Source organism: Salmo salar, chromosome 11 (genome assembly GCF_965601325.2).
Source record: "Salmo salar chromosome 11, fSalSal1, whole genome shotgun sequence".
In the NCBI taxonomy this organism is placed as follows: domain Eukaryota; kingdom Metazoa; phylum Chordata; class Actinopteri; order Salmoniformes; family Salmonidae; genus Salmo; species Salmo salar.
This window is the reverse complement of record NC_138301.1, coordinates 98,361,196-98,486,290: the sequence shown is the minus strand read 5'-3', so window position 1 is coordinate 98,486,290 and position 125,095 is coordinate 98,361,196. Positions and strand designations below refer to the sequence as shown.

General features: G+C 42.8%; 2 protein-coding genes across 4 annotated transcripts; both read left to right on the top strand.

The window, feature by feature from the left end:
- Nucleotides 1-39,754: 39,754 nt before the first annotated feature.
- On the top strand, nt 39,755-101,676 carry gpsm1b (G protein signaling modulator 1b). Of its 2 annotated transcripts, none has more exons than XM_014128695.3 (14): nt 39,755-39,973; nt 56,859-57,080; nt 57,812-57,947; nt 58,178-58,320; nt 62,095-62,218; nt 64,041-64,156; nt 64,488-64,643; nt 64,992-65,100; nt 66,756-66,870; nt 77,704-77,774; nt 77,895-78,059; nt 96,885-97,047; nt 97,256-97,461; nt 97,723-101,676. In XM_014128695.3, exons 1-14 carry the CDS (start codon nt 39,915-39,917, stop codon nt 97,909-97,911), a joined length of 1,974 nt encoding a protein of 657 aa, XP_013984170.2. In that variant the 5' UTR covers nt 39,755-39,914; the 3' UTR covers nt 97,912-101,676. The 2 variants fall into 2 exon arrangements, with proteins under 2 accessions (XP_013984170.2, XP_013984169.2); XM_014128694.3 differs by lacking the exon at nt 39,755-39,973 and adding an exon at nt 53,244-54,241.
- A 1,105-nt stretch (nt 101,677-102,781) lies between these two features.
- ak1 (adenylate kinase 1) lies at nt 102,782-116,909 on the top strand. Of its 2 annotated transcripts, none has more exons than NM_001140995.2 (7): nt 102,782-102,865; nt 111,016-111,050; nt 113,927-113,962; nt 114,226-114,389; nt 115,773-115,889; nt 116,180-116,371; nt 116,823-116,908. In NM_001140995.2, exons 2-7 carry the CDS (start codon nt 111,044-111,046, stop codon nt 116,889-116,891), a joined length of 585 nt encoding a protein of 194 aa, NP_001134467.1. In that variant the 5' UTR covers nt 102,782-102,865; nt 111,016-111,043; the 3' UTR covers nt 116,892-116,908. The 2 variants fall into 2 exon arrangements, with proteins under 2 accessions (NP_001134467.1, XP_013983943.1); XM_014128468.3 differs by lacking the exon at nt 102,782-102,865 and adding an exon at nt 110,243-110,295 and having other exon boundaries at nt 116,823-116,909.
- The last annotated feature ends 8,186 nt before the right edge of the window (nt 116,910-125,095 follow it).

Sequence of the window (125,095 nt, the reverse complement as noted above, 5' to 3'; positions counted from 1 at the left end):
AGTGGTCCCAGGACACTCAGCCTGTTGAGCCTGGTGTATGAGGCGTCAGGCCTTCACAGAAAGAGAGGGAATAGAAAGATGACTGGTGCTCATAGGCGTATACTGGGCTTTGGTCTCATAGACTGCTGAAAGGAAGGAAGAGAAACAACACTGACGTGATATATGATGGACTATAGTTTTTGTTGTAGTGTTGGAGGGAATATGTAAAAGAGTTGTTGGGATGACATGGGGAGGCTCACGAACAGCATCCAGATCTAGACTGGTCTGAAACTGCTGCTGTTGTCTGATAAGAGAGGTGACCCAGGGTAAGGACAGAGGATTTTAGGCTTAAGGACACTACCTTCCTAAATATCTGGACTTGCTAAACCAGTGTCAAGCCAAAAACGATCACTGCTCAAATCTTAATAGTGAAAATGTTACATCATGGTGTAACAGTCAGTCAGCATAACACTTAATAACTAGACAGAAAATGATCATAACAGATTCTATCACAATCTACAATAAGTTAGCATAGTAGTAAATGGGTGCTAGAAACCCCTAGCTTTAACCAAAGCAAACAGCTCTCATTGTTTTGAAATGCCTCCATCTGTCAGGTTTCACTGGCCGGCAACAGTCATGGCTCCCCCAGCAGCTGGCGAAACTGCCCAACCGCTTTTCCACTTGGCCCTCAGAGTAACCGCCTTGCTCACTCCGGCCGGCCCACACCGCTACGCTAACTGTCCCCCAGCTACTGTCAGTCAGGGGGTCAGCCGGCCAGAGAGGGGGAGAGTGGAGGAGAGGGATTGGAGGGGACGGGTGACACCATTGAGCCCTTTGTTACTCATCCCTGGGTAGGGACAGGATGAAGGGGGGAGTGGAGGGACTAACTGCCTGGTTAATATTTTGGGATAAAGAGAACAATTGTTGATATATTTTCATATAAGTGAAAAGTTGTAGAACCATCAATACTACAGTAGAACCGTCAATACTATAGTACCTTAAGAATGCCAACTACAGCTTCAACAACAATGAAAATATTGTACTATCACTGCTAATCATATCATAAATTGTTCTAGAAAAAAATGTATGTTTCCAGAATGAATAATGAACCTTTTCATAAACAAAAATGAATTGAAGTAAACATGAAAATGGATATAAAATAAAATTATAAACACATATTGAACAAAGCTGAGCAAGTGATTGACTTCATCCTCTCTTTATGAGTCTGCCATTGCCTTTCTACCGTTGTGTCTTATCAATGATCTCCACAAGCGTTTAACTCAACAGCAGGTCCTCAGGGCCTGTGTGAGAGAGAGAGTGCTCAGCTCGGGTCTAAAGAGGCTGCCACCTCTACCCGACATCAACCTCTGAAATGAATATTGATATGCTAATGACGTACAACACAGGGGACAAAGGCCCAACGCTACCACTGGACACCAATACAATGGCCCTTAACTCAAGTCCCTGACACTTTTACAACCCAACATGTGTCACTTGTTTCATACTCAGACAATGAAGGGACCAACAACTGTCCTTCCTTTTCGGAATCTCGCATGCTCACTTTTCCTTTTTGTCTTCTTTCTGTCGACTCTGCATGGCTGGCCAAGACTGACCTTCTGGGGACTCTTGGGTTTTGTGGGGCTTTGTTTCAGTGTGGAATATCTGTCTCTTTAGTGCCACGACAGGCAACCCTGCAGGGCAGACACAATGTCATGAGGTCAGGGTTCAAACCTCTAAGGCAGAGTTAAGGCTCTTCCCAGCTTGGGTTAGGGGATGCTGACCTGTCGAGGACATGCCTGTCTGGTTTGTAGGTGGTCGTTGTTGGGTCTTCTGAGGGGCAACTACTGACACAGACGGATGGACAGGCAGAAAGATGGACGGACGGATGGGCAGACAGCCAGATGGACGGAAAGACAAACAGACCGTCAGAAACAGGGACTGTTTAGGGACTGTAAGCTTTAAGCCAATTTACGTTTAGATCAATTCATAATGGACTAGGATCAGATTTGAAAAAATATTACCCTTACCATAACCCCCATATTTCCGTGGCTAACTGTACATAAGACTTCAGTTACAAAGGATTAATTGCTAACCTTCATTCTAACCTGAGCAAAGATAATTGCAGATCAGAGGTAGCCACTAATCTACAGCCAATTATATTCCACTTTGTCCTATATTACTCATGGCATTACTCAATGGTGACAGAATAAAGTAATAGGAGAGGGTGATAGAAGATGGGGATGTTGGTCCTTGGTACCAAAAAGATTGAAAAACACTCCAACCGTAACCATTTTACCCAAAACAACCCTGAATCATTCCATATTAAGAAGTAGATGTCATCTGAGGGTCAAGGCGTGTGCAATATTTAATTGTTGTATAAAGAATTGTTGGTCAAAGTCATCACTTGTCTTTTCCAGGTGATTATAACCCCCCATAACCTATAACTCCTAAACAAACACCTGGATAATTGAGAGTTATGACTTCCTATTGTAATTGAGGAGAGACAGGAGAGGAGAGACACTCAAGGTTGTGCCTCTGCTCAGGGACACTTCAGCAGGCCATCGGTGCCACTGGTGGCTCTTAATTGGATTCTAATTGAAATCTCTGTTCCGTCCTGTTCATCCCCCCCACAGCTAGAGAGGTGAGATGAGACTCCCCACTCCCTTCTGCTTGCCCAAAGATGAGATGAGGGCGATGAGTTATAGCTCTCGGTCTCCAGAATTACAGGGCTCCCATCCCCAAACACAAAGCCTCTTCATGTCCTCATACATCTTGCTTGTTTTTTAGCCTCTCTCATCGATAAACACTCTTTCTCCTTGTTTCGTATCTTTCTTTTGGTCTTTTCCCTAACCTGCTTGACTTCTGTCACTTTTTTATTTTCCCTTTCTCTCTTTCTCTTTTCTTTTTGTCGCTTCCATCTCTCTATCTTTCACCCTCGCTCTCTGACCATCAGCAGTGACATCGCAGAGCAGGGCGAGGCTCCTCTCCCCTAATGATGGATGTAATCATTTCACTCCAAAATGAATGTATTTATTATTAGTAATTTATTTGCTGATTAATCATACTCGGTGTCAGAGCACGCTGGACAAATGGCCTGCCGCAAGAATCAGAGGGGTCAGGTGTTTAAAAACCCACATTTATCATGGTGTCACTGTTAGATGTCATTATTGCTGAGCTGGTCTTGATTCGGTAAATTAGAAAACAATTCATCGGAACACTCTGCAAATCACACATCAGAGCCTGGGCTAAAAAAGCTAGTTGTCTTAGTGTGGTTGACATTTATATTTTTTCCTCTTTCCTTGAACCTCCTTTAAATTTTATTTTATTGTTAATTGGACTATGTTTATCCACCTTCCTTGCTATAGTAAGCATCAAGAGGTCTGGAGAAGGCAGTCACCCTAACGGCACAAACAGACTAACCCAAACAGACTAACCAAAACATGCTAAGCAAAATCAGGATGGTTGTGGAGGGAGGGGGGCAGTTGTGGTAGTCTGCGGCATGCAAGAGTGTGTGTGTGACAGAGAGGATGGGGATTTAAAAAACACGGATAAGAGACACCCGACGGACACACTACTCCCGGACAGTAATCCCATAGTCTCAGACTCGTGACCCACTTTCTTGGAGGAGCGGGACAGAGCAGCCACAGCCCCTTGCCCAGCCCAGCCCAGGAGCCTCCAGAAGGCAGGGTGGAGGGGTTGGAGGGGTTGGGGTGGTGGAGGGACCCCTAGACAAAGGAATGGGCAGACTCCTGGTCCTTGGGGGCCCATTGCTGCCACGGCTCTGTCCCAGTTCTTTGCCCAACCTCAAAGTTTGATTTATGTACTATATGCTAACATCCATCGATAGACAGGTTTTTATGAAGGTGTCCATCACTACATGGGCTTTTGTCAACATGCTAAGGAAGAAAGAATGCACATAATGCTGGATCGCATCGCTGAGCCCTGCTGATACTGCTCTCTAGTTAGCACTTACATAGCTAAGTGTCACCTTTCACCCATCAAGGAAACTGATATTTGCAGGTGTTTCAGATTTATGATGCATAATGGAAAAAGTTTAGTGTTCTATCATTCGTAAAGCAGACTGATAGGGCTAGCTACTCCAGAATAACCCTTAGAGGCTTGGGGCATCTGGTATGACCATCACCATCCTATCGGAGGCGTGACCCTCGTAGGACTATCCTATCAGACAGCTGAAGATGTCTCTTTGGATGCCCCTTGCACAGTTAGCACTGTACCCCCTACTGCGAGTACCATATAGGAGATACTCCCAGACCAAGGGGAAAGAAAATGGCGGCAGAAGGGGAATCCAAGCCATTTCCTAGTTAAACCAGTGAATAAATCACAGATTATCCACCCATACAAGACAAAAGAAAAGAACAGCTTATCCTTTATTTTATCTTACCTATTGTAAACACAGTGACTTAAGACGGGACGCGTGCCTGATGTAAAATAGGTCAACAATGCAGAGTTGAAATATTAGGTCATGTTACCCTCTATATCTTTCTTTTTTTACTCCCTCTTTCTTTTAGAAAACATCTCCCCACTGGCACCACAACACACGCAGGTCTTACTTCTCTCTATCTTAATCTCTGGCAGACTTTAAGTGTCTGGCATCAGGGCAAAATCCCAAACTGGAGAGGAGCGCGTTTGGACTTAATCCCCTTACCCCTAGACTTGAGCCGCCCTCAATTCACCTCTCCCAAAGTAGGCCAAGAACCAAGAGCCTCCACAGGGGAGGCAAGCAGCATCCCCACCAACAAGCTCTTAGGCTCAGCATCAACATGATGCCAGCATGGACACATGCATGCACACTCACGCCTCCAGAGTGTACAGTATGACACACACACACACACACACACACACACACACACACACACCCCTGTGGCCCCCTCCACCCACCCCTCTGTGGCAGGCCTTGGCCTGACTGACTGGCTCAGTAGGAGGGCATCCGGCAAAGCGCCGCTCCCGCGCCTTTTGCAGGCTCAAGGCCTGCTCCCTTCAGATTAGACAGGGCACTTTCTTCGAGTGTGGCGGGGCCCAACAGAGGGTTAAGACCCAGGGAGGTGGTGGTGAAGGAGTGAAAGGGAGTTATCGGAATAACAGTAGATTTAGCACCATTCATTTATACTGGCATTTGGCGCTTTAGTTATTGTAAAAAGAGTTTCAAAGAACCCATACTAGTACTAGATTCATTTTACAGCACAAACCAGCGTAAACTCTTGAGGATAAATTCATTGATTATTTATTTTCAAGAGGTGCCAACTTCACAGGGCTGTGAGTGGGGAACTATGGGCTTGTCTCCAGGGAAACCCGTGTTTGTGAATGGCCGCCTTGACGACAGGTGAAACTAAAACCATGACAGGCCTGTGACAGTGTTCCCTCAGCATGTGGTCAATGGGCAGGTCTCCCCACTAAAAGGAAATGTAATGTAAAGTGTGGGGCTGGCTGAATGATGTACATCACATGAAATAACCTACCTGATATATCCTCAATCAATTGGCAATTTGACATTTTTGTCATTTAGCAGATGCTCTTATCCAGAGTGCATTGTTTTTGTACTTTTTCATACTGGTCCCCTGTGGGAATCGAACCCACAATCCTGGTTTTGCAAGCGCCATGCTCTACCAACTGAATGACTATGAAGGACAATGTGCACACACTCTCACACAAACACTCATCATTATGCTTTCTCAGCTATCAAGAGTCTCACAATAATTACATTAAAACTAGAAAGACATGGACAACAAATTAATAAATATAAACACTGCTGGACAAATATCTAGGAAAATATCAATGTAAAGTTCTATCATCAATGATAAACTCTTAAATTCATTATCTCAGCCAAACATTTACATTATGAATACATATGGCTCTATTCAATCTGTAAAGCTGAAGCGTTACAGATTCCACGATATGTAATGGTCATTTCCGATTAAATTGACAGCATTTACCATGAATGCAGTCTCTGCTAAATGAGGAACATTGCCTCCAAATTTCAAGCTGGATTTCTGCAATGAGGATTGAATAGAGCCCATAGTGTACTTGCAATCCTTAGAAAATATATTCGATTCCAGCATCCAATGATTTAGGTTGTAACTATCAGTTTTTGGAAGCGATTCATGGGATAATGTCGCAGTAAAGGATGACTGAACAACACTGCCACCCCCTGGCAGCTAGGTCAAACTACACTAAGGTTCTGAGAAAATAATGGAATATATGCTACAAAACAGTTGTGACGATGGTTGGTTGATAGGGATTGGTTGATGCTCAATGTTTAATTTAAAGCTTTCTACCATCACATCTAAGCCAGTATGACACAAATGTCGAAGACATTTAGCAAATCAACTTGATCGGAGGTTCACAACACACTCCCCGTCTTTCATTATGATCTGCACAGACTTTACCGAGAACCACATACTTTACAGGGTCATTAGTATTTGAGTTTCAGATAATTCTCTGCCAACACCTAGCTCAAATTCTAGACATCGGATTAAAAGAGAGTATAGCTTCCATAAAGTGACAATAAGACTTTACATTTTTCGGATTGACTAGATTTGCAGGTGTAACAGTTTGTATTAAAATGATAATTTGTCATGTGCCCATTAAGAACCAACAGCCGAAGAACCATTCCAGCCGAATTATCAAGAGTTCTAAAACCGGTTCCGAAGCACTTGGGTTGTCACGCAAAAGCGCCAGTAGCAGGCTAGCAGCTGGCTGTAGCTAGATTACACAAGCCAGATGAGAGGCAAGCTAAAAGCAAAGGAAGCTATATTTTCTATGGAAGGTTTTTCATATGGCTGAAGTCATCTGTGTAAACTGCTGACCTTGACACTTGTGTGTAATCGAGCACAAACACACAAGCACAAATAAACTAACGAACGTTCTTGCCTGCTATTAAAGCCAGTTAGCTAGCCAACTAGTCAGCAGCAACAAGTCAACAAGACTAGCTGTGTAGACAGATCGTGCAACACAACTCAATGTTGTCAATATATCCTACATTCTTCCACAAAGCATAGTTAGCTAGTTAGTCAACACCAAACTTTGGGAAACTGCCATGCTACTAATTTATAATACATGCAATGGGCATTGCTTATTTAGCTATTCCATACAGATAAACTGGCCTGATAACATCATGTGCAGCCAGATTTCAGTTTCAGCAAGACATGCTAACTTCTTACCATTACCAATAACAGGGGAGGTTAGCATTTTTTGGGGGGTATAATATTTATGCACCTGTAACTTTCTCATTCATAATTATTCATGATTTATTCATGGTAGCATCCACATTAACTTTCTCATTCATAATTATTCATGATTTATTCATGGTAGCATCCACATTAATGTAGACGTGTTCAGAAACATATTCTATTCTTATTAACAATAAAAGTGACTCCAAAATGACACTACATTATTTACCATTCATTTCTACTGGGCACAACATAATCTGAAACACAACCAAAATAAACTGTAATGCATCTAATATGTTTGTAGAGTCACAAGCTTAAATTAATGTAGTCATTGCATGCTTGGAATATGGGACAAAATACTTAACTTTTGGCTACTTTAATACACATCTAAGTGAATTTGTCCAAATATGTATGAAACTTTCAAATGGGGTGACTAGATACATGAAGTGCTGTCATTTCTAAACGGTAAAGCAGATATGTATGAAAATACCCTCAATTAAAAGGTGACATTGTGTACTGTCACCTCATATGAAACATTTGAGCTCAAATCCAAAATGCTGGAATATAGAGCCAAATTAAAAGTTTTAGCTTCACTGTCCAAATAAATACGTAGGTGAGTGTGTCATTGAGAAAGATATACTGCTCCAAAAAATAAAGGGAACACTTAAACAACACATCCTAGATCTGAATGAAATAAATAAATCTTATTAAATACTTTTTTTCTTTACATAGTTGAATGTGCTGACAACAAAATCACACAAAAATAATCAATGGAAATCCAATTTATCAACCCATGGAGGTCTGGATTTGGAGTCACACTCAAAATTAAAGTGGAAAACCACACGACAGGCTGATACAACTTTGATGTCATGTCCTTAAAACAAGTCAAAATGAGGCTCAGTAGTGTGTGTGGCCTCCACGTGCCTGTATGACCTCCCTACAACGCCTGGGCATGCTCCGGATGAGGTGGCGGATGGTCTCCTGAGGGATCTCGTCCTAGACCTGGACTAAAGCATCCGCCAACTCCTGGACAGTCTGTGGTGCAACGTGGCGTTGGTGGATGGAGCGAGACATGATGTCCCAGATGTGCTCGATTGGATTCAGGTCTGGGGAATGGGCAGGCCAGTCCATAGCATCAATGCCTTCCTCTTGCAGGAACTGCTGACACACTCCAGCCACATGAGGTCTAGCATTGTCTTGCATTAGGAGGAACCCAGGGCCAACCGCACCAGCATATGGTCTCACAAGGGGTCTGAGGATCTCATCTCGGTACCTAATGGCAGTCAGGCTACCTCTGGCGAGCACATGGAGGGCTGTGCGGCCCCCCAAAGAAATGCCACCCCACACCATGACTGACCCACCGCCAAACTGGTCATGCTGGAGGATGTTGCAGTCAGCAGAGCGTTCTCCACGGCATCTCCAGACTCTGTCACGTCTGTCACGTGCTCAGTGAGAACCTGCTTTCATCTGTGAAGAGCACAGGGCGCCAGTAGCGAATTTGCCAATCTTGGTGTTCTCTGGCAAATGCCAAACGTCCTGCACGGTGTTGGGCTGTAAGCACAACCCCCACCTGTGGACGTCGGGCCCTCATACCACCCTCATGGAGTCTGTTTCTGACCGTTTGAGCAGACACATGCACATTTGTAGCCTGCTGGAGGTCATTTTGCAGGGCTCTGGCAGTGCTTCTCCTGCTCCTCCTTGCACAAAGGCGGAGGTAGCGGTCCTGGTGCTGGGTTGTTGCCGTCCTACGGCCTCCTCCACGTCTCCTGATGTACTGGCCTGTCTCCTGGTAGCGCCTCCATGCTCTGGACACTACGCTGACAGACACAGCAAACCTTCTTGCCACAACTCGCATTGATGTGCCATCCTGGATGAGCTGCACTACCTGAGCCACTTGTGTGGGTTGTAGACTCCGTCTCATGCTACCACTAGAGTGAAAGCACCGCCAGCATTCAAAAGTGACCAAAACATCAGCCAGGAAGCATAGGAACTGAGAAGTGGTCTGTGGTCCCCACCTGCAGAACCACTCCTTTATTGGGGGTGTCTTGCTAATTGCCTATAATGTCCACCTGTTGTCTATTCCATTTGCACAACAGCATGTGCAATTTATTGTCAATCAGTGTTGCTTCCTAAGTGGACAGTTTGATTTCACAGAAGTGCGATTGACTTGGAGTTACATTGTGTTGTTTAAGTGTTCCCTTTATTTTTTTGAGCAGTGTATATTCTTCGTAACAACATGTTTTTTTTGGTCAGTAAGTGTGCAACATGACAAGGTAGTGGTGTGTTGGACATCGTCACTCATATTGATAGAGAGGTCCATAGAAACTGTCTGCATTCCTGACTTTTGTAACCATTAGCTAATCTGTGTAATATTGACATTAGCTCAGAACCACTTGTTTTGCAAACATGGTCCCGTTTTATCAATTGCTCGGCTGATCAATAGGCAGTTCATTAACTTTGTCAAAATAATATGTAGCTTCAAGTTACAGGTAACTGCCAAAATAAAGGAAACACCAATGTAAGGTGTCTTAATAATAGACATTGGGCCACCACGAGCCGACCAGAACAGCTCGAATGTGCCTTGGCAAGTGCTTGGAACTCTATTGGAGGGATGCGACACTATTCTTTCACGATAAATTCCGAAATTTGGTATTTTGTTGAGGGTGATGGAAAACGCTGTCTCAGGTGCCACTCCAGAATCTCCCATAAGTGTTCAATGTGGTTGAGATCTAGTGATTGAGACACACAAGTTTCGAGTTTCAAGTTTTATTAGTTGTACAGTACAGAATACACCATCCAACGCAACGCTTAGGTGCAAGTGTTTAAATTGTGCAGCATTTAGCAATAATAAGAGTCTGGGAGCAGCAGTTGGGATGTGTGTGTTGCATGAATGTATGTGTGTGTGGATGTGTGCATGAGTGAGTGCAGGTGTGCTAAGGTGTGGAGTGTCAGTGCAGGCTGTCAGTCCAGTTCAAGTGTTCAGCAGTCTGATGGCTTGTAGATAGGGCTCCTGAGTGGCGCAGCTGTCTAAGGCACTGCATCTCAGTGCAAGAGGCGTCCCTAACATTCCTGATTCAATTCCAGGGTGTATTACATCCAGCCGTGATTGGGAGTCCCATAGTGCAGCGCACAATTGACTCAGCATCGTCCGGGTTTGGCCGGAGTAGGCCGTCATTGTAAATATGAATTTGTTCTTAACTGACTTGCCTAGATAAATAAAGGTTATATAAAAAAAACAGTCTCTGAGCCTGTTGGTATAATGCCCCGATACTGTCTGCCCAAGTGAACATCTCGTGTCTGGGTGTGGGGTCCCTGATGATGCTGTGGGTCTTCCTCAGGCATCGTTTCGTGTAGATGTCTTGGATGTCCAACTAGGCCGTCTTCACCACCCGGTGGAGGGCCTTGTGGTCATGGACAGAGCAATACCTGTACCAGGCTGTGATGCAACCGGCCAGGACACTCTCGATGATGCAGTGGTAGTATTTGGAGAGGACCCGGGATGGAATGGCACATTTCTACAGCCATTTCAAGCCAGCCATTGGTCCATTTCAAGTTCTCGGTGATGTGGACGCTGAGGAACTTAAAATTGCTGACTCTCTCTACTGCAGTCCCATTGATGTTAATAGGGGCATGTTCCCTCTGCTTCTTGAAGTCAACAATCAACTCCTTTGTTTTGCTGACGTTGAGGGAGAGGTTGTTGTTGTCATGGCACCACAACTCCAATTCACTTACCTCCCTCCCTATAGGCTGACTTGTCGTTGTTGGTTATCAGGCCTACAACCGTGGTGTCGTCAGCAATCTCGGCTTTGTGAGTATTCACTCTTTTGAGAGTTTTCCTCATGTCAGCTTCGGAGAACAAAAGCACCTGGTCGTCGGGAGCAACAAGACTCTTCCTAGATGGCTCGGTATTGTCTGCCTCAAAGTGAGCATAGAATGTGTTAAGGTCGTCTGGAAGGGAGGCTTCGGTGAGCACCACACAGCTGGGTTTGCCTTTGTAGTCCATGGTAGTCTGTAGTCCTTGCCACATGAGTCACGAGTCTGAGTTGTAGAACATCAATTCAAGTTTGAGTCTGTATTGTCTTTTTGCATCCCTAATGGATTCGCGGAGCTCGTACGCATCTTGCGCCACTGACTCAGGAGGCGTGCACACCATCCACCGCTTCCGAGTATATTATTTACCAATGTCTCTGGATAATAAAGTAGATGAGCTCAGGGCAAGGATCTCTTTCCAGAGAGACATCAGGGATTGTAACATATTCTGTTTCACGGAAACATGGCTCTCTCTGGATATACTGTCCCTATCCATACAGCCATCTGGGTTCTCAGTACATTGCGCAGACAGGAATAAAGAACTCTCCGGGAAGAAGAAAGGCAAGGGTGTATGTTTCATGATTAACTACCGATGGTGTGATTGTGATAACATACAGAAACTCAAGTCCTTTTGTTCACCCGACCTAGAATACCTCACAATCAAATGCCGACCGTATTACCTCCCAATAGAATGGCGGATCTCAAAGAACTACACTGGACTGTATGCAAACTGGAAACCACATATTCTGAGGCTGCATTTATTGTAGCTCTGCACACTGCCCTATCCCATCTGGACAAGAGGAATATGTAAGAATGCTGTTTATTGACTATAGCTCAGCATTCAACACCATAGTACCCTCCAAGCTCATCATTAAGCTCGGGGCCCTGGGTCTGAACCCCGCTCTGTGCAACTGGGTCCTGGACTTCCTGACGGGCCACCCCTAGGTGGTGAAGGTAGGAAACAACACCTCCACTTCACTGATCCTCAACACAGGGGCCCCACAAGGGTGCGTGCTCAGCCCCATCCTGTACTCTCTGTTCACCCATGACTGCATGGCCACACACGCCTCCAACTCAATCATCAAATTTGCAGATGACACAACAGTAGTAGGCCTGATTATCAACAATGAAGAGACAGCCTATAGGGAGGAGGTGAGGGCTCTGGGTGAGTGGTGCAAGGAAAATAACCGCTCATTCAACGTCAACAAAACAAAGGAACTGATCGTGGACTTCAGGAAACAGCAGAGGGAGCACGCCCTGACCGCAGTGGAGAAGGTGGAAAGCTTCAAGTTCCTCAGCGAACACATCACTGACGATCTGAAATGGTCCACCCACGCAGACAGTGTGGTGAAGAAGGTGCAACAGTGCCTTTGTCTTGGCCCCTAAAACACTCACAAACTTTTACAGATGCACAATTGAGAGCATCCTGTCTGGCTGTATCATCGGAAGTTTACATACACCTTAGCCAAATACATTTAAACTCAGTTTTTCACAATTCCTAACATTTAACCCTAGTAAAAATTCCCTGTCTTAGGTCAGTTAGGATCACCACTTTATTTTAATGTGAAATGTCAGAATAATAGTAGAGAGAATTGACTTCTTTCATCACATTCCCAGTGGGTCAGAAATGTACATTCACTCAATTAGTATTTGGTAGCATTGCCTTTAAAATGTTTAACTTGGGCCAAACGTTTCAGGTAGCCTTCCACAACCTTCCCACAATAAGTTGGGTGAATTTTGGCCCATTCCTTCTGACAGAGCTGGTGTAACTGAGTCAGGTTTGTAGGCCTCCTTGCTCGCACATACTTTTTCAGTTCTGCCCACAAATTTTCTACAGGATTGAGGTCAGGGCTTTGTGTTGGCCACTCCAATACCTTGACTTTGTTGTCCCTAAGCCATTTTGCCACAACGTTGGAAGTATGCTTGGGGTCATTGTCCATTTGGAAGACCCATTTGCGACCAAGCTTTAACTTCCTGACTGATGTCTTGAGATGTTGCTTCCATATATCCACATAATTGTCCTCCCTCATGATGCCATCTATTTTGTGAAGTGCACAGACCCTCCTGCAGCAAAGCACCCCCACAACATGAGGCTGCCACCCCCGTGTTTCACGGTTGGGACGGTGTTCTTCGGCTTGCAAGCCACCCACTTTTTCCTCTAAACATAATGATGGTCATTATGGCCAAACAGTTCTATTTTTGTTTCATCAGACCAGAGGACATTTCTCCAAAAAGTACGATCTTTGTCCCCATGTGCAGTTCCAAACCGCAGTCTGGCTTTTTTATGGCGGTTTTGGAGCAGTCGCTTCTTCCTTGCTGAGCGGCCTTTCCGGTTATGTCGATATAGGACTCGTTTTACTGTGGATATAGATACTTTTGTACCTGTTTCCTCCAGCATCTTCACAAGGTCCTTTGCTGTTGTTCTGGGATTGATTTGCACTTTTCACACCAAAGTACATTCATCTCTAGGAGACAGAACGCGTATCCTTCCTGAGCGGTATGACGACTGCGCAGTCCCATGGTGTTTATACTTGCATACTATTGTTTGTACAGATGAACGTGGTATCTTCAGGCATTTGGAAATTGCTCCCAAGGATGAAACAGACTTGTGGAGGTCTACAATTCTATTTCTGAGGTCTTGGTTGATTTCTTTTGATTTTCCCATGATGTCAAGCAAAGAGGCACTGAGTTTGAAGGTAGGCCTTGAAATACATCCACAGGGACACCTCCAATTTACTCAAATTATGTCAATTACCCTATCAGAAGCTTCTAAAGTCATGACATAATTTTCTGGAATTTTCCAAGCTGTTTAAAGGCACAGTCAACTTAGTGTATTTAAAATTCTGACCCACTGGAATTGTGATACAATGAGTTATAAGTTAAATAATCTGTCTGTAAACAATTGTTGGAAAAATTACTTGTGTCATGCACAAAGTAGGTGTCCTAACCGACTTGCGAAAACTATAGTTTGTTAACAAGAAATTTGTGGAGTGGTTGAAAAACGAGTTTTAATGACTCCAGCCTAAGTTTATGTAAGCTTCCAACATCTGCTAAATATGTGTATGTGACCAGTACAATTTGATTTGATTTTGATTTGAGTCATCTGGGTTTCTTCTGCTGCCATTGAATGCTGCAGTTCGGGCCCTTAGCATGGTAAGGATATCTCCATTCATCCAGGCTTTTTGGTTTGGGTTTTGTGTGTACAACATGTGACTGACGATGAACACTACCGTTGAAAAGTTTGGGGTCACTTAGAAATATCCTTGTTTTTGAAAGAAAAGCACATTTTTTGTCCATTAAAATGACATAAAATTGATCAGAAATACAGTTTAGACATTGTTAATGTTGTAAATGACTATTGTAGCAGGAAATGGCTGATTATTAATGGAATATCTACATAGGCGTACAGAGGCCCATTATCAGCAACCATCACTCCTGTGTCCCAGTGGCACATTGTGCTAGCTAATCCACGTTTATCATTTTAAAGGCGAATTGATCATTAGAAAACCCTTTTGCTCGAGATGTTTTCACCTTCAGTACACCAGGAATTGTTGATGAGCAAGCATACACCTCCCCCCTACTCTTACTAGAAGTCGCCGTTCGATACATACAGAAAATGGACAAGCCGTCTGATTGAACAACAGAGTTGAGTGTATTGTCCGTAAGTCATGTCTCTGTAAAAACAAAGACATAGTTGTCCCTCTGCGATTTAAACCTTGCTCTGAGTTCAGAATGTTTATTTTCCATCGATTGGACATTAGCAATCAGGGTACTAGGAAGAGGAGACCGTGTAGCCAGTCTTTTCAGCCTAGCTTAGAGTCCTCCTTTCCTTCCTCTTCTTCGTCGCTGGCACTGCCTTCTGTCATCTTGGTCAAAAGCAACAGGGAAGCCCGCTGTGCTTGGAACAAAGGAGCGAAAGTAGTATTTCAGACCTGAGAGGCTGAGAGATAAGTATGTAGCTTCCGATTCATGATCCAGAAGTGTTTGTCGGTTGTAGGAAATGATTTCACAAACATTATGAGCAAACAAAGTAATAATTAATGCCAAAACAGCCATTAAAAAGTTAAGTTGAGCAGGAACCGTCAAGATGCTTGCCCTCCTCAGTGCCACCATCTTAAATATCTTATATCACACACGCACAAACACACACACACCTCATTCCACCTCAAATGGCACAAGAAAGAAGATTGACACCCACCATCTGAGATTGATATAAACAGATAAGATTAGTATTCCTGCAACATTATTTGTGGAAATATGATTTAATTTCTTTAATTATCCCTTTAATCTTGTTAAAGGGATAATTGACCCAAATTATACATTGGTTTTCTTACACCTTAGTGTATGGACCAAAGGGGTATCCTAAGAAGCAGGTTTGAGGAGTTAGCAAATGGAATGGTATCAAACACATGGAAACCATGTGTTTAACGTATTTGATACCATTCCACAATTCATTACCATGAACCCGCCCTCCCCAATTAAGGTGCCACCAACCTCCTGTGTTATAGATGATTTGGATATGAAGAGCGAAAATCCTAATATAGGTACCATTGACTTGCATTGGATTTGTGCCACAAACGCTAAAAAGTTAGCGTTTGAAAAAAGTGGCCCGGTAAACAAAACTAAAGCATGGGTGGCTGTCATACTTGGTCCATAGACTGCTTACTTGATATGAAAACCAATATGTAATTGTGTAATTTGGAATTAAATATCCCTTTAACAATGGGGGGGGGGGGATATTTAAAAAGCAGGAACAGTACCATATTGGGGTCAGAACCTGGTAATATCAGGATGTAGGATGGGATATAAACCCAACAACTTCAATGACAAATTTCTCTGAACAGGGGAAAAAAAACGTTACCAAATTCACTGAGAATACATTACATGTGATGAAGAAAGAATGCTCCTAGCCGCAGGGCCATACTACTGGTAAAACATACGGAACTGATATCATATACTGGTTTGGGTGGGATTGGCGTGGGGTGTGTGTGTGGGGGGGGGGGGGGGGGGGGGGTCTGTGGATGGCTTTTGACCACTTCTTTGGATTCCTCATGTCTTACAAATTTTTTATTAAAAAGGCCGATTTGGGTTCAATCAATTAGCTTAATTTCTCAAACCAAATTATATTTCAACAAAATAATGCTTTGGGAATGCTGATCTTATCTTTCTAACTACAGAAACGATTTCAGAACAAACATGACCCTGAGAAGAGTAGAAATATATTCTCAACTCAACAACTTTAATAAAGAAACAATAATTACATGATTTTGGTAATTGACCATAGGCTTTATGGTTTGAAATCAATCAGGTAGCAATGATGAACACATTGATAATGATGGATTTAGATACTACTATCTCCTAATCAGGGTTGGGGAGAAACTGATTACATGCAATCAGTTACATGTAATCTGATTTTAAAAAGTAACTGTAACCACTATGATGACAGACCAAATGCGTTTCATGAATCCTTTTTGTCTTTTTGTAATGCCTCTTAAGGGGAAAGTAATCCAAAGGGGAAAGTAATCCAAAAGTAACAAAAAGTAATCAGATTACGTTACTGAGTTTGCTTAATGCAAAAGTTACATTACTGATTACAATTTTGGACAGGTACTACTCACTGTACCGGATTACATTTAGAAAGTAACCTACCCAACCCTGCTCCTAAATAGGTTACATCTCAAAAGTAGTATTACCTGTAGATACAAGTCCTCGTGTGTCTTACAGTGTACCAATATTTGATAGCACTAAACAGATACTACACTCTACACACACACAGTATACTGTGTGCATAAGGATAAAAAATACATTCATGTTTTCTTCATTTTTCTCTCAAAACATGACAATTGTCCAAATAACAACTTAAAAATCTGCTTTTCACTCCACAAACATTTTTCTGAGAACATCAATTAAATTAATTTGAATTTTAAGTCACTAGGACAAAAGGATCATACTCTTATTAAGACCGCACTTCTTCAGATACAGAAAGCCCACTTATATGCCATTAGCCTGAAAAAAAAGAACATAAAAAGAAAAACAAACAATGACAATAACAAACAATGAACTAAAAACAATATGGATTTGAGGGGAATCATACTAAAAGAACATCCAGCCTAGCTATTTGAAATTTATCCCACTAGGTTTGAGCTCCTATATTGCACGTGCCCTCCCTGTCCCACACACAAGAGGCCCGGCAGGCTATGTCGTTAAATCAAAACTCTAAGCTGCCAGTGCTCTAACCAGCTTACCGAAGTGGGGGAAAAAGGCATTATGGGAAAGCCAAAGTGGACACAAGTCAAAGGCAAAATGGCCATTAGAGTGAGGAGATTGGCCCGGGCTGGGGCATTGTCTTGGGGATTGTGGTGGCCGATTGGGAGTTTTAAGAGCTTTTACAGGAGGGCTAAAAACTTCAGCTCTGGTTGGATCCCTGATATACAGTGCAGAGCAATGACAGAAATGCGGTGGATTTAAAGGGCTCATCCTCTTCTCTCTCTTTCCCTCCCATTTTCCCTTTCTCTTCTTCCGCTTTGGGAAGATTTGTTCATAATTTTTCATTACACAAATTGGTTTTCCCCTCAAAACCCCTGGCATCATTTAGGTTCGCCAAAGAGATAGTTTTCATGTTAGGGCGATGGAGTACAGAACATGTAGCCAGACACTAAGCTAGTGTATTACACCCGCTCACACACTGCCCTGCTTTCAGCTCCTACCCATGAGCTGATGCAGAAGGCCAGGCATGTGGTGAGCTGTCCATCTGGGCTGATTCTGTAAATTATGTGCAGGCGATTGTCCATGTAATTGGACCATAACAATGACCACCAGGTATAGCAGGGGTTATGTCTTTGTTAAACCTTGTAGGAAGGTCATTGGGCAGGTATAAGGAACATATAGGGGAACATTAGTTCTAATGACCCACAGATTATTTAAACCCACACCGCACAGCATCTATGTGTCAATACCTGACCAGTATAAGGGGTTATTTGTTATTGTAGTTTGGTCAGGGCGTGGCAGGGGTGTGTTTGTTTTGTGTAATCGGGGTTTTTGGGTATGGTTCTATGTTTTTGTATTTCTATGTTTTGGCTTGGTATGGCTCTCAATCAGGAACAGCTGTACATCGTTGTTGCTGATTGTGAGCCATACTTAGGTAGCCCTTTTTCCACCTGTCTTTTGTGGGAAGTTGTTTTTGCACTGCTGTGTATAGCCTGCAAAACTGTTTAGCTGTCGTTTGTTTTTTGTTTTCTTGTTTTTGTGTAGTGTTCTAAATAAAGTAAATATGAGCATTAACGTACCCGCTGCATTTTGGTCTACTCACTACGATGGCCGTGACAGAACTTCCCACCACAAACGGACCAAGCAGCGGGGTAAGGAGCTGGAGAGGAGGTATCTGGAGTTGTGGACTTGGGAGGAGATCCTAGCCGGAGAGGGACCATGGAGGAAGGCTGGAGAGGACCGGGAGTGTTATGCTGGAACACGGCTGGCATGGAAGCCTGAGAGGCAGCCCCAAAACATTTTTTTTAGGGGGGCACATGGGTAGTTTGGCTGGGCCTAAGCCAACTCCCCGTGCTTACGGGAGGCAGCGTGGTACTGGTCAGGCCCCGTGCTATGGGGTGATGCGCACGGCATCGAGGCCGAGCATCCACAGGCCGGTGTGCTCGATGCCAGTGTCCCGCATTTGCCGGGGGGAAGCGGGCACCCAGCCAGCACGGGTGGTGCCAGTCCTGTGCTCGAGACCGCCAGTGCGCCTCCACGGCCCAGTGTATCCTGTTCCCACTCCCCGCACTAGCCTTGAGGTGCGTGTCTCCAGTCTGGCGCCTCCAAAGCCAGCACCACGCACCAGGCCTCCAGTGCGTCAGCCCAGTCCAGTACGTCCTGTTCCCACTCCTCGCACTAGCCTTGGGGTGCGTGTCTCCAGTCTGGTACCTCCAGTACCAGCCCCACGCACCAGGCCTCCAGTGCGTCAGCCCAGTCCAGTTCGTCCTGCTCCTGCTCCTCGCACAAGCCCTGTGGTGCGTGAAAATAGTTTGGTGCCTCCTAAGCCAGCCCCACGCATCAGGCCTTCAGTGCGCAGCTCCAGTCCAGAGCTTCCGACGACAGTACCCCGTCCAGAGCTTCCGGCGACAGTACCCCATCCAGAGCTTCCGGCGACAGTGCCCCGACTAGAGCTTCCGGCGACAGTGCCCCGTCTAGAGCTTCCGGCGACAGTGCCCCGTCTAGAGCTTCCGGCGACGTCCTACAGTCCGGAGCAGACAGACGGCCCACAATCCGGAGCCGACAGACAGCCCACAATCCGGAGCCGACAGACGGCCCACAGTCCGGAGCCGACAGAGACGGCCCACAGTCCGGAGCCGACAGAGACGGCCCACAGTCCGGAGCCGACAGAGACTGCCCACAGTCCGGAACTGGCGCAGCCAGAGTCGCCCTCCAGTCCGGAACCGGCGCAGCCAGAGTCGCCCTCCAGTCCGGAACCGGCGCAGCCAGAGTCGCCCTCCAGTCCGGAACCGGCGCAGCCAGAGTCGCCCTCCAGTCCGGAACCGGCGCAGCCAGAGTCGCCCTCCAGTCCGGGACCGACGCAGCCAGAGTCGCCCTCCAGTCCGGAACCGACGCAGCCAGAGTCGCCCTCCAGTCCGGAGCTTCCAGAGTCGCCCTCCAGCTCGAGGTCTCCAGCGACGTGCATCAAACCCGAGGTCTCCAGCGACGCGCCTTAGCCCTGAGCCTTCAGCGGGGGTGGACAGGTTAGGTTGGGGACTAAGGCCGGAGCCTGAGCCACCTCCGTGGTAGGAGGATTGGGGAGGGGGGGTGTTGCACTAGAACCGCCACCCTCCCTTCCCTCCCCGGTAGTTTTGGGATTTTTTGTTGTGGGTTATTGTTTTGTTAGTTTTTTGTTTCAGGTGCATCCGGGGGCAGCACCTTTGGGGGGGGGGGGGGGTACTGTCACGTCCTGACCAGTATAAGGGGTTATTTGTTATTGTAGTTTGGTCAGGGCGTGGCAGGGGTGTGTTAGTTTTGTGTTATCGGGGTTTTTGGGTATGGTTCTATGTTTTTGTATTTCTATGTTTTTCTATGTTGTGTATTTCTTTGTGTTGGCCTGGTTTGGCTCTCAATCAGGAACAGCTGTACATCGTTGTTGCTGATTGGGAGCCATACTTATAGTAGCCCTTTTTCCACCTGTCTTTTGTGGGAAGTTGTTTTTGCACTGCTGTGTATAGCCTGCAAAACTGTTTAGCTGTCGTTCGTTTTTTTGTTTTTGTGTAGTGTTCTAAATAAAGTAAATATGAGCATTCACGTACCCGCTGAATTTTGGTCTACTCACTACGACGGCCGTGACACTATGTGAGTTTTTTTAGGTGATATTGTACTTGAAAAAGATGTACTTGGTAAACATCATACTACAATTCAAGAATAGAGGTGTGAATAACCTACTGATGAGTATTGGTGAACCTTACAGGATGCACCCCAGTGCACACATTGTTCTGGACACATTGTTCTGTAATACAATTAATATTCTCTCTGCTGTTGGTGTCAAGTGGGGTCAATTAATATCTGCATGTAAGAGCAGATGTAAAGAATTACACCAAGCCTGTGACATTTCTCTCATTATGAAGGTTCCAAAAACACAATAGTTTGACAAAATGAATCTACATCTACTTTTTTTTTGTGCACACAATGTACTCGGGTGACAACAACAATAACAATGCATTAATGACAAGGTAATGGAGACAGATGGTTTTGTTTTTGTCAAATAGACAGTTACCAAAAAAATAAAATACATTTGAGTTGCTCACTTTAAACCTAAAATCAGCTTACTCCCAATCTCATTTTGTCTTAGTTTTTTCTTGCAGCCCCATAATAAACTGTTCCCTTTAGGAGTGACGAAATGAAATCCCCTGGCGTACAGCTCAGGGATTAAAGTAGAAAACAAAAAAGCCAAGGGCCCTCCTGGGAAAAACAGCTTGTTTTTGGTATCTGAGAAAACAATTTTAGGACAAATGAAGTAGGTGTCTTGAGGAGCTTACTGTACTCTGCTGTTTCACACAATGATAAATTAATAATATACCCCATTAAGATAAATGGTTTCTATGTAAAAAATATTACAAAAAAACAACATATCTTGGCAAACATGTAACACAATACAAAACAAATATGTTTACTGACAAATATTATAAAATATCTAGATGTTAATGTATTCTGGCTTGAAGGTCCAAATACAGAAAGTGCTATGGAATTATAAAGGACTGTAGGCTACGTGCGTATGCCTGGTTTTCATTTGAATACATTTAATAATAATTCTCCTAAGCTTGCAAAATGTGGAAGCCTACATTTCATATTGTAAATATTGGGAAAACAGTACAGTATGTTACAACATAGATAACTATTTAATTACTTATTCCTTACACCAGGACGACCTCTATGATTGTTTGTGACTCTTTCCATTCAAATACTCATAGAAACACCCTGGAGCAATAACAATAACAGCATGCTAAGTCTCATGAGTCCATTTCTGATTCATTTTCGTATAGTATCCTAAATCAAAGAGTCCATACGACTACTTAATCCAAATACAAACATACTGTTCCTCTTCTACATGCTCTATATTAAATTGCAGAATTCAAGAAAGACCTGCTATTGACAGGCTCAATAAGGGATGATCCTTAAGCCTATGCTCCAGACATATTTAATATTTGACCGGTTTATTTTGGGGGGAGGGGGGGGGGTTAATTTTCTTAAATGGGGGCATTATCAGAACAGGCCCCATTGGGATGCCTCCGTGCTATGGTATAAACAACTATTCGTTTATTACATTGACGGTATTCCTGAAGATTTGTGCATCATTAAATAGAGTTGCTGAAGCCTACAACCTCATCCCTTGACTACTTTGACAGATAGACTGCTGGGAAGGGGGGGATTATGGAATAACACTATGTAATTATCTCCTTATATGATAAGAGCGTAGGGGTTAGAAAGAGGGAGGCTGGGGAAGAGGGGTGATCCGGGGTGTTACAGTTTCAAGACCTAAGACGCTGCGAACAAAACAATAGGATGGATGTCAACACGCTACGACAGCTTGAAGCCCAATTGTGGTCCGTGTTGATTTCTCAACGTGACATCAAATACCCTTATTAAAAGTAGGCTCTGAATGAATGAATAAATTAGAGAAAATATAATCACTTTACCTGGACAAACAGTATGTGTAATACAGTAAATATGTGATATGTGAACTGGAATCATTGAGTTAAGATCTTCACAGGCAGCACAATATTTTTGATTATAGAGAGATTACGTATTTCTGTGGAGTGTCATGTATGGCCGTGGTAGGATTGGATGGGAGACACGCGCCACGCAACGCTCCTTACGCTCCCCGTCTCGCTGGGACCAGTCATGCAACAGCAAATTGAGTATGATCATTATCCAGGGAGAGGGTGTGTGTGCTTGCATGCAAGTGTGTGGTGTGTGTATTCCTGTGTTGGGGGGGGGGGGGGGGGGGGGTACATTGCTTGTTCAAACATTGAGATGAGGCACAATGGAGAGTTAGTACAAGAATACATGCGTTGTCTTGGAAATGAACCCACTCTATGCAGCAAATTCATAACTTCATGAGATCTGTATTTAGTCTGCTCATCATCACGTGATCCACTGCTATGTAGGATGGCCTGTAAAATGCTTCTTAAAACAATAAGTAGTAGATTAGGCAGAGAAGAACAGGGCTTTTGATTCTAATGATGTTCATTTATAATCATATACATGTAGGAGCTACTCAGGGTTAACTCAGCAACATAAAAAAAAAAATTGATTTAGTCACACTGTTTGATAGCTTTTGTGAGGATTTGACTCAGTTTTGACTTAGCTACATAGCTACTACATGGGACTGTGTGGAAGGTTAAAAAACAGTGGGATACATTTCTAGAGCTTTATCATCATTCTACGATTGATATAACACTGCTCTCCAATGGGAAGCCAGACTACTGCAGAAGCCCTGGATCTTGGTTTTCACTAGATAACACAGCCACAGTCAGATTCCACAGCCACAAAGTCAAAATTGGCACAAAGAACAATAATTTGGGGTCTTAATTTAAGGTAAGGGTTAGGCATAAAGTTAGCAGTGTGGTTAAGTTTACGGTTAAGGTTAGGGTAAGGTTTAAAATACAATTTTAAGAAGAAAGTTATGGGCGGGGTTTAGCCATAACTATGACTTTGAGGCTGTGTTAACTAGTGACGACTCTGAAGTGAATGAAGTGCATCCAACTAACTACATTCTCCAGCAAAATGACCCATCAAATTGTCCAGATTTCATGAACAAGCCCTTTTAACCTGGAAACTATGTTATGTCCACAACATCTCCCCACACAAGGCACTTCTGTGGAACAACAAAGATAGTGTTGTTAAAAACCAGTCTTTGTTCTTCCCTAAGTGGTTTGAAAGAAATATTATATTTGTGCTTGATTTATTTGATAAAGAAGGAAATATACCCTCTTATAGAAAGTTCTTAAAAACATATAACCTCCCAATATATTATAAAGAATTGAATTATATATGCAAAGCAATACTATTCAGGATTCACTCAATTAATGAAATCTAATTTGTTTTGGCGAACATGTCAAGATAGGGGCGGCAGGTAGCCTAGTGGTTAGAGCGTTGGGACAGTAACCGAAAGGCTGCTGGATTAAATCCCCGAGCTGACAAGGTAAAAATCTGTCGTTCTGCTCCTGAATAAGGCAATTAACCCACTCTTCCCTGGTAGGCTGTCATTGTAAATAAGAATTTGTTTTTAACTGACTTGCCTAGTTAAGTAAAGGTTACATAAATAAATAAATATAATAAAGATGCATGCTAGAATGTTGCCCCCTGCTGGATAATACATGTAATAATACATACATACCTTTTTAACTCAAAGAGCAAGATCTCTCCGAGAGGGAAATTCTTCTTAAATGTATTTATTACTGAAATTGAATGGAAGAAAGCTTACTTGCGCCCTCACAAATTTTGTTGATCAGAAATTCACTTTGTAATAACTTGTTGAGGAGATATGCCTTTTCTGTGATAAAGAAGGGGAAACTGTTATACACATTTTTTTATGAGTGTGATTCTGAAGTTATTTTGGAGCGAGTTAAGTATTTACATTTTTTATTTCATCAATAAGACCCATGTATTTACAATGAAAGATGTAATATTGTATTATTCAAATGAAAACAAAACTACTGAATTAGTCATTCATTTTTTCATTCTCACTGGTAAATTGTATATACACAAAAACACAAAATATCTGAAATCTGTCCCCAAATCGAATATATTTTTGCTTGAAATCCAATATTTTAACATCTCTAGAATTAGTCAATAACAAAAAATGGTATTCTTACAACTCTATGACAGGTTTTCTCTACACCCGCAATAACATCTGCTAATCACGTGTACGTATTTGATTCGATTTTTACAACTGTAACCCCTGGCCTTTATTTTATTTTAGATACTTCAACTTTTGAAAGAAAATTCTTGTGATTTTTTTCTTTTAATGTTATTTTATGTTTCTTTTGAGAAAATATACGTGCAGTGAGGTCCTATGTTTTTTTGTTATTGTATTGTAATTTGAACTATATATATATAAAAAGGAGGGGATGGGACAAGACTACAGAACGTTCAAATGCCCCCCTCATTTTAATAGGAAGATTTCCAAGTTTTTAGTTTAACACACAAGTGCTATGCATTCATCTTTCCATATGATGTCATTAGTCATAATTGGGTCAGCATAATAAAATAATTACTTAAAAAAATATCTAATAATACTAACTACATTCGGATGAGGCAGTTTAGTTATTTAACATTAACTTAAAGATCATTCTGACAATACATACCTCTGTAAATATCTTTGTAGAAGAGTTGTGAATGAGTAGTAAACACTTGATCACAGACGTTAAAATAGCCATTGATTCGTTCCTGACTTCCTGGTTCTACTTGTTTCTCTCCAATCAGGATATAGATCTTTGGTGCCTCCCTGTGGCGTTACATAGTAACACAGGTTTTATAAATCCAGAAATGGAAGTGGAATATCATTTCTGCCTGTTCTATTTGTGGGCAAGAGTCTCAAGTATTTGTTCAGATTAGAATGGCAGAACATATGGATAGGCCATGTGAGTCATATTAGAGAGTAGCTTATATTGTTTGTTTATGTTGTTTCAGCTCACCAAAAAGAGGAATGGCCATAATCACTAAAATAAAAATGTATAATATATTACACCTCTTATTGCTTGATTGTTACACTGAATTATTACATGTTTACATATTGTAGTTTAATGTCTGTTTTAGTACAAATTACTTTAGGTTCTCACACTATATGCTGGTATCCCATGAAATAATAATAACATCATGACTCATGATGCCATGTATTTGTAATTTCCTCATTGTATCCAGAGATCCATGGAAATAACTCAATGAAAAGTAGGATGAGGAGAAGAGAAGAGGAGGAGGAATGGGGAGACTGTTAGCATGAGTCACACTCGTCATGCCACGCAACGTCTCGCCAAGAAAGCAAAATCCCTTGAATCTAATGCTGCTTGTGAGAAATGGGAAACTGGGAAGTGGGAAGACATAAATCCGACATGATTGTGTTCAAGTGCTTTTGAAGTGGGAACAATTCTTCAACGATAAGAAGTTAGATAGTTTGCTTAACATTGACAATATGATCAAACTAGCTACATTATCCATATTGATAAGGTATGTGGTAGTTGTCAAAAACTGATTTGTTGTCATCTTTTGTTTGAAAAGGTGAAAGGTCAGTGGGGAAAAGTCACAAATTGGCAACAACATTTTCTCAGAGTTCCCCACTTGTAACTCCATCTTGGAAGGTCGTTCAAGTGAAACTACTCAGTCAACGTGGCATAATCCATTCTCTGTAATGGTGACTTATTGACCCCTGAGCCCTGATCCTGGGACTGCCAAGAGACCAGAGGTGGCAGAATAGAGTGCTCGGTTGGGATGTATGGTTTGAGCATAGCCTGAAGGCAGGGAGGGGCAGTTCCCCTTGCTGCTATGTAGGCAAGCACCAAGGCAAGCACCAAGCACCAGGGTTATCTGCCAATAAGGCGCCCCCACCATTGTCCCAATTCATGCCCCTCCCCTCAATCCAATGAGGGGATTTGATTAATGCCCCGGGCCTACTACCCCTGGTGAACCGGGTTAGCATTGATTGCATTCGTTTTGGAATTGAGCTGCCTCCCCGGCATGAGACAGGTGCAGTGTTTTGGCCGAAGGCGACGTAGCTTAAGCTTGTGCAGTAATTAATAAGATTGTGTTTTCACATGCAAACGTGAACGCTTTATCCGCCTACACAAATGAAAACTACCTAGAAAATTAAAACATATTTTTGTGTAAAAGAGATGTATGTTTCTGAATCTATTTGAGAAGGGTGCTCCTCCCGTACTGCTTTTGCCTGTTCACGCCACGGAATGTAGCCCGCCGCACTGTGGTTCAGCTTAATCGAACTCCCTTAGTGAATGCGTGATGAGCGAAATGAGAGTAAAAGTGGTATTGATGCTTAGGAAATATTTTGCTATATGGTGGTATCATTTAATTTAATTAATTTGATTCAGAATTTGTTATATAATTTCATAAAAGGAGGGGGGCAGCTTTTCCTACCACACAGGCCTAAGTCATCATACCATAATGAATGTTATTGTGTGGACCCCAGGAAGAGTAGCTGCTGCTTTCGCAACAGCTAATGGGGATCCTAATAAAATACCAAATACCAACATTATTTATGCATACACTAAATTCCTGCCCACTAAGTCTCAAGGGCTTGTTTTGTGCCACCACAGTATTTCAAACAATGGCCTCTATATCCTTCCCCCGTCATTCCAAAGCAATGTTACTAAACGGGGTTTATAAGCGCAATCCCGATGAGAAACCATGCTGAGGCTGGAGACACAATTAGTGGCATAAAAAACAGCCCTGGAGCTCGTTGGCACTCTGCTAACCATGGAATAACCTGTCGCCAAATCTATTTAACTGGTTTACTATGGACCAAACACCTGTTTCCCTGGGGGGAGCACATACTGTATCTCAGATGCGTCAACAAGACAACAACTATGAGAGAGCTAACCACAACTATAAGAGTGCTAACCACAGACATTCAATGTCAGATTATTTGTGCAGTGTAGCTACTAGCTAGCCTATGAGCCCTCTAAAATACTACCCACCTGAAGCCTCCTGCTCAAGTGTTTACCTCCGTCATTGAGAATGGAAATGAGGCAGACTAGGCTCTAGGTTGAATGAACCAGAGGATTTTAAAGCTCACCTCAACCATGTTACTTTTGTGTAGCAGGCCTGTAATGAGCTTTGGATGACTTTTCCAGCAGACCTAATACTCATTCAGTGACAAAATCACTGGTGATGATTCAATATTTGGGTGTGAACCTGTGGGTCATTCTTAATGAACAGCTTATTGCAATCCACTATTTTGTGAATTGCAACACATTCAAATATAAAAGTCTGTTCTCAAGCACATTTAACTATATAAGCAAACACATCTCACATGCTCCTCTTGAGTCCAGTCCTATTGTTAGTTTATGTTCTTTCAGTTTATTCAGTTTTCCATATTCATATTCAGTCACAAGAAAAGAGAAGCAATACTTGTGAAAAAGGTGCCGGTGGATAAACAAACACACATACAGTGTGTCAACATGCATGGCTGAGAAAAGAACACACATACCCATTATGTTTCATATATAGTCTGTCAACATAGCAAAGGGGACAAATGCACACAATACTATTATTAGTGAGATCTACAGTGTGTCAAGACCCTAGGAAACTCTTTTCCACCTTCTCCTCCCTCCTTAATCCCCCCCTCCCCCTTCTTCCTCCCTCCCCACTGGTCCCACTCGCACAGAACTACCCTACGCCTTGACCTCTTTCTCCCCTCTCTCTAGAGGTCCGGCCGCCCGAAAACCTACCCGTTCGACCCCATCCCCTCCTCGCTTCTCCATAACATCTCTGGAAACCTTCTCCCATTCCTCACTTCCCTCATCAATTCAGCCCTGACCAATGGCTGCATCCCCTCTGACTTCAAAAGGGCCAGAGTCGCTCCCCTCCTCAAGAAACCAACACTCAACCCCCCAACACCAAACGTTTAAAAAGTGTTGATAGGAGACAGAATGAGGTGAGACCATCACATAATTGGCATATATATTACAGAATTTCCACATGGGCGAGGATATTGGAAATGTAATCAAAGCTTATTGGATAATAACTTGTTTTTAACTAAGACAGAATAATTTAGAATGTACTTTTTCGGACATAACATAGGTAAAGCAGATCCCCTTATTCTATGGGACAAGTCATCCGCATACATAGACACTCTGGCTTTACTCAAAGTCAGTGGCATGTCGTTAGTAAAAATTGAAAAGAGCAAGGGGCCAAAACAGCTACTCGGGGGAATTCCTGATTCTAACTGGATTATATTTGAGAGGCTTCCATTAAAGAACACCCTCTGTGTTCTGTTAGACAAGTAACTCTTTAACCACATTATAGCAGGGGGTGTAAAGCCATAACACATCAATTTTTTCCAGCAGCAGACTGTGATCGATAATGTCAAAAGTTGCAATGAAGTATAACAAGACAGCCCCCACAATCATTTTATCATCAATTTCTCTCAGCCAATCGTCAGTCAGTTGTGTAAGTGCTGTGCATGTTGAGTGTCCTTCACCTTTAAGCATGCTGAAATTCTGTTGTCAATTTGTTTACTGTGAAATAGCATTGTATCTGGTCAAACACCATTTTTTCCCAGAAGTTTTCTAAGGGTTTGTAACAGGCAGATTGGTCTTCTACTTGAGCCAGTAAAGGGGGCTTTACTATTCTTGGGTAGCGGAATGACTTTAGCTTCCCCCCAGGCCTGAGGGCACACGCTCTCTAGTAGGCTTAGATTGAAGATCTGGCAAATAGGAGTGGCAATATCATCTGCTATTTTCCTCAGTAATTTTCCATCCAGATTGTCAGACCCCGGTGGCTTGTCATTGTTGATAAACAACAATACTTTTTTCACCTCTTCCACACTGACTTTACGGAATTCAAAAGTACAATTCTTGTCTTTCATAATTTGGTCCAATATACTTGGATGTGTAGTGTCAGCGTTTGTTGCTGGCATGTCATCCCTAAGTTTGCTTATCTTGCCAATGAAAAAGTCATTAATGTAGTTGGCAATATCAGTGGGCTTTGTGATGAATGAGCCATCTGATTCAATAAATGAAGGAGCCGAGTTGGCTTTTGCCCCCAAAATGTCATTTAAGATGGCCCAAAGCTTTTTACTATCATTCTTTATATAATTTATATTTGTTTCATAGTATAGTTTATTTTTATTTAGTTTAGTCACATGATTTCTTAATTTGCAGTACGTTTGCCAATCAGTTGGGCTGCCAGAGTTAATTACCATACCTTTTGAGGAAAAACCAAAAGAAATGGAGGAACTTATTTAAGAAAGATCCAGTGTAATATGTTACAAAAATAAAGCGAATACAGTATGGGGAAAAATGCACCAAATTCTTTTTTAATCTTCATCATAGAAATGCTACCAAAAATAATTCACTGAAACTTGTTACAAATTATGGATTTACCCATGATTCACCAAACAATAGTTTGAAAGAGGAAGTAAAGTACGTTAAGCATATGTTTTTGTTTCAGTCTCCTCCATTTCTAGTAACCGAAGCTAATTGTATGGATTCTTTCACTATTAATAAAGAAAAATTATCATCTGTACAGAAAGACTCATGTGAAGGCCAAATTACAAAGGGGGAACGTCTTGATGCAATTAAAGCCTTTAAGCCCGAGAAAACTCCAGGGCTGGATGGCATACCAGTGGAGGTATACCAAACCTTTTTGATATACTCAGAGGACCGTTATTAGCATGTTTTAACCACTTCTATATAAATGGTAGATTATCGGACACTCAACAAGAAGGTCTGATTTCATTATTACTGAAACAGGATCCAAGTGGTAAATATAACGATCCAGTCCATAAAAAAATGTTGAGGCCTCTTACACTTCAGCAAAATGCTTACCGCATAGAATTGAAAACATGTTGTCTGATATTATTCATCCTAATCAGACAGGTTTCCTACATGGACAATACATTGGAGATAATATAAGACAAGTACTGGAAACAAAATATTACTGTGAAATATCTGGAAAACCAGGCCTAGTATTCATAGCTGACTTTGAAAAGGCCTTTGATAAAGTCAGACTGGAGTTTATATATAAATGCCTGGAATATTTCAATTTTGGAGAATCTCTTATAAAGTTGGTTAAAGTTATGTATAGTAACCGTAGGTGTAAAATAATAAATAATGGCTACTTCTCAGAAAGTTTTAAACTGTCAAGAGGAGTAAAACAAGGTTGCCCACTATCGGCATATCTATTCATTATTGCTATCGAAACATTAGCTGTTAAAATCAGATCCAACAATAATATTAAGGGACTATTAACTGACTTGCCTAGTTAAATAAAGGTAAAAAAATAAATAAAATAAACATCCCCGTCAGACAATTTCATTGGTAAACTATATGGTAACGTAGAAGTTGTATTTTTTTGTGATCCAATACGTAATATAGTGCACTTATCATAAGAGGTGAAAAAACTAAAAGGGCCTATCTATATAATGAATATGAATTTGGAGGGCAGAAATGATTAAATATTAAAGCATTAGGCCTCTCACTAAAGGAATCAGTCATACAACAGTTATACTTAAATCTGAACTGGTTCTCTAGCAAATAGGTAAGAATGTCTCACCCCATGTTCAAGAATGGCCTTTTTCCCTTTATTCAGATTACAACAGCTGACTTTCGGTTATTTGAAAACAAAATAATCTCCAAAATATCGTTATTTTTTAAACAAGCCATAGAAAGTTGGTTGCAATTTTAGTTTAATCCACCAGAAAAGACAGTACAAATAATGCAACAAATATTGTGGTTAAACTCAAATATACTAATTGATCATTTAAAAAAAATCTGATAAATTGTTTAAAAAAGGTATAATCTTTGTAAATGACATCATAAATAGGACTGGTGGAGTTATGTCAGACATGCAGCTAAAACAAATATATGGAAATGTTTGCACTACCCAAAATTACAACTAATTGCAGCATTACCAAAAAAATGGAAGAGCCAAGTGGAAGGCTTTGAAATACATCCACAGGTACACCAACAATTGACTCACATGATGTTAATTAGTCTATCAAAAGCTTCTAAAACCATGACATCATTTTCTGGAAATTTCCAAGCTGTTTAAAGGCACAGTCAACTTAGTGCATGTAAACTTCTGACCCACTGGAATCGTGATACAGTGAATTATAAGTGAAATAATCTGTCTGTAAACAATTGCTGGAAAAATTACTTGTGTCATGCACAAAGTAGATGTCCTAACTGACTTGCCAAGAAATGTGTGGAGGAGGTTGAAAAATGAGTTTTAATGACTCCAACTTAAGTGTATGTATACTTCCGACTTCAACTGCAACTGCCTGTAGCTAAGGACCTGATGCAAGGATATGCAAATTATTGATACCATTTGAAAGGAAACACTTTGAAGTTTGTGGAAATGTGAAATTAATGTAGGAGAATGTAACACATTAGATCTGGTAAAAGATAATACAAACAAAATACATGCGTTTTCCATTTTTTGTTACATCTTTGAAATGCAAGAGAAATGTCATATTTTCTGATACGAGTCTAGCTGTAATTTAGATTTTGGCCACCAGATGGCATCAGTGTGTGTGCAAAGTTTCAGACTGATCCAGGAAAGAGTTACATTACTGCACAATATTTTGTATAAAGTCTGCCTGGAGTTTGTCCAGATGTGCTGAATTGGTCAATTGATGCTAAGATGCTAAGATGGCGCATAAGAGGATGGCTGACGTTTTACATGCTCATAACCAATTGTGCTATTTTGTTAGTTTTTTTGCATTGTTTGTAACTTTTTTTACAATTATTTTGTACATAATGTTGCTGCTACTGTCTCTTATGTCAGAAAAATAACTTCTGGACATCAGAACAGAGATTACTCACCACGAACTGGAAGAAGCTTTTTCCTTTAACGAGTCCGACGAGAAGGATATACTGCTCTCCCGGGAACAGTCCCAAATCCCAGTCATTTGCGTGAAGTAAAGACGGAGGAAAAGAGGATGCAGATTGGGCTGCCCTCTGAGAATCCATAGGCGAGCGAGTAAACTCCCACGGCCATCCATTCTACTTGCTAACATGCAATCATTGGAAAATAAAATGAATGACCTACAATTACAATTATCCTACCAACGGGACATATATTACAGTTCTTAGTTTCACCGAATCGTGGCTGAACGACGACACGGGTAATATAGAGCTGGAGGGATTTTCCATGCACCGGCAGAACAGAGAAGCTACATCTGGTAAGACGAGGGGTGGGGTGTGTGTATTTTTGTCAATAACAGCTGGTACACAATGTCTAATATTAAAGAAGTCTCGAGGTATTGCTCGCCTGAGTACCTTATGATAAGCTGTAGACCACACTGTCTACCAAGAGAGTTCTCTTCTATATTTTTCGTAGCCATCTATTTACCACCACAGACCGATGCTGGCACTAAGATCACACTCAACCAACTCTATAAGGCCATAAGCAAACAAGAAAATGCTCACCCAGAAGCGGTGCCTTTAGTGGCCTGGGACTTTCATCTAGGCAAACGTAAATCAGTTTCACCAAATTTTTTCCAGTATGTCACGTGCAAACAGAGGAAAAAAACTCTAGAACACCTTTACTCCACACACAGAGATGCATACAATGCTCTCCCCTGCCCTCCATTTGGCAAATCTGACCATAATTCTATCCTCCTGATTCCTGCTTACAAGCAAAAACGAAAGCAGGAAGTACCAGTGACTCGCTCAATATGGAAGTGGTCAGAGAGTTTCACGTTCTTTGGTGTCCACCAATGAACTATCATGGTCCAAACAGACCAAGACAGTCGTGAAGAGGGCATTACAACACCTTTTCTCCCTCGGGAGACTGAAACATTTTGGCATGGGTTCCCAGATCCTCAAAATGTTCTACAGCAGCACCATCGAGAGCATCCTGACTGGTTGTATCACCGCCTGGTATGGTAACTGATTGGCATATGACCGTGAGGAGCTACAGAGGGTAGTGCGTACGGCCCAGTACATCACTGGGGCCAAGCTTCCTGCAATCCAGGACCTATATAATTGGTGGTGTCAGAGGAAAGACCATAACATTGTCGAAGTTTCCAGTCACCCAAGTCATAGACAGTTTTCTCTGCTACCTCACAGCAAGCGGTACCGGAGCGCCAAGTCTAGGACCAAAAGGCTCCTTTACAGCTTCCACCCCCAAGCCATAGGATTGCTGAACAATTAATCAAATGGCTACCGGAATATTACATTGTTTTGTACACTGCTGCTATTCACTGTTTATTGTCTATGCATAGTCACTTTACCCTTACAAATTGCCTCAACTAACCTGTACCCCCGCACTCTGACTCTGTACCGGTACCCCCTGTATATAGCCTCGTTATTGTTATGTTATTGTGTTACTATTTACTATTTTTTACTTTAGTTTATTTGGTCAATATTTTCTTAACTCTTCTTGAACTGCACTGTTGGTTAAGGGCTTGTAAGTAAGCATTTCATGGAAAGGTCAACAGTTGTTGTATTCAGCGCATGTGACAATAAAAGTTTGATTTGGTACATTTTCAAGTACATAACTATAGAGAACATACAAAAACACTATGGTAATAAAACATTTAAGATTACACACTCCCAGGATTGTCATACATGATAGATGATACACTAACTTTCTCACATCTAGAGGCGGAGTGGGTGTGGAGCCAGAGACAGCAGTGGGTTCAACCTGTAGACCCCAGTTCCTACATTTGAACATAAAAATAGATTTTATCAAACAAAACTATACTACATTTTATTTCTGGGACCTTCAGGATGACAAATCAGAGCAAGATTACTGAATGTAAGTACACTATTTACCTTCAGAGGTGAATGTATCAAACCAGTTGCCGTGATAAAAGTTCTTTGTTATTGTGCACTCTCCTCAAACAATAGCATGGTCTTTTTTTACTGTAATAGCTGCTGTTCATTGGACACTGCAGTTAGATTAACAGTAATTGAAGCTTTCTGCCCATATAAGACATGTCTCTGTCCCGGAAAGTTAGCTGCTGTATACAATGTCATTCGAGTCACATTAGCGCATGTTAGCAACAACCATCCCGGTTTAGGGACACTGACACCGTAGAGGTTAGAGAAAATTGTGATAAACAAAAATATATACCCGTTTCATTTAAGGACCAAAAACTTGACATCTGTGCCATATAGATTACAAAATATTTGGGAAGAGATTTTCGATGTACCGATTCCATGGCACATGGTTTATAATTTGATAATTTGACATGCAACGCCGGATTCCAAACTCAATTTAAATGATTATACAAAATTCTTGCAACCAATAGAATGTTAAATATATGGGGGATACAACCTTCCCAGTTCTGCAGATTTTGCTGCGAAGAGGCAGAGTCATTGGATCATTTATTTTGGTACTGTCCATATGTAGCTCGTTTTTGGTCACAGGTCCAGGTGAAGAATTGCAACCTTTCACCTGCAGCTAACACTGCAGATAACAATACTGGGTTATTTGAAAAGTCATAGTCAATCAATCAATAATATAATAATACTTTTAGCAAAAATGTTTATCTTTAATTTACAATCTGTAGAAACTATGAGAATAGAAAGGTTCAGAACGTTTATGAAGCATCACAGCACAGTTGAAAAATATATGGCAAATAGAAATCCAATATGGATGGTGTTAAGAGATAGATGGGAGGGGTTTAATGGAGCTGAAGGGTGGGACTAATAACAACAAGATAACAAATGTAAAATATCCTGTGTCTGTAAAATGTATGTAGGTTCAGAACTTTTCTGAAATAGCACAGTTAAAAATATATGGCAAATAGAAATCAAACTGGATGGACATCAGAAATAAAGGGGAGATGTGGAGGTTAGAAGAAGGCCAGGAATAAAAACAAACAAAATATATAACTATTGTAAAATAGATTGTGTCCGTAAAATGAATATAGTATGTATGAGCTGGAAGTAGAAACCAAAGTGTTGTTGTTTATTAGTTTGCTCCAATTAGGGGAGGGGTGGTAGGGTTTGCGGGAAATAAGAAAGAAAAATATATTTTAAAAAGATATGTAAACTCAGTAAAAAAAGAAACATCCTCTCACTGTCACCTGTGTTTATTTTTAGCAAACTTAACATGTGTAAACATTTGTATGAATATAACAAGATTCAAAAACTGAGACATAAACTGAACAAGTTCCACAGACATGTGACTAACAGAAATGGAATAATGTGTCCCTGAACAAAGGGGGGTGGGGGGGGCAGTAAAACGAGTCCTTTATTGTCTTAACCTGAAAGGCCGCTCAGCAAGGGAAAAGCCACTGCTCCAAAACCGCCATAAAAAAGCCAGACTACAGTTTGCAACTGCACATGGGGACAAAGATCGTACTTTTTGGAGAAAGGCCCTCTGGTCTGATGAAACAAAAATAGAACTGTTTGTCCATAATGACCATCGTTATGTATGGAGGAAAAAGGGGGAGGCTTGCAAGCCAAAGAACACTATCCCAACCGTGAAGCACGGGGTGGCAGCATCATGTTGTGGGGGTGCTTTGCTGCAGGAGGGACTGGTGCACTTCACAAAATAGATGGCATCATGAGGATGGAAAATTATGTGGATATATTGAAGCAACATCTCAAGCCATCAGTCAGGAAGTTAAAGCTTGGTAGCAAATGGGTCTTCCAAATGGACAATGACCCCAAGCATACTTCCAAAGTTGTGGCAAAATGGCTTAAGGACAACAAAGTCAAGGTATTGGAGTGGCCATCACAAAGCCCTGACCTCAACCATATAGAAAATCTGTGGACAGAACTGAAAAAGCGTGTGCAAGCAAGGAGGCCTACAAACCTGACTCAGTTACACCACCTCTGTCAGGGGGATTGGGTCAAAATTCACCCAACTTATTGTGGGAAGGTTGTAGAAGGCTACCCAAAACATTTGACCCAAGTTAAACAATTTAAAGGCAATGCTACCAAATACTAATTGAGTGTATGTAAACCTCTGACCCACTGGGAATGTGATGAAAGAAATAAAAGCTGAAATAAATCATTCTCTCTACTATTATTCTGACATTTCACATTCTTAAAATAATGTGGTGATCTTATTTGACCTAAGACAGGGAATTTTTACTTGGATTAAATGCCAGGAATTGTGAAATACTGAGTTGAAATGTATTTGGCTAAGGTGTATGTAAACTTTCGACTTCAACTGTGTATGTATATTTACCCCAAAAATATATGGCGGATTGGAAATGATGCAGACATTTACATTGATGAAAGCTACAATCTATGTGCAAAATTAAAGCTGATCTACCCCAACATTAAAGAAAAGAAAATAGAAATAAACACTCGACCCCTCTGAAATAAAAAACTTTAGACCAATATACCTTTCTTTTATTTTGAAAATACTTGTGTGCTGTCTCTGACCAACTCCCTTGGTATCTCTCTCAGAACGATCTTGACCCTAACCAGTCAGGTTTCAAGATGGGTCACTCAACTGAGTCTGGTCTTCTCTGTTTCATGGAGGCTATCCGCACTGCCAAAGCTGACTCTCTCTCCCCTGTTATCATCCTCCTAGATCTATCCACTGACTGCAATGCCGTGAACCATCAGAACCTCTTCTCCACCCAACCAAGCCTGGGTGTCTCAGGCTCTGCTCACTCTTAGAATGCATCTTACCTGGCAGGCTGCTCCTACCAGGTGACGTGGAGAGGATCTGTGTCTGTACCACATACTCTCACTACTGGTGTCCCCCAGGGCTTTGTTCTTGGTCCTCTCCTCTTCTCTCTATACACCAGGTCACTCGGCTCCGTCATATCCTCACATGTTCTCTCCTATAATTACTATGTGGATAACACTTAACTACTTTTCTCCTCCCCCCTTCTGACACCCAGGTGGCAACACGCATCTCTGCATGCCTGGAAGATAGCTTAGCTTGGATGTCGGTCCACCACCTTAAGCTCAACCTTGACAAGACGTAGCTGCTCTTCCTCCCAGTGATGGCCAGCTCGCTCCAAGACCTCTCGATCATGGTTGACAACACTACGGCATCCCCCTCCCAGAGTGCAAAGAACCTTGGCTTGACCCTGGACAACACCCTGTTGTTCTCTGCAAACCTCAAAGCAGCAAATTGCTCCTCAGTCAAATATATTTATAAAGCTCTTTTTACACCAGCAGATGTCACAAAGTGCTTATACAGAAAACCAGCCTCAACCCCCAAAGAGCAAGCAATGCAAATATAGAAGCACAATGGCTAGGGAAAAGTTCCAAGAAAGGCAGGAACCTAGGAAGAAACCTAGAGAGGAACCAGGCTCTGAGGTTTGGCCAGTCCTTTTCTGGCAGTGCTGGGTGGAGATTATAAGAGTACATGGCCATTAAGGCCAGATCTTTCTTCAAGATGTTCAAACGTTCATAGATGACCAGCAGTGTCAAATAACAATCACAGTGGTTGTAGAGGGTGCAACAGGTCAGCACCTCAGGAGTAAATGTCAGTTGGCTTTTCATAGCCACGAATTCAGCAGGTGTGGTAGAGAAGGAGATAGGGAGAGAGAGGGAGAGAGAGGGTCGATAACAGCATGTAGCACGCCCAGTGAACAGGTCAGTTACGTAGCCGCATCAGAACAGTTGAAACTGGAGCAGCAGCACAACAAGGTAGCACGTCTGGTGAACAAGTCAGGGTTCCATCGCCACAGGCAAAACAGCAGAAACTGGATCAGCAGCACGACCAGGTGGACTGGGGACGGGGACAGCCAGGTAGTCCTTAGGCATGGTCCTAGGGCTCAGGTCCTGCATGAGCAGAGAAAGAGAGATGGGATAATTAGAGGGAGCATACTTAAGTTCACACAGGACAAAAGATAAGACAGGAGAAATACACCAGATAGGACAGACTGACCCTATCCCCCTGGCACATAGAGTATTGCAGTATAGACTGAGACGGGGGTCGGGGGCACTGTGGCCCCGTCCGATGATACCCCTAGACAGGACCAAACAGGCAGGATATAATCCCACCCACTTTTCCAAAGCACAACCCCCACACCACTTGAGGAATACCAACAGACCACCAACTTACTACCCTGAGACAAGGCTGAGTATAGCCCACAAAGATTTCCCTCACTGCACGAGCCCGAGGGGGCGCAAAACCGGACAGGAAGATCATGTCAGTGACTCAACCCACTCAAGTCGAGTATTGTGAAAAAAGCCTGGTACGATGTGACACACGCCTCTTAGGGATGTCATGGGAGAGCACTAGTAAGCCAGTGACTCAGCCCCCGTAATAGGGCCAGCAGCAGAGAATCTCAGGGGAGAGAGGGCAGCTAGCCATGCAGAGACAGCAATGGTGGTTCTTCACTCCAGTGCCTTGCCGTTCACCTTCACACCCCTGGGCCAGACTACACTCAATCATAGGATCTACCGAGGCTGCATCTCTCACATGGATCGGCAGACCATTCCATAAAACTTGAGCTCTATAGCAGAAAGCCCTGCCTCCAGCTGTTTGCTAAGAAATTCTAGGGACAATAAGGAGGCCTGCGTCTTGTGACTGCAGTGTAGCGTGCGTGTAGCTATGTACGGCAGGACCAAATCAGAGAGATAGGTAGGAGCAAGTCCATGTAATGCTTTGTAGGTTAGCAATAAAACCTTGGAATCAGCCTTAGCCTTGTCAGCAAGCCAGTGTAGAGAGGCTAGCACTGGAGTAGTATGATCAAATATTTTAGCTCTTGTCAAGATTCTGGCAGCCGTATTTAGCGCTAACTGAAGTTTATTTGGTGCTTTATCCAGGTAGCCGGAGAGTAGAGCATTGCAGTAGTCTAATCTAGAAGTGACAAAAGCATGGATTAGCTTTTCTGCATCTTTTCTGCATCTCTTTTTCAATTTTTGCTACCATAATGCGGCAGGTAGCCTAGTGGTTAGAGCATTGGGCCAGTAACTGCAAAGTTGCGTAGATCGAATCCCTGAGCTGACAAGGTAAGAATCTGGCAGTTAACCCACTGTTCCCGGGTAGGCCGTCATTGTAAATAAGAATTTGTTCTTAACTCACTTGCCTAGTTAAATACAATAAATGCATACATACTTGTCACTACCCTGCCATAAACACAGACTGACAACTCAGTAAGCAGTGATTACTTGAGCGTAACTTGTCTATTGACATGTTTCTCAAGAAATAATGACAGTTAAAAGGAAAAGAACCTGAAATTATTTTATATGATGTGGGGAAACGATTAAATTTAACATGTGAAAAGATGGTGAGAAAAGGAAGCTGGAAAAGCATAGATGCAAGCCAAATTGGGGAAGAGACTGTGTGGGAAAAACCCAGGTAGAGCGATGTGCTTTGAAAAGAGACCAGAAAAACGCTATCGCTCAGCATACAGTAAGACAGAAAGAGAACAAAGAGAAGAGTGAGAAAAAGAGCCTCTGTGTGTGTGTGTGTGTGTGCGTGCGTGCATGCATTCATGTGAGTGTGTGTGCCCATAAGTGTGAATGTGTGTAACCTATGTATCAGACAGAGACATTGGGATTTCCCCTTTTGCAGTCAGCAGCCCTGCTTGTTCCCTCCCTCCCTCATACTCAAACCAAACATGCGTCACACTCTGCTCTGTGACGTCAGCAACAGGGGAGGGGCTTGCCTTATATGGATTTATTTGCACAATACCTCACTTCCTCAGCAGCTGCCATTGCTGTGCTGAGAGAGAGGGAAGGAGAGAGAGAGAGGTAGAGAGAGCTGCTGGGAAGGACGCAGTTGCAGCACTGGGAAGTCTTGAGCAGCTGGAGGAAATATTTGTGAAGGGTTAGCTACTGGAGGAGGCTGCCCATGGCTCAGTCTGCTAACACTGTTGACCAGGATCTGGCCAGCAAGAGGCTGCACTCGAGGTAGGACCCGACCCAGGGGGGAAGGGAGAGGGTTAGTGTGGTGTGGATTCCTGAACGGTCAGCATAGCCTGTTCTTAGTGGGGGGAGGAGAGAGGAAAGACCGGGAAAGAGGAGTGACTGGGCTGAGAGACACAAGGGCTACCGGCTCTCTGCCTGGCTGCCTAAGGAGGCGTTAGACAGGGGGAGCTAACCTAGACACAGCTCCCTGTGAGTAGGCTACAACTCTAGCCAAAGCTTCAGTCCCAAGCCTCATTCCTGGCCTCAGTCCTGGATATCTTAGCCTCTCCTTTCCCAGACTAACATTGCTGCTGCTGTGGGCTCTAAGTGAATGTGCAGACTGCAAGGAGCCACATAGGACCAGGACAAGAGTGGAGCTGGCTGGCTGAGATTGGGCTCACTCACTCACACACACACACACACACACACACACACACACACACACACACACACACACACACACACACACACACACACACACACACACACGGTCAACAGAGCACACAGCTGCTCAGTAAAGTCTGTATTTGTGGTAGGTGGATTTGTATATGTAACAGTATGGCTGTCTAGGGAGGCATTCATTTTCCTTTGTCTTTGCATGCATTTCGAGACAGCTAAGCCTTTCTCTGTTCCTTCCCTGTGCTCTCTCTACTGCTGACTGTACTATAGCAATTGTTTCCACACAGCTTTGAGGGTAAACATTATGTGCAGTTGAATTATAGACAGCACTGAGAGTATGACATTGGAAAGAATGATGTGTAGGTTTTATTGTAGACTTGAATGTCCTGAGTTAATAATGGTTACACAAAGTGTGTGGAGCTCAAAATCCCCTCTAGCAGTAACACCATGTTGGGTTGATTAGCTTAAAAAAAATGACACTGAGGAAAAATCTGGATATACAGTATAAAGGATGTCACGGTGGGCCGTGTCAAATCAAAGTGTATTTGTCACGTGCCCCGAATACAACCCGTGTAGACCTTATAGTGAAATGCTTACTTACAAGCCTTTAACCAACAATGCAGTTTTAAGAAAAAAAATAAACTGCTGCTCTTTAATTATTTGTTTTATTTTAATTTAACCTTTATTTAACCAGGTAGGTCTGTTGAGAACAAGTTCTCATTTACAACTGCGACCTGGCCAAGATAAAGCAAAGAAGTGCGACAAAAAAAACAACAGAGTTACACATAAACAAACGTACAGTCAATAACACAAAAGAAAATCAAAATTGAAAAATCTATGTACAGTGTGTGCAAATGTAGAAGAGTAGGGAGGTAGGCAATAAATAGGCCATAGAGGTGAAAATAATTACAATTCAGCATTAGTACTGGAGTGATAGATGTGCAGATGATGATGTGCAAGTAGAGATACCGGGGTGCAAGAGGGTAAGTAATACTATGGGGATGAGGTAGTTGGGTGTGCTATTTACAGATGGGCTATGTACAGGTACAGTGATAGGTAAGCTGCTCTGATAGCTGATGCTTAAAGTTAGAGAGGGAGATATAAGACTCCAGCTTCAGAGATTTTTGCAATTCATTCCAGTCATTGGCAGCAGAGAACTGGAAGGAAAGGTGGCCAAAGGAAGTGTTGGCTTTGGGGATGACCAGTGCAATATACGTATAGCACGTGCTACGGGTGGGTGTTGCTATGGTGACCAGTGACCTGAGATAAGGCGGAGCTTTACCTAGCAAAGACTTATAGATAACCTGGAGCCAGTGGGTTTGGCGACGGATATGTAGTGAGGGCCAGCCAACGAGAGCATACAGGTCCCAGTGGTGGGTAGTATATGGGGCTTTCGTGATAAAACGGATGGCACTGTGATAGACTACATACAGTTTGCTGAGTAGAGTGTTGGAGGCTATTTTGTAAATGACATCGCCAAAGTCGAGGATCGGTAGGATAGTCAGTTTTACGAGGTTATATTTGGCGGCATGAGTGAAGGATGCTTTGTTGCGAAATAGGAAGCCGATTCTAGATTTAATTTTGGATTGGAGAGGAAAGAAGGAGAGTTTACAGTCTAACCAGACACCCTAGTTATTTGTAGTTGTCAACATATTCTAGGTCAGAACTGTCCCGGTGATGTCCCGGTGATGTACTGGGCCATACACACTACCCTCTAGTGCCTTGCGGTGGGAGGCCAAGCAGTTGCCATACCAGGCAGTGATGCAACGCATCAGGATGCTCTCGATGGTGCAGCTGTAAAACCTTTTGAGGATCTGAGGACCCATGCCAAATATTTTCAGTCTCCTGAGGGGGAATAGGTTTTGTCGTGCCCTCTTCACGACTGTCTTGGTGTGCTTGGACCATGTTAGTTTGTTGGTGATGTGGACAACAAGGAACTTGAAGCTCTCAACCTACTCCATTACAGCCCCGTCGATGAGAATGAGGGCGTCCTCGGTCCTCCTTTTCCTGTAGTCCACAATCATCTCCTTTGTCTTGATCACATTTAGGGAGAGGTTGTCTTTGCACCACACGGTCAGGTCTCTGACCTCCTCCCTATCGTTGTCGGTGATCAGGCCTACCACTGTTGTCATCAGCAAACTTAATGAAGGTGTTGGAGTTATGCCTGGCCGTGCAGTCAATTTTTGCTTGTAAGCAGGAATCAGGAGCATAGAGTTATGGTCAGATTTGCCAAATGGAGGGAGAACTTTGTACGTGTCTCTGTGTGTGGAATTGAAGTGGTCAATTTTTTTTCTCTCTGGTTGCACATTTAGCTGATAGAAATTAGGTAAAACCGAATTAAGTTTCCCTGTATTAAAGTCCCCGGCCACTAGGCGTGCCACCTCTGGATGAGCATTTTCCTGTTTGCTTATGGCGGTATACAGCTCATTGAGTGTGGTTTTAGTGCCAGCCTCCGTCTGTGGTGGTATGTAGACAGCTACGAAAAATACTCTCTATGTAGATAGTGTGGTCTACAGCTTATCATTAGATACTCTACCTCAGGCGATCAAAACCCTGACACTTCCTTAGAAATCGTGCACCAGCTATTGCTTACAAATATGCATAGGCCCCCGCCCCGTGTCTTACCAAAGGCTGCCGTTCTGTCCTGTCGATAGAGTGTATAACCCGTCAAATGTATCTTCTTAATGTTATTGTTCAGCCACGACTCGGTGAAACATAAGATATTACAGTTTTTAATGTCCCATTGGTAGGATATACAGTTGAAGTCAGAAGTTTACATACACTTAGGTTGTAGTCATTAAAACTTATTTTTCAACCACTCCACAAATGTCTATTTAACAAACTATAGTTTGGCATCTACTTTGTGCATGACACAAGTAATTTTTCCAACAATTGTTTACAGACAGATTATTTCACTTATAATTCACTGTATCACAATTCCAGTGGGTCAGAAGTTTACATACACTAAGTTGACTGTGGTTTTAAACAGCTTGGAAAATTCCAGAAAATTATGTCATGGCTTTAGAAGCTTCTGATAGGCTAATTGACATCATTTGAGTCAATTGGAGGTGTACCTGTGGATATATTTCAAGGCCTACCTTCAAACTCAGTGCCTCTTTGCTTGACATCATGGGAAAATCAAAAGATATCAGCCAAGACCTCAGGAAGAAAAAAAAAAAAATTGTAGACCTCCACAGTCTACAATAGTACTTAAGTATAAACACCATGGGACCACGCAGCCGTCATACCGCTCAGGAAGGAGACGCGTTCTGTCTCCTAGAGATGAACGTACTTTGGTGCGAAAAGTGCAAATCAATCCCAGAACAACAGCAAAGGACCTTGTGAAGATGCTGGAGGAAACGGGTACAAAAGTATCTATATACACCGTAAAACGAGTCCTATATCGACATAACCTGAAAGGCCGCTCAGCAAGGAAGAAGCCACTGCTCCAAAACCGCCATAAAAAAGCCAGACTACAGTTTGCAACTGCACATGGGGACAAAGATCGTACTTTTTGGAGAAATGTCCTCTGGTCTGATGAAACAAAAATAGAACTGTATGGCCGTAATGACTATTATGTTTGGAGGAACCGTGAAACACAGGGGTGGTAGCATCATGTTGTGGGGGTGCTTTGCTGCAGGAGGGACTGGTGCACTTCACAAAATATATGGCATCATGAGGAAGGAAAATTGTGTGGATATATTTAAGCAACATCTCAAGACATCAGTCAGGAAGTTATAGCTTGGTAGCAAATGGGTCTTCCAAATGGACAATGACCCCAAGCATACTTCCAAAGTTGGCTTAAGGACAACAAAGTCAAGCTATTGGAGTGGCCATCACAAAGCCCTGACCTCAATCCTATAGAGAATTTGTGGGCAGAACTGAAAAAGCGTGTGCAAGCAAGGAGGCCTACAAACCTGACTCAGTTACACCAGCTCTGTCAGGAGGAATGGGCCAAAATTCCCCAACTTATTGTGTGAAGCTTGTGGAAGGCTACCCGAAACATTTGACCCAATTACATTTTTTGGGGGCAATGCTACCAAATACTAATACTAAACAACTTTACTAAATAAAATGCATTATTATTCCCATACCATTATTACAGAGAATTTGACAAATTATGCCACCCTTTGCCTATTGGCTACTTAGCTTATTCAAGCCTGTCTCAAAATACAACACAGCCTCTTTAAGACAAAAAAATCTCTTTAACTGACTCGCTTTTCAAAGAATTGTACACAATTTGTGCTCTTGTAGGAAGCAATCACTCCCCTATTACTGATGACAAAAGGATCTATAACTGGGCTAATAACTCACTAACTAGTTTAGGATATGAACAAAATGTGCACACGTGGCTACATGCAGCTCTTGCTTTGATATCAGAACAAGCGCATCTACTCAGGACCACAGCTGTAAGCGCAGTTCAAGGTAAATGGCATAGATCCATATATGGCAATGGTCTATTTGCATATAAGCCTACTGCAGCTCTGACTGGTTATTCCGCACCGGTCTGTGTAGAGTACGGGCTGAGTTGTGTGCAATAGAATCCAACTCCGAAGCATTCTGCCTATAGCAAAATCTCTTGCATGTTTTGTTTCGGTATGTTGCATTGAAATTGGCTAATATTGTGTTGATCCGATCACAATTGCACAGTAAAGGGAAACATTTGTAGTGTTAACTAACAGGGAAAACTCTAAAAAGTTGAGTAAAATGAAATCTCGTGCTTCTCTCAGTGGGCTGATATTTCTTCCATGTACTGCACGGCAGTCTTGGAGCTATTGCTCGTCTGCGCGCAGCTTAGATGGAACAATGATTCCAATGAGCAAAGTGATCATGCTGTTTGTATGTGGCTGCTGTGAAAGATAATTGTGTTTGTGTGTGGTCAGGAGTGTGTTCATTCCGCCGATTCTGTTGAAGAACGTTTCTTAAATGGAATCAAATGGATCCAATAGATACTCATGTTTGGAACAGTTGGACTAATGATTACACCCTAGATCAGCTAGATGCAGGCAAGAGTGTGCAAAGCGTTATTGAATGTGTCATTGTCTGCCACCTTGATTACTATATCTTTTCTCTCGACCTGTGCACCTACGTTGTAAACTTTCATTCATAGGCAAGGTTGTAGCATCGTCATGATGGGTAGATGGAAAATTACAGTATCATGTAGTAGACTAAACCTAACGATCTTACATTGAGCTGGGTGAATGGGAAAACTAATGACAAGTCAATCAATATGCTGTAATAGAAATAAGACCATGCTCATAAAAAAAAGAATCATCCTCATCTTAGACAGCACGACTGCCACTGGTGGGTGGGTGTATGTGTGTGTTTGTGAGTAACGGGACAAACACAGATGAGTCAATAGCAGGTTATTGTCTAGGGTGACTTTTTCATCACAAGCCAAACAAACCCTACCTCTCTTTCATCTGTCCATGTTGTCTGTGCGGGTCTGATTGACATGAATGGAGCCCTATGCATTGAAGGCTTTGTGGGCAGTGCAGACACAACGATGCTGGAGTATGGAGAGGTACAACTCTAAAGAGGTGCTTCAGACCCTCTCGGTTTCCTAATGATACAGTAGATGACTATTCATTAGTCCCAGAGCTAATGTTTGTGTTCCTACACAGAGCTGAAACACTGTCTGGCACTCCATCTGTCCGTGATCACGAGGTTTACAATTCTTTTTCCATTATCTATTGCATTCAATTGATGTAGATAGACTGCAAGAGGATTCAGTCGACCTCTATATGGCCCTGTAATATCCTCAATGAAAGTGCGCCATAGCTTTAAAATCAGTCTGTTTTGAGAGGCATTGAAAATATGGCAAATTAGTATTGCTTTAATGTAATGTGATATTGTTTTTTTTGTTGGTTACATTCCTTTAATCTTTATCAATTTTTTTTACATTTTAGTCATTTAGCAGACACTCTTATCCAGAGCGACTTACAGTAGTGAATGCATACATTTCATTTCATATATATATATATATATTATTTTTTGTACTGGCCCCCCCGTGGGAATCGAACCCACAACCCTGGTGTTGCACACACCATGCTCTACCAACTGAGCCACAGGGAAGACAACTTTCATGCACAGTAATATCTGTTGACACCATGTAATAATATGTAGCGAGAGAAAGAGTGAGAAGGAGAAAACAGGGATCAGCCAAAACTGAGACTTAATGAGGAGAAAAAAACATTGAAGAGTTTCACTTTGGTCACCCTGACAACCAGCCTTGCCTCTGTAATTATGGGTGGATTAATACTCGGAGCACAGAGCTCCTGAGCCAAGCAAGAATCCAGTAAAGAGAACAGTACATTATCATAACACCCAGAATCATCTTAAAACCCATACATGCTAATAATGTAAGATATATTTCAGTGCATTTCTATTGTTTCTTTACCACCTTTGTTTCTATTTGTCTTGTCTGTCATTCTGTCTATGTTGCTCTCCCTCTCTCTCTCTCTCTGTTGGAAGGTCAATGTTAGTCACACACATTTTTTTTGTTAGGATTTGGCATGGCTTTCTCTCTCTCACTAGTTCAACTCAACTGTCACCAATGACTCTCTAGCCTCCTTTCCAGGGGAAAGGTCATGTAAAAATAACTCTGATTACGCAAACAAAACAAAGACTTATTTAATTTTTATTGGCACTATAATGCTCGACTACTGCTGGGGTGTGGATATGGAGCACATAGATGAAGCATCTACCTGTTTAATTGGAAACGGTGTATATATATTATATATTAAAAAGTATGTGGACACCCCTTCAAATTAGTGAATTTGGCTATTTCAGCCACACCCGTTGCTGATAGGTGTATACAATTGAGAACACAGCCATGCAATCTCCATAGACAAACATTGGCAGTAGAATGACCTTACTGAAGAGCCCAGTGACTTTCAACGTGGCATCGTCATAGGATGCCACATTTCCAACAAGTCAGTGTGTCAACTTTCTGCCCTGCTAGAGCTGCCCTGGTCAAATCAAATGTATTTATATAGCCCTTCTTACATCAGCTGATATCTCAAAGTGCTGTACAGAAACTTAGCCTAAAACCCCAAACAGCAACAATGCAGGTGTAGAAGCACGGTGGCTAGGAAAAACTCCCTAGAAAGGCCAAAACCTAGGAAGAAACCTAGAGAGGAACCAGGCTATGAGGGGTGGCCAGTCCTCTTCTGGCTGTGCCGGGTGGAGATTATAACAGAACATGGCCAAGATGTTCAAATGTTCATAAATGACCAGCATGGTCAAATAATAATAATAATCACAGTAGTTGTCGAGGGTGCAACAAGTCAGCACCTCAAGAGTAAATGTCAGTTGGCTTTTCATAGCCGATCATTGAGAGTACCTCTACCGCTCCTGCTGTCTGTAGAGAGTTGAAAACAGCAGGTCTGGGACAGGTAGCACGTCCGGTGAACAGGTCAGGGTTCCATAGCCGCAGGCAGAACAGTTGAAACTGGAGCAGCAGCATGGCCAGGTGGACTGGGGACTCCCAATCACAGCCAGTTGTGATACAGCCTGGAATCGAACCAGGGTCTCTAGTGACGCCTCTAGGACTGAGATGCAGTGCCTTAGACCGCTGCGCCACTCAGGAGCACTGTGGCAAGCCTTCCCAGAAGAGTGGAGGCTGTTATAGCAGCAAAGGAGGGACCAACTCCATATTAATGACCATGATTTTGGAATGAGATGTTCGATGAGCAGTTATCCACATACTTTTGGTCATATAACTTGTGTTCAGGGAAGGACAAGCATACTGTAGATAGGTCACAGCCAACATCTGGGAACTTTATGCAAGGCAAGAGACATCCAAGTAACCATATTGTTTCTGGGAAAGAGGAGATCATTTGACCTCTGAATTTATAAATGTATTTTTAAAACTCTCGTTTTAATATAGGGAAAGTATTCCTTTTTAAAATGTCTTTCGAAAGGAACATTGAACATCTAATAGTCAAATAATAGTGTGAAAGCAGGTGAGCTGGTTCTACTCTTTTTGGCCGTTTTCTGGTGTTTTGTGGTGGGGAAACTGAGCGGGTCGAGCATAACATGTCAACCCTGTTACCCATAGATAGACAGGCTAGAAACGTTTTAACAATTGCATTTTTTTTTGTGAAGCTTCCATTCAATTGCCCCTTCCTGTTGTACACAAGAAGCTTCCATTCCCCCTGTCACAAGTGGGTTCATGGCTGATTCAAGATGAAATCGTCAACCCTGTTACGGTCAACCCTGTTACTTTATTTGGTAATTAATAGGCCCTTTTTTTAAATTCAATTTTACCTCTTGAGATGGGAACTTGTTTTTTATAAAGTTGAATTTGTGCTCTTTATGACAATGTAAAACTTTTGTAAAATCGACTTATCAAAAGGCACCGACTTGATGGAACAACCCTACTGCTTTGTGGCTCAGAGGCATGATGGTGTTTTATGACACATGCTGTGTGATTATTGTTTGTCTGGAAGGTTTCTAAATTCAGTGGTTTAAGCTAACATCTCTCTCTGTGTGTGTGTTGTAATTTCCTTACCCTCAACTATAATATAAAGTAATTCATGAAGACAGCCAATGTAAAAAAATGTAATGACAAGAAACATGCTAAAATAACAAATTCCCTCCCTTTCCAGACTAAACCATAATTCCACTACCCATTTTAGCACACCGAATCACAATATCTGCAATAAGACCACATGACAGATTTTTCTACTGGGATATTATGGCGACTCAGTATTGACTTAGTGTTACTATGCAGAGACAAACCGTCACTGAGGGAAAATATTATTCTTCTTTTTAAAATACTATCTTTGGCCCTGAGTAACCATGGCTCCCCTTTTGATCCCACCAGAAACGAAATGTCCTTCTCTCTGGTGTACGTCTGGCATTTCTTTGGACCTCACTCCTGGAGAGGACTTTATACTATTGGACTGTTTCAGAGTTCATCTTTGGAGGTTTATCCTGGCTCAGATTGGGTCTGTGTTCAGTAACCAAACAGTGTGGAACGTTGCAGATAGAAATACTATGAATAGAGCTGATGTGATTCCTTGTTCTAACAGAGGCGTGTTTATTCTACATAACATACTGTATCTCTGTCTGAACATAACAAGATGTTGCATCCTGCTGAATGCACCCTTGGCTGCTTCAGTAATCTTACAGTGCAAATGACAATTCGGATATCAAATGCCTGGGTAAATATTAAACTAAACCTTGCCTATGTTAAGTTATAAACTTTTTGTTAGCTCCCTCGGAACCCTCATAGTCCTAACTCATTTTATGATCTGTTCTTCTCTGGAAAACATCATTCACGTTTTTCCCCCTGTGCTGAATAAATGTTCAGGCCACACAGCAAAGCGCAAAGACCAATATACAGTAACTACTGATATATGTGTTATGGGAATTAAGTTATCAATGTTCTTAAACCGAACTTCAATGAAACTACTCAGTCTGCCCCCCCAGAGTGTGTAAGATTCTGGTTGAATGACGCAGATGGAGAACCAGCCTACAAGGTTCAAAACCTTTTATTTATGAGAGCTCTGAAATTCATACAATGCACACAGCCTTTTATATTACCACACACACCCACACACACACAAATGAACTTACATCAGTAGAGAACTCCACCCCGCTTTAGGCGGCTGGATTTTTCCACAGTACCCAGACCACCTGTCTCCTTATCTTTTGCCAGCCTAGCCGTTTTCGGGCAGTTGTTCCCCTCCCTAGGGAGGCCCTGTTCCTGTTCCTCTCACAAGGTCGTCTTATCAACTATGCCCTGTTCATTTTGAAATAGTAACAGTGTCTTACTCACACACAGTATTGGAATATAGTTTTCAACCCATTATTATAGCCTTATAATTTTGAATACATTTCAACAGGTTATATGGTTTCTGAGTGAAATCATTTAGTCAAACTTTTAATCATATTTCCATTGCAATATGGTTTAATGAGTGTCCTCCTAAGTCTGTTTATAACGTAATTTGGCCTGAATGGTGACTGTCTGACTGATCTACAAATAATAATAAGTAGATCTTTTAGGATGCAAGGTGATTTGTAGATCAGTCAGTCTTCAGTCACTACCTGGTAAGTCTAGGTCTTCCCTGTGGCTCAGTTGGTAGAGCATGGTGTTTGCAACGCCAGCATGGTGTGTGCAACGCCAGGGTTGTGGGTTCGATTCCCACGGGGGGCCAGTACAATTATTATTATTTTTTTTTAAATAATGCATTGAATGAAATGAAATGTATGCATTCACTAGTGTAAATCACTCTGGATAAGAGCGTCTGCTAAATGACTAAAATGTAAATGTACTTCCTGGTTGGCCTACTTGGTCGTAAATCTCCAGGCTGTGTTTTCAGGGCTCTGACCTGTCTCTGACCATACGGTCAGACAGTGGCACAATCGTCTCAGCACTCTCAGCTAATTCCCCTTCTCTCTTTAATCCCACTGGACTCCAATGCTAATGTGGCATCATTTGAGATTAGGCTAACTACAAGCATGAAAGGCTGTGGTAATGCAGTGTAGGTTGCAGTTTATGATTTTAAAGAACGCAAACCAGACAAAACCAAACTCTTGCCTTTTCACTGGCAACATTTTTAAACCGTGTTCCAGTAAGGTGGTGGTTAAGGGATGTTCAGAATTCTACCATTTTACTAACCAAGACAAAATAAGAAATTTAGGGCTACAACAGTAGCTAGCCTATGAAAAAGCTGAAGGATTAAAAACATTGAGAGGAACCTGAGTGGTGTACTACGAATCTAGCTAGATGTACTCTGGCTTTTCTGAAGTTACCTATCTATAGCTTCACATTCCAGCTCAGGCTTTATCCATATTACGAAGGTGGATATTGCTCGTCCGCCTGTCGCTAACTCTAGCAGGCGTGTGCATGTTAAACATGGCTAGTTGAACGCCAAACTCTTGAACCATCAATCTACGGGCGAGTCAGTGCCACATTGTTATTTTAACTGAAATCAACATGAAAGAAAAGTTATTTAGCAAATTCAGGAAGCTATGGTGTGAAATAGTCTATTAGAAGTGCCGTCTCTTTTCTTTTATTAACTTATGTATCGTTAAAGCCGTCTTTGGTGTGCATATCAATGCAGGAGCAACTTCCCATTCCTATAGAGGAAATACTTGTATAAAGTCATACAAAAGTTTTACTGTGCGTGAAGTTCTGTCATTACTAAATATGTACTGTGATAGGTATTTTAATGTTACAATTTTTTTTACACAAAAAACATTTGAATTAAATATTTAAAGCTGCATTATGTAACTTTTTGGGGTACCCTACCAAATTCACATAGGAAATGTTAGTTATAGATCTGTCATTATCATTGAAAGCAAGTCTAAGAAGCGGTATGCTTCCCAGTCTTAAGTTTTGTTTCAGCTTCAAACAGCTGAAAATACAATATTTTGGTTTAATGAATAGATACTGTATAAATTCACAGCAGTTTAGATGGTACAATGATTCTCTATACTAAACATTGCTTGTTTTGTCACAAACTGAAAATAGGCAAAACGTTTGAATTTTAGCAACCATGAAAGGGGCGAGCGATTTCTGCATATTGCACCTTTTAATCAGTTGTCTTCCTCAAATGAAGGGGATGATGACGCAATATTTGCGATAGGGAGGGAATCTTATTTCATTGGTCATCAACTTGCGGCTCAGACACTTCATTCTGGCTAAGTGGAGTTAGCCTGCCCTGAAGGAGGTTCGTTCTGAAAGATTCATTGCCATAGCTTTTAGCCAGGTACTATTGTGTCACTGGTTATCCTGAGTTGAACTCAGTTGACCAAAGTTAGCTTGCTAACTCCTTAAACCAGATTCGTAGTACACCACTCAGACCTTTTGAGAGGGAGCCCATCCTCCTATGGCTGGCTAGGCATAGCCATCAAGGTCAAACAATTGTCAGGTCAGTTTTAAGTGCACAGTGTTTCCCTCTCATCTTGACCACCAGCCATGAGAGCCCAAAGATCAAAGACAAGGCTCTGGGGTGTGGACATGGAGCTAATAGAGAGACACTGGCCTGGTAGAAATCATAACCTAGCCTACCCAGAAGCCAGTGCTGTGATCAGACACTCAGGTCACTGCCCCTTTGTGATCACAAGACAGCAGGAGTGCTCAACCCCAAAGGCCCAGCTGTCTGTGATGATTTGGTAATTCATTGATTTCCATCATTTGTTGGCGTAGGGCCTGAGACTATGTGGACCCCTATGTCACAGTATACCAGAGGTTTTAAACCCGTTTCGGCGTTTTCACTTATGTTTCTTCTTCTAAAAGGAACAGAAGGATATATGAGGGTTGAATGTAGATTTCTCTCTAATCCTCCTCTTCAGACTATAGAGGCTAAAGGATCCATCTAAGCTAAAACTTCTTAGCCCTCTTATCTTACCCAATTCTAACCCAGTAACCCTGGGAGACCAACAGCCATTGTGTCCTGTTTTCCTTTCGAAGCCTGTACTTCTCTCTCTGTTTCTCTTTGCCAATCAAATGAGAACTGATAATATAACTCAGGCTCTTTTACTCATCAAAATCACCCTAATGCAAGAAATAGAGCTGCCAAAAATATAATGTCAAATATTCCAGATTTAATGGGATCAAAACCAATTGTGTACTGACTGCAATTTGTTTCGGATATGTAAACCTGTGTTTATCTTTAGTAAAGATATCAAGGTTATGGGTGTGTGTTGGGGGAATGCAATCAAACTTTCTTCAAATATATTCTTCCCCATGTCACCTCCCTGCTTTTCACCTTCTACCTCTGGGACTGGTCAGTGCCAGACCATGTGCTGTGGGCCTGTTAGAATATATGTCAGGGTCAGCAGATAGCTGGATTAGACCATACTGCCTGGATTGCTGTGTCTCCTCCACAGAGGAGCTGCAGGTCATTGGATTAAGGTTCGGATTAGATTCACTCACTCACTCACTCACTCACTCGGGAATTGGTTCTGCTGAGACGCCGGTGTCACACTGTCGTCACACACTGTCACCCAGGATCCTCGCTCCAAGACACTTCCTCTTCTCTCAGTGTGGCTCAGCAGAAATAGATTACAGCACTCAGTCACTCAGTGCTGGTTGAGAGATGGACCATAAAATACTACCTAGGCAGGACAACACTATACAGTCATTTACTGACTCACCTATTAACCTGCCTCTTACAGTGCTTCTGTAAGATTTGTGGAATTTTACTTTTGTGGATTTCCATAGACATCTGCGGTGTTGAAAGGAGTAACTTTGTGCTTTGTTAGGAGTTTGTGGCTTCCAATTTCAAGGTATTTTTGGGATCCTTGTCATTGTTCAGATCGCTTCAGAGGTTCATCATTAGTTATTGGGCAGCATTTGAGGACACCTGAGGAACAGATGTTATCCTTGGATTTAAAGCGTGCATAGTATCTCCAATGGGTTTCTGTCCAAGTGGTCTGGCTGCACTGTTGCTGACATTGGCGTATTCGACTACTGGAATAATCAATTGAATCTGATGTGGCTGTTGGACATCTGCTTGCATATTGACTTATCGGGAGCACAGAAAGCCATCTCAAACCTGGTTTTGTGTGTGTGTGTGTGTGTCCTGGTTGGAGCAGAGTATTGCTATGTTTTTCTCCTGGATTCTCTAGCAGAACTCTAGGGTAGAACATTAGCATATGTGACATTTTGCATTCATGTTCACCTCCACCCTAAAGTTTCACCTCACGACACATATCCCTGAGGCTAAGGAGTGCCTTTCAGTGCCTTAAGTTGACCTGGTACCCCATGTCGTCTGACTCTTGCCATCTCACCGGGGCCCAGAGAGCTGTGTGCAGGCTGGTCCACCGGGGCCCCAGACCGCGGGCCCTGCTGAGGCCCATAAGGCTGGAGCTGGGGGTGTATGTGGAGAAGACCCGTACTAAACAGAAACACAGGTATTGGTGTCCTGCCGACAGCAGGCTCAGACGTAGCACTTTATTTCACTGTACTATTATGCTAATTCCTCAAGATAAAGCATAGATGCTGACTGCTACTGTATAGGTTGGCTACTTATTTCAAGTAATTCCATTTCCACCCTATTTGGGACAAATCAGTGTCAGGTGGTGCATAAGTCATACATCTTACAGAACTTAATTAACAAGTTGTTTATGCCAATGAATCCCTTGGAAATTGATGCAAAGGAGTAATGTTTTGGTAATAATGCCATGTTATTTGTAATTAAATAGCAGCGAAGTGGTGTACTGTCAAATAAATAGCTACTAATCATATTTACATCTAGATTAAACTGTGGGGCTAATATACACTCAACTCTACAGTGAGCTGGCTGAAGAACCAGTGTCATGTCTTTTGCGTTTTTAACGATAACATAACAGAATCCACATTGGCTGGTATTTTAATTTCAGTTGCTTTCATCGTACTGTAACAATGATTTTCAGATGACTGTGGGGGAAGGTCTTGGAATGGACTCAGGAATGAGGCTTGCTGAGCGATTATGCCAGATTTCTGTGGAATGGACTTCAGACCACGGGTGCTAAAAGAATGAAGTAGAACTCGTTTTCCTTGAAAACAAATGTCTGTCACTGCGCTGTATAATCATATTAGGCTTTGAGGCATTGTTGAAAAAGCAGTGGAAGTACGATATATTTAACTTTACAAATATTGTGGACAGTTTTGTATGGCAAAAACTGTTATATGAAATCCAGGAAGAGGCTAGGCATATTATGTAACAATTGTAACTAAACTAAAGCATTCTGGAGGCAGTGGAGTGACTGTGTACATCAGAGCCTTGTGACCTTGCTCTACAGCAGTTGTTTCTGGTGTATACTGTAATTGTATTATATTGACTAAACCCAGAATCTTCATAATTGTACTCTTGGGCTTCATATTGCTGAATGTTATTTAGCTTGGACAAAAATACAGTGTTTGATTGGGCAAGGAAATCCTCTGTAAATTTCTCCAAGGAGCATGTTCATTGGGCATGAGGTTTTGTGTGTAGTGACATGAATTCACTCTCCTTCCTTATTGTCAGCGTGGAGATTAGGTGTTTCCTATTGTTTCACTCTAATCACTCCCACTAATGCATTTAAGACCTGCATCACTATGTGTAACCTTTATTTAACTAGGCAAGTCAGTTATGAACAAATTCTTATTTACAATGATGGCCTACCAGGGAGCAGTGGGTTAACTGCCTTGTTCAGGGGCAGAACGACAGATTTTTACCTTGTCAGCTCGGGGATTCGATCCAGCACCTGGCCGAACGCTCTAACCACTAGGCTACCTGCCGCCCACAGCCTGGTTAAACCCAACTGAAATAGTGTGTGTGGGCCGAACAGCTCTGGGAGGATGAGACACTCCTTCTCAATGCAGGGAAGGAAAGATGTCAGTTATCTTTACCATATAAACTGGACTTTAAACAGTCGTGTTATGGAAAAATAGACATGCGATAAAGGTGCTGAAAGGACAATGTCTCCAAGGTGCTCATGTCAGAGTGACAGTGATTCTTCTAACACTCTTGCTGTGGTAACTGCACAGTGACATGCATTCAGACACTGTTGCCATGGAGACATTTTGGAATAAACTTTTCATTGTCATAAACCAAGTTTCCATCCACAGTGTTTATGCGAGTAAAGTCATACTGTAAAAAAAAATAATCATGACATCTGTGATGGAAACAGGTCGTATTGTAAGTCGCTTTGGATAAGAGTGTCTGCTAAATGACGTAAATGTAAATGTAATGCTACAATTTTATAAATGCAGACAGATCAGTTGTTTGTTCGACATGGTGGTATCTTTTTGTTTTGGTAAAATATATTATGTGGGAAATGGTGGTGGAAACACCTATGTGCAAATATTGATATAATAACCATCATATCGAAGTAAATTTGGAGCCACTTGATGGTGTAATGTGTGTTCCTTCCACTATGACTCGGGAAACCATGCAGTTTATTAGGCTACAAATGAAACAAGTTATGATGAACTTCACGGGTTGGTGAAAGTGCACGGTGATATTGATGTTCCTTTCCAATAAATATTGAGGGTCTTATTCTGGTGACATGATGATTGATGCTTGACTGCCTTATCCTACCCGCACTGTATCTTTTAGCTGTTGGCTAGAGCACCAGCGCAAAGACCAGAGTAGGCACATTTGATATTTAACACAAGTTTGGGACAAAATTATTAGTGGAGTTGAAAATGCAATAGAAACACATTGATCTTTAGGTTTTTATTTGCTACATGAAAACGTAAGCGAAAAAGTACATTTTGTGTGCACTACATCATCACGCACTGACTTTTATCCGTTTGGTGGAAACAACATGAGCCGTTTTCTTTCTATGGATTTTAGAAGATTCATGAGCCGTTTTCTTTATATGAATTTTAGAGTATTGACATGAAAATTTGTCGCTAATTGGATGGAGACTTAGCTACTGTGACAGAGTTTTCGGACACCATTGCCATGGTAACGCCAGAGGCACAGTGTTTCGGACTTGCTATAATACGGATGTTATTTCTCACTTTCTCTCTGTGTGTGTGTGTGTGTGTGTTTGTATTCAGGATGGAGGCTTCGTGTCTGGAGTTGGCGCTGGAGGGAGAGAGGCTGTGTAAGGCGGGGGACTTTAAAGGTGGGACAGCGTTTTTCGAGGCGTCTGTGCAGGTGGGAACAGAAGACCTGAAGACCCTCAGTGCCATCTACAGCCAGCTGGGCAATGCCTACTTCTACCTGAAGGAATACGGCAAGGCTCTGGAGTACCATAGACACGACCTCACTCTGGCCAGGTGAGGCCACGGAATACCAGGAAACATCATGTCTGATCATGGATTCAAATTGTAGTTGAAGGATTTCAACCAATGGTATTAACATGTTTAAAAGATAAATTGTATAGATTGCAATGAATGTATATTTATACTGAAGTCATTCATAAAGCATAAGAGAGTAAACAGTTATCATTCATTGCACACTGTGCAGAGTGTACTCCTGTTGCCCTGCTAGAAAAATATAAGGGTTTGATACTGTTAATGTTGATGAGAGACCCCCTTGGTATTTAACTCAGATGGCTAAGCCTCTCCTGTGGAGAGGGGTGCAGTTGGTAGCCTAGCAGGGGGGTGATTACAAAGCCAGGGGGCTGCTGCCTTGATAAATTACAATAACAGCAGGACAACTGGAACCCTGTCCTAGGAAGGAAGCTACCTCTCAAACAGTTAGATAATCAATAAAGCTAATATTATAACATTATTGTAATAATTATATATGCCATTTAGCAGATGCCTTTGTCCAAAGCAACTTACAGTCATGCGTGCATAAATGTTTCATATGGGTGGTCCCAGCGGGAATCAAATCCACAATCTTAGCGTTGCAAGCGCCATGCACCTCTAGCTGTGTTATTGTACTGACAATGACCCAATGGATTTGGCAAGACAGCATAAACGGATCTGGATCTCGGGCTATGTACGCATTGATTGTAACTTCAAAACCATGACTGATAATGAGATACGGTCTCTATTCTCAGGACAATAGGGGACAGGATAGGGGAAGGGAAAGCCAGCGGTAACCTTGGAAACACGCTGAAGGTTTTGGGGCGCTTCGACGAGGCGGCAGTGTGCTGTCAGAGACACCTGGACATCTCTCAAGAGCAAGGGGACAAGGTTGCGTACACACACACACATACGCACACACCGGCATCCCATGGATTGGAGGATTGCATCTGTTTAGTACCTTTCATCAGATTTTGAGGAACAGCCTGTTGTATTGAAAATAACTATTGAGTGTGGTCCATGCTATTTTAGTTGAAAAATTCCCTAATGCCTTCCAATGTCTCTATTTGTATTCTAAAGTCGCTCATTTCTTTCTCCCTTTTCCCTTTGTTTCTGACCAGGTGGGAGAGGCCAGGGCTCTGTATAATATAGGGAACGTGTTCCATGCCAAGGGAAAGCAGCAGTTATGGGGCTGCACCCAGGACCCTGGGGACCTCCCACCAGACGTCAGAGATACACTGCAAAGGGCTACTGGCTTCTACGAGTGAGTATTATGCTGTATACAAGTACAAATGTGACAGAACGCCTCGAATTGGTCTTTTGTAGCAAAATTTGAAATTGTGTTTTTTTTACACTGGATAAAAGTAGAAACACAGAGATAACAAATGGAAAAGTAATTCTGCTTTGAAATTTGATAAACTTGTAACCCCACTTTTCAGAAAATGTCCCTTTAATGTTGTGGGACACCTAATGGAGAACTCTTCTTTGCCTACACCCATTCAACATAGTTCACACTCTCTTAAGCCTTAGCCCCACCCATCTCTACAAGCATTCACATGTTAGGCCATGTGCTAAACAATGAGTACAGTAGTGTACATTCAAGGATTCACATGTGAGGCCCTGTGCTGAACAGTGAGTATGGTAGTGTACAACCAAAGATTTCAAGACTAAAGGCTGGTTTATACTACTTTATTGACATGTCTGTGTACAGTTGTTGCAGTGACATCATGAACATTCTATAGTCATTCGACATCAAACTTGTCTTTGTCGTTATGAAATAATCATTTTTAAATAAACACAAAAAAGACAGGCTGAATGACATCAGCAGCCTCGGAGTCCAAAATAGCATAACTGGTGCATGATAACACCAATAAACCAAACCTTTTAAAAATGAATTGAGTATTTGTCAATCTAGCAAACCAGTCAACTAAAAGCAACTTTCTAAACAATGTTTTTTTTTCTTTCTAGTAAATGGTACAATGAAATGGTTACTTGCATAGTAGAGTCTTTGGTTTAGACATGTAGCTAGCTAAACAATGAATCACAATCCCAACTCATAATGTTAACACCCTGCATGAATCTACAGGTAGATAAAGCTAACCAACTAGCTAGGTTCAATGTTAGCTAGCTAGCTTCTCTAGGGCCAGTGGGACGAAATCGTCCCACCTACGTAACAGCCAGTGGAATCCTGTGGCGCGTTATTCAAATACCTTAGAAATGCTATTACTTCAATTTCTCAAACATATGACTATTTTACACCATTTTAAAGACAAGACTCTCGTTAATCTAACCACACTGTCCGATTTCAAAAAGGCTTTACAACGAAAGCAAAACATTAGATTATGTCAGCAGAGTACCCAGCCAGAAATAATCAGACACCCATTTTTCAAGCTAGCATATAATGTCACATAAACCCAAACCACAGCTAAATGACGCATTAACCTTTGATGATCTTCATCAGATGACAACCCTAGGACATTATGTTATACAATACATGCATGTTTTGTTCAATCAAGTTCATATTTATATCAAAAACCAGCTTTTTACATTAGCATGTGACGTTCAGAACTAGCATACCCCCCGCAAACTTCCGGTGAATTTACTAAATTACTCACGATAAACGTTCACAAAAAACATAACAATTATTTTAAGAATTATAGATACAGAACTCCTCTATGCACTCGCTATGTCCGATTTTAAAATAGCTCTTCGGTGAAAGCACACTTTGCAATATTCTAAGTAGAGCCTTCCCTGTAGCTCAGTTGGTAGAGCATGGTGTTTGCAACGCCAGGGTTGTGGGTTCGATTCCCACGGGGGGCCAGCACAGAAAAAATAAAAATGTATGAAATTGTATGAAATGTATGCATTCACTACTGTAAGTCGCTCTGGATAAGAGCGTCTGCTAAATGACTAAAATGTAAATGTAGATAGCCCGGCATCACAGGGCTAGCTATTTAGACACCCACCAAGTTTAGCCCTCACCAAAGTCAGATTTACTATAAGAAAAATGTTATTACCTTTGCTGTTCTTCGTCAGAATGCACTCCCAGGACTTCTACTTCAATAACAAATGTTGGTTTGGTCCCAAATAATCCATAGTTATATCCAAATAGCGGCGTTTTGTTCGTGCGTTCAAGACACTATCCGAAAGGGTAAATAAGGGTTACGCGCCCGACGCGTTTCGTGACAAACAATTTCTAAATATTCCATTACCGTACTTCGAAGCATGTCAACCGCTGTTTAAAATCAATTTTTATGCCATTTTTCTCGTAAAAAAGCGATAATATTCCGACCGGGAAAGCGTGTTTACGTTCAAAGAGAGAGAAAATAAAAACATGGGATCCCCTCGTACACGAGCCTCAGTCTGATGGTCCTCTGATAGACCACTTCAGCCAGCGGCTGGAATTACATCATTCAGCTTTTTCCCGGGTTCTGAGAGCCTATGGGAGCCGTAGGACGTGTCACGTTACAGCAAAGATCCTACATTTTCAATAAACAGAGCCAAGAAGCCCAAGGAATGGTCAGAGAGGGTACTTCCTGTACAGAATCTTCTCAGGTTTTTGCCTGCCATATGAGTTCTGTTATACTCACAGACACCATTCAAAGAGTTTTAGAAACTTTAGGGTGTTTTCTATCCAAAGCCAATAATTATATGCATATTCTAGTTTCTGGGCAGTAGTAATAACCAGATTAAATCGGGTACGTTTTTTATCCGGCCGTGTAAATACTGCCCCCTAGCCCTAACAGGCTAGCTAACATTAGGCTATAACTAGAAATGCAAATGGCTGTGAGAAATGAATAACATTACTACACAGATCATAAAACATGTTAGCTAGTGAGCCAGACAGCCAGCTAGCCAGCCAGCTAACGTTAGCTAGCTAGCTAGCTAACAGTACGCTGTAACTTGGAATAAAAATAACTTTCTGACAAAATTAGAAACTTATAATACCTGAAAATGTAGCTAGCTAGACTCTCTTACCTGTATCAGTGGATGAACGCTACTCCCTCTCTCTCACATATCTAACACATTTTCAGGTATTATAAGTTTCTAATTTTGTCAGAAAGTTATTTCTGTTAGCTAGCTAATTATAGACTGATCATTTCTTTGTTAGTGGGCAAACGTACAAAATCAGCAGGGGATCAAATACTTTTTCCCCCCACTGTGTATGTATATATATATATATATATGTGTGTGTGTGTGTGTGTGTGTGTGTGTGTGTGTATACGCACAATACATATATCCCACTGGGCTATTAGCACCTTCAAAATACTTCTCTGCGGGCAATTAACACTACTTTAATCCGTCTGTGAAGGAGAGGGATAAAAGCGAATTGCCTTTACAGTTTAAAAGCTATTACTGTAGTACACAATCCCTTGTGGAGACACACTGAGATGCTTCCTCGGGCCTTTTGTTTGGTATGGCAACATGGTGACAGGCCAGTTGTCTATGTCAAAGCTTTCATAACTACTGTAGTACTGTAGGCTGCTGTAAACGTTGTGTAACCAGGAGGTACAAAATATACAGTGCCTTCAGAAAGTATTCATACCCCTTGATTTATTCCACGTTTTGTTGTGTTACAGCCTGAATTCAAAATGGATTAAATATTATTATTTTGTCTCCCATCTACACTCAATATTTTTGAAAATAAAATGCAAAAATATATCATTTACATCAGTATTCACAACCCTGACTCAATACTTTGTAGAAACCGTTTGGGCAGCAACTACAGCTGAGTCTTTCTGGGTAAGTCTCTAAGAGTTTTCCACACATGGATTGTGCAACATTTGCCTATTATTGTTTTCAAAATACTTCAAGCTTTGTCATATTGGTTGTTGATCATTGCTAGAGAACCATTTTCAGATCTTGCCTTTAAATTTTCATTGTAAATTCAGGCTGTGCTACAACAAAGTGTGGATAAAGTTGAGGGGTGTGAATACTTTCTGAAGGCACTGTAGAATGTTCACTCCAAGACAACAAAAATGTGACTTTGTGTAAAACACAATTTTGTAACAAACTCAAGTCCTCCTCTCTACTAAAGGATGAACCTGTGTCTGGTCAAAGAGCTGGGCGACAGAGCCGCTCAGGGGAGGGCCTTTGGTAACCTAGGCAACACCCACTACCTGTTGGGAAATTTTGTGGAGGCCATCAAATTCCACAGACAGGTGAGATGCATATCCCTGGGATAGTAGTCAACATCATATGATGTACCAGTAAAGATATATATCTATATATACAATAGTATGACATAACAATTAATGGAAGGTGTTTTCACACTAGATCATTTCACCCCTGGGTGAAAACACATAAGAGACACTGGCCTTTATCTTTGTGAATGAGCTCAATGTAAGTGTATGATGTACTTACAAGACGAACAAGTATCAGTTTCGCAACACAATATTTTTCCATCTATAGGGTAAAGACTAGTCAAGGCCAACAATATAGACACATACAGTTGTGGCCAAAAGTCTGCTGCCTCAGTTTGTATGATGGCAATTTGCATATACTCCAGAAAGTTATGAAGAGTGATCAGATGAATTGCAATGAATTGCAAAGTCCCTCTTTGCCATGCAAATGAACTGAATCCCCAAAAAACATTTCCACTGCATTTCAGCCCTGCCACAAAAGGACCAGCTGACATCATGTCAGTGATTCTCTCGTTAACACAGGTGTGAGTGTTGACAAGGCTGGAGATCACTCTGTCATGCTGATTGAGTTTAAATAACAGACTGGAAGCTTCAAAAGGAGGGTGGTGCTTGGAATCATTGTTCTTCCTCTGTCAATCATGATTACCTGCAAGGAAACACGTGCCATCATCATTGCTTTGCACAAAAAGGGCTTCACAGGCAAGGATATTGCTGCCAGTAAGATTGCACCTAAATCAACCATTTATAGGATCATCAAGAACTTCAAGGAGAGCGGTTCAATTGTTGTGAAGAAGGCTTCAGGGCGCCAAAGAAAGTCCAGCAAGCTCCAGGGACGTCTCCTAAAGTTGATTCAGCTGCGGGATCGGGGCACCACCACTACAGAGCTTTCTCAGGAATGGCAGCAGGCAGGTGTGAGTGCATCTGCACGCACAGTGAGGCGAAGACTTTTGGAGGATGGCCTGGTGTCAAGAAAGGCAGCAAAGGATCCACTTCTCTCCAGGAAAAACATCAGGGACAGACTGATATTCTGCAAAAGGTACAGGGATTGGACTGCTGAGGACTGGGGTAAAGTCATTTTCTCTGATGAATCCCTTTTCCGATTGTTTGGGGCATCCGGAGAAAAGCTTGTCCAGAGAAGACACCATCAGTCCTGTGTCATGCCAACAGTAAAGCATCCGGAGACCTTTCTTGTGTGAGGTTGGGCTCACTCACAATTTTGCCTAAGAACACAGCCATGAATAAAGAATGGTACCAACACATCCTCCGAGAGCAACTTTTCCCAACCATCCAAGTGGTTGTTTGGTGACAAACAATGCCTTTTCCAGCATGATGGAGCACCTTGCCATAAGGCAAAAGTGATAACTAAGTGGCTCGGGGAACAAAACATCTATTTTGGGTCCATGGCCAGGAAACTCCCCAGACCTTAATCCCATTGAGAACTTGTGGTCAATCCTCAAGAGGCGGGTGGACAAAGAAAACCCCACAAATTCGGACAAACTTCAAGCATTGATTATGCAAGAAATGGGCTGCCATCAGTCAGGATATGGCCCAGAAGTTAATTGACAGCATGCCAGGGTGGATTGCAGAGGTCTTGAAAAAGAAGGGTCAACACTGCAAATATTGACTCTTTGCATCAACTTCATGTAATTGTCAATAATTGACACTCATGAAATGCTTGAAATTATACTTCAGTATTCCATAGTAACATCTGACAAAAATATCTAAAGACACTGAAGCAGCAAACTTTGTGGAAATTAATATTTTTGTCATTCTCAAAACTTTTGGCCACGACTCTACAGTACATATCCAAGAAAATATATAAACTTTATTTTGTTCACAGAGACTTTCCATTGCCAAGGAGTTCGGTGACAAAGCAGCAGAACGTAGAGCCTATAGTAACCTTGGCAATGCTCTGATTTTCCTGGGCCAGTTCAACACTGCCACGGAGTACTACAGGTTAGAAGAGACTACAACACTGACACCTAGTGGACATAATGTGTATCAACCAATGAGGCTCAGAGCGCTATGTGATATCATAGACTTCATAACCTGCATGCATTCAAATTTAATCATGTTTTAGATCAATATAATGTATGAAATTAATTTATAATTAAAATGTTTAATTTAAAATAAATTGTTGGAATTGTGTGTGGGACAGTAAAAAACACATTAAATATCACTGTTCTCCTCTTTTTTCATTCATCACCCTCTCCCCCTCTGCATACATCTAATTTCCTCTCCCTCTCCCTCTCGCTCTCCTTCTCCCCCCTCTCCCTGTTCCATCCAGGAAAACTCTGCAGCTGTCTCGTCAGTTAAAGGACCAGGTGATGGAGGCCCAGGCGTGTTACAGCCTGGGGAACACCTACACTTTGCTGCAGCAGTACGAGAGAGCCATAGACTACCATCTCAAACACCTCCTCATAGCCCAGGAGTTCACTGACAGGTACACACACACCTATATGCACACTCGCATGCAGTCACACACACACACACACACACACCCACACACACACACACCCCCCCCCCCTTCCACGCAAGCACACAAGCACCACAGGAGGTTGGTGGCACCTTAATTGGGGAGGACAGGCTCGTGGTAATGAATGGTGCAGAATTAATAGAATGGTATCGGATACATCAAGCACATTGTTTGATGCCATTCCATTTGCTCAGTTCCAGCCATTATTATGAGCTGTACTCCCCTCAGCAGGCTCCACTGACATGCACACAAACCTTAACATGCTTATCATTATGCTGTTTGATTTGTTCCTTCTCTAACTGTATGTTTTGATAGGGTTGGAGAGGGCCGTGCCTGCTGGAGTCTGGGAAATGCCTATGTATCTTTAGGGAATCATCGCCAGGCCCTGCACTATGCCCGCAAACACCTGGATATCTCCAGAGAGGTAACCACTGCATTTTTAAGAAGTTATATTACTGTGAAGTTCATTTTCAGACCAATATAAACTCATAAAAAAAAAGAAACATCCTCTGTCAACTGCGTTTATTTTTAGCAAACTTAACATGTGTAAATATTTGTATGAACATGACAAGATTGAACAACTGAGACATAAACTGAACAAGTTCCACTGACATGTGACTAACAGAAATGGAATAATGTGTCCCTGAGCAAAGGGGGGGTCTAAATCAAAAGTAACAGTCAGTATCTGGTGTGGCCACCAGCTGCATTAAGTACTGCAGTGCATCTCCTCCTCATGGACTGCACCAGATTTGCCTGTTCTTGCTGTGAGATGTTACCCCACTCTTCCACCAAGGCACCTGCAAGTTCCCAGACATTTCTGGGGGGGAAAGGCCCTAGCCCTCACCCTCCGATCCAACAGGTCCCTGACGTGCTCAATGGGATTGAGATCCGGGCCTTTCGCTGGCCATGGCAGAACACGGACATTCCTGTCTTGCAGGAAATCATGCACAGAACGAGCAGTATGGCTGGTGACATTGTCATGCTGGAGGGTCATGTCAGGATGATTCTGCAGGATGGGTACCACATGAGGATGTCTTCCCTGTAACGCACAGCGTTGAGATTGCCTGCAATGACAACAAGCTCCGTCCAATGATGCTGTGACACACCGCCCCAGACCATGACGGACCCTCCACCTCCAAATCGATCCCGCTCCAGAGTACAGGCCTCGGTGTAATGCCCATTCCTTCGACGATATACGCAAATCCGACCATCACCCCTGGTTAGACAAAACCGTGACTCGTCAGTGAAGAGCACTTTTTGCCAGTCCTGTCTGGTCCAGCGACGGTGGGTTTGTGCCCATAGGTGACGTTGTTGCCGGTGATGTCTGGTGAGGACCTGCCTTTACAACAGGCATACAAACACTCAGTCCAGCCTCTCTCAGCCTATTGCGGACAGTCTGATCACTGATGGAGGGATTGTGCATTCCTCGTGTAACTCGGGCAGTTGTTGTTGCCATCCTGTACCTGTCCCGCAGGTGTAATGTTCGGATGTACCGATCCTGTGCAGGTGTTGTTACACGTGGTCTGCCACTGCGAGGACGATCAGTTGTCCGTCCTGTCTCCATGTAGCACTGTTTTAGGCGTCTCATAGTACGGACATGGCAATTTATTGCCCTGGCCACATCTGCAGTCCTCATGCCTCCTTGCAGCATGCCTAAGGCACGTTCACGCAGATGAGCAGGGACCCTGGGCATCTTTCTTTTGGTGTTTTTCCAGAGTCAGTAGAAAGGCCTCTTTAGTGTCCTACGTTTTCATATCTGTGACCTTAATTGCCTATCGTCTGTAAGCTGTTAGTGACTTAATGACCGTTCCACAGGTGCATGTTCATTAATTGTTTATGGTTCATTGAACAGGCATGGGAAACAGTGTTTAAACCCTTTACAATGAAGATCTGTGAAGTTATTTGGATTTTTACGAATTATCTTTGAAAGACAGGGTCCTGAAAAAGGTCTGTTTCTTTTTTTGCTGAGTTTATTTGCTGTTGCCATAATCAGACTAACAATAATCAGACAGACAGTGAAATCCCATACACCTGCAGTCAACAAGGTATTTTTCTCTCTCTCCCTTCTCCCTCTCTCAGATTGGGGACAGGAATGGCGAGTTGACTGCCAGGATGAATGTGGAGCAGCTGATGGAGGCTCTGGGGGTCAACGAGAGTGACCTTTCACCCTGCGGGTCAGAGTTTGAGGTGCAAGGTATGAGGGAGATTTCCTTCTATGGTTCTACCTTGAACTTGTATTTTCAGTGTGAGAGGGAGACTTAAGGCGTCCGCATACATAGGTTTGGTTTGCTCCTAGTGGTACTTGGCTAGGCGAAGTAATCATTTGTGCTCGCATACTCCCTTAAAATAACTTTGCTTTAGAAACGAGAAGAAAGCGGCAATATTACTGTTTATCCCTCTTGAGATGCCGTATAAACAACACAGTACACTTCCTCAAAATAGTCAGAATTAATCTAAGATAACTCAAGAAATCTGTTATGAATTTGGATGTTTTTGCCGAGGAGGTCTTAGTCGCGCAATTTTACGTCGAACCAAGATGTTTGGTGCAGTGTTTCTCAAGTGAAATTTTTTACATGAAAACTAGTCTGTCGTTGAATGACAACAAACACTTCATTGTGGAATCCCTACTGTTGACCAATCCCAGACAAAGAGTCTGAGACTTTCGCCCACCCGAACTTCGGCTTGCCATGTGTGTTTGAACAGCAAACTGCAAACTGTTTCAACTTGGAAGCCTATGTTAAGCTTAACAGTATAGAAATTATGACCACGTACCAGAGTCTGGTGTAGTGGTGAAAGCTCCCAACTTTGGACCACATATGCCCCCTGGAACATAAAAAAAGGAGAACAAATAAATACATAAATGATGACCGCTGGAGTTTTTTTGGAAAAGGATAAGGTTAACCCATAGATATTGGTTTGAGTCTCGATGTGTGTTTGTCCCTTGATGGTTCAGTGTAGGATTTGAGGGTAAGATGATTAACCCTTATAGGGTTCTATATATATATATATATATATATATATATATATATATATATATATATATATACATTTATTTCTAATTCTACCTGGAGCTCTAAAATCATAACATGCTGAACTAACAGTCCAAATGAATCTACTTTTGTTGTTTATTTGAGTAGATTTTAAATTTTACCCGTCTAAACTTTTTTAAACATGAGTTAATCTCTATGTGGATAAGAAATACATATACAAACTAAAGAGGATGGTTATTTCTTTTGATAACTGACCCAGACATACTTTTTCCGGGCGATACTAATGACCATAGTAATAATACAGTGAGGGGAAAAAAGTATTTGATCCTCTGCTGATTTTGTACGTTTGCCCACTGACAAAGAAATTATCAGTCTATAATTTTAATGGTAGGTTTATTTGAACAGTGAGAGACAGAATAACAACAAAAAAATCCAGAAAAACGCATGTCAAAAATGTTATAAAATGATTCGCATTTTAATGAGGGAAATAAGTATTTGACACCTCTGCAAAACATGACTTAGTACTTGGTGGCAAAACCCTTGTTGGCAATCACAGAGGTCAGACATTTCTTGTAGTTGGCCACCAGATTTGCACACATCTCAGGAGGGATTTTGTCCCACTCCTCTTTGCAGATCTTCTCCAAGTCATTAAGGTTTCGAGGCTGATGTTTGGCAACTCGAACCTTCAGCTCCCTCCACAGATTTTCTATGGGATTAAGGTCTGGAGACTGGCTTGGCCACTCCAGGACCTTAATGTGCTTCTTCTTGAGCCACTCCTTTGTTGCCTTGGTCGTGTGTTTTGGGTCATTGTCATGCTGGAATACCCATCCATGACCCGTTTTCAATGCCCTGGCTGAGGGAAGGAGGTTCTCACCCAAGATTTGACGGTACATGGCCCCGTCCATTGTCCCTTTGATGCGGTGAAGTTGTCCTGTCCCCTTAGCAGAAAAACACCCCCAAAGCATAATGTTTCCACCTCCATGTTTGACGGTGGTGATGGTGTTCTTGGGGTCATAGGCAGCATTCCTCCTCCTCCAAACACGGCGAGTTGAGTTGATGCCAAAGAGCTCCATTTTGGTCTCATCTGACCACAACACTTTCACCCAGTTGTCCTCTGAATCATTCAGATGTTCATTGGCAAACTTCAGACTGGCATGTATATGTGCTTTCTTGAGCAGGGGGACCTTGTGGGCGCTGCAGGATTTCAGTCCTTTACGGCGTAGTGTGTTACCAATTGTTTTCTTGGTGACTATGGTCCCAGCTGCCTTGAGATCATTGACAAGATCCTCCCGTGTAGTTCTGGGCTGATTCCTCACCGTTCACATGATCATTGCAACTCCACGAGGTGAGATCTTGCATGGAGCCCCAGGCCGAGGGAGATTGACAGTTCTTTTGTGTTTCTTCCATTTGCGAATAATCGCACCAACTGTTGTCACCTTCTCACCAAGCTGCTTGGCGATGGTCTTGTAGCCCATTCCAGCCTTGTGTAGACCTACAATCTTGTCCCTGACATCCTTGGAGAGCTCTTTGGTCTTGGCCATTGTGGAGAGGTTGGAATCTGATTGATTGCTTCTGTGGACAGGTGTCTTTTATACAGGTATCAAGCTGAGATTAGGAACACTCCCTTTAAGAGTGTGTTCCTAATCTCAGCTCGTTACCTGTATAAAATACACCTGGGAGCCAGAAATCTTTCTGATTGAGGGGGGGTCAAATACTTATTTCCCTCATTAAAATACAAATCAATTTATAACATTTTTGACATGCGTTTTTCTGGATTTTTTTTGTTATTCTGTCTCTCACTGTTAAAATAAACCTACCATTTAAATTATAGACTGATAATTTCTTTGTCAGTGGGCAAACGTAGAAAATCAGCAGGGGATCAAATACTTTTTTCCCTCACTGTAATTATCAACATGGAAAGCCCTATTTAGTATTTTCTGTTTTTTACCAGCCCTGGTTCACATGCAGAGGCACTGCCCAGCTCGCTCTCCATCTCCATACCACACCCCGCCCTCACACAATCCCGGGCACACTCTCGCTCTCTCGCGCACACACACACACACACACACACACACACACACACACACACACACACACACACACACACACGCGCTCAGAAGGAAAACATCCCACCACTCCTCCAGCCAAACTCTTGAGTTGAGAGAGAGAGAGGCAGGACCTGTGATGGGTTCACACAGGATACTTACTGGACGCTGCAAATGGAATTAAACTATAGACTAATAACAATTATAGAAACAGTTTATTTTCAATTTATGTGACTGACAACAATTACTTTACCATAGCTCTTCAGAGTATGAGGTAAGCCTTTGAATTATTTGAATGTACTGTAAATGGTATTGGACGCTTTGCCCTTCTAGTTGCTATGGATCTGTAAAGAATAGTCAAGCGGTTTGAATGCATACTTGAGAAGGCTTCTGTGAAATTCTATAAGCCATTCTCTATTCAATTGGTTGAGGGAGATGTATGTATATGTCAGAGGTGGATTGAGTTTAGCAAAGCTCAGAATAAGCTTTAGAGAATGCATACTTTTGAATGCATACAGAGCCACGGGCTTAGATAAATGATGTATGCAGAGTAATGTCTCATTGTGCTTCTGTCAACAGAATCCTTCTCTGCTGATAATGCATCTTAGTGAATGCATTATGTATGCCCCTCTAAAAGGACCTCTGTAGAAGTATAGAGTCATCATTTCAGCTCGATCGTTCTGAGAATGGATTCAATCCATTGCGGATCAGAGGATGGAGTCATTTAGCAGATGCTCTTATCCAGAGCGACATAGTTAGTACATTCATCTTAAGTTAGCTAGGTGCGACAACCTCATATCACAGGCATAGAAAGTACATTTTTCCCCAATAAAGTAGCTGTCAGTAGTCAGAGCTAGAAAGGGGTTTGGTGGGGGGGGGTCAAGATTCTTTTTGAAGAGGTAGGGTTTCAGATGTTTTCGGAAGATGGGCAGGGACTCTGCTGACCCAGCTTCAAGGGGAAGCTGGTTCCACCATTGGGGCGCCAGGACAGAGAAGAGCTTGGACTGGGCTGAGCGGGAGTTGCCATCCTGTAGGGGTTGGAGGGCCAAGAAACCTGAGGTGGCAGAATGGAGTGCTTGGGTTGGGGTGTAGGGTTTTTGCATAGCCTGAAGGTAGGGAGGGGCAGTTCCTTTTGCTGTTCCATAGGTAAGCACCATGGTCTTGTAGTGAAGACAAGCTTCGACTGGAAACCAGTGGAGTGTCTGGAGGAGCAGGGTGACATGAGAACTTCGGAAGGTTGAAAACCAGGCTGGCTGCAGCATTCTGGATAAGTTGCAAGGATTTGATGGCACAAGCGGGGAGCCCAGCCAACAACGAGTTGCAATAATCCAGACAGAAGAGGACACGTGCCTGGATTAGGACCTGCGCCGCTTCCGGTGTGAGGTAGGGTCGTACTCTATGGATGTTGTAGAGCTTGACCCTGCAGGAGAGGTCTTGGATCGGGCAGGCCTTCCCCGGGAGGAAGAGCAGCGCTGTCTTGTTGGTGAGCTTGAGGTAGTGGGCCGACATCCAAGTTGAAATTTCTGCCAGGCACGCAGAGATGCGTGTCGCCACCTATGTGTCAGAAGGGGGGAAAGAGAAAAGTAGTTGTGTCATCCGCATAGCAATGATGGGAGAGACCGTGTGAGGATGTGACGTAGCCGAGTGAGTTGGTTTATAGAAAGAAGAGGGCCTAGAACCGAGCCCTGTTGGACACCAGTAGCGAGAGTATGTGGTGCAGACACAGATCCTCTCCACGTCACCTAGTAGGAGCGGCCTGGCAGGTAGGATGCAATCCAATAGTGTGCAGAGCCTGAGACGCCTAGCCCTGAGAGGGTGGAAAGGAGGATCTGATGGTTTACGGTGTCAAAGTCAGCGGTTAGGGTCAAGAAGATTGTTCTGAGAGATAACAAGAAAGTTGATCAGAGACAGCACGCTCAAGTGTTTTGAAAAGAAAGAAGGGATACAGGTCTATAGTTTTTGACCTCCAATGAGTCGAGTGTTGGTTTCTTTAGGAGGGGAGCAACTATGGCTATTTTGAAGTCAAAGGGGACACAGCCAGTGGTCAGGGATGAGTTGATAAGGGAAGTGAGGAATGGGAGGTCTCCAGAGATGGTCTGGAGAAGGGGATAGGGTCGAACGGGCAGGTTGTCGGGTGGCCAGACCTCACTAGTCCCAGGATGTCATCTGGAGAGAGAGGGGAGAAAGAGGTCAAGGCGTAGGGTAGTTCTGTGTGAGTGAGACCAGTGGACTCAATAGGTGATAGGTGAGTAGCGGATGTCGTCAACCTTCTTTTCAAAGTGATTGACAAAGTCGACTGCAGAGAGTGAGGAGGGAGGGGAGGGGTGGAGGGTTAAGGAGGGAGGATAAGGTAGAAAATAGTTTCCTAGGTTTAGAGGCAGAAGCTTGAAATTTAGAGTGATAGAAAGTGGCTTCAGCTGTGGATACAGAGGAAGAGAAGGTAGAGAGGAGGGAGCGAAAGGATGATAGGTCCTCCGGAAGTTTTGTTATATTTATATATTTGTTATATATATTTATATATTGGTCCAGACAATCTATACACCAAACATTATCCATTAATATATGAACATTGGAACATGTAATCACATGACTTAATTTGTGACATGTGTATAAAAAAAAATTATACCGCACTTGTACAAAGACTAAATATAGTGCAATACAGAAACCGCTGTAGTTTACAAATGACAATGAGTTGAATCATACTGTATATTTAGCATATTTGGGTTTGGAACAGGTCAAATAACAATAATGCTTTTAAACAATTTTAATTTGGAAATGTATTTCAAAATACATTTGAAGTCATTTGAATGATTCTTTATATTTTCTCAATCTCAATTTTGATACTGGAAATTAGATATTGACAATCAATCTAAACATTTCAATGTGGCCTGCCTAGACACTTGTTCTAACTTGTGTTGTTGACACCAAATTTCATGGATTTACACCAAACAGAAATTGTTCAGTGGCGCATTTTGATATTGTACTAAATATAGTAAAAGGATGTGAATGGGTTTTAATGTTTCTCCCAGACAGACATGCACTGTTACTCATTCACGTACAGTTATACAAATGACATACCCTACAATTCTACATGTAGTAAGAGTTGAGAGGAAATCTACGTATTGTCTTTTTCTTACCCATTTATGTCATTGTGATATATTGTTTGAAAAATATTCAGGCGATATACTCCTAGAGAACGGCAATGTTCTAAGGCTATGACAGGAGAAAGATAAAGGGGCCATGTGAGAAATAATCTGATGAAGATAGACGGATCTTCTTGATGAAGATAGACGGATAGATGGAATGTTGAGCGGTCATTGTTTGAGGTCACTTCAGGTAATTCCGGTCAATTGCATCTTCCATTGAGTCCGGGTTGGGAGGAAAGGGTTAGTCAGGTGGACACAGCCCTGCTCTGTCTATGGAGAGGACATGTTGGATGTTTATTTGAGACAGAGAGTGTCTGTTTGGAGCCCCAGGCCCATGCTGTACAGACTGTGGTTAGGTGGGACCCGAGCAGACAATGAGAAGAACAGACATTCAGGTTGTTATAATTGTGATGAAGTTTGGAGTATTGTAGTTTGCGATTCATTGGTGCTTAGTGTTTTCTATGCAAGAATAACTTTATGCCTTACTGGTTTGACAATTTGTAAATAGTATGTAATTTAGGACTGGGTTGTGTCTATTCATTTGGGGGGAATTCCAATCTGAGTTAAGCCACCGTAAATAATTCCCTTTTAATGCACTTTTCTCTCTACGCATTTTCTGACCTTGCTATTAATTTAGGGTGGCGATTTAACAAAATAAGGTGTGGCAGTGTGTCTTCAGATATTCTGACCTTGACTTAATTCCTTCATAATTCCACCACATTTACACATGATGAAAAGATGAATAAAGTGGAGCAGCTTGTCAGTTCCAAGTGGAACAACATCTACTTTCTTTTTTCCGATGGAAATAACACCATTCTCCATGAACTGTAATTTATAAATTGATAAGAACTATTGATAAGAGCTAGGTAAATGAGTAAGCCGTTTGGATAAGGGGATTGTAAATAAAAATAACAATTGTTTCAGATATATTTTACTTTATGATTGCTGGAGACAGATGTGAAACAAGCCATATGGCAGCGAACTGAAGCATATCAACATACTGTATCACCTTTTCCACAGTGAAGTTTATGATTATGCTGGCCTTACAACTTGGGATGAAATTGGGGAACCCAAGCTATCAGCTTCTGTAGCCATGAGCAAATGACAGTATAGCACCAAACCTACCAGTTTGATTTATGATTTCTATCATTTTTTTATTATATGCCCAGACTTTTCACTGTATTTTTTAAAACTATTTGTATCATGTTAAATATTAGCCTCTATCGGTAGCCACCGTCAGTTATACCCACATACATTTATAACTGTCAGTGACTTTAGTGTTAGTTTCCTTACATTTTACATCATTCAATTACATTGTTATTTTACTGTTCATTCCTCTGTCACGTTTGTGTGGTTGTTCCTGAGGATCTCTAGCAATAGTGGATCATATTAGGCTAACGTCTTATAAGTTGTGTAGTAATTTGGGACATGTAGTCTATTTGAATCATGATGGAACGCAAACCATACATAACAGTTCAAAACTGGAGCCTGTCGCATGGTTCACCACGACTGGACCGTTGTCGTCACAGTTCCATGATTATTGAGGATTATTATGGTAGATTTATAGGACTACTGTTCAACCCCTATTGTACACTTTTCTCACCTTCCAATATTTTATGGGTTGAACAATTGAATATGGCAGCTTTCAGGGGGAATCAAACCACTATTTCAGATTCACCAAACATTTTTTGTGTACATTTTTGTGAGTCTGTTGAGCTATGTTTTATTAAAAGGTACACCAAATTTAAAGGGATGTCTTCAGATAAATGTACTGAAAACCCTATTGAATGAAAACTCCATGAGAAAATCTGTTGACCAGCAAGTGGGAGGGTTTTCAGCAATTGAATTAAATGTATTCAACGTGCGCAAGGGAACCACGCCTGCAAAGTCTGTTACACACCTGCATACAGTAAATCTGAATCCCAACTACTGAAGTGCATAGGAAAGGTGTACATTTCCTAAGTCTGAATCGGGCCCTTGATGTGCATGTCTAAGATAACTAGGCCTTCAGTGAGTCCGTACACTGGACACGTGAGAGCCGAAGGGAACAAGTGTAGATAGATTTGGGATGGCCAAATCCAGCAAGAAACCAACATATACATTTTTAGATAAATAAAGTTAGGGGATTATGTCCCAGTCCAGACAGACATAACACAGACCATGTATGACAACAAAATATTTGGTTGTGTACACTGAGTACGGTGTAGAGTGAGTGATGGTAATCATCAAGCATTACATTTTCCGCTCTAAACAAATACACAGATGGGTTCTCTGATGCACATAACAGAAACACAATGAAAATAGAGACGTTAAGTTTAGAAAAATTAGGCCCCAGACACATGGTTAAAATCTATTGGTCATATCATGAAGCACAAATAAAAACTTTCAGAATAATGATAATAACATAACTTTCTAAATGTAATTGCTAATTCGATCCAAATAATTCTATAGCTAACGATACAACCAAATACATAGTGTTTTATTTTTTTACTTAGTGTCACATGACTGATAGATCTATGTAGATAGAACAAGCATGAGAAGTGGACTTCAGAAGTGGACATACAGGGTACGTCGGTAGGGCTGTGACGTTTGTGGATTTTTGGGTAACGATTGTCATGCAAATGGTACGGTTATTGTCAATTTTCATTTTTGTTGAAAAATGTTGTGAGCTTGTAATAAATACAACACAGCCTTGATGACACCCCTATCTCAAAAACGAATGGTTTTAATTGCTTGGAACTTTTGGATTATGATGCTTCTCTTCTGTTCTGCTCGTAAAATGATTACCAACTCTAACCACTTCAAATGACAAACTCATATTATGTAAACAATATCTACTTCAATATAAAGTTGAATCCCCCTTCCCCTAAAATAAATGTATTAAGATGATTATGATTTTAAAGTTCAGTTATTGTCGGTTACACAATTATACAATAATTGTGCCAGTCTTACACATTCTCTGTATCTCAGTGCAGGCCGTCCAGCTCACACCCTGGCCCAACATTCCCTAGGGGTTCATGGCTCGTAAAGGGCCCCTTATCAATAGTCTTTTTACTTGGCTGTCTGACTGAACCTCGTCCTCACCACACATCACAAGACCATCTGTTTGAGCTGTATGGGAAACAGTCTAGATATGTGTTTTGGTTTTATGTTTATAAAGGTTTATCGGTTGAGCAATGTAGTTTTTGAATGGTCACCCTACAGAACCTTTTGTAATACATCAATGTTAGAGACATTGGTAAGATAACGTTATTGCACCCTTTATAAGGGGTTTGTAAACCTATTTTTAAACTGTTTAAACCTCTTAGATATAAAGTCGCCTGTTTAGGGGACTCGCGTGGTTCTGGTACCGGTTCCGACTGACATTTTTGCTTATAAATGGATCTATGGACACCCTAGATCGAAATGGGGTAGCCCTGGTAGCGTCAGTCCTGGTTCCCACGGACGCAGTAGTATATTTAGTCCGCCTGTGTGAGGTAGGATGTGAAATCTAAGTAGCACATTCAGAGATAAAATAATTCATAGATTAAACAAAAAACACTTTGTTTAATATGAGATGAAAGGCAAGTTCTTAACGAGTTTAGGAAGCCAAGCTAGAGCTATGTGTGACGTTCACAGTTGTGGGAGGAGATGTTTTGATCAAGAGAGACCTTTAGAAAATATGCACATGTTCTCTAACACTAAACATACAAATATGTATTTTAGAGAGATAAGGAATCTTAGTGGTTTAATAATTGTATTGTGCTATATTTAGAAAACACATGTCAATTCAAGCCGTATCCATACAGTTTTGTTGAATTGGAAATGCGTCATAAAATATTTTGTAGTTTCATATTTGTACTGTGTACTTGAGTTTGTCCTCAAAAGTGACTACACCTCATCAATGTATAACTACTTTTACCAGAAAGGTGAGATTTTGACCTTTCTTGGAGTATGCAGCATTACTAGTTATTGTTTATGGTGCTCTCACAATAAATATTTACTTTCAGGGATTACGTAGATTATATTTTAGATTACATGTATTAATAGATTGAATCTGGATGATCAGTACAATCAGAAATGAATACATATTGTAACAAGATCAAGGGTGTGGCGTTTCCACGTCACTAAGGTCATTAACATAACAGGCACCAGTAGAATGCAAAGGGGAAGTTTATTAGGTATTTTCGTACATGGGGAATTCACCAATCACCTAACAGTCCACAAGCCGTTCTCTTTGTCCGTTCCATTTTTCCAGGGGTAATCCTCACACTCGGGTCCTCAGCCAATCTGGTCCGGTACACAAGGGGGTTAGTCCGACAGTCCAGGTCACAATGTGTAATCTCACAGATAGTATTCTCTCTTCTCTCTTCTCTCTTCTCTCTTCTCCCACTCTTCATAATGCTCTTGGTTCTCTCCTACTCTGCCCCATTATGCATGCTGCTTCCCCCTTTTATCCCCAAACATTCCCTGGCTTAACGAGTTACAGTCTTGCCTCGTTGGGGCAGGAAGTCCATATAAGGCCCGGGGGTGGAGCCAACAGACCGCCCAGATATCTCCCCTCAATCACCAATCCCCTCATCTCTCCCTGCCCACTGCCACAATATTTATGAAATATCTGTACATACTTTAACGACCCTAGCCTTGATGAGTGTGTTACTATGTCTCTGAGTGGGATTGTGGATAGGGTGTTTGTCTTGGGTCAGGTGACCCGGTTAAAGCCCTCCTCAGGGCAATAATGTCCCCCCATTCATTACAGTACTAAAGGGCACACTAAACCATCCATACACACTAAACCGTCCATTGACATGTTTACAAAGGGTATCTTATGCTTTGATGTCCTCTTTTGCTCTCTTCTTTGTTCTAGGAGCCAGACCCAAAATTACCAAGAGAAACAGTATGGACAGTGTCGAACTGTGGAAGTACTCGTCAGATAAGGTAAAAACAGTGATTTTGTTGATTCCATTGAGATTTCGTTTTCTCACCTAATTTCTGACATTTTATAAAATGACAACATACACATGTAAAATCAATGAAAATCCAATGGTATCACTGCAGAATGGAGACAGCCAGGAATTGGACAGTATATCCCGGAGATCCAAGAGTCAGCAGTCTCAGCCAAGTAGAGGGAAGGGCTACCCCGACAGCCAGTCCTCAGATGAGAGGCAGTGGTTTGACTCCCCTGTGGACGCCGATGAAATCACAGTCCAAGTCCCGCCTCCGGTGAGTAGCCATATCTTTATTTTCAATATTTATTTAACCATTATTTAACTAGGCAAGTCGGTTAAGAACAAATTCTTATTTACAATGACGGCCTACCCCGGCCAAACCCGGACGACGCTAGGCCAATTGTGCGCCGCCCTATGGGACTCCCAATCACGGCCGGATGTGATGCAGCCTGGATTCCAACCGGGGACTGCAGTGACGCCTCTTGCAACTAAGTTCTGAAAAACGTAGTTAACCAGAAAATATCATTTTCCATCCACGCAACCAATGTTTATCCGAGTAGATTTATATTTGTAACTTTCTTTTTAAATTGCCTACTTTGCCCACCCGTTGACATACAGTGCATTCAGACCCCTTGACTTTTTCCACATTTTGCTACGTTACAGCCTTATTCTAAAATTGATTAAATAAAAAAATAATTAGCAAATGTATTAAAAAAACAATAGAAATACCTTGTTAACATAAGGATTCAGACCTTTTGCTATGAGATTCGAAATTAAGCTCAGGTGCATCATTTTTCCAATGATCATCCTTGAGATGTTTCTACAACTTCATTGGAGTCCAACTGTAGTAAATTCAATTGATTGGACATAATTTGGAAAGGCACACAACTGTCTATATAAGGTCCCACAGTTGACAGTGCATATCGGAGCAAAAGCCATGCCATGAGGTCGAAGGAATTGTCTGTAGAGCTCCGAGACAGGATTGTTTTGAGGCACAGATCTTGGAAGTGTAGCAAAAAAATTCTACAGCATTGAAGGTCCCCAAGAACACTGTGGCCTCCATTCTTAAATGGAATAAGTTTGGAACCACCAAGTCTCTTCCTAGAGCTGGCCGCCTGGCTACACTGAGCAATCGGGGGAGTTCCTCTGTGGCGATGGGAGAACCTTCCAGAAGGACAACCATCTCTGCAGCATTCTACCAATCAGGCCTTTATGGTAGAGTGGCCAGACGGAAGCCACTCCTCAGTATAAGGCACATGACAGCCAGCTTGGAGTTTGACAAAAGGCACCTAAAGACTCTCAGACCATGAATTCTCTGGTCTGATGAAACCAAGATTGAACTCTTTGGCCTGAATGCCAAGCGTCACATCTGGAGGAAACCTGGCACCATCCCTACGGTGAAGCATGGTGGTGGCAGCATCATGCTGTGGGGATGTTTTTCAGCGGCAGGGACTGGGATACTAGTCAGGATTGAGGGAAAGATGAACGGAGCAAAGTACAGAGACTTCCTTGATGAAAACCTGCTCAGGACCTCAGACTGGGGCGAAGGTATACCTTCCAACAGGACAATGACCCGAAGTACACAGCAAAGACAACGCAGGAGTGGCTTTAGGACAAGTCTCTGAATGTTCTTAAGTGGCCCAGCCAGAGCCCGGACTTGAACCCGATCGAACATCTCTACAGAGACCTGAAAGTAGCTATGCCGCAACGCTCCCCATCCAACCAGACAGATCTTGAAAGGATCTGCAGAGAAGAATGGGAGAAACTCCCCAAATACAGGTGTGCCAAGCTTGTAGACTCGAGGCTGTAATTGCTGCCAAAGATGCTTCAACAAAGTACTGAGTAAAGGGTCTGAATGCTTATGTAAATTTGATATTTCCGTTTGTTATTTTTAATATACACTGCTCAAAAAAATAAAGGGAACACTTTAACAACACAATGTAACTCCAAGTCAATCACACTTCTGTGAAATCAAACTGTCCACTTAGGAAGCAACACTTATTGACAATACATTTCACATGCTGTTGTGCAAATGGAATACACAACAGGTGGAAATTATAGGCAATTAGCAAGACACCCCCAATAAAGGAGTGGTTCTGCAGGTGGGGACCACAGACCACTTCTCAGTTCCTATGCCTCATGGCTGATGTTTTGGTCACTTTTGAATGCTGGCGGTGCTTTCACTCTAGTGGTAGCATGAGACGGAGTCTACAACCCACACAAGTGGCTCAGGTAGTGCAGCTCATCCAGGATGGCACATCAATGCGAGCCTTGGCAAGAAGGTTTGCTGTGTCTGTCAGCGTAGTGTCCAGAGCATGGAGGCGCTACCAGGAGGCTGTAGGAGGGCAACAACCCAGCAGCAGGACCGCTACCTCCGCCTTTGTCCAAGGAGGAGCAGGAGGAGCACTGCCAGAGCCCTGCAAAATGACCTCCAGCAGGCCACAAATGTGCATGTGTCTGCTCAAACGGTCAGAAACAGACTCCATGAGGGTGGTATGAGGGCCCGACATCCACAGGTGGGGGTTGTGCTTACAGCCCAACACCGTGCAAGACGTTTGGCATTTGCCAGAGAACACCAAGATTGGCAAATTCGCCACTGGCACCCTGTGCTCTTCACAGATGAAAGCAGGTTCACACTGAGCCCGTGACAGATGTGACAGAGTCTGGAGACGCCGTGGAGAACGTTCTGCTGCCTGCAACATCCTCCAGCATGACCGGTTTGGCGGTGGGTCAGTCATGGTGTGGGGTGGCATTTCTTTGGGGGGCCGCACAGCCCTCCATGTGCTCGCCAGAGGTAGCCTGACTGCCATTAGGTACCGAGATGAGATCCTCAGACCCCTTGTGAGACCATATGCTGGTGCGGTTGGCCCTGGGTTCCTCCTAATGCAAGACAATGCTAGACCTCATGTGGCTGGAGTGTGTCAGCAGTTCCTGCAAGAGGAAGGCATTGATGCTATGGACTGGCCCGCCCGTTCCCCAGACCTGAATCCAATTGAGCACATCTGGGACATCATGTCTCGCTCCATCCACCAATGCCACGTTGCACCACAGACTGTCCAGGAGTTGGCGGATGCTTTAGTCCTCGGCCTGAGAGGAGATCCCTCAGGAGACCATCCGCCACCTCATCAGGAGCATGCCCAGGCATTGTAGGGAGGTCATACAGGCACGTGGAGGCCACACGCACTACTGAGCCTCATTTTGACTTGTTTTAAGGACATTACATCAAAGTTGGATCAGCCTGTAGTGTGGTTTTCCACTTTAATTTTGAGTGTGACTCCAAATCCAGACCTCCATGGGTTGATAAATTGGATTTCCATTGATTATTTTTGTGTGATTTTGTTGTCAGCACATTCAACTATGTAAAGAAAAAAGTATTTAATAAGATTATTTATTTCATTCAGATCTAGGATGTGTTGTTTAAGTGTTCCCTTTATTTTTTTGAGCAGTATATGTGCAAAATATTCCAAAAACCTGTTTTTGCCTTGTCATCATGTGTAAATGAGGGGGAAAAACAACTTAATCAATTTTAGGAAAAAGGTTGTAACGGAACAAAATGTGGAAAAAGTCAAGGGGTCTGAATACTTTCTGAATGCACTGTATAACTTCACTTCCTCATTATATCCCTGCCTAACAACAACATGCACCTGGTGTTTACTAGTCATGTTGATTTAATTGATCTTCATTTATTTAATTGATCTCTTAACCTGGAGAATATACCAGAGGAAATTAGAATAGTCAAACTCATCCCTATGTCAGCTCCACTAAAAGGCATCAGTTACAAAGACTGTTTTCAATGTGTAGCCTAGCTGTATAATGGGCTCAGAGACACAATTGCTTGAAGTGTGTTAGCGTTAGCAGATGGTAGCGATAGCACCTCTGAGTAGCTTGTATCTCCTTAAAGCCTCTAATTAAATCTGACACTTTCCTCCTAGTATCAAAGTGTTTTACTGAAAGGCATTATCTACCGATTCTAGCTTCCGTTTCCTCTCTGCGTTTTAGGAATGGCAGCCTTTTAAAAAATCAATGGAAGCTAACCTGACGGATAAAATGAAATAAATGTGATTAGCGCATTGAAGCTGGTGGTCAGGAAGACGCTTCTGAAGCTTATAGGGTCCTTGCATCTTTGCACCTTTAGTCTGAGATTTACATCATGATTATAGGGGCAAGGGAAAGTGCCATAGGTGAGACGTCATGTGATTTAATGAGGGTTAATGGACAATCTAGATCTCCAGGTTAATTCCTGGTAGACAGGAGTCTGGTGGCGTCAGAAGAAATCAGCATCCAGGAATAATACAAAGTAAACCTGCAGGCCTTTCTGACTGCTCTAGATTGTTCACAACAATATTCCTTTGTGCTTCCGTTATCCTTAGGACATCCTCAGCCAGCGTCAGCCAAAGCGGTTGTGCTTTGCTGTCACTTGGCATCGGAGGCGGTCAACCATGCGTCCCGGTTCTGTGATGCTGTTAATTGTTGCAATCAGTGGCTTGCCATGGAAAAGAGCGAGGAAGTCATTGTAAGAAGGAAGCCTGTTATTTAATGACTGACTAAAATAGCGGTTGTGCAATTGGGGGTTGATATGGAGACAAAGTGGACTTCCTCTGGCTAATCTTTCTCGTCTCCAGAAATAAGGTCAATAAAAATGGTATTTGAACTTTGCTCTATTTTTTTCACACCAGGTCACAAGTCGTTCTTCAAAAAATAAAATGCGAGTTGAAAGGGTTCGTGTTACAGTCTTTGGTTTTTCTCTGGATTTTGTTTTCGGTTGGTTCTGTTTGGGTGTGGCGCACACAGATTAGAATATTTTTCTTTGGATGGATTTTAACGGTGGTTGGCATCCAATATGTTGCATTACCACCCCCAACTGAACTATGGTATAAATTCATTACACTTTGGGAAACGAAACAAATATATAAATAAATAAAGCTGAAATAAATCATTCTCTCTACTATTATTCTGACATTTCACATTCTTAAAATAAAGTGGTGATCCTAAAACAGGGAATTTATAAACTTCCGACTTCAACTGTATATATGTATGTGTGTATATATGTACAGTTGAAATCGGAAGTTTACATACACCTTAGCCAAATACATTTAAACTCAGTTCTTCACAATTCCTGACATTTAATCCCAGTAAATATTCCCTGTTTTAGGTCAGTTAAGATCACCACTTTATTTTAAGAATATGAAATGTCAGCATAATAGTAGAGAATGATTTATTTCAGCTTTTATTTCTTTCATCACATTTCCAGTGGGTCAGAAGTTTACATACACTCAATTAGTATTTGGTAGCATTGCCTTTAAATTGGGTCAAACGTTTCAGGTGGCCTTCCACAAGCTTCCCACAATATGTTGGGTGAATTTTGGCCCATTCCTCCTGACAGAGCAGGTGTAACTGAGTCTGGTTTGTAGGCCTCCTTGCTTGCACACGCTTTTTCAGTTCTGCCCACAGATTTTCTATAGGATTGAGGTCAGGGCTTTGTGATGGCCACTCCAATACCTTGACTTTGTTGTCCTTAAGCCATTTTGCCACAACTTTGGAAGTATGCTTGGGGTCATTGTCCATTTGGAAGACTCATTTGCGACCAAGCTTTAACTTCCTGATTGATGTCCTGATTGCTTTAATATATCCACATGATTTTCCTCCCTTATGATACCATCTATTTTGTGAAGTGCACCAGTCCCTCCTGCAGCAAAGCACCCCCACAACATGATGCTGCCACCTACGTGCTTCACGGTTGGGATGGTGTTCTTCGGCTTGCAAGCGACCCCTTTTTCCTCCAAACATAACGATGGTCATTATGGCCAAACAGTTATATTTTTGTTCATCAGACCAGAGGACATTTCTCCAAAAAGTACGATCTTTGTCCCCATGTGCAGTTGCAAACTGTAGAAGGGCTTTTTTTATGGCGGTTTTGGAGCACTGGCTTTTTCCTTGCTGAGCGGCCTTTCAGGATATGTTGATATAGGACTCGTTTTACTGTGGATATAGATACTTTTGTACCTGTTTCCTCCAGCATCTTCACATGGTCCTTTGCTGTTGTTCTGGGATTGATTTGCACTTTTCGCACCAAAGTACGTTCATCTCTAGGAGACAGAACGCGTCTCCTTCCTGAGCGGTGTGACGGTTGCGTGGTCCCATGGTGTTTATACTTGAGTACTATTGTTTGTACAGATGAACGTGGTACCTTCAGGCATTTGGAAATTGCTCCCAAGGACATTGCTCCCAAGGACTTGTGGAGGTCTACAAAAAAAAACATTTCAGAAGTCTTGGCTGATTTTCTTTTGATTGTCCCATGATGTCAAGCAACAAGGCACTGAGTTTGAAGGTAGGCCTTGAAATACATCCACAGGTACACCTCCAATTGACTCAAATGATGTCAATTAGCCTACCAAAAGCTTCTAAAGCCATGACATCTTTTTCTGGAATTGTCCAAGCTGTTTATTAGCACAGTCAACTTAGTGTATGTAAACTTCTGACCCACTGGAATTGTGATACAGTGAATTATAAGTGAAATAATCTGTCTGTAAACAATTGTTGGAAAACTTATTTGTGTCATGCACAAAGTAGATGTCCTTACCGACTTGCCAAAACTATAGGTTGTTAACAAGAAATTTGTTGAGTGGTTGAAAAATGAGTTTTAATGACTTCAACTTAAGTGTATGCAAACTTCCGACTTCAACTGTGTGTGTGTGTGTGTGTCCTTTTCTTTTTTTACCCTACCCTCATTAAAACCCACCACCTTATTCCACTGCTTTATGCCTATTTGATTCTACCCCAGGCCTGAGAGGACTGGACACTACCACTAACACACCCTGTAACTCTTCTGAAGTGAAATCTCATATCCCCAAGTACTTTTCTGCAGCTACCACTACGACATCTATTTTCTGTGACTTACGTTCCAGCTCTGCGGTACAGTTGATAACCATTGCTATGAACACTAAGAAGCCAACCTTACTGAAACATATATCACTCATTGGCCTATCCCTCTGTTCTGGAACAGATCTACTATTCACAGGGATCCTCTCAGAATCCCTCACCCTTGATCCACCCTCCTACTTTCTTCACTGCCTCAGAATACGACATCTTCTGCACTACTTTGACCCTGCCCACCTCAACCTGCCTCTCTCGTACCGGACAACTCTGATCCCCAGCAACATGGGCACCCATACAGTTGACAATGTTTTCCGCCAAAATTACACATTCCTCTGTTCCATGTCTTCCTGCACACTTCCCACACATTGGAATCTCCCTCCTACACACTGCTGCAACATGCCCATAAACGTGACACCTGTATCCCTGCAGTGGATTCGGCACAAAACCTCTAACAGCATAACTCGTATATCTTACCATTACTTTGTCAGGTAAAGACCCTGAATCAAAGCTCAAAAGAACAGACTGTGTCACCTCTGTTTCACCACACTCACCACCGGATCTGCATCGCACCAAACAGCGAGCGTCACAAACTCCAGGAATCAAGGGTTGCAACCTACATTAATGAGCACAAGGTTATCTTGCTTTAGAAAGCTGCAGTCCTTGCAGATTGAGTATGAGTTTGTGTTGACATAAAAATACCTTCAAACAGGGCACAAAGTACTAATATCCCTACACAAAAAACTATCCAGAGAAGTAATCTCTCATTACAAGGTTTCTGTCTTTTCCACCAGTACCCAGAGACAAGGATGGACAGAACTGGTTATCCGTATTTGCCAGTTTGGCATTACTGTCATGAGAAAAGCCATATTTGTTTCTGTGTCCTAAGTTGAAACAGAACATTTTGAGAGAAAAAGCTTTCATCTTGTGGGAGCCCTCCAGCCCATTAAGTCTCTGGTTGGGACTGGTTTATCTACTAAACAAGATCAGATTTGAATGAACCCTTTGTTTCAGAAGGGTTTGTATCTCTGCAGAGTGGTGATGCTGTTAAACAGCCAATCAAGATACTGGGAGACACTGGGGCCGCCCAGTCCTTCATTTTGTTTGACACATCAGCAACTGGTGACAGTGTGTTGGTTCAAGGCATGGAGATGGGTTGCAGATGGGTTGCTTGTAAAATGTGGAACTCAAGTCTGATCTTGTTTCTGGTCGCGTGGTCGTTAGAGTGAAGCCTACCCTACCTGTGAAGGGAGTCTTGTTGATTTTAGGCAATGATTTGGCTGGAGGGAAAGTTGTGCTGAATTCTGTTGTTTGTTAGGTGCCAGAGTAGAGGAACCTGATGGGTTATCAGAGAAATACCCTAGAGTGTTCCTAGCTGGTGCTTTTACACGTGCTATGTCTAAGAAGATTGCTGAGAGCAAGTCTAGTTTTGAGGAGGATGTCAGTAGTCTCACAATGTTTGATCTGTCTGAAACATTTCTGTGTGGTCCTGACTTTGTAGCCTGGTCTCAGTGACTAGACGTAACATAGTAAATGTTATCCGGGACACAGAAATATTATATGCTCTGTTTGGTATGTTTACTTAAGGCAAAAAGGAAAGTAGGGTGGTTGGTCTGGGTGCATGGGTGGGAGTATAACGAGAACATCTAGCAACCCTGGGCAACCCTGAATCTCATCACGGACAACTTTCGCATTTTAGCTAATAAGCAACTTTTCAACTACTTAGCATGTTAGCTGACCCTAACCTTAAACCTAGTAACATATTGTATGTTTTACAAATTGGTAACATTTTGGACGTTTTTCAAATTCGTAACATATAATACTAACTGTAATTCATAACATCAAATGTGAATTGGCTGATGGTCATCCACAAATTAATACATACCACACGAAATGTAACATATCATACTAAATTGAGTGTTCAGATTTAAGTACAGAATAATACGAAAGGTTGGGTTTTGGTAGAACTCCAAAGGTGAGCGAGTTGGTAGGACCTCTGAAAAGAGAGGGGGTCCTTACAGTTGACACTTCGATGTTTAGGAAGCAGCTGATTGCTGAACAGAGAAAATATGCTTCCCTCTCCCTTCTTTTTGCAGAGATACTGTACATCCAGAGGATGAGTTTGATGAAGTTTGTGTGGGTTACTTTGACAAAGATGACATTATGTGAGAAAATAGCATTCCCACGACACTTTTAGTCAAGGCTACAGGCCCCGGTGTATCTCAAATTGTCATTCAAGTTACACTCTGACAAGAGATACTGTACTTATGAGGGTAGTATTGCAGGCCATCTTGGGGTCAAGATGTATGACCGTATCTTGCATAACTTCTTCTGGTCTGAAACAGGATGTTGTGGCTTACTGTAGATCCTGTTGCGTCTGTCAACTTGACAGTTAACATGTCAGAGTGAAATTGCCACGGCAACCTAGTGGGTCAAAGAAAAGAAAAGTCTGACCATTCATGGCAAAAGTGGAGGCCATTATTAAGCTTCCTGTGCCAACTTCTCGCCAGGAACTGTGCAGATTATTGGGAATGACTGGCTATTACCGGGGATTTTGCAAGAACTTTGGCCAAGTTGTTGCCCACCTGTAGCTCAGTTGGTAGAGCATGGTGTTTGCAACGCCTGGGTTGTGGGTTCGATTCCCACAGGGGGCCAGCACAGGAAAAAAAAAAAAATGTATATGAAATGTATGCGTTCACTACTGTAAGTCGCTCTGGATAAGAGCGTCTGCTAAATGACTAAAATGTAGTCCTAAAGTCATTTTTCATTGGAGCCCAGACTGTCAGGCAGCATTTGAGAAGACAAAGACACTTTGGTCTCTGCGCCAGCTGCTCCGGATTTCCGTTGTCCATTTGCTTTGTACACAGATGCCAGTGATGTAGGAGCATGTACTGTGCTCCTACAGAAAGACGATGTCGAGCACCCCGTGGGGTAATTTTCAAAGAAATTGGCCTCATTTCATAAACACGGCTCCACCATCGAAAAGGAGACCATTGCTTTGCTACTGGCTCTTCAGCACTTCTAGGTTAATGTGTTGGTCTCTGCCTCTCTTGTAGTCTATACCAATCATAATCGTCTCGTATTCCTGCAGAGGGTTCTACAAATCGCAGACTCCTTCGCTGGAGTCTGATGTTGCAGGAATTTCCCCTTGAAATCTGACATGTCCGTGGTAAGGACAACTTGGTGGCTGATTTGTCTTTCAAGGGTGGGCGGTCAATAACATTTTTGTGTTCTGTGTTTAGCCAGTGACTAGACCTGGTACACATTTTGTTTTGATTTCACATTTCAGCCGTATTGGAGATTTAGTTTTGGTTTGGTTGGGCTCGTCCCGAGGGAATAGGGACAATAGAAAAATAAAAATGTTCCCTCTGTTTTCAAGAACTTGAGTACACAGCTGATATTTAAGAGTTGCTGACCCAGTGCTTCGGTGGGCAAAAGAGATGATAGGAGAGCAACACCATTCGTTAGCTCTTCCACTTCAAGTTGTCAGAACAAAGGTGGCGAGAGAGGGAGGTACGAGGGAGGGAGGTGGCGAGAGAGAGAAAGAGAGGGAGGTGGTGAGGGGAAGAGGGGGAGGGAGGTGGCGAGGGGAAGGGAGGTGGCGAGGGGAAGAGGGGGAGGGAGGTGGCGAGGGGAAGGGAGGTGGCGAGGGGAAGGGAGGTGGCGAGGGGGAGGGAGGTGGCAAGGGGGAGGGAGGTGGCAAGGGGAAGATGGGGAGGGAGGTGGAGAGGGGGCGAGGGGAAGAGAGAGAGGGAGATGGAGATCGAGGGAGGGAGGTGGCGAGGGAGAGAAAGGGAGTGGGCGAGAGAGAGGGGGAGAGAGGGAGGTGGCGAGGGAGGGGGCAGGGGAGAGGGGGAGAGAAAGGGAGGGGATGAGGGAGAGAAAGGGAGGGGGCGAGAGAGTGAGGGAGTTGGCGAGGGAGAGAAAAGGGGGGTGGCGAGGGAGAGAAAAGGGGGGTGGCGAGGGAGGGAGAGAGAGCGAAGGTGGTGGCGAAGGAGAGGGAGGGAGGTGGCGAGGGAGAGGGAGGGAGGGGTTGAGAGAGAGTGAGGGAGTGGGCGAGGGAGGGGGTAGGGGAGAGAAAGGGAGGGGGTGAGGGAGAGAAAGGGAGGGGAAGAGAGAGTGAGGGAGTTGGGAGGAGGGGAGGGAGGTGGCGAGGGAGGGTGCGGGGGAAAGAAAGGGAGGAGTTGTGAGGGAGGTGGAGAGGGAGGGAGGGGGAGAGGGAGGGAAGGAGGTGGCGAGGGGGAGAGAGAGGGAGGGTGGTGGCGAGGGAAAGTGGGAGAGAAAGGGAGGGAGAGAGTGAGGGAGGTGTCGAGGGAGGGAGATGGCGAGGGGAAGTGGGAGAGGGAGGGAGGTGGTGAGGGGAGAGGGGGAGAGAAAGGGAGGGGGCGAGGGAGAGAAAGAGAAAGGGAGGGAGAGAAAGGGAGGGGGCGAGGGAGAGAAAGGGAGGGGGCAAAGGGAGTGAAAGGGAAAGGGAGGGAGAGAAAGGGAGGGGGCGAGGGAGAGAAAGGGAGGGAGGGAGGGCGAGAGTGAGGGAGGGAGGGAGGGGGTGAGAGGGGGAGGGAGATGGTAAGGGGGAGGGAGAGAGGGAGGTGGAAAAGGAGATAAAGGGAGGGAGGTAGAGGGAGGGAGGTGGAAAGGGAAGGAGATAGAAAGGGAGAGGGAAAGGGAGCGAGGGAGGTGGCGAGGGAGAGAAAGGGAGGGGGGGAGAGGGAGGGAGGTCGCGAGGGAGAGAAAGGGAGGGAGATAGGGAGCTGGAGAGAGGGAGGGAGGGAGAGAAAGGGTGGGAGTGAGGGAGATGGCAAGGGAGGGAGAGAGGGAGGAAGAGAAAGGGAGGGCGAGAGGGAGGGAGGTAGACAGAGGGGGGAGGTAGAGGGAGAGAGAGGGAGGTGGCGAGGGGAAGAGGTGGTGAGAGGGGGGAGGTGGCGAGGGAGGTAGCGAGGGAGAGCGGGAGGTAGCGAGGGAGAGCAGGAGGTGGTGAGGGGAAGAGGGAGGGAGGTGGCGAGGGGGAGGGAGATGGATGGAGAGGGAGGGAGGGAGGGGGCGAGAGGGAGGGGGAGTGGGAGGTGACGAGGGAGAGCGGGAAGTGGCGAGGGGAAGAGGGAGAGCGGGAGGTGTCGAGGGAGAGGGAAAGCGGGAGGTGGCGAGGGGGAGAGAGAGGGAGGGAGGTGGCGAGGGGAAGAGAGAGAGAGAGGGAGGGAGGTGGCGAGGGGGAGAAAAGGAGAGCGAGAGAGGAAGGAGATGGAGGTAGGAAGAGAGGGGGGGAGGAGGTGGGGGGAGGGAGGGAGTGGGCGAGAGAGGGAGTGGGCGAGGGAGAGAGGGAGGGAGATAGGGGGAGAGGGAGGTGGCGAGGGAGAGAGAGAGGGGGAGAGGGAGGTGGCGAGGGAGAGAGAGGGAGGTAGGGGAGAGGGAGGGAGGTGGCGAGAGGGAGGGGGCGAGAGGGAGGGGGAGTGGGAGGTGACGAGGGAGAGCGGGAAGTGGCGAGGGGAAGAGGGAGAGCGGGAGGTGTCGAGGGGGAGAGAGAGGGAGGGAGGTGGCGAGGGGAAGAGAGAGAGAGAGAGGGAGGGAGGTGGCGAGGGGGAGAAAAGGAGAGCGAGAGAGGAAGGAGATGGAGGTAGGAAGAGAGGGGGGGAGGAGGTGGGGGGAGGGAGGGAGTGGGCGAGAGAGGGAGTGGGCGAGGGAGAGAGGGAGGGAGATAGGGGGAGAGGGAGGTAGGGGAGAGGGAGGGAGGTGGCGAGGGGAAGAGAGAGAGAGAGAGGGAGGTGGCGAGGGGATGAGACATGGGAGAGAGAGGGAGGTGGTGAGAGGAAGAGAGAGAGAGGGGGCGGTGGCGAGGGAAAGAGAGAGAGACAGGGAGAGGGAGGTGACGAGGGGATGAGACATGGGAGAGAGAGAGGGAGGTGGTGAGAGGAAGAGAGAGAGAGGGGGAGGTGGCGAGGGAAAGAGAGAGGGAGAGGGAGAGGGAGGTGACGAGGGGATGAGACATGGGAGAGAGAGAGGGAGCTGGTGAGGGGAAGAGAGAGAGGGAGGTGGTGAGGGGAAGAGAGAGAGAAGTGGCGAGGGAAAGAGAGGGAAGGGTGGAAAGGAGGAGAGTGGTGGGGGGAAGAGAGGGGAGTGAGTCAGGCGTGTGGGGAGTGAGGGAAGGGGAGAGCGCTCGGAGAGAGAGAAAGGGAAAGATCGGAAAGAGAGGTGCTTGTGTGGTAAGTCACTTCATACTCTTTATCTAAATGATTGTTTGATGGATGATAGTGTTGCTATCTAACTAGTCTCTAAGTTTTGGCTTATGTTAGCCTAAATGTCTGTTTTTATTGCTTTGCCAGAGAGTCAGACACATTTTGTGGCAATTAAATGCATTTATAATGCCCAGTAAAGCGAACCTTTGAAGTGTAGTCTAATTTTGGTATGAAGTTTTCACAAGAAAGTTGCTGCTGAAAATGTGACCGCCTATAGCAACATCACTGTTGTATCGTACTACTGAACATTCTAGTCTTGTTCACTGTGTTGCCCTTTATCTATATCACGCTGTACCAAGTTGAGTCTTAAAGGTTTTCAATTATCAACGCAAATGTTTAGTCAATCTAATTATCAACCAGAACGTAATGGGATTGTACGTTATGTGTATCCTGTTCTATTTGTTTGGCGATAATGCTTGGTGTTGATTGTGTCATAATGGTGTGTCATTATGGTATGACATCCAGGGGGATAATGACACCATCTACCATTACTGATCCATGGTGTGTCCTATGGTTTACCGCCTTTGATGTCTACCATTAACCTACCAAGGCATTTATCATCAACATGGAGGCAGGATCATACTTCAATGCAGAGAATCATGTTCATTTATCCTGAGGGTGGAAATTGGAGATGGCTATACTGTGGTACTGGGATGTTGATGCTTAGAGGATCCTGGATTATTTACGTGTACTGTATAGAGAGGTTGTGCTATGTTTGACCCAAATAAACAAAAGTGATGAATAATCATATTTACATTGGAATTAGCGCGTTATAACAGTATACATTATTTGTAACATATTCATCAACATATTAACACTGAGGTGTTGATAGCTTTGAAAGGTCTAGTTTTGTTATTCATGTTAAATTTTAAGTGGGCAAGAAAGGAGGTTTATTTTTACATTATGTCAGGTGACGGATTGAGCAACCTTGAAGATCTAGGCCAAGGTATATACCCTCGGTAGGGCATTCTCAGCACTGAGGGACATAATTGGTCAGATTGTGAGAACACTTATGTGCTGTTCCAGGCAGTATCAAAGGCATTTTGTGTCCAAAGTGCTATGAAAAGATTAAGAACAACTCAAACAACAACAACTTGATTTTTAATGCTACACACAGATCACCAAAATGATGTAGAGGCAGTGCTGGAAAAAGTACTCAATTGTCATAGTTAAAGTAAAGATACTTTAATAGAAAATGACTCAAGTAAAAGTCAGTAACCCAGTAAAATGCTACTTGAGTAAAAGTCTAAACGTTTTTTGGTTAAGTATCAAAAGTAAATGGAACTGCTAAAATGTTCTTAAGTATCAAAAGTGAAAGTAAAATAAATTAACATTCCTTATATTAAGCAAACCAGACAGTAGAATTTTCCAGGGGGCACACTCAGACATAATTTACAAACGAAGCATTTGTGTTTAATGAGTCCGCAAGTACAGATGCAGTAGGGATGACCAGCAATGTTTTCTTGATAAGTGTGTGAATTGGACCATTTTCCTGTCAGAATGTAATGAGTACTTTTGGGTGTCAGGGAAAATATATGGAGTAAAAAGTACATTCTTTTCTTTAGGAATGTTGTAAAGTTAAATTTGCCAAAAATATAAATAAACTCAGCGAAAAAATAAATGTCCTTCACTGTCAACTGCGTGTATTTTCAGCAAACTTAAAATGTGTAAATATTTGTATGAATATAAGATTCAACAACTGAGACATAAACTGAACAAGTTCCACAGACATGTGACTAACCGAAATTTAATAATGTGTCCCTGAACAAAGGGGGGGGGGGGTCAAAATCAAAAGTAACTGTCAGTATCTGGTGTGGCCACCAGCTGCATTAAGTACTGCAGTGCATCTCCTCCTCATGGACTGCACTAGATTTGCCTGTTCTTGCTGTGAGATGTTACCCCGCTCTTCCACCAAGGCACCTGCAAGTTCCCGGACATTTCTGGGGGGAATGGCCCTAGCCCTCACCCTCCGATCCAACAGGTCCCTGACGTGCTCAATGGGATTGAGATCCGGGCCCTTCGCTGGCCATGGCAGAACACGGACATTCCTGTCTTGCAGGAAATCATGCACAGAACGAGATGTATGGCTGGTGGCATTGTCATGCTGGAGGGTCATGTCAGGAAGAGCCTGCAGGAAGGGTACCACATGAGGGAGGAGGATGTCTTCCCTGTAAAGCACAGCGTTGAGATTGCATGCAATGACAACAAGCTCAGTCCGATGATGCTGTGACACACCGCCCCAGACCATGACGGACCCTCCTCCTACAAATCGATCCCACTCCAGAGTACAGGCCTTGGTGTAATGCCCATTCCTTTGACGATATACGCAAATCCGACCATCACCCCCGGTTAGACAAAACCGTGACTCGTCAGTGAAGAGCACTTTTTGCCAGTCCTGTCTGGCCCAGCAACGGTGGGTTTGTGCCCATAGGCGACGTTGTTGCCAGTGATGTCTGGTGAGGACCTGCCTTACAAGCCCTCAGTCCAGCCTCTCTCAGCCTATTGCGGACAGTCTGAGCACTGATGGAGGGATTGTGCGTTCCTGGTGTAACTCGGGAAGTTGTTGTTGCCATCCTGTACCTGTTTCGCAGGTGTGATGTTCGGATGTACCGATCCTGTGCAGGTGTTGTTACACGTGGTCTGCCACTGCGAGGACGATCAGCTGTCCGTCCTTTCTCCCTGTAGCGCTGTCTTAGGCATTTCACAGTACGGACATTGCAATTTATTGCACTAGCCACATCTGCAGTCCTCATGCCTCCTTGCAGCATGCCTAAGGCTCGTTCACGCAGATGAGCAGGGACCCTGGGCATCTTTCTTTTGTTTTTTTTTCCCAGAGTCAGCAGAAATGCCTCTTTAGTGTCCTGAGTTTTCATAACTGTGACCTTAATTGCCTACCGTCTGTAAGTTGTTAGTGTCTTAATGACCGTTCAACAGGTGCATGTTCACTAATTGTTTATGGTTCATTGAACAAGCATGGGAAACAGTGTTTAAACCCTTTACAATGAAGATCTGTGAAGGTGTTTGGATTTTTACAAATTATCTTTGAAAGACAGGGTCCTGAAAAAGGGACGTTTCTTTTTTTGCTGAGTTTAGTAAAGTACAGATACACCAAAAAACTACTTAAGCCCAGAACAGTCTCAGTTCGTCAGGGAATGGACTCTACAAGGTGTCAAGTGTTCCAAAGGGATGCTGGGCAATGCTTCCCACAGTTGTCAAGTTGGCTGGATGTCCTTTGAGTGGCAGACCATTCTTGATACACACAGGAAACTGTTGAGCGTGAAAAACCCAGCAGAGTTGCAGTTCTTGACACAAACCGGTGCGCCTGGCACCACTACTATACCCCGTTCAAAGGCACTTCAATCTTTTGTCTTGCCCATTCACCTTCTGAATGGCACAAATGCACAATCCATGTCTCAATTGTCTTAAGGCTTAAAAATGTAATTCAGATTTTTTTGTCACTGGCCTACACAAAATACCCCATAATGTCAAAGTTGAATTATGTTTTTAGAAATCTGTACAAATTAATAAAAATGAAAAGCTAAAGTGTCTTGAGTCAATACTGTAGGTATTTAACCCCTTTGTTATGGCAAACCTAAATAAGTTCAGGAGTAAAAAATTGGCTTAAGTTACATGAGTTGCATGGACTCACACTGTGATTTTCTAATGCCTACCTCATATCTGTATTCCATACATACAATTATCTGTAAGGTCCCTCAGTCGAGCAGTGAATTTCAAACACAGATTCAACAACAAAAATCAGGGAGGTTTTCTAATGCCTCGCAAAGAAGGACAAATATTGGCAGAAGAGTGAAAATAAAAAAGCAGACATTGAATATCCTTTTAAGCATGGTGAAGTTGTTATTAACTACACTTTGGATGGTGTATCAATACACCCAGTCACTACACAGATGCAGGTGTCCATCCTAACTCAGTTGCCGCAGAGAAAGGCACTGAAGTAAATCTGCAAAAAATGTGTCAAAGAAATGCACTTTTTGTCCTGAATACAAAGCATTATGTAAAGGGGAAATGTAACACAACACATCACTGAGTACCATTCTTCATATATAAAAAGAAACAGAATAGAGCTAAGCTCAGGCTAAATCCTAGAGGAAAATCTGGTTGTCTACTTTCCAACAGACACTAGGAGACAAATTCACCTTTCAGCAGGACAATAACCTAAAACACAAGCCCAAATATACACTTCAGTTGTTTACCAAGAAGGCAGTGAATGTTCTGGAGTGGCCAAGTTACAATTTTGATTTAAATCGGCTTGAAAATCTATTGCAAGACCTGTAAGGGGTTGTATAGAAATGATCAACAACCAATTTGACAGAGCTTGAAGGTATTTTGAAAATAATAATGGGGAAATGTTGTGCAATCCAGGTGTGGAAAGCTCTTAGAGACTTACCCAGAAAGACTCACAGCTGTAATCGCTGCCAAAGGTGCTTCTTAGATTAGATAGATAGATAGATATCTGTATTTCTATCTACACTACATTACCAAAAGTATGTGGACACCTGCTCGTCAAACATCTCATTCCAAAGTCATGGGCATTAATATGGGAGTTGGTCCCCCTTTGCTTATAAACAGCCTCCACTCTTCTGGGAAGGCTTTCCACCAGATGTTGGAAGATTTTTGCAAGGACTTGCTTCCATTCAGCCACAAGAGCATTAGTGAGGTCAGGCACTGATGTTGGGCTATTAGTCCAGCGATGTGGTTGCGGTCAGGGCTCTGTGCAGTCCAGTCAAGTTCTTCTACACCGATCTCAATAAACCATTTCTGTATGGACTTCACTTTGTGCAAGGGGGCATTGTCATACTGAAACAGGAGAGGGCCTTCCCCAAACTGTTGCCACAAAGTTGGACCCACAGAATCGTCTAGAATGTCAATTTATGCTGTAGCGTTAAGCTTTCCCTTCACTGGAACTAAGGGGCCTAACCCGAACCATGAAAAACAGTCCCAGACCATTATTCCTCCTCCACCAAACTTTACAGTTGGCACTATGCATTGTGTCAGGTAGCGTTCTCCTGGCATCCGCCAAACCCAGATTCGTCTGTCGGACTGCCAGATGGTGAAGCGTGAATCATCACTGCAGAGAACGCGTTTCCACTGCTCCAGAGTCATTGCACATGGTGATCTTAGGCTTGTGTGCGGCTGCTCGGCCATGGAAACCCATTGCATTAGGCTCCCAACAAATAGTGCTTGTGCTGACGTTGCTTCCAGAGGCAGTTTGGAACTTGGTAGTGAGTGTTACAACCGTGGACAGACAATTTATATGCGCTAAGTGCTTCAGCACTTGGTGGTCCCATTCTGTGAGCTTGTGTGGCCTACCACTTTGAGGCTGAGCCGTTGTTGCTCCTACACATTTCCACTTCACAATAACTGCACTTACTGTTGACTGGGGCAGCTCTAGCAGGGCAGACATTTGACGAACTGACTTGTTGGAAAGGTGGCATTCTATACGGTGCCACGTTGAAAGTCACTAAGCTTTTCAGTAAGGCCATTGTACTATGAATGTTTGTCTATGGAGATTGCATGGCTGTGTGCTCGATTTTATACATTTGTCAGCAACGGGTGTGGCTGAAATCAATCTCTCATCTGAGAAGGAGACCGTGATCTCAGCTTGACTTGCTGTTTAAATAAAATCCAGAACACTACTCACCCCAAACCAGGTATCCTCTTATACAATTTTTTTATTTAATCTTTATTTAACTAGGCAAGTTAGTTAAGAGCAAATTCTTATATACAATTATGGCCTAGGAGCAGTGGGTTAATTCAGGGGCAGAACGACAGATTTTTACCTTGTCAGCTCAGGGATTCGATCTAGCAACCCTTAGGTAACTGGCCCAATGCTCTAACCACTAGGCTACCTGCCGCCCCACAAGCCAAACATGAACCACATAAAAAGGATATAAGAGACAATTGGGTCAGTGTGTGTGGGATGAAAGGTTGTGCTGCCTCTTCTATCACTTAGCGTCCATGTCTCTCTGTTTCAGAAGCTAAGTCGTGACCCCTCTGATGAGGACTGCTTCTTCGACCTCCTCAGCAAGTTTCAGAGCAGCCGCATGGATGACCAGCGCTGCCACCTTGACGACCCGAACATAGAGAACGGAGAAAACGGCGAGAATGGAGGGGCTGTCTCTCTTAATGAAATGCTAGGTAGGTTAGCGAATTAGTGCTGTGCAGTCTAAAGCTAGAGGATCCCTGATACTACTTGGGAATTCCATTACTTCCATTAACTTCCTTTGATGTCAATGCATCACTCAAAGCACACATTGCTGGACATCTCTAGTCAGAAATGTGTGGCATTGATTTTTTGGGGGTCAATTACAGTAAATGAATATAATCCAACTCCCTTTTCTCTCAGATCCAGCGCTCATCACCTCGCCCCAGACAGAGGAGCTGTTTGACCTGATCGTCAGCTCCCAGAGCCGTCGCCTGGATGACCAGCGGGTCAGCGTCAGCAACCTGCCCGGCCTCAGGATCACCCATAACAACCTGGGCCACCTGTGTGTTGACACAGACCCCCAGGAGCCCAGCGATGACTTCTTCAACATGCTCGTCAAGTGCCAGGTAAGGCCATGTCTCACTGCCTCAGCATCTCTATGGGCTGAATCTTAACCTTAGATCTGTGCTAATAACTTTCTTTTTCGTGTTGATTCTGAGTCTCCCATTGACATCAATCAATGCGTAATTTAGGTAAAAGACCCAAATATTTGTGCTCATCTCAGGTTATGCAGGATTCATAAATTGCAGCACTCATGAATTGCAATTTTAGATGTCTGTCTCTCCTTCTCTCTCACTGTCTATCTCACTCTCATGGTCTAAACCAAGTCCTCCAGGATTGATGACCAGCGGTGCTCCCCACCAGAAGGGAGCCCCCGGGCTCCCACGGTGCCTGACGAGGACTTCTTCAGTCTGATCCAGAGAGCACAGGCCAAGCGCATGGACGAGCAGCGGGTCCACCTCCCCTCAGATGAACAGGACGGGCCCGACTCCGACCCATCCGGGGACTCCAGCTAGGGGCCCAAGCAATCAGCCCTGGGGGCAGGGTTTGAGACTGTGACCATTTAACTTGGCAATGCAAAACCAACTTTAAATTGGTCGCTAGGGTGTCAGTGAAAATGTTTTGCTTGTCATCTTAGTTTTTGGTTCACAATTAGCTTTTTTTCTATTATCAAGATTTATTCTAACAGCAGTGGGCAGCAACAATGGGTATGCAAACCAGGTATTCAAAAGTTTAGTCCGGAGTCTTGGTTGAATCTTTGTGATGTGCAATTCAGTCATCATGCACTGTTTGAATGAACGTGTCTAAAGGCTTTCCTAAAAAACCTTCCCAATTAAATGTTGACTGGAAAGTAGGACTACCTGACAGAATGTGGGGAGGCAGGTAGCCTAGTGTTTAGAGTGTTGGACTAGTAACCGAAAGGTTGCAAGATCAAATCCCCGAGCTGACAAGGTAAAAATCTGTCGTTCTGCCCCTGAACAAGGCAGTTAACCCACTGTTCCTAGGCCGTCATTGAAAATAAGAATTTGTTCTTAACTGACTTGCCTAGTTAAATAAAGGTAAAAAAAAAAAAAAAAAAAAAAGATATCATAATGATTTGTATCAATCGCAGAGCATTTTTCGCAAACTGTCAGTGTAGCCTACACTGTACATTGCACAGTACAAAAACACTGCTAGGCAATTTAATTAAATGCAACTTAATTCTCCAGTTATACTTTTTTGGATTGTTCCCAGACCTTAAATGTGGTCTCCTGATGTGGTTTAAGCATTGTTGTGGACTTAAAACATCCAAGTTGTTGTAGTTTTCCTATAAAAAAAAAGTGTGATTTTGACAGTGAAAACCTGGATTTAACAAGGAAAACTATTCAATTAAACCGGGAAAACTGAATTTACCAAAACTGATTTTATAGGGCTCTACACTTGTAGACTGACTGTTCAAAATCGCTAACACTAACCAGGTTTCCATCCAACCTTTTTATGTGAGTTAAGTACATGTCGGATAAGTACATGTCGGATAAGACATTTCACGACAGGCCAGATGTAAACAGCTAATATATCGGTAATCTTTCCAAATATTGACAAAACAAAATACGCTACACAAGGTGTGATCTTTTTGTGTCTGTAAAATTAATTAGTGAGAAATGGTGGTGGAAACGCCTTTATGCACAAATATTGATCATCATATCAAAGTAAACTTGGAGTCACGTGATGATATGTTGTGAGGTTCTCCCACTACGACTTGGGAAACCATGCAGTTTATTAGGCTACAGATGAAATAGCTTATGGGCTGGTGAAAATGTACGGTAATGAGCTTGATGCTCCTATACAATACATATCGAGGGTGTTATTCTGGTGACATGATGCTTGGCTGCCATTTGACTATAATAATCTCATCATGTAGGCTATGCCCACACTGTATCTACAAGCTGTTGGCTAGAGGGCACGAGCCAAGACCAGAGTGGGCACATTCGCTATATAACTCACCAACAAAAAATGTCACACAACCATCAGTAGACTTGAAAATGCGATGGAAACCCATTTAACATTTTTTTATTTGGTAACCTCAAAAATAATTTGTATGTGCCGCACACAGCCTTTTATCCACATCAAGTCAATTTGATGGAAACTCATCTCTGGTGGGAAAAGTATTGAGTATTCGCATGAAAATCTGTCGCTGATTGGATGGAAACCTAGCTATTAACACAATTTTTGAGATTGTGCAAAGGTTTTATTTTTTTCCCTCCAAACAATCAATGTAAATATGATACTGTCAAGTTAAAATTGAATTATTTCTGTATGGAGGGTAGGACATTATAAGCTACTTGCTCAGCGTGCATCATCCGCTTTACCAGGAGAGTATTCTTTTCATTGGCGCCAGTAGCTCCCAGTTGGCACTGGCCCGGTGTGCCACTGGCAAATTTACCTGAATGTCAAGCCCTGCAAAGGCATGCTAATTTACCAGATGGCTTTTCATTACTTTCCTGGTTCTCTATGAAATGCAGCTACATTATAAGTCACAGGTGAGGTCATTATCATGGGGTGTGACCAAATCATGTACTGGTGCCATCAACTGGTCTGCAACCCTGCCTGGGCCACCACTCGAGGAGATCCTTGAAGGGATCGAAGTAAATTAGGTTGATGTGTGACGCAAGATCCAAACACCATGTGCAATAGGTAGCACCCTTTCAGCTGTTGTGAATCTGTTTAGGTTTGAAAGGTGTACAAATCCAAATTCTAGGAGAAATCTATGTGAATGAAGGTTTGAAGTGTTTCGCTAGGGTTTGAGACGCCAACAAGATATTTACTGTACCCCATCTACTGCCTTAAGTCCGTTTTTTTCAAACTCCGATTGTATTCCTAAGTATCAGGGGTCGGTGATTTCAAAGCGTATAATGGAGAAGTATTTGGTTTGAAGGATGACGATTGCTGCTGGTATTTTTGGTGACAAGTTTTCAGTGTCAAAATTGCATTCAGTGTTAGACAACAGCTCAAGAGACTACAGGAATAATTATAAAGCAGCATGGTTAGTCAAGGTCTAGTCATTATAGTCTAGTCATTATAGAGTTCGTCTTCTGGAGTCCAAACAGGTTTAAAACAAAATATTATACATTTATCAAAGTACATTTTATGTATAATAGTATACAAAATGTCAAGAAAATATTGTTTTAGAGAGAGTTGAATCAAGCTCGAATCAAAGTGCATCTCTTCAGTTAGGCCATGGAAGTGCCAATAGTGCAGTATATAGGCAGTATACTGATTGCAATCAACAAATGTCTAGTGGTTAAGCCCCCACAATGCCATCAACTTGATCAACCTGTCTCTGACCAATGACCTTATAGCTGACAGTCTAATGGATCGGGACTTTTTTAGGACAGCACAGGAGTAGATGTATAGCCTATGCACACACAATCCTGTGTTGCAGGGATCTCCTTCTACATTTCCACAGCTGTTAGTCTTCAGTTTCCAATTGTCTAGGAGGGGTTAGTTTTATATTCTGCTGATATACTGTCCCTTTGTGGAGAAACATGTGTACTACAGCTGTAAGGTGTGTCCCATTGGAAATGAGACTTTCGTAATTCCTGAGGATGAGGTTGAGGATGTAATCTTGTGAGCAAGTATAATGCTTTTAAGCACTTTTTATTATTTCAGTGACAAGCTATACTTAACTGTACAGTATATACTTTGCATATTTTTTGCAGATCATTTTGTAAAGGTTAGAGTATATTTGCAAAAAATGTTAGTGCCTTTTGTATTTCTGTTCTCTTGTGGTTATCAGAATTATCCTGTAGAGTTATCCTGTAGCAGACCCAGTGGACCAAAGACAGGTGTATACTGGAGAAATGAAACAAAAACGGCTTGTAGTAAGATCTAAACGTACAGTAACGTGTTGCCTAACTGATGATCCATAATGGACATTTTTGTTGCTCTTCCTCTTTGGGACTCCATTTGTAAATGTTAGTTTTACCGTGTAGCTCTACTTTGTACCTCAAGAGTCATGACCCTATCCCAGAGTGGGTCATAAACCTAACTCAGGATGGGTCGTGATCTATATGATTCATCTCGATCTCTGTAATAAGAGGCTTACAAGGTCCCCACTGTTTTCCAAACAGAGCTAGTTTCCTCTATTTTTCCATCTCTTATAAGGATAAACTTGGTCCAGATCTATCCGGTACGCTTCTATTTGTCACTACCATATGTACATATATTTTTTGTATTTATGTTCCATTTGAGGACATGAAGATGTCCCGTCTGCTTTTAATAAAATATTGATTCCAATGTTTTATGTGCCTCTGTCGTCATGTCCCATCAACAGTGTTCTACACATTACCATAAGAAAGTCTGCTTTCAAACAACCGGCTTTGCTTCAACACATTGCATGTAGGTGTTGTTGTGGCTACCTTTTTTTGATTACACCCCATACTATATTGCAGAACCATTCTTATGTTCATACCCAATTGGTGCAGTGTATGATTCAATTTCCCCCCACCCAAAGACCTGGATAGTCTTTAGATATCCGATATGTAATGTTTTGCATCATCATTATCAAATGAGTCTCCTCTCCCAGACAAGAACGACTCCTTATATCAACAACTAAAATCAAGGTCATAAAAAAGGATGGGGAGTGTCAATGACTTGCCCTTGGTTGGGCGAGGCACAGTGAACCGACCAAACATGTTGGTTTGCTTTTCTCTGTTTTCCAAAGGAGATTACAACAGTGACTCGATTGCAAAGAAAGGCAGTGCTCTTTATACAGCTCGAGTTGTGGTTCACCTTAGCACAATGGCTCATTTCCTGTTTATTGCAAAGAAACAGATGCATCATTGTTATTTTATTGTTTGAGAATTCTTTGATAATTCCTGGCATTTCCTGCACGTAAACACCCTCTCCTCTATGATGTTACAGCGGAGGCTCGCTATGGGATTTTTGTATTTTTTATTTTTTGTTGCAAAGGCAAGGTAATTCCCATGCAACTCAAGTCTTCTGCTGGAACAGACCACAATCCTCCTACGTAGCCACCCCCCCCCCCCCCCCCCCCTCCCCAGCAGTTGGTTCATTCCATATTAAAAGGAACACCATATCAATCTGCAGTTAGCTGATAATCCCCCTCTGACTTCCTCATTAGCTTGGTCTCTCCCTAGCTTCCTAGCTCACTCTCTCTTCCCCTCGATTAAACAACCTCTCCTCAAGGATGTAAACTGTAAATGCAAAGGGAGCTGCCGTGGATCAAACACACAGCGCATGATGACAATAATACATTCTTACAGCAGTTGAAGGCACACTGCCCACAAACCCCAAACTCCTCTCTCTTCCTCTTTTCCCAGAATGCACTGGTGTCTGAGCAGGCTGAGCTGTGCTATAAAAAGTGGAGGAGGGGGAGAGAGAGCTGCCGTGCAGCAGGGACACTGCTCAGACACACACAGGATCCAGAGACAGACACACTTGTGGACAGAGCCGCAACGTTACAGAGAGGTCAGTACAGAGGACAGACAGCCACACAATGGCAGCGGTGCAGAGGAATAAAAAGCGCAGGAAGCGGGGCTTGGGGGATAATTGTGCCGTAGGAACACAGAGAGGAGCTTGTGAGGGAATAGTGGGCAGGGCTGCTTGACTGGCTGGAGAGAGGGAGAGAGAGTGGCACTGTGAAGTGCCGCCTGACCCTAGCTGCCACTGCTTCTTTGATGCAATGCATTTAGAGGCTATGGAATGCTGAGGAAAAGGGTAGCTCAGGCACTTGTGTACTGTATGTAGCATTGTCCTCATTCTGCTATGGTGTAAGAATGTCATAGCCAAATGAAGTGTGTGTCACACTATGTGTGAGTTGACTAGACCATGCCTGGACTGCATGCACAGTAGGAGATCAAAATAACAGGCTTGGCTGTTTTTACAATTTTTTTTCATCCTTCATGAAAAAAACAACGTGCTGCTATGCCTGTCCGGTTGCTCATTCCCACCAACCCACTGTAATGTTATTTGCAATATGCCTGTGTTTACAGCACGTTGCATTGATGCGGGGTGTTGCATGTCTTTTTATGCTATTGGTTCATCTTAGTAAATGGTGAAGATCCAAACCAGAAAAGCCCTACCGCCTGGAAGTCACACACCACACAGCTGCAGTACACATCCTTCTCTCCCTTTCTCCCCAACCATATCTCTTTAAAGACCATACAATATCTTAACTCAGACTGAGCTGATGATGTCAAAAAGTTCTCCTGCTTTCCCTTAAATGGATATCACCACTATTAAAGGAGCAGTACCTCAGGAGGACCACATACAATACAGTACATCAACTGCTTTGCATAAGAGAGCTGCAGTTGTAATGACAGATTATGTGCTTATTGCTAAATACTCTATGCTACACTTACATTGGCTTTACCAGCTAAGCAAGTGCAATCCAGCCTTCCATGTGCTTTCTGCGAATGGTTGACATGGTATCTGGGAACAGCTGCGGAGAGGACAGACAGGGTCTTTTAATAGCTGAACTGCATGACTGGGGACACCAATAACACATGCTGGGGAAAGAGAGAGGTGGTGAGTGGGTTAGCAGATGCTTCTTGGTACAGGTTTTACGCACGTGGCTTACGTGAGGAAATTGAATGGGTTGATTCTGGAGCATTCAGATGACGCTGCCCTTGGTGCTGAAACGTTAGTGTCTGTGGAATCATTTTGTATTCATTGAAAAATGTCCATTGCAGGAAAGTAGTGCAATATTTTGAATGTATGCTTCTTTCGTGCGTTCTTGATGTCCTTTATCCTGGAGAAAGGAAAGTTTTTCGGGATGTGGGCGAACAGACATTGAAAGCCAGTATGATGGTTTTGCGACTAGGCTAGAATGGATGGCGGACAGTGCGTCAGAGAACAAAAATGTCTGTAAGTTTCCAAAGGGACTCGCACTCAAACCATAAAAAGGAATACTCTAAGGTACCTTTGGAACTCTACAGGTAACAGACATTGACACACGCAACCCTGCCTCAATAATGACAGTGGATAGGCCATAGAAATGGCATGGGCACTGGAATAGTCCTATTTTACACAGCTAACACCCAGTAAGCAAAATTAAGTTGAAAATACAGTCTTGTCCAGACTTTACTGTCAGGTGCCTAGTGGTTAGAGCATTGGGCCAGTAACCGAAAGGTTGCTAGATCAAATCCCCGAGCTGACAAGGTAAAAATCTGTCGTTCAGCCCCTGAACAAGGCAGTTAACCCACTGTTCCTAGGCCGTCATTGTAAATAAGAATGTGTTCTTAACTGACTTGCCTAGTTAAATAAATATAAAATATAATAACAAAAAAATTATGAATGAAAGGTGAAAAGATGTCATTTCCAGATGTCGAAAATACATTTTTGGGGGGGATGTTGAAAATACATGTTTTCCAGATGTTGAAATCAGGTGCATTTTAGGTGCTGAATGAAAGGTGAAAATACGTATCTTCCCAATGTTGAAAATACATATTTTTCAGTCATTGATTCTATGGCCAAATTTCAACTGCACATACACTCTCAATGAAGTAAGCATTATATCAAAATAACAATTTCAAACGATTTGCTGAATTATAAGGACATCTGTCAATTGAAATAAATACATTAGGCCCTAATCTATAGATTTCACATGACTGGGCAGGGGCACAGCCATGGGTGGGCCTGGGAGGGCATAGGCCAATCAGAATGAGTTTTTCCCCACAAAGGGGCTTTATTACAGACAGAAATATACTACTCAGCATCCCCTTCTCTCCCCCTTTGACGATTCCGCAGGTGAAGAAGCCAGATGTTGAGGTTCTGGGCTGGTGTGGTTACACGTGGTCTGTGGTTGTGAGGCTGGTTGGACGTACTGCCAAATTCTCTAAAACGACATTGGAGGTGGTTTTTGGTAGAGAAATTAACTCTGGCAACAGCTCTGGTGGACATTCCTACAGTCAGCATCCCAATTGCACGCTCCCTCAAAACTTTAGACATCTGTGGCATTGTGTTGTGACAAAACTGCACATTTTTGAGTGGCCTTTTATCGTCTTCAGCACAAGGTGCACCTGTGTAATGATCATGCTGTTTAATCAGCTTCTTGATATGCCACACCTATTCCTTGCCTCCCACTCTGAAACTAATTGCAACTCTCTGTTATGTGTTGCAGTCATTTCAGTCGCTGTAGTAGCTGACAAGCATAGTGTTGAGTCATCCGCATACATAGACACATTGGCTTTACTCAAAGCCAGTGGCATGTCATTAGTAAAGATTGAAAAAAGTAATGGGCCTAGATAGTTGCCCTGTGAAATTCCTGATTCTACCTGGATTATTTGTTATTTATTTATTTGTTATTTCACCTTTATTTAACCAGGTAGGCAAGTTGAGAACAAGTTCTCATTTACAATTGCGACCTGGCCAAGATAATGCAAAGCAGTTCGACACATACAACAACACAGAGTTACACATGGAGTAAAACAAACAGAGTCAATAATACAGTAGAAAAATAAGTCTATATACAATGTGAGCAAATGAGGTGAGATAAGGGAGGTAAAGGCAAAAAAGCCCATGGTGGCAAAGTAAATACAATATAGCAAGTAAAACACTGGAATGGTAGATTTGTAGTGGAAGAAAGTGCAAAGTAGAAATATAAATAATGGGGTGCAAAGGAGCAAAATAAATAAATACAGTAGGGGAAGAGGTAGTTGTTTGGGCTAAATTATAGATGGGCTATGTACAGGTGCAGTGATCTGTGAGCTGCTCTGACAACTGGTGCTTAAAGCTAGTGAGGGAGATAAGTGTTTCCAGTTTCAGAGATGTTTGTAGTTCGTTCCAGTCATTGGCAGCAGAGAGCTGGAAGGAGAGACGGCCAAAGGAGGAATTGGCTTTGGGGGTGACCAGAGAGACATACCTGCTGGAGTGCGTGCTACAGGTGGGTGCTGCTATGGTGACCAGTGAGCTGAGATAAGGGGGGACTTTACCTAGCAGGGTCTTGTAGATGACCTGGAGCCAGTGGGTTTGGCGACGAGTATGAAGCGAGGGCCAGCCAACGAGAGCGTACAGGTTGCAGTGGTGTATAGTATATGGGGCTTTGGTGACAAAACGGATGGCACTGTGATAGACTGCATCCAGTTTATTGAGTAGGGTATTGGAGGCTATTTTGTAAATGACATCGCCGAAGTCGAGGATCGGTAGGATGGTCAGTTTTACGAGGGTATGTTTGGCAGCATGAATGAAGGATGCTTTGTTGCGAAATAGGAAGCCAATTCCAGATTTAACTTTGGATTGGAGATGTTTGATGTGAGTCTAGAAGGAGAGTTTACAGTCTAACCAGACACCTAGGTATTTGTAGTTGTCCACATATTCTAAGTCAGAAGCGTCCAGATTAGTGATGCTGGACGGGCGGGCAGGTGCGGGCAGCGATTGGTTGAAGAGCATGCATTTAGTTTTACTTGTATTTAAGAGCAGTTGGAGGCCACGGAAGGAGAGTTGTATGGCATTGAAGCTCGTCTGGAGGGTTGTTAACATAATGTCCAAAGAAGGGCCAGAAGTATACAGAATGGTGTCGTCTGCGTAGAGGTGGATCAGAGACTCACCAGCAGCAAGAGCGACATCATTGATGTATACAGAGAAAAGAGTTAGCCCAAGAATTGAACCCTGTGGCACCCCCATGGAGACTACCAGAGGCCCGGACAACAGGCCATCCGATTTGACACATTGAACTCTATCAGAGAAGTAGTTGGTGAACCAGGCGAGGCAATCATTTGAGAAACCAAGTTGGAGAGGCTTCCATTAAAGAACACCCTCTGTGTTCTGTTAGACAGTTAACTCTTTATCCACAATATAGCAGGGGGTGTAAAGCATTAACACATTTTTCCAGCTGCAGATTATGATCGATAATGTCAAAAGCCGTACTGAAGTCTAACAAAACAGTCCCCACAATCTTTTTATCATCAATTTATCTCAGCCAATCATCAGTCATTTGTGTAGGTGCTGTGCTTGTTGAATGTCCTTCCCTATTTAATGAATGATGGAGCTGAGTTTGCCTTTTTTCCCAAAATTCTATTTAAGGTGCTCCAAAGCTTTTTACTATCATTCTTTATGTCATTTATCTTTGTTTCATAGTGTAGTTTCTTCTTCTTTTTATTCAGTTTAGTCACATGATTTCTCAACTTGCAATACGTTTGCCAATCGGTTGTGCAGCCAGACTTATTTGGCATTCCTTTTGCGTCATCCCTCTCAACCATACAATTTTTCAATTCCTCATCAATCCACAGGGATTTAACAGTTTTTACAGTCATTTTCTTAATGGGTGCATGCTTAGTAACTGGAATAAGCAATTTCATACATGTGTCAAGTGCAGTGTCTGTTTGCTACTCATTACACACCACGGACCAACAAATACATCAAAACCATAGGAATCACTACAGAACGTATTGTATGCCCTCTTATACACTATATTACGCCCAGCCTTTGGAACTTTGGTTTCTCTAGATATGGCTACTATAATGTGATCTCTACATCCGGGGGATCTGGATACTGCTTTCAAGCAAATTTCTGCAGCATTAGTGAAGATGTGATCAATACATGTAGATGATTTAATTCCTGTGCTGTTTGTAACTACCCTGGTAGGTTGACTGATAACCTGAACCAGGTTGCAGGCACTGGTTACAGTTTGAAGCTTTTTCATGAGTGGGCAGCTTGATGAAATCGTGTCAATAGTTAAATCACCCAGTAAAGTATAATTCAGTAGAGTACAGTAGAGTACAGTGTAGTTTAATTCAGTAGAGTACAGTAGAGTACAGTGTAGTTTAATTCAGTAGAGTGCAGTGTAGTTTAATTCAGTAGAGTACAGTAGAGTTTAATTCAGTAGAGTACAATTCAGTATAGTAAAGTAGAGTACAGTGTAGTTTAATTCAGTAGAGTACAGTGTAGTTTAATTCAGTAGAGTACAGTAGAGTTTAATTCAGTAGAGTACAGTAGAGTTTAGTGTTGTTTAATTCAGTAGAGTACAGTAGAGTACAGTAGGGTGCAATACAGTACACTATACTTTACTGTACTATAATATAGTGTACTCTACTGTAATGTACTGTGAGGCACTGCCCAAACTTGCAAAGCATAGATGTCTATGATTGCTTCAGATTTGGTCCGGTCTGGATCGTACCAAATCTGAACCATGTCTATGTTTGGGCCAAATAAAGTCAGGACCGGACCAGAAATCAACGTTCTTGGACGTTGAAATCAAAGCTGGCCTAGACTGCACCAAAGAAGGACCAAAAAAAGACTGCCAGTCTGGACAGGACCAAAAAAGACATACAAAAGAAGTGGCCATTGGGAAATGGTTAGTGTAAAAAACATAACAGTCAACGTAATGGTCAATGTAAGGGTCAACATAGTGCTGTGTACCATAATATAGCACACGTTACACCTCATGTCAAGTTAACCATACTTCATGATATAATAATAATTTGGTGGGTGCTTGTATTTGTCCCATTTCACACATGCACACGTGAATTATACGCATGTGTGAATTGGAAATGTGTTTTTTGCATATCCAAACTCCCCTTGAGACATCCTCGGAGAGTGGGGTCATGGCCAGGGTGCCATGATTAACGGTCGGTAACCCCAGCTGCTTGGGCAGTGCCCGGTCCTCTCCTGATTGGAGGAGGTGTGTGTTTGGCATGCCAAGGAGGCTGCACAGCCTAGTGAAGGCACCATAATAGGCCAGGGTGGGTGTCCCAAAGAGGCACAGAGCTGACTCAGATGCCTGGGTGACATTTACAAAGGACACGGAGTCAAGAGCTCTACATAAAACCTGCCATCCTGGACCTGAGAAAAACCAAGGTAGGGTAGCAGGATGGTGAAGAGGTTCAGTGAAACTCAACCACTTCTTTCTTCCTCCTCTGTGAGTGGGGTGGAATAATCCTATCAAGCTCAGGCTGCCATATTGAAATGCTTTTCCAAGGGTGAAATGTACAGTATACTTGAGCCTGTCTGTGGAACAGGTCTGAGCTGTGGCTTTTTTTTTATGGTGGATTATAAATAAATCACAAAGAAAATGAAGGAACATCTTTGCTTTGTGACTTAAGATGCTACTAGTTACCTGCCTACCCGTGTCTGACAGTGTCACTGCAAAATGAATCATAGGATATTTAAAACCAGAAATGCCCTTAGTGTGTTGTTGGTAACCTGTGAGTTTATGCACTGAAAATGATTACCATGACACAAGCAAACATACAACCATTATTCTACTCAGTCCCTAATGAACCTAATATTCTGAGAGATTTCCCCTTAGATCTGCCAGCTGCAGTCAAAATGGTCTATATTGTAAAAATTCACCTTAATTTAAGGTTAGGGTTAGGTATTAGTAATCTTTTTACATTTACATTTGAGTCACTTAGCAGACGGTCTTATCCAGAGCGACTTACGGGAGCAATTAGGGTTAAGTGCTTTGCTCAAGGGCACAGACAGATTTTTCATCTAGTTGGCTCTGCGATTCAAACTAGTGACCCAACACTCTTAATCTAACGAAAGCAGACTTCTTACTTTCTCGCTGGCTTATTGTAGGGTCAGCTCCTCCTATCCCAAGGCACGTTGAGTTTTACACTTATCCCTCAACAACTGATTGAAAAGCACCCTCCCCGCCACCGCCTTTGTTTCAGCCAGCAATGACTGATTCATGGTCAGCTCATGTCAGACTTTTTCATTTATTCCACAACAATTTATACAGGATCAGCTTTCTCTCCAACTTTTTATCCAGTTGTTTCAGGCATCATTCAAAATAACCACACGGCTAGGCTTCACCCTCATCACATGACCCAGGCGGGCAGCCACTTGAGCTGAGAGATCTGTTTACACATGCCATCCTGACGCACCCAGAAATGATTCTCCCTCTTCCTCCCTCCCTGTGGCACTTAGGAAGGCCGGATGAAAATGCACAGGGAACAGTAAGGCTGTTATTTTATTTGGTCATATTAACTCATATTTACTGCAATCAGAAATATTCCGATTCCATTCCGTCATACAGTTTTTGCACAGGGATGGTACTATGCTCTGGTTGTGATTTTTGGGGATGTTAAGGAACATCAGGTTCTGCTTTAATTTCTTGTTGAGTGGTGTAACCTGCTGCTGAGTGATCAGATACTGTAATGTTACTCTCATTGATTCTGTCCATCTTGAGATATGTGGAAGTAATGCTTTTGACTTTACTTGATGCTGCATTCTAATGAGTCCCTTCTGTGGACTGGGTTTATTGTTCCTAAGTTACATTCAAGTTACATAATAAATACAAATGCTATTGTGTTTGTTCTGAGGAAACATTCTCACAAATTGTAAGAAAGTAACAACTGTCTTAATGTCAAAACTGATTATGAGTATAGGCTTTACTGCATTACTATGATAATTTATTCAGATTGCATAATTGCTGTAATTCTTTTGACATGAATAAGTAAGTACACTAACACAGTACTCACCCAAAATCAATTGCTTTGGAGGACACAACAATATTAAAAAAACTAAAGCTACTGACTGATATTACTGTCTTTGGTATCTTTGAAATAGGAAAATGAGACTCTGCATCTATTTGCATGGAGTCAAATGCAGGCTAAGAAGTGGTACTAGCTCTGAATATACAAGCTAACTTCTGTTTTTTCTCTCTTCTATTTCAGTTAAAAGGAATAACCCTTATAGATCAAGATGGCAGGTAATTATGGCAAATGAAAAATATGTTGGTCTCCTTTAACATAAAACTTTTCTCATGGGGGAAGGACTTGTGTTCTAAGCAATGATTTATATATACACTAGATGACTCAGATGGGGTGCTGTGTAGAAGCAAATGCGTCTCCATCTTGACACTCCCCCACATTGTAGAAAATATTTGGCAAACTATAGAAATGCATTTATTAATGTCTTCATTCCTCCATGCAATGGTTTTTCTATTAGACAGCTTAATGCATACATTTTAATTATATTGTGAGCTAAACATAATAAAATGAAAATAATATATATAAAACCATTCTTAAAGTATCATTTTTTGAGATTACTAATGTTACTGTCCCCAGTACAATAGCAAATACTTAAATATATGTAATTTTGTCCTTGTAATTGAAATACAGTAGAATTCCATTCATTCCTATGAAGGAAATCACCTACTGGGGAGTGCCAATATGGCCGACCGGTGGCTTCAAAGCCTCTCAATGGCCAATACATAGCATGGCAAGGCATCCAGTGTATATTTACGTCATTGGTCCTAAGTGTGTGCTTAGGCTATGGTGACCTCTTCTGGTTATTTACGATATTGCCACATCTGAAAGGAACATACTGTGCTGTACCTTCATAGTCAACACAACACTCAAATTGGAAAATACATTATATGAGTTTGTAGCTATACATTCTATTCTTGTTTATTATTAGATGAGGGAACATTCAAAAAGAAAGGGATTTCTTAGCTACTTCTTATAGCTACTACTTATCAGTGAATGATACAGTGCCTTCAGAAAGTATTCAGATCCCTTGACTTATTCCACATTTTGTGTTAGAGCCTGAATTCAAAATGGATTAAACAGATTTTTGTTCTCAAACATCTACACACAATACTCCATAATAACAAAGTGAAAACCTGTTTTAAGAAAATTCTGAAAATGTATTGAAAATGAAATACAGAAATATTTCACACCCTTTTGCTATGACACTCCAAATTGAGCTCAGGTGCATCCAATTTCCTTTGATTGTCCTTAAGATGTCACTACAACTTGATTTGAGTCCACCTGTGGCCAATTCGATTGTTTGGATACGACTTAGAAAGAAACACACATCTGTCTCTATAAGGCCCCATAGTTGACAGTGCATGTCAGAGCAGAAACTATACCATGAAGTTCAAGGAATTGTATGTAGAGCTCTGAGAATTGAGATGAAGCATTTGTATAAAACAATTTCTAGAGTCTTGAAAGTTTCAATTTCCCATCATTGGGAATATCGAACTTCCCAGACTCTGCCTAGAGGTGGCCGTCCGACCAAACTGAGCAACCGTGCAAGAAGGACCTTGGTCAGGGATGTGACCAAGAACCCAATGACAGTACAGAGTTTATTGGCTGAGATGGGAGAACCTGCCAGAAGGACAACAGTCTCTACAGCACTTAACCACAGCCCTCGGGTTTACAGCACTCGGGTTTATGGGAGAGTGGCTAGACAGAAACCGGAAGCCACTCCTGAGAAAAAGGCCCATGACAGCATGCCTGGAGTTTGCAAAAAGGCACGTGAAAGACTGAGATCATTTTTGTCTGATGAGACAAAAATGGAACTCTTTGGCCTGAATGCAAAGCGCTGTCTGGAGAAACCAGGCATGGCTCATCACCCTTCTAACACCATCCCTACTGTGAAGCATGGTGGTGGCAGCATCATGCTATGGAGATGCTTTTCAGCGGTAGGGAATAAGGAGACTGGTATGTACAGAGGGAGCAATGAATGGAACCAAATACAGGCAAATCCTTGATGAGAACCTGCTCCAGAGTGCAAACAACTTTAGACTGGGGTGAAGATTTACAGTCCAACAGGACAATGACCCCAAGTATACAGCCAAAGCAATGCTGGAATGGCTTCAGAACAAGAATGTGAAAGTATTTTAGTGGCCCAGCCAAAGCCCAGACATAAATCCCATTGAAAATCTGTGGCAAGACTTGAAGAGTGCTGTTCACTGCCGCTCCCCATCTTATTTAACAGAGGTTGAAAAAATCTGCTAGGAAGAATGGCTGAAAATCCCCAAATCCAGATGTGCAAAGCTGATACAGACATACCCAAGACGACTCAAAGCTGTAATCGCCGCCAAAGGTGCTTCTACAAAGTATTGACTTAGGGGTGTAAAATACTTATGTAAATGAGATCTATTTTTCATTTTCAAATGTACAAACATATTTTTAAAAAGCTGGTTTTCACTTTGTCATTATGGGGTATTGTGTGTAGATAGGTGAGATTTTTAGTTATTTAATCCATTTTGAATTCAGGCTGTAACAAAAGGTGGAATAGGTCAAGGGGGTGAATACTTTCTGAAGATAGATAGGTTTACAGTGTTTTTGCTTGACTCTTATCCAATTCAGATGTACAAATCTCAAAAGCCTTTAATAAAAAGGTACAGTACTTTTGGATTCCCTAGTGACTCAAACACTGCATATTCTCATGTGGAATAACTCAGACCATTATGCAAACACCCCAAATTGCTACAAAATGTGTGACTACATTGACTTTGGCTAATCTTAGCCCAGTGCTACTGTAGCTAGGGGCCATTTTCTATGTGGTCACAAAGCATTGTGAAGTGGTTGGCGAAGGTTGCCAAGGTAACTCCATTGTATATAAGTCCAAGAAGTCAGAGAGGATCCATGTCAAGATGGGTTGCTCAGTCAGCTGCTCCAACTCAGCAAGCTGCTCCAGACAAATTGTCCGTTCTGATGATGGTTTGTTACACTCCCACAAAAACTTTTAGTGAACTTGGTTTACTGTCAGCAAGCTGCAGGTTTAACCAGTAATCATCTGAAGTTGTTTCTAGAACTACCAGCTATGTTTCTCTGTTGCCTCTGTTCCTTTTAGACAAAATCAAGGACGCCAAGATCATCTTCGTTGTAGGTGAGTGAAATATAATATATCATCTTATTTTCTTATTTTAAAATCAACACTATCAGGCAACGCAGCACAAAATGTAGGCATATGCACGTTCTACGTCTGATATAAGGTGAAGTCAATAATTCTCTTGAAAGAATGCACTAAAGTATAAAGTAAATATACACAACAGCCCTGTGTCATAAACCAACCACCACTAAGGTTATGGCTAGATGGGATTCACCAACCAACCAACACTAACCCCTGTCCTCCTTGTATGTGTCCCCTAGGTGGGCCTGGCTCTGGTAAGGGCACCCAGTGTGAGAAGGTGGTGGCCAAGTATGGCTACACCCACCTGTCTTCTGGGGACCTGCTGCGTGCTGAGGTAGCATCCGGCTCCGAGAGGGGCAAGACCCTCCAGGCCATCATGCAGAAGGGAGAGCTCGTACCCCTGGTGAGTGGCTGGGACAGTGCACACAGTCATCCCTAAAGCAGTTACTATGTAATAACATGTTAACAATGTTGTTACTACAGTAAATATAGTCTAACTACACAGGTTTAAGGTATATTGTACCGTTTGTGCTGAATTCCTTGCAATAAGTATGAATAAATCAGGTTAACACTCATTTTAAATCGGATATTGTGTTCACCAAGAGTTGGAACCGGTTCAGGGAACAGAACCAAAAACAGGAAAATAATGACATTATTTGAGGAACAGAACCAATAAATACTGAAAACAAAAGTGATCAATACTGTTCCGGAACAGAATTGTTATTTTAAAAGCATGGGTACCGGTTAATGATGACCCTTTATGTTTCGGGCATTTTTTTCCAGTCACAACGAAGCGCCTATGCAAAGCCCTCATCTGTCACTCAGACTTATTCTAGCGTCTGCCTGTCAGCTGGAAATCTTTGCCAGTCGGTGTGCGTGTGTGTAGGTTAACTTCCCCTCCCCTCTGAAGCATAGGTTACTGTAGCCTACTGATGACGTTAGAAGCGTAATTCAAACATTTGGGAGAGATGTTTAATTAGTGAAGAATGGATTGACTTTTCAATGCTAGTTAAGAATACTATAGTTTTCACCTTTCACATTGGATTTATTAACCACAAAAAGGTAAGACGTGTTTTAAATTATTGTGTAAGATTGTTAGCTAGCGAACGTTTGCTCTGGTCCAACGTTAAACCAACTGGGAAGTGAAAGACATTCAAAGTTCTTCAATAGAAGCCGCTCCTCCGTAGGTATAATTCTGTGGGCCTAATTCAATATAATGCATGTCATAACAAGATGCCCAGCACTTCAAGGCAAGCTTCCTCCATCCTCTCTCGCTGTCTCCTCACCCTCAAAATTTCAGTTGCATCTTGTGCTCTACACTGTGACAGCAGCATAGTGTGTGTGTTTATCTTTCATTATGATATTATGAAACCATGATGTCACGGAAAAATACAATTTGCTCTTAACAACTTTCCTATATAGATTAAATCGCTTACCCGCTCCACAGCAAGCTGCTCCATCCGCACTGATTGGTGAAGTATTTTAATGTCAAGCTAAATGTAAAAACAATATATATTTCAGAGGTTAAAAAGGAACAGAAATGAACGATGTAAACTGCTACTTGTTTTGGTGTCAGAACCGGTTCATAACTTTATTTTGCTGGTCTGAACAGTGGAACGGAACCAAAAAAAAGAATGGTTCTGTTTGGAAAATCATTTTGGTTCCAACCCCTGGTGATCACAAGTTACTTTGTCACTTTTCAACACAGAAGTGAAATTGTTCCAACATCTTTCTATGAAGGTGCGTGTGTTTCATGTCAATAAATAGTGCATGTGCCCCCCCCCAGGACACAGTCTTGGACATGATCAAGGACGCCATGATTGCTAAGGCCGACGTGTCCAAGGGCTTCCTCATCGACGGCTATCCCCGTGAGGTCAAGCAAGGCGAGGAGTTCGAGAAGAAAGTAAGATGAGAAAGGAACATGGATTCACATTCAGAACATCCATACTTTAACATTGCTGGGCAATTAGGTTGCAGCAGTGCAAAAAGACACAGAACGCAAGTAGGGAAACCTATGCATTTTTAAGGCGTCCCGTCCTTTCAAAATTCACCAAAAGCTCAACATCTCTCAATTTCCCACAGTTCTTCTCTCAAAATATATTTTTCTTTAGCACATCACCTCCCAGTTAAAAGGACTATATCATTTCAACAACCTTTTTAAAGTTGTCCTGACCATTGTTTGTCTTCTCACAGATCGGAGCCCCCTGCCTGCTGCTGTACATTGACGCCAAGGGTGAGACCATGGTCAAGAGGCTGATGAAGCGCGGTGAGACCAGCGGTCGCGCTGACGACAACGAGGAGACCATCAAAAAGCGCTTAGACCTGTACTACAAAGCCACTGAGCCAGTCATCGCCTTCTACTCCAGCCGCGGCATTGTCAGGAAGGTAAAACTGGTGCCACTAGTTATAGGCTACTGTCAATGCTTGAATCCACAGGAGGTTGGTGGCACCTTAATTGGGGAGAGCGGGCTTGTGGTAATGGCTGGAGCGGAATGAGTGTTTAATGCCATTCGTTCCATTCCAGCCATTATTATGAGACGTCCTCCCCTCAGCAGCCTCCACTGGTTGAATCCCAACATCAGATGAGAGAGAGACAGAGAGCGAGAGAGTGTCATAGAACAGTGTAAGATAAACAGTTCTGCTCTTTTAAAAATAAATAAGTGCATTGTGACAAAATATGCATTGTGACAATACACCCAGGTGTCTTAACTCGCAGCTCTTGTAAACTCTGAAAATTCGACTCTCTCTCTCTCTCTCAAAATTCTTAGCATTTTACAATGATAATGCCACCGACATTACAATCTCATTTCATGCCTTTCTCTCTCATTCTCCTCAGATTGACTCTGAGCTGCCCGTGGATGAAGTCTTTGGACACGTTGCCAAAGCTATCGATGACCTGAAGTAAAACGCAAACATGACTGGATATGAATTTGTTTCGGTCATTTTTTTCTAATTGTCAATTTTATGCCAAAAGAAGCTCAAATCTGCCGAGTCACCTCCCACGGCACACACTGGTTGAATCAACGTTGTTTCCACGTCATTTCAATTAAATTAAGTTGAACCAGCGTGGAATAGACATTGATTTGATGTCTGTGCCTAGTTAGCTTGGTTATAATGAAAGGCCATTAAGGAACAGCGCTGCCTTAATTCAACACTGTAGTCTCCTGTTTCAATCCACAAACCACAACAGACACCCATATACGGCAATATTCTCTCACTCACTCACTCACTCACTCACTCTCACACACACACACACACACACACACACACACACACACACACTTTCTCTCTCTCTCTGTTATGGTTAGTGCTGATTTCAGCTCTATGTAATTACAGGAGGGATCTCTCAACACTTTACCAGACCATACATGTACAATGCCTGCCTGGGGTGGCTCTGGGCTGCACTCTCTGATCCTGTGCCGCCATGTAGACACCGGAGTATATGGGAAAGCAAGGAGACTTGACTCCTTTATGGCTGGTGCTAAACGCCATGCAGTGACAGACATGGCAGCAGGCCATTACATCATGCAGGCATTCAGGATATAGTATAGTTCTCCCACGGCAGGAATGGAGTACAATAGTAGCCAACCATTGTAAAAGAAAATACAGTATGCCTATGTTCCTATTAATTTCACTGTCTAACACTTCATGATATGTTCCGTTACATCACATAACAAATAAACGGTGTTATATGTGAACAACTACAGAATAGTATGCATAACATAAAAGCTATCCCTAAGATTATTGAAAAATGCACTACAATTGTAATTTGTACATGGTATTATTTGCCGGTGCCTATTTGAAAATGTCACAATGTCTATCATCACGTAATGTTACTGTAGTAGGTTAGTGCTCACCTGAAGCGCACCGCCCTTTGATCTACTGCTGGCATTCATGTGTTTTTAGCCCAACAAGCCGCCAGATGGCGCTATTATTCCTTATGTCGTTTGTCATCCGACGGCCTGTTGGGCTAATGTGTTTTGTACAGGAGATTTGTTTTCCTTCCTGAAGGAAGTAAATATTATTTAGCAGTTGTAATCTGTTGCTGGAAAACTATACCATAGAATATCGATGAACTAATCCAATCTCCTCGAGAGGTAAATTCTTACTTTTGTAGTGGCTAACCTAACCCAATAATGTACTCCTTATAGTCCAAGGACCTTACGTGTTCTGTTTAGAGGTGAATTGGCTCTGGCAGCCAAAACAGCCAAACACTCCATGTAAATCGATTCTCTTACATATTATAAAATTATTTCACAAATGCAAAATATACACTTACTGTACACTGTTTTAACACAGTTGCAGGCGAAAGTATTTTTCAGTGACAACACATTTGTGGCTTCCGTTTTCCGTTTACATACAGGTGTTTGGAGACGCAAATAGCTAATTAGCACAGGTACGCCTCTGTCTTCCGTAAACAAGTGCTGTAACATGGAAATATGGCGATGTGGGAACCCTAACTCTATAAAGGTGTGTAGTAGTTGAACCTTTGTTTTTTTTAAATAATGTATCACTGATGAAAGAAACATTCCTTAAGTTTCCAAAACTACCACAAGCGATGCATTTTAACGATCAGAACGAGCGTCGTGGTCTTAACAAAAATTCCCAAGCCAGAAGATACTATCGTCAATAGGCACTAAAGGTAAGTTAGTTATCGTCTAGGAATGGGTTATGGATTACCTAGTTAAACATTCCTGCTAGACACTCTAGCTCAGATGAGATTGCAATTGTTCATAAATGTGTGCAAAACAACCTGCATTCCAAACGTGGATATTTGGTTGTGTCTTTTGACCATTTACTAGCAGCATAGATAAAAACGTAACAAGATTCCATACTGGCAGATGTAATTACCGATAAGTCCATATCATAGATCCCAGTGACCCAGCATATAGTACTTTAGTGTAAAAATTTGTGGAATTTAGTCAGACAAACTATAGACAACACAATACACATAAGTAGGCCAATTGCTTATACAGTCTGTCGGATTTGCAAACGATTTGAAGACAATACTGCACTCTAATGGGAAAGAACTTGATGATCAAAGCTATTGTCGCATATCCCAGGGGTAGGAAATCCTGGTCCTGGAGTGCAGTGTAGCTTAGTTGGTAGATCATGGTGCTTGCAACGCCAGTGTTGTGGGTTTTATCACAACTGGTCGTTATCGGGAGTCCCATAGGGCAGCGCACAATTGTCCCAATGTCGTCCAGGTTAGGGGAAGGTTTTACTTGGCTCATCGCGCTCTAGCGACCCCTTGTGGCGGGTGAGGGGGCATGCAGGCTGACGGTGGTCGTCAGTTGAACAGCGTTTCCTCCAACACATTGGTGCGGCTGGCTTCTGGGTTAATCAGGCGGGTGTTTGACGGGTCATGTTTCGGAGGATGCATGACTCGACCTTTGACCCCGTTGGGGAGTTTCAGCAATGAGACAAGATCGAAAAAGTGGGTAAAAAATAATTATTATTTAGGCAATCACTGAACTGATAAATTAGCTCAGTTGGTCAGGTGTGGTCCCTAGTTGTAACAAAATCCTGCAGTACCTGCAGCTCTCCGGGAACAGGGTTGTCTATCCCTGGCATATAGCATAAAAAAACATGCTATCATAAAATAAAGCAGCTCTTTCAGAAACCAAGAAGCATATTTTCAAGATAGTCATACATGAAAACTATCCCTGAAACATCCCAACTTTACCCGGTCAATAGCAACCTTTTCAAAATCCATCATGGCCCCACTTTATTAAAAGTGCGGAAGGTGGTTCTTTTACAACAAAACCAGGGTCAAGGTGAGTGAGCATGTAGACACAACAGGATGTAGAGACACTGCTACACCAGTACATCCAGTGTGTTATTGGAACTCCCCACCTCGTGTACCTCACATCTCACACACAGCCCTCAGTAGGCTCACAAACACTTTCTAGCAGGTATCCGGGCTATCCTCCAAGGAGCGCTCTGCTCACGACTCCACGGCTACACTGGAAGGGGGATGAGAAAGAGGAAAGGAGCTTCTTAGGGACAGGATGTGTCCATTGGAAAGCCAATTAGAAAAGGCGTCAGTAAGCACTTTTATGTAGTCAACAGGAATGCTAAGAATGTCACGACTGTACCTAGTTTGAAGGTGGGGGTAACAATAAGGGAGAACGAGGGAGGGGGTGATGGCATGTGTGTGTGTGCCATCACGTTAGGATACCAAAATGGGCCAGTTCAATCAGCCATTCACATAGTAGCCTATATTACATAAAACATATACGACAGAAAAAGTGTCAGATTGATGTGAGCCGTAATTAACACTTGATTCCTTTCACCAGCCATCATACAAATCAGTGGAGGCTGGTGGAGTGAGAAATGGGGAGGATAGACAAATGCTTGATAGGCCTACGTCACAGGAGGTTGGTGGCACCTTAATTGGGGAGGACGGGTTTATGGTAATGACTGGAGCGGAATAGGTGGAATGGTATCAAATACATCGAACACATGGTATGGTGCCATTCCATTCGCCCCGTTCAAGCCATTATTATCCTCCCCTCAGCAACCTCCACTGGCCTACACATACACTTGCAGCCTTAGGCCAATACTATGAATCAAAGAAAACCCAACGAGGGCCTCCATGATTTAACAAATGCACTGTATGACCTCCACCTCGTCTTGCCAATCTCCCACGTCATGTTTCAAAGCCCTTTGCTAACACACTGCCTTGACCCAGAACCCACGAGAGCCATAAGGAAACCTGTGAGCTGGCGCATGGACACTTTCACAAACGTCCCCCTCAGACTGACGTGCTGCTGGCCGGCGACATGGAAACTCGTGGCACCGCGCTGAAACCCGTGTCGACCTGCTGGACCAGCGATGACAGACGATGACCACAGAGCGGTGGATTGTTTCCTGTTATTGAAGGACTACAGAGAAGTAACCCCCCCCCCCCTCAGTGGCCCACTGCGGAAAGAAGGGAAGTGTCGCTCACAGCTTATAGAGGAGACGCACCCTAAATGCTGAGGTGTACGTGCAGTCTGGTGCGCCTGGGATGTTGCTATGCTAGGCTTGTGGGTGCTTATCTATCTAGCTGTCTGTGATGAATGGTCAATGTACTGTAGTCCTCCTGTGTCTACAACAAGCTGAGCGTGTGTGCATGTTTTATTTAACAGGATTTGAGTTATGTGATACATTAATGTTTTTGGTTCTTCCCTGGAGTCATGTAGTCAAGAATGTTATCTTAGGTATCTCCCAATTTCAGATTGGTGTCAACAATCTGAAATGTATACATTTTCCATAGTATAAACGAATCATGATCTAGAATCATGAGGCAAGGGTTTTTGTAGGCTACATAGCATACACAAAATCCTATAGTCAATTTTTTTCACAGGACTGGTAATATAGCAAACACGTATAGGCTACAAAACACATTGAGGAATAATCATATTCCGAATTTACACATACACTACATGACCAAAAGTATGTGGACACCTGCTCGTCGAACATCTCATTCCAAAATCATGGACATTAATAGGGAGTCGATCTCCCTTTTGCTGCTATAACAGCCCCCACTCTTCTGGGAAGGCTTTTCACGAGATGTTGGAACATTGCTGCGCAGACTTGCTTCCATTCAGCCATAAGAGCATGAGTGAGGTCGGGCACTGATATTGGGTGATTAGGCCTGACTCGCAGTCGGCATTCCAATTCATCCCAAAGGTGTTAGATGGGGTTGAGGTCAGGGCTCTGTGCAGGCCAGTCAAGTTCTTCCACACCGATCTCGACAAACAATTTCTGTATGGACCTCACTTTGTCCACGGGGGCATTGTAATGCTGAATCAGGAAAGGTCCTTCCCCAAAATGTTGGAACTAAAAAGCTTAGCCCGAACCATTAAAAACAGCCCCAGACCATTATGCCTCCTCCACCAAAGTTTAGAGTTGTCAGTATGCATTGGGGCAGGTAGCATTCTCCTGGCATCCGCCAAACACAGATTCGTCCGTTGGACTGCCAGATGGTTAAGCGTGATTCATCACTCCAGAGAATGCGTTTCCACTGCTACAGAGTCCAATGGCGGCAAGCTTTACACCACTCCAGCCGATGTTTGGTGTTGCGCATGGTGATCTTAGGCGTGTGTGCGGCTACTCGGCCATGGAAACCCAGTTCATGAAGCTCCCGACGAACAGTTATTTTGCTGACTTTGCTTCCAGAGGCAGTTTGGAACTCATTAGTGAGTGTTGCAACAAAGGACTGATGATTTTTTCCCGCTACGCGCTTCAGCATTCGGCGGCCCCGTTCTGTGAACTTGTGTGGACCTACCTAATTTGAAGGGGTGTCCACATACTTTTGTAAGTACTGTATAGTGTACCATTTATTTATTTCATGTATTTTTTTATTTAACCTTTACTTACCTAGGCAAGTCAGTTAAGAACAAATTCTTATTTACAATGACGGCCTACCAAAAGGCCAAAGGCCTCCTGCGGGGACGGGGGATAAAAAATATAGGACAAAACATACATCACGACAAGAGAGACACCACAACACTACATAAAGAGAGACCCAATAGAATAACATAGCATGGCAGCAACATATGACAACACAGCATGGTAGCAACACCACATGACAGCAACATGGTAGCAGCACAACATGGTAGCAGCACAAAACATGGTAAAAACATTATTGGCACAAAAGCAAGAAGGTAGAGACAACGATACATCACGCGAAGCAGCCACAATTGTCAGCAAGTGTCCATGATTGAGTCTCGAATGAAGAGATGGTGTCACGCCCTGGCCTAAGAGAGCCTTTTTATTTCTGTATTTGGTTAGGTCAGGGTGTGATTTGGGTGGGCATTCTAGTTTTCTATTTCTTTGTTTGCCGGGTATGGTTCCCAATCAGAGGCAGCTGTCTATCGTTGTCTCTGATTGGGGATCATACTTAGGCAGCCTTTTTCCCTCCCCAGTTAAAGTGTCACCAACCTCCTGTGCTGTACTGTCAAATTCTTATGTTTCCATTTAAAATATCCTAAATTCATTTAAAGGTTGCATGCATCACTTTTACAAACATGTTCATCTGCATGCAGACCAACAGTAGGCAAAGTAATAAACACATTAATTAAAATTCCTATCCAAATTTTATTTGTCACATACACATGGTTAGCAGATGTTAATGCGAGTGTAGCGAAATGCTTGTGCTTCTACTTCCGACCATGCAGTAATATCTAACAAGTAATCTAACAATTTCACAACAAGTGTAAAGGAATGAATAAGAATATGTACATAAAAATATATGGATGAGCGATGGCCGAATGGCATAGGCAAGATGCAGTAGATGGTATAGAGTACAGTATATACATATGAGATGAGTAATGTAGGGTATGTAAACATTATGGAAAGTGGCATTGTTTAAAGTGGCTAGTGATACATTTATTACATCCGATTTTTAATTATTAAAGTGGCTAGAGATTTGAGTCAGTATTTTGGCAGCAGCCACTCAATGTTAGTGATGGCTGTTTAACAGTCTGATGCCCTTGAGATAGAAGCTGTTTTTCAATCTCTCGGTCCCAGCGTTGATGCACCTGTACTGACCTCACCTTCTGGATGGTAGCGGGGTGAACAGGCAGTGGCTCGGGTGGTTGTACTCCTTGATGATCTTTTTGGCCTTCCTGTGACATCGGGTGGTGTAGGTGTCCTGGAGGGCAGGTAGTTTGCCCCCGGTGAGACGTTGTGCAGACCTCACTACCCTCTGGAGAGCCTTACGGTTGTGGGCGGAGCAGTTGCCGTACCAGGCGGTGATACAGCCCGACAGGATGCTCTCGATTGTGCAAACGTTTGTGAGTGTTTTTGGTGACAAGCCACATTTCTTCAGCCTCCCGAGGTTGAAGAGGGGCTGCTGCGCCTTCTTCACCACGCTGTCTGTGTGGTTGGACCATTTCAATTTGTCCGTGATGTGTACGCCGATGTGGATAGGGGGCTGCTCCCTCTGCTGTTTCCTGAAGTCCACGATCATCTCCTTTGTTTTGTTGACATTGAGTGTGAGGTTATGTTCCTGACATCACACTCCGAGGGCCCTCACCTTGTCCCTGTAGGCCGTCTCGTCATTGTTGGTAATCAAGCCTACCACTGTAGTGTCGTCTGCAAACTTGATGATTGAGTTGGAGGCGTGCATGACCACGCAGTCATGGGTGAACAGGGAGTACAGGAGAGGGCTGAGAATGCACCCTTGTGGGGCCCCAGTGTTGAGGATCAGCCCGGTGGAGATGTTGTTTCCTACCCTCACCACCTAGGGGCGGCCCATCAGGAAGTCCAGGACCCAGTTGCTCAGGGCGGGGTCGAGACCCAGGGTCTCGAGCTTAATGACGATTTTGGAGGGTACTATGGTGTTAAATGCTGAGCTGTAGTCGATGAACAGCATTCTTACATGGGTATTCCTCTTGTCCAGATAGGTTAGGGCAGTGAGCAGTGTGATTACGATTGCGTCGTCTGTAGACCTATTGGGGTGGTAAGCAAATTGGAGTGGGTTTAGGGTGTCAGGTAGGGTGGAGGTGATATGGTCCTTGACTAGTCTCTCAAAGCACTTCATGGTGACGGAAGTGAGTGCTACGGGGCGATAGTTATTTAGCTCAGTTACCTTAGCTTTCTTGGGAACAGGAACAATGGTGGCCCTCTTGAAGCATGTGGGAACAGCAGAATGGGATAAGGGTTGATTGAATATGTCCATAAACACACCAGCCAGCTGGTCTACACATGCTCTGAGGACATGGCTAGGGATGTCATCTGGGCCGGCAGCCTTGCGAGGGTTAACACGTTTAAATGTTTTACTCACGTTGGCTGCAGTGAAGGAGAGACCGCAGGTTTTGGTAGCGGGCCGTGTCGGTGGCACTGTATTGTCCTCAAAGTGAGCAAAGAAGTTGTTTAGTTTGTCTGGAAGCAAGACATCCTTGTCCGCGACGGGGCTGGTTTTCTTTTTGTAGTCCGTGATTGACTGTAGACCCTGCCACATACCTCAAAGTAGATGTCCTAACCGACTAGCCAAAACTATAGTTTGTTAACAGGAAATTTGTGGAGTGGTTGAAAAACGAGTATTAATGATGCCAACCTTAGTGAATGTAAACTTCCGTCACAAATAAACAACTGACTGGATTACTTATTAATTAG

Excerpts from the sequence above, each read along its gene's own strand:
- gpsm1b (XM_014128694.3), top strand. The coding sequence starts at position 54,093 with ATGTCGTCTGACTCTTGCCATCTCACCGGGGCCCAGAGAGCTGTGTGC. Across the intron at positions 78,060-96,884 it reads CAGTCCAAGTCCCGCCTCCG|AAGCTAAGTCGTGACCCCTC; the intron begins GTGAGTAGCCAT and ends TCTCTGTTTCAG. Across the intron at positions 97,048-97,255 it reads CTCTCTTAATGAAATGCTAG|ATCCAGCGCTCATCACCTCG; the intron begins GTAGGTTAGCGA and ends CTTTTCTCTCAG.
- ak1 (XM_014128468.3), top strand. Across the intron at positions 113,963-114,225 it reads CAAGATCATCTTCGTTGTAG|GTGGGCCTGGCTCTGGTAAG; the intron begins GTGAGTGAAATA and ends TGTGTCCCCTAG. Across the intron at positions 115,890-116,179 it reads GCGAGGAGTTCGAGAAGAAA|ATCGGAGCCCCCTGCCTGCT; the intron begins GTAAGATGAGAA and ends GTCTTCTCACAG.